The 144,179-nt window shown below is 39.8% G+C and overlaps 5 protein-coding genes and 1 long non-coding RNA gene across 9 annotated transcripts in view; 5 read left to right on the top strand and 1 right to left on the bottom strand.

The window, feature by feature from the left end:
- The window catches only part of RSPH1 (radial spoke head component 1), a 22,235-nt gene extending 10,214 nt beyond the window's left edge, over positions 1-12,021 (top strand). For both annotated transcript variants that reach the window (XM_060770278.2, XM_067466720.1), the window contains 3 exons: positions 7,519-7,708; positions 10,338-10,478; positions 11,653-12,021. In XM_060770278.2, coding sequence (XP_060626261.1) covers positions 7,519-7,708; positions 10,338-10,478; positions 11,653-11,705 — 384 coding nt within the window. In that variant the 3' untranslated portion in view covers positions 11,706-12,021. The remainder of the gene's footprint in view (positions 1-7,518; positions 7,709-10,337; positions 10,479-11,652) is intronic.
- Positions 12,022-15,573: 3,552 nt separating this feature from the next.
- Positions 15,574-36,820, bottom strand: UBASH3A (ubiquitin associated and SH3 domain containing A). Its single transcript, XM_060770280.2, has 14 exons — positions 36,658-36,820; positions 35,722-35,775; positions 33,480-33,666; positions 31,732-31,930; positions 28,862-29,031; positions 27,174-27,382; positions 25,648-25,765; positions 25,332-25,440; positions 24,865-24,987; positions 23,652-23,744; positions 22,464-22,608; positions 18,539-18,645; positions 18,249-18,355; positions 15,574-16,940 (listed from the first exon to the last, which is right to left on the bottom strand). The coding sequence occupies exons 1-14, from the start codon at positions 36,768-36,770 to the stop codon at positions 16,803-16,805; spliced, it is 1,872 nt and encodes a 623-aa protein (XP_060626263.2). The 5' UTR covers positions 36,771-36,820; the 3' UTR covers positions 15,574-16,802.
- A 9,773-nt stretch (positions 36,821-46,593) lies between these two features.
- On the top strand, positions 46,594-62,414 carry TMPRSS3 (transmembrane serine protease 3). The gene is made up of 10 exons (XM_060767117.2): positions 46,594-46,665; positions 48,624-48,747; positions 49,864-49,989; positions 50,852-50,895; positions 52,402-52,567; positions 54,010-54,179; positions 55,656-55,751; positions 57,138-57,280; positions 58,715-58,867; positions 61,669-62,414. Exons 2-10 carry the CDS (start codon positions 48,683-48,685, stop codon positions 61,693-61,695), a joined length of 990 nt encoding a protein of 329 aa, XP_060623100.2. The 5' UTR covers positions 46,594-46,665; positions 48,624-48,682; the 3' UTR covers positions 61,696-62,414.
- A 20,419-nt stretch (positions 62,415-82,833) lies between these two features.
- On the top strand, positions 82,834-95,595 carry LOC132771819 (putative gastrointestinal growth factor xP4). Of its 3 annotated transcripts, none has more exons than XM_060770282.2 (7): positions 82,876-82,910; positions 85,467-85,498; positions 86,645-86,771; positions 89,352-89,504; positions 90,937-91,092; positions 92,146-92,292; positions 94,874-95,595. In XM_060770282.2, the coding sequence occupies exons 3-7, from the start codon at positions 86,690-86,692 to the stop codon at positions 95,065-95,067; spliced, it is 732 nt and encodes a 243-aa protein (XP_060626265.2). In that variant the 5' UTR covers positions 82,876-82,910; positions 85,467-85,498; positions 86,645-86,689; the 3' UTR covers positions 95,068-95,595. The 3 variants fall into 3 exon arrangements, with proteins under 3 accessions (XP_060626266.2, XP_060626265.2, XP_060626264.2); XM_060770281.2 differs by lacking the exon at positions 82,876-82,910 and adding an exon at positions 85,154-85,238; XM_060770283.2 differs by lacking the exon at positions 85,467-85,498 and having other exon boundaries at positions 82,834-82,910.
- A 4,815-nt stretch (positions 95,596-100,410) lies between these two features.
- On the top strand, positions 100,411-131,549 carry LOC132771821 (trefoil factor 2). The gene is made up of 4 exons (XM_067466235.1): positions 100,411-104,325; positions 106,000-106,149; positions 129,462-129,611; positions 131,323-131,549. Exons 1-4 carry the CDS (start codon positions 104,154-104,156, stop codon positions 131,328-131,330), a joined length of 480 nt encoding a protein of 159 aa, XP_067322336.1. The 5' UTR covers positions 100,411-104,153; the 3' UTR covers positions 131,331-131,549.
- Positions 131,550-136,446: 4,897 nt separating this feature from the next.
- LOC132761806 (uncharacterized) lies at positions 136,447-141,505 on the top strand. Its single transcript, XR_009629982.2, has 3 exons — positions 136,447-136,641; positions 139,453-139,585; positions 140,785-141,505. It is a non-coding gene; the product is annotated as an uncharacterized lncRNA (long non-coding RNA).
- The last annotated feature ends 2,674 nt before the right edge of the window (positions 141,506-144,179 follow it).

The raw sequence follows: 144,179 nt of genomic DNA, 5'->3' as shown, positions 1-144,179 counted from the left end.
TTAGGATTAAGAGGACCCCCTGATGGTGCAGTGGGTTAAACCGCTGAGCTGCTGAATTGCTGACTGAAAAGTTGGCGGATTGAATCCAGGAAGCAGGGCAACCTCCCACTGTTAGGCCCAGCTTTTGCCAACCTAGCAATTCAAAAACATGCAAATGTATTTCTTTAATTATTTCTTTCAGCATATCTTTCACAGATGGTTCTTCTGAGACAGATCCTTTCCTTGCTATTACTTTGTTCTCTTTTCCCTCTTTCATCTCTTTCAGCTTTGGTGTTGTCATCTCTTCTCTTCTTTCTTTTAAATTCTTTTGGATAGTTTTCAGGGGATCTTCTTCTTTTCTATCCTTTTGGGAGATCTGTGGATGATTAATATTTGCTTTATTGTTATAATGTCTGGCTGGTGGTATCTCTTTCTGCTGGTACTACTGTTGATGTACAGGGGCAGTTCTTCTAGTGGATTGTGGCACCCTCTGGTTCTCTGCCCTTGTTGAGTTATTTATTTATTTATTTATTTGTTTTCTTGTTATTTGTTTGCTTAATTTGTTTGCTTAATTTGTTTTATTTTATTTTATTTTATTTTATTTATTTTTATTTTCATTTAATTTAATTTAGTTTAATTTAATTTAATTTAATTTAATTTAATTTAATTACATTTAATTTATGGGATATTTCCCTTTATTTTCTGTTACCTTTTCTCTCCTTGTCTTCGTTCTCTCCTCTATCTCTTTGCCGCTGAGCTCCTTGTTCCTTGCCCCTTCCTCTCGTCTTGTTCCTGTCTTCGTCTGTTTATCCCCAGCGTTTGTTTATTTCCTGGTTTCCCTTCCCGATTTACTTCTCGTGTCTTCTCGCGATGTTTTGCGGCCCTTGCGGCCTCTCGCGGCTTTTTTCCTTCTTCCCACGGCTTCTCGCGCTTTCTTGGGCCTCTCGCGTTGTTTGCGCGCTGCTTGGGCTCCCCACGCTGCGCGCTCCCTGCGATGTCCCGGCCCCGCCTTTCCTCCTCTTCTCTGAGGCCTCTTACCTCTCCTTATCTTGGCTATGCAGCCTCCTCCGCGTCGCGTTCAGACAGGTTTCCAAAAGGAACAGGCTCCGTGGCGTTTCCCCAAGGTCAGGCCGGTCTCCTTATCTCCTTATCTCTCCTTTCTCTCTTCACTCTCTTCACTGCCTTGGTTAACCCTTTAGCGTCCCCTTTGAAGCGCTTCACCTTCTTTATCTGCTTTCTTTTCTCTTATTTGTTTATTTGTTTATTTTCTCCTTTAGTTTATTTTCTCCTTTAATGGCTATGGCTTGCTTGTTATTATTGTTTGTTATTATTGTCTCTCTTTCCTCTTTATCCTCTATTTCTCTGCTCTTCTTCTGTTCATATACTCCAGTATTCTTATATTCTTATATCCCTTTATCTCTTTACTACATACAGATCCTCCACCTTCCTTCTTGCCTCTTCTGATTCCACCTTTCTTAAGTTTAGCTCTACCAGCTATCCGGAGCCTCCTGTGTATATCAACTTCTCTGTGTCTTTTTTCTGACTTCTGATCTGTCCGCCTATGCCTTCTCCTGGCGTTTATCACGCTGTTGTTTAGCGATTGTTCCAGGGGGGCTTTTCTCCCACCTCCTTCCGATACCTTTTATTTACTTACTGTTCTTTTCTGTGCATCTCTGGTGCTTAAAAAGAGTGTGCCGGTCGGGAATCTGCAAGGATTACCTCCCTGTTGGCTCATCCGCGGCCCGCCGTACCTGGGTGGACGTTGCCGGGCCCTTTAGGAGTCTCCTCTTGAGGAGAAGACCCCCTTTGGGCCGTCGGCCGTACCACCAATGGTTCCGCAGTTCCCCCGCTTCGATCCACAAAGGGGAAGGGAGCTTTAGCTCTACCCAGCCGCTTTGTCTGAGCCGACGCTAGCCGGAGCTCTAAAGCGTCTGTCTTCCCGCCATGATGCACACCCGGAAGGTATAGTTAAAGAAATACAAACAGTGAAAGGAAACCAAGAAGAACATCAGAAAACAACCAAAGAACAGGCACAAAGCCTAAAAGAAATAAAAGAAGCAATGAAAGGAATGAAGACAGAGATAGCACTGCTACAAAGCGAAATCAAGAGTATGAAAATGGAGAAGGAAGAACTAAAGAAGACACAAGAAAGTTTAGAGAGAAAGATCAAGATATTACACCTGGAAAAAGAAAGACTAGAAGAAAAACAGTTACACTCAGAAATTAAGGACATGGAACATCAATTAAGACTAAGAAACATCCAAGAGGAACAAGGGGAGAATATAAGAGGTATAGTAAAAGAAATATTGGGAGAACTGATGGAAAAGACGGACCAAGAAATCGAGGAACAAGCAGACAGAATATACAGAATCAACACCAACTTTGCAAGAAGAAACAAATCGGCCAGAGACGTCTTAGTACATTTTACAAAAAAAACACAAAGAGATGAGGTCTTAAAGATTAACAGTAAAAGAACAGTCTTTTACAAAGGTAAAAAAGTGGTGATTCTGAAAGAAATACCAGGAGTCATTCTAAGCAGAAGGAAAAAATATGCCCCACTGGTGGAAGAACTAAAAAGGCAGAAGATTCGTTTTCGCTGGGAAAGGGGTGAAGGACTGATGGCAACTTTCCATGAACAGAAACATTGGATTACAAATGAAGAATCAGCAAAAGACTTCCTAGACAGGATTACAAGAGAAAGAGAAAATAAAACGATCTACAACAGAAAGGGAGAGAAAGAAAGAAAAAGAGCCCGCACTGAATCACCAGAGAAAGAAGACCTAGACAAGGAAAATTATAAAATGGATCTAGGAAAAGCAATAGATACAACAAACTTAAACAGAGTGGAAGAAGGAACAGAAAGCGAAGGAGAAGAAGACAAAGAGGAAGAGGGAGAAGAAGTAGAAGAAGGAGAAAACCAGGAAGAAAAAACAGAGGAAGAAAGAAACTAAAAGCGTAACACATCGCTAAACACCAAGGCAACCCTGGATATACTAAGGATATACTCTAATAATATTAATGGTTTTAACTGTAAAAATAAAAGAAATAAAGTATTTAACAGAATAAAAAAGAAACGGTATCATGTAATTGCTTTCCAAGAAACGCATATTGCCCAGAAACACATAGCCCATCTAGACAATAAAAACCTAGGAAAAACATACTATTCAGCAGCCCCGGAAAAAAAGAGAGGAGTAGTGACCTATATAAACAAAGACATATCTTCAAGCCAGACGTTTAAAGACGAAGAGGGAAGATTCGTAGGGGTAACAATAACGATAAGAGACAAGAGAATTCTACTGTGCAACATATACGCGCCCAATGATTCTAAAACAAAATTTGCAGAAAAATTAAAAACAAAGATTAGTGAACATGAATTTGACCATCTGATTATTATGGGAGACTTCAATGGAGTAATTGACACAGCCCAAGATAGAAGCACCACTGAACATACAAAGAAAGAAGAAAGGAAAAAAAAAAGAGGAGGAACCCTACCAAAAACAATAACAAACATGATGTCAGAGCTGAACCTGGAAGATGTCTGGAGAAGGAAAAATGAAGGAAAGAAAGATTTTACATACTATTCGGCCAGACATGAGACATGGTCTAGAATCGATATGGCCTGGATGTCAAAATCATTAGTTACAGAGGTGGAAGAGGTGAATATTCTACCAAGAATGGAATCAGACCACTGTCCTATAGAAATCAAAATAAAATTTGAAGAGAAAACCAGAAGATGGAGATTAGATGACAATTTATTGAGAAGTGAAGAAGACGTAGAAAAGAACAGGAAATTATTAAAGGAATACCTCGACATAAATGACATACAAGAAACACATTCGTTCATAGTCTGGGAGGCGAGCAAAGCGGTGATGAGAGGTAATTTCATACAACAAAAAGCAATAAAAAACAAAATTAAAAATGAAAAGGAAAAAGAAATAATGAAGAAAATCATACAGGAAGAAATGAACCTAAAGAAAAATCCAAAAAATAAAGAAATTAGAGAAAATTTGACCAGATTTCAGAAACAGAGAGAATTCCTAGAACAAGAGGAAAGGGCAAAACATCTGAAATTTTTAAGACAAGATTACTTCGAAAACTCAAACAAACCAGGGAGATGGCTATCGAACAAACTGAGGAAAAGAAGAGAAACAACATATATAACAAGGATAAAGGAAGGAGATATGACATTCACACAAGGAAAGCAGATAAAACATCAATTCGAAAACTTTTTTCAAAAATTGTACAAAGAAGAAAAAATAGATAAAAATGCAATCTACAAATACTTAGGGGAAAAAACCATACCGCATATAACAGAAAAACAAAGAGAAACGCTGAATAGCGAAATATCCGAAAAAGAAATTAAAAAGGCAATAAATGAATTGAAAAAAGATAAAGCCCCGGGCCCGGATGGGCTAACGGCCATATATTATAAAACATTTCAAGATGAACTGACCCCCTTGCTCAAGAGAGTAATGAATGAAATCAGAGACAAGAAAGAAATGCCCCAATCATGGAGACAAGCCCTGATAACCTTAATACATAAAGAAAATACAACCCCAGAAGACGTAAAGAATTATCGACCCATTTCATTATTAAACCTAGATTACAAAATATTCGGAAATATTATTGCAGAAAGATTAAAAAAAAATATTGAGCGAAAGAATTAAAGAAGAACAAGCAGGCTTTTTACCTAAAAGATCACAAGCAGACAATGTTAGAACAATTATAAACCTCATAGAACATTACGGAAACAACATCCAAAAGAAAGTAATGTTCTTAGCACTAGACGCTGAAAAAGCCTTCGACAATGTAAATTGGGATTTTATCAAAATTGTAATAAAAGAGATGGATATGGGTCACTATTTTGGTAATATAATTGAAGCAATTTACAACAATCAGGAAGCGAAACTTATAATAAACGGTCAACAAACAGAAACAATACACATCCAAAAAGGAACAAGGCAAGGTTGCCCAATATCCCCGCTGATCTTCATTCTGACATTAGAAATTTTATTGGATAGAATTAGAGAAGATAAAGAAATCAAAGGAGTACGAATTCAAGGACAGGACTACAAGATAAGAGCGTTCGCGGACGACATCATCGGAATAATAGAAGATCCAAAAAATAATCTAGAAAAATGGCTAAAGACAATAAAAGATTACGGTGAAGTCTCAGGATTTAAGATCAATTTAGAAAAGACCAAAGCAATAACAAAAAATATTACAAAGAAAGAACAGGAAAAAATTGGGAGAGATTGGAATATCCAAATCACACAAAAAATAAAATACTTAGGAATAATTCTTACGGCTAAGAACCTACAACTACTGGAAAATAACTACATAGAAAAATGGAAAAAAATAAAAAAAGATCTGGAAAATTGGGGAAACATGAAATTATCCCTACTAGGAAGAGTAGCGGCAGTGAAAATGTCAATTTTGCCAAAATTAGTGTTTTTATTTCAAAATTTGCCAATAATTAGATCCCAAAAAATAATTAACGATTGGAAAAAAGATATAATGAGATTTATATGGCAGAAGAAAACACCAAGAATAAATTATAAAAACATGACAGAGGGTAAAAACAAAGGCGGATTAGCTACCCCGAATATCAAACTGTATCACGATGCGTGCGCTCTTATCTGGATAAGAGATTGGGCGAAACTTAAGAAAGAGAAGATCCTAAATATAGAAGGGGAAGGACTGAGATCTGGCTGGCACGCATATTTAGGATATGGTAAAGCTAGTAAAGAAAAACAATTCGGCAACCATTTTGTACGTTCATCTTTAATCAAGGTATGGAATAGATATAAAGATAAATTCTACAAAAAAACCCCATTATGGCTGTCGCCACTTGAAGCCTCACAAAGTAGAATTTTAGGATGGAACGATTGGCCTAACTACAAGGACATAATAAGAAGAGAAAGAGGAGAATTTAAGATCAAAACTCAACAAGAACTAAAAAACATAAATAGTAAAATCTCATGGTACCAATACGAACAAATTAAACAACATTTCAAGAGAGATAGAGAAAAAGGATTCGAAGAAGGTCCCTGTTTCTGGGACAAAATAATGCAATCAGAAAACAAATTAATTTCCAAAATATACAAAAAACTACTAGAAGAAGAAGGAAACGCGGAAAAGGAAAAAACTTATATGAAGAAGTGGAGGGATAACATAGGAAGAGAGATTAAAAAAGAAGAATGGGAAGAAGTCTGGAATAAGAAGTTAAAATATTCAAAGGCGATGGAACTTAAAGAAAACTGGTTGAAGGTTGCTCACAGGTGGTATATAACGCCCCATAGATTAGGAAAAATTAATAAAAATACGAACACCAAATGTTGGAAATGCGGAAAACAGGAAGGGACATATTACCACCTTTGGTGGACCTGCCCAAAAGCAATAAACTATTGGAGAAAAATACAAAAAACATTACAAAAAATACTGAAGACCAATATACCGTGGAAACCAGAAATTTTTCTATTAGGAATACATAATATAAAACTGGAAAAAAACAAAGATAAAATACTATTTCTACTGCTGACTGCTGCCAGAATAGTCTATGCAAGACATTGGAAAGGGATAGACCCTCCAGAAGAAGAGGAATGGCTAACAAAAATCCTAGATATAAGAAACATGGATAAATTAACATTCATACTCTCTAAAAGAAGGGGCACTCCAACAGCTGAAACGGATTGGAAAGATGTAACAACATACCTAATAGAAGGAAAAAACATGGAAATACTCACATGAACGAAAAAGAAAGGACAAATAAGGGGAAAGCTGTAAAGAGACGAAGAGGGAAAGTAAGAAGATCGAAGGAATAGGAAGAACCTCCCAAAGATACCGGGAAGTCAACGCCAGAACAGAACACACATACCCCCTACCCCCCACGTCTTACCCCACAATTCCGTCCAAATTCCTTATTTCTTCACCCGATACACAGTAGTGATATATACAGGGTTAGTCAAAATGCATAGGCCAATCTGCCATTCAATTGAATGGCAGATTGGCCTATGCATTTTGACTAACCCTGTACTATCCATTGTAAATACTCAGAAACCACCTTGCTTTCTATTCTTTCTAAGCTTTCTTAACCCTTCCCCTACCCCTCCCACCCCCTCTCCCCTACCCCCCCTCACCAGACTTTTTATGTCTTTTTTTTTTAACTTTGTATGGAAATTTAATAAAGATTATTTTAAACATAAACAAAAACATGCAAATGTGAGTAGATCAATAGGTACCACTTCTGTGGGAAGTTAATGGTGTTCCATGCAGTCATGCTGGCCACATGACCTTGGAGGTGTCTATGGACAACGCCAGCTCTTCAGCTAAGAAATGGAGATCAGCACCACCCCTCAGATTCAGACGCGATTAGACTTAATGTCAGGGGAAACCTTTACCTTTATCTTTAAGAGGGGACCTGAACTATGGCGTGTGTTTATGCATGTAAACTTCAGTGAAACAGAGCACTTGTCACAGATAGGCTTGTGTGTTTACCTTTTCACTCCCTATTATTTTGGACATTTATCTCATCACTAGGAAAAAGTAGAAGAAGAGGAGGAAGAGGAAACTTTAATACCAGCGATCCCTAAGTGGAAAGCAACCAAGATTACTGGCCTAACACTCTGGGCACCTGAAGAACCTCCTCCTCCTCCTCCTGTTGAAGTAACACCAACTGACAAGATACCAATCATAATGGAACCATTAACTGAGGAACTATCAACAACAGGTTTGATTTTTTTTCATTGTGGTAGGAAATTATCAAATACAGATATGATACTATCTATATTCCTTTCACCAGGTCTCATACATTTAGTAGACCAAAGTTCTGCAAGGTGTTACCATAGTAATTAAACATTTTAAAAAATGATTATGCTAGATACAATGTGCAGAAGATGTAATGCACACATTCAAAGCATTCTAATGTCTGTACGGGAAAGTGCCAGGTAATTCCAGCACTTTTATTCGACTAAAAGAAAGTAAATTTCTGTAAAATGAAGAAACTAGTAGAAAGGAAATTGAAAGAAAAAGTTGAAAGGACTGTAGTGGCAGGGGATATTTAAAACCAGAAAAGATAAACAAAGACCAAGAGGTCATCAACAGGAATAATGAGAAATGTTAGAAGAAGAAGAAGAAAGGGTTCTTTTGGAAAAGAGAAATCTTGCCCAAAGAGCAAACAAAAACTTGCTCAAAGGAAATGGCAAGCAAAAAACTTAGGATGCAAAAAAGAATTGTGAAGAACATGTTAATATCAGGCGAAGAATAAACCTTTTTTTCATACATCAAGATTGTTCAATCAACCAGGGAGGTAGTTGTACAGGGTTGCAGTGAGCTGTATGGCCAAGTTCCAGAAGCATTCTCTTCTGACGCTTCACCCACATCTATGGCAAGCATCCTCAGAGGTTGTGAGATTTGCTGGAAACTAGGCAAGTGGGGTTTATATATCTGTGGAGTGTTCAGTATGGGAGAGCTGCATGAATAATTTTCATCTTTCTTCATTGCTGAAGACATAGATCAGACACACTCACCTAACTGCTATTTTCAGGAAGAAAGATGAAGTGTTAACAAAAGAAGTTGTTGTAGGCTTTATTGTGAGTTGCAAACATATAGTGAGAACCAGATGGCATCTATCCAAGAGTTTGCAGAGAATCCAAGTGTGAAATTATATAACTAAATCATGTCATGCCCAAGAGATGAGCCTCTATACCAGCAATCTGGAGAGTGGTAAATGCAAACTTGCATTTCAAAAAGGGTTCCAGGATGGCCAGTAGTCTTGGCAAGTCTTGCTAAGAAACATGAATTAATTTGTTCAACATACAGAAGGGTGAGCATTGGTGAAAATGAATCAACATGGATTCACTAAATGTACATCCTGTGTCATTTATCTTTCCAAGTTATTTGGATGATTGGTGAATGTTTTATTAGGCTTCTCAAAGACCACTGTGGGCCACTGTATAAAGACATTGTGTTGGACTAGATAGGTTGTTGACCTGATCCAGTATGACTCTTGTTATGCCCCTCCACCTCTAAATAGTAGAAGTGACAGGCAATTATTTATATACTTTCTGATCACTGAATATGTTGCTCTGATTTGATTGAAATAATTTCAGGACTAAAAGGGAGTGAGTGGCCTCACTTGTGGGCACACCACATACTTGTGAGTGGGGGCACTTCAAGACAGAACTTTAATTTGGTTGAAGTCCACACATGCCCCAGAAAGCTCATGATTTCCTTGGGGGTGGGGGTCCAGATGTCCTGCCAGACCTTCCAACAGGGCTCCTAGACACCAACAAAAAATCCCCTTGCAGCTTACTTCTGGAATGTACCAATTATGTGCGAGGAAGCGCATGGGGGGGGGGGGGATTGCTCCTGCCTCCCCCAGCCTCCTTGCGCGTAATTGGTACATTCAAGGAAACCTGCTGCAAGGCCTAATGGTGGCCCAGTAAGTTCTTAACCATTTTAGGGCTTTTCTGGAGGGGTTTAGGGAAGGTGGTGGGGGCCATCTCACATCTCTGGGCTCTAGCAGTCCAGAAGGTGCAAGATGGGTATATGGACAGGCCCTAGGGAAAACTCCCCGTGGGCCTGTCCACATAAGGCCTATAGCCCATTACTCCTGGGCCTTTCACAAAGGTGTGGGTCTAATGGGCTGTCTAATTAATTTGAGATAAAGCAGGGTTTTTCTGCTTTGTCTCAAATTAATAATCTTTTACTGGACATATTGTTTGGACACCTCTAATAAAGGTGCGAGAGGGCCTGGGATATAGGTTCTGTCTGGATGGGCCTTGAGTGGCTACGACTACATTGGGACATCCACTTGGGTAAACACATCTAGCCTTGCACTGTGTACCTATTAGTAATCAATAAATCTTGCTTCTTTTTTTTTGGTCGTGTCGGAAGCGACTTGAGAAACTGCAAGTCACTTCTGTTGTGAGAGAATTGGCCGTCTGCAAGGACGTTGCCCAGGGGACGCCTGGATGTTTTGATGTTTTATCATGCTTCTGGGAGGCTTCTCTCATGTCCCCGCATGAGGAGCTGGAACTGATAGAGGGAGCTCATCCGCCTCTCCCCGGATTCGAACCTGCGACCTGTCGCTCTTCAGTCCTGCCGGTACAGGGGTTTAACCCACTGCGCCATCGGGGGCTCCATATAAATCTTTCTAAAATATAGATATAGATATATAGACATATGTATGTGTATGAATAAATATCTGTATTTTTGTATGAATGAATGAGAAAGAAGACTGACGGTGTCCATTTTGGGGACAGGATTTTACTTTGATAAATTGTCAACTGAAGGAAACTTTATGAATGTGAGCAAGATGGTAATGTTTTTGCTTTTCATATTTCTCTCACTTTCAGCTGAAGGTGAAAGTCTTTTGGAAGCTTCTGCAGAAAGTACTGAGCCAGCTGCAGAAGCAGCAGAGGCCACTGAAGCAACAATTTCACCTAAGGATGTTGAAGAGGAGGAGGAGGCAGCCAAGGAAGAGCAGAAGGATACAGGTGAATCGAGGGAGAGAAGGCATGTGAAAAATGATTGAGCTAGTCTTGAGGGGAGGGGGATATTAAATATTTATTTATTTTGTAAAATATTGTTTATCCTGACTTTTGTGTAATTGATTCTCATGTAACCTATAACTGATTGCAATATTGAGATGATTGAGATACCTGATTGAGATATAAAACCCAAATCTACACAACCCAGGAGCCCTTACTTGTAGCTAACAGGTGGAGTGAATATGTTTCTCTTCAGTGCGGTAGTCCTAGTGCAACTGGCAATTGGAACTAAGTGGGGGGTTTTGCCAGAACAAAAAAAAAAATCTCAAAATATAAAATGGCATGCCATCTAACCTTCTACTAACAGGTAGGATTGTTTGCTTTCAAATCCTCACGCTTTGGACTGCATTTACCATAGCATGTTAACTTGTGGGAAATGCTGACAGACTTTATGCACCATGGAGGATGTGGTTTGGGGTCTTGCCATTGTTGGCTTCCTCCATGTATTTCATGATTGCTCTAAAGAGTGGAGCCAGAGCACAGTGGGAAAGTTGCAGGTCTTAGTTTTAGTTGCCTGGAAAACAACAACAACAACAACAAAGACTCTGGCATGAGCCAGTAAAGGTGGTCCCAGTGGTGATTGGCACACTGGGGGCAGTGCCTAAAGACCTTGGACAGCATTTAAAAACAATTGGCATTGACAAAATTACCATATGTCAGCTACAAAAGGCCACCCTACTCAGATCTGCACACATTATTTGTCAATACATCACATAGTCCTAAACACTTGGGAAGTGTCTGACGTATGATTGAATACAAAAGCCAGCATAATGATCTTCTTTGTTGTGTCCTAATCTTCTGTAAATAATAATAATAATAATAATAATAATAATAATAATAATAATAATGCAATTTAATACCCGGCTCAAGGCAGGGTATAACATAGTTAAAACAGAGAAGTAAAACAAAGCACTATTAAAATACATATAATGAATACACACAGGTAAAATGCAGCTTAAAATGTACAGATAAGTTAAAATTGACTGGAATCATAAGGCAATGGGAATGTTGTCATTCTTTCTGCGGTGCTTGCTTGTTATTTGCTTTCTGAGACAGAAAATCAAAATATTAAAAAAACAACAAATCAAAGTAAATACTTCTATTTGATTTTAATTAACAGTTATTGCGGAAGAAAAGGAAGAAGAAACCAAGGAAGCTGAACCTCGAGAGTAATGGAAAGAAAAGTCAACAATTACTTACAAAGTCACAAGACACAATCCTATAACCCAAGGGATATAAAAGTGCTTTGTTTTCATGGAGTAATCCCCATACTTTCCCCCTCTCTCCTTCCTATTACTGGTTCCAGTTTTTTAAAAATATTTCAAGGGACAGCCTTAGTCTCATTATTAGAGGCAAATGTTGAAACTTGGCCCTACCCTATCATCATTCACTCCTTCCCTGTCTTATCCCTTCTCCCTCTATGTTGGTCTTCTTTTAAAACTGAAATTTCTGTCAAGTTATTTTCAATAAAGGTTTTTTTTGTATATAACTACAAGTCTTATTGTATATGTATTACTGATTATCAAGTTCTCACCACATTTCCATTTGTTTTGAAGAGTATAAGAGTACCCGCTTTAAAAAAATCCATAAAAATGAATTTCATATTTAGATGATGATGATGATAATTTTATATTTATTACTCACTTCTTGGGGGTCAACATAGTCAGATACATCTATAAAATCACATATTAAAACATAGTTAACATGCAACTGTAAAAGCATATATTAAAACATAAACATATTAAAATGCCTGAGAAAAAAGTTAAAACACAATAAACAAAAATGTAATTTAAAAGTCATAGGTAAAACTGATTGGGTATGCCAGCTTGAAGAGATAGGTTTAAGTTGTGTTTTGAATTCCGACAGCTCATTTAGCAGTTCATGGCTTGAGGTCTTAAAAACTTTGTCAAATTTGGATTATTTGAAAGAAGTAGCATCAATTTCCTCTCAGCCAAAATGCATGGAGAAATAGAATTGGCAGGATACCAGTGCAATGGAAGGAAATAACCCACTTAAACCCACCTTGGCACATCTTTTAAGTGGGTTTATTCCAAATTGGTGTTCAAAACAGCAGGCTTGGTGGAGTGTCATTTTTAGATTGTATCACTAGATGTCAGTCTAATGTTGCTCTACAAGCACCCTCACATTTCATAATTATGAAAACATTTAGAAGTCCATTGAGGACCTTGCAGATGAAATACCCAGTTTAAAGCATGAGGTTTTGGGTAGAGTTCATTTTGGTGATTCCAGCCAATGTCCTCTTCCTTTTATAACTCTTCTGTATTTCAACACAGCTCCTGCATTTTTTACTTGGTTGAGGAGGTAATGAAGTAATCGCTATAGGAACAATTTTTATTGATTAGTACCCCCAGGAACTATGCACCCTGAAGCACCTTTGCCTTTGTTGCAGGAAACAGAGATGAAACTTACATCATATTCAAGAGCCATGTGTTTATCTGGGTAAAATGAAAAAAAAAATAGACTTTCTAGGTTCCTAGATTTTTTTTTTGTCAGATAATCTGATACTGGTTTTCCTTTTGACTGAAATGGATACACTTAGAAGGCTTGCGGATTCATTTCCCCCACTTTTTCTTAAGTATTCTTCAGTGTCAAAAAGGACAGTCTCTCTGTTGCAAAACTGGCGGGGAGACATAGCTCTTGGCTTCTTCAGTTTTAGCTGGTCAGTAAAAACTAGAGTTTCTCATAGTGCATTTCTCATATCAGTATATTTCTCATAATCAACACCAGCTTTCACAGTTTAACAAGAAAGCAGGAGAGTATGATTATAGTCTGAAAAAACCAACAATGAAGCTGGTATTTCAAAAAATCTGAACTGTAAAAATATGGCTACCAAACCAGCTTTGCTCCTAGACTCAATCATTCTTAAGTCAACCAAGCTGTTTGCAAGCTTTCATTATAATTCACAACTATGGACTTGATTGATTACAGTCATAATTTTCACCTTTCGTTTTTGTTGTTGTCCATAATATGAACGTAACCTATATTGTGGCTCATTTTCAATGCGCTTCAGAAATAGAGTCCCACAGAAACCATCATATAATGTAAGGGCTCTTCTGATGGCACTCCATGGGACTAGGTTTCCACAGTATGTGGAAACAGTGCCCAGAATGCATTTTCAGCACCAAACTCCAAATGACGAAACACAGGGAAAGATAGGGAAAGGATGTGGGATGGCTAGCCATCCCAGAAGATGGACCTTGATGGTAGGGAACGAAGTATGATGGTCCCTTCTGCTTTTCCCTGCTTTCTCCCTGTCCATGGGATGAGGTCCTATGTTACCTACTACTTTCTCAAAGAGGCATTTTGGCTCCTCCCACAAATTGTGTAACTGTATCATTTATTAAACTGCAAAAACTTTGTCCGTGCAGGAGGGGCATCCTGCTAGAGCAAAGTGTGCTATGGCAGGATGCCCCTCCGGCAAGGACAACGTTTTTGCAGTTTAATAAATTTTCCCCATGTGTTTATGATAGAACCAATTAGGAAATGACATTTATAACCCAGGAACAAAAATCATAGTCCAGAAGAGGTGTTTCTTTTCACAAAGAAAACAGGGGAAGAACAGTGGGTGGGAATAACCTGAATAAAAGATAGTTTGCTAGTGGGTGATGGTGTGAGGAAAATCATCTATTTAATTTCAAAACGCAGTATGTCTGAGCTGTATGGTAAACCTAAACACTTGACATGTTCAGTGGGATGAAGTCACTAGTATACATCAAGGCAGCTATGAATATTAGGCTTGGGCGGTTTCGTTCGTTAATTTTGTAATTCGTTATTAATTCGTATTTAAATTAGCTTACGATCCAATATTGAGCCATGCAGGAATAGTGTGAGGAGTAATTTATTTATTTTCAATTTATTTCGTAATTATTTCTAATTATTTTCGCATGTCTGGTGCAAGTTTTATAGTTGTTGTTTGTTTTATCACACCAACAGTCAACAACAGAGGGAGAGGGAAGCTTCAGAAGTTCCTCCTGTCCTATTTGGAGGTTTTTTTTAGCATATTGCGCAATCTCGTCCGCCATTAACGAATCGATTTGTAATTTTACGAAATTTCGTAAATTTCGAATTTTTTTAAAGGAAAATTTCGGAATTATTTAAAAAAACGAAACGCAAGGGCCCCCTAAAAACAAAACGAGTTTAGAACCAAATTTTTCCGTGGTTACCCAAGCCTAATGAATATATAACCTAGAGTTTAGGAACCATGAAGCTCTGCCAATTATAACTTACCAGGCAGTAACAAGGGTCTATTGTTATTCTTGTCATTATTATTTATATCCCATTTTCTCTCTCTAAAAAGAGACTCAAAGCAGCTAACAATAAAACCAATGCAACTGATTAATGTTGGTACCACTGCCCCTCTGATGAGAGCCTCCAGGAAACTTGCTTCGGTTGCATTGAAGATCACTCATAAAAGGGGATGGGGACTTCAGTTAGCTGCTTCTTGATCAGGAGGGGAACAGATCAACTGTCAATCATTATGGCTGCTACCCCATAAATAGAGATGGGCGGGGGTATTTATCTGAGTGATCAAAGTGGTTACCTAGATAGCCAGTGACACAGAATTCCTGTATTTGATTTCATTCATAAATCTTTTTTCCACGGGCTACCTCAGGAATTGAAATATAAAACATTATGAAAATTCTGATTTGAAGGGATTTTCCAGAGTTAGAATATGACTGTGGAAGCTAATTTAAAATCACAATTTTGCTGAAAGAAAGGACCCGGAAAGATGTGGGGCATTATTTCAAAAACTTTTAGGTTGAAATAGGTTGAGTCATGGCAAAGCACCTGTTGCCGACTGAGCACTATATTTCTATCCTTTGCAGTGAAAACAGAAAGGGAGGAATATATATTTTTCAATATGTGATATAAGAGAAACCCTGTTTCTCTTGTGTGAATGCTTATTCCATTAATATATGCTTTGTTATAACAGAATAAAAAACAATAGCCAAATGTAATGATAATAGTTTTATCACATGAGCACCAGCTCAGGAAATATAGAGCAGATAGCAGACTGAAATGTGTGGCTGATTTTATCACAATACACAGTATTTGCAGAAGGAGGATAAAATTGTTTTTCTTTTCTAAGAATGTTGCAAGTTATTTAGCAATTGTTATGTCTTATAGTAGCTGCAGCTATTTGGTGGAAGCCAGCATATTGTTAAAACTGAAATGTACACATATTATTTCTTAACTGTATCTTTTTCTTGGACCCTCCAGTGACACAGTGGGTTAAACCACTGAGCTGCTGAACTTGCTGACCAAAAGGTTTGAATCCGGGGAGCAGGGTGAGCTCCTGCTGTTAGGCCCAGCTTCTGCCAACTTAGCAGTTCAAAAATATGCAAAAGTGAGTGGATCAATAGGTACTTCTTCCATGGGAAAGTAACAGTGCTCCATGCCGTCATGCCGGCCACATGACCTTGGAGGCATCTATGGACAACACCGGCTCTTCAGCTTAGAAATGGAGATGAGTACCACCCTCCAGAGTTGGATACAACTAGACTTAATGTCAGGGGAAACCTTTTACCTTTACTTATCTCTTTCCTCTCTTGTTTTTTTTTAAAAAGATTTGAAAACTTGGGTCAGAGGGAATGTCCTTTAACGGCTTTCCAAGCAGCAGAGGAACATACCCTGTCAATTGCTGCAGTTCCTGCCCAGGAAGTGATGACTGGGAAGACTGGGCCGGAAGTAACTGCACAGCTATGCAACTACATTGGTGATTTATTTATTTATTTATTTATTTATTTAGAACTTAGTCTTCTCACCTCCAACGAGGGACTCAGGCCGGTTTACAACACGGGGTTCATACACAATAATTTTAAAAACACCACATCAATAATACACTAATATAAACACATTAAAGTACTATCATATAATTCTATAAAGTACAGTCATTAGCATAAAAATCACTATTCATCCCCATCCGTCCATGTGGTCAAAAGCCATTGCCTCACTCATGAAATGCCAGATTCCAAAGCCAGGTCTTCACCAACCTTCTAAACGTCAGGAGGGAAGGGGCAGTTCTAATCTCCAATGGGAGAGAGTTCCAGAGAGTTCCAGAGCCTGATGCATTCTTAACTATCCACGTAAATGCTGGCTAAGGTGTATTTAAATTTTCACACAAAGATTATCTTTTCCACTCCATCAAAGTCAGTTCCTGAGTTATATCACTTAACTGTAGGCAAGAAACAGAGCAGGGATGTTGAATCAGGAGAACGTAAGTTCATATTGAGAGTGAATAAATATTGCTTAATGGTCCAGAAAGATGTGTTTCCAATTAAATGTAACATTGGCTCCATGGGTTAGCATCTTGACCGGTGGATTAGCCAGCTGCCATTTTCTTTCCTGTGTAAGCTCTTCACAGAAACACATTCCCAGTGATGGTATCTGGTAAAGGAGATAAGATTTCAGAAGTATTTGATTAACTTAGCTTAAGATGTTAGAAATGAGCAAGGGATTCATCACAAGAAGCCCTTTCACACACAGGAATATGAACTGCGGTGACTGCATCCTATGGAATAATGGGATTTGTAACTTTGAGAAACACTAGTGCTCTTTGGCTGAAAATTCTAAGCACTTCTTCCTAAATAGGAAAAAACCCAGGATCCCCATCGGAAGAACCATGGCATTTAACGAATTATGATGCAATATGAAATGGCCCCTGATACAAGAAACAATGACAATGGGGGTTTTTTTGGGGGGGGGGGGGTTGTGTCAGTAGCTACTTGAGAAACTGCAAGTTGTTTCTGGTGTGAGAGAACTGGCCGTCTGCAAGGACATTGCCAAGGGGAGACCCGGATATTTTTCCATCCTGTGGGAGGCTTCTCTCATGTCCCAGTAACTAGGCTACTAGTGATTACAGAATGAGTTCATGAAACAAAGCTATGAATACATTTTCAATGCAATGAGTTATTCTGTATATTAGGGCTTGTCTCCTGCAGGCAGGAATAGTCAAAGAAGTCACAGAATCTCCAATTCATGATTTGCTTTTTCTAATGGTCAAACTAGGAACTCAAGCTATAATTCTTTGTTTGCACATCATAATAAGACGATCATGAATCCTAGTTCAATAAATCACAATAAATCAACCACGAATGGAGAATCTTTCAGTTTTTTTAGCTGCTCATATTTTTAGGAGGATCAATTGGAAGCTACTTCAGGTAGTGTGTACCTGCCCACTGCTTAGTCCCCATTCCTGAGAGTTGGCCTCAAAGGGGTCCATGCTAGCAGGACAAAGAGGATCGTGGAATCTCATAATTATGTAGCAAGTTCAGAAGTTTTATCAGTTGTACTAAAGAGATTGCTAATTGAATTAATCTGCTTTGAATGTGGGAAGCCATACTTTTTCCATCTCTTTTGTAGTCCTTTTAGAACAGTAAATGAAAGGTCAAAGGTTAATAATGGATCACATGCTCTGGATGAAATAGATACTGGGTTTCAGTTCCTGACATCTTCATATGAGGCTGGTTAGATAAGAGATGATGGGAATGATCTCTCCTTGAAATCTTGGCTATCACTTGCTAGATGGACAAATGGTGTGATGTAGAATGAACTGCCTTTCTATGTCTCCAAGAGTACTCATGCATATTTGGATTTTATGAATGGAGAGTGGGGACAATCACATCTAAATGTCTGAAGTTTACACATTAAATAAGATGAAACTTCATTTCTTTCTGATATTATATAATGCCTTACCTTTCGGACAAACTGTGCAAAACTGCTGCTGTCCCTGGCAGGAAGACCCAATAATGGCCGAGTGAAGGAATCCAGAGATGAGCCATGACCAACAAGCAGGATGGTGCCTATTGTCAGAAACAACCACATATTAAAAGTTCTTCATTTGAACTATGCTCTGTAGTTGAGTGCTTTCATACTTATATGTATTCTAGATTGATTTAGAAGAACCTTGTGTGGGAAACAGTTGTTTTTATCATTCTATGACTGAAGAGAAAAAATAATGAAATCAAAGGTTACCCTGGAGTTACCTTTAGTTGCACAGGAGCCAATGATGTATTTTATACTTGCAGAACATCTGTTTATATAGTCATCATATCCTTCGGACGGCATCAGAGAAGAAAGAGGAAAATTGCATCTGTTAATGAAACCACCACTTGGTTAACACTAGTTGGCTGACATAAGACATCAAGTGTGGATTGTTCAAACAGTGACATGCAAAGATACAGAATGTGGGATGTCTGGCTCGACAGAAGTATGTGTGGAAAATATTTTGGAATCTTCATGGACAACAAGTTAAACATGAGCCCACAATGTCATGCAGCTGCTAAAAAAAGTCAATGGGATTTTAGTCTGCATAAACAGGAGTCTAGTGTCTAGATCCAGGGAAGTCGTGCTACCCCTCTATTCTGCCTTGGTCAGACCACACTTGGAATACTGTGTCCAATTCTGGGCACCACAATTGAAGGGACATTTCATAGTAGACATTTCATTACTAAGGGTAGATAATTGGTCCTGGGGCTTTAAGCTCAGCATATCAGGGTTAAGTAAAGTGTGATCTGCAAACTACCACTCATAAAAACACTGAAAAGCACAGCGGACGGGACTTAAAAAGCCAAAAAAACAAAAACAAGCAAAAAGACACTACAGAGCATGTGCAAAAATTACTCCCTCTGGCAAACCAAACACACAATAGTATATCCACACTCTCTTTTGGACTACAGCTCTCAGCATCCCCTAGAACAGGACCTTTAGGAGAGAAGGATGATCCAAATGCACTGCTTCCAAGCTGCAAGCTTTCTTCTCTTTGGATTTCTTTGAGAGCATCCCAATCCCTGAATATTTCCAATTTCCTATTCCTTGACTGCAACTCCCAATAATCCTCCAGATAGATTAGATAGATAGATAGATAGATAGATAGATAGATTAGATAGAGATAGGTAGGTACAGGCATGTAGCTGGGGGGGCGGGGCTTGAGAGGCTTCAGCCACCCCCCCCCCCCGCGAAATTCTCATGGTGGTCCGCAAGAAGGCCTTACTGGTGCATTATTTAAACTGTTACATTTATTCATATCATGATCTGATCACCATACTTAATATATCCCATATGCATGGGGGTACTGGAGTAACGATACAAAAGGTTTGCTAAAACTCTCTTTCACTCAGATTCAGCCCCCCCCCCGAATCAAACTCACCCCCCCCCCCCGAATCAAAATCCTGGCTACAGGTCTGGGTAGGTAGGTAGGTAGATCAATCAGGAGTACAAGAATAGGAAGAAAGGAGAGATAAAAGGAATAGAAAAAGGGGGAAAGGAAGGGAAGAGGAAGAAAAGGGAGGACAGAAGGAAAGAAAAAAAGGAAGGAAAGAGGGAGGGAGGGAAGGAAGGAAGGAAAGGAGAGAAAGAGGGAGGGAAGGTTGGCCACAGCAACCCGCGATGGGTACAGCTAGTTAAAAATAAATGTATAAGTGGTTTGACCCCAAATGTTCTCTAGGGGGCATGGAAGTAATTGTTCTACTTAAGGCGGGGAGGGCATTTGAGTCTCAGGCGAGATATTTTTAAAAGTAGGAAGTGGCAGATCATTTGGAGAATAACTGTTTCATTTTTTCCAGGGATGTTTGTGAGCACCCCATAACCTGCCCTGCTAGACACAGATGGCTTTGATAAGCCAAAGGCTTGCCTCGTTGGCATTAGCACTCACCTTGTACATGGTGGGTTTGGGATGAAGAGTTCCTATTAATAAAAACTAGACAAAGGGAGGGTGTGGAGCAGACAACATAGACCAGTGGTTCTCAACCTGTGGGTCCCCAGATGTTTTGGTCTTCAACTCCCAGAAATCCTAACAGCTGGTAAACTGGCTGGGCCTTCTGGGAGTTGTAGGCCAGAACACCTGGGGACCTACAGGATGAGAACTACTGATATCTACCATGATGTGAAATTACCTGACTGTCTTTTAACTAATTGAGCCTGACAATGATTGAGTGATGCCCCAAAAGGGTGGCACAGCCCTGTGAAACTATAAAAGCAAATGTACTGTCTTTGCTCAGGGTCCCTCCATTTTGGGGGCACCACTAGAGCTCCAGTTCTTTGTTTTTTTCTACCTCATTTTAGTTTTTCAAAACTAAGCTTTTTTCTGAGAGCAAGAAATGCTTGGTTACTTTGCCATGTCTCTAAAGCTGCACCTTTTAGATTGGGGTGACAGTGTGGTGGGGTTGTGTGACCCTCCATATGTCCAGAGGGGGCAATGTAATGACTTAACCCCTGACAGGCTGACAGTAGTCTATCATTGCACCATACCATGAAATTGAAAGAACCATTGAGCAATGTCTGTAAAGTACTTTAAAGTCTGTGAAAGTAATAGTAATGATACAGTACTTCCAGGGAGCAGAGTTGCTGAGTTTCCCAATTAGAGTAAATCGCTTTCTCTGTTTGCACCTTACATAGCCATTGGTAGATTCAATTACCATAAGACACGGTGATGACCAACAAACAGATTTGAAAAGGATTAGAAAGAGTTAAAAACTTTTGATCTGACATTAGCTACAGAAAATGCCTTTGTTGATATCCTATATAGCTCTGGCAGTCTAACCAGATGCTATATGGTATGTCTTTTCTGTTTTCTAAACCTGTGCATTAAATGAACGTTCACATTTAATGCTGTAACTCAGTGGTTCTCAACCTCTGGGTCCCCAGATGTTTTGGCCTTCAACTCCCAGAAATCCTAACAGCTGGTAAACTTCCCGGGGTTTCTGGGAGTTGTAGGCCAAAACACCTGGAGACCCACAGGTTGAGAACCACTGAGTTATAGCATTAAATGTGAACTTTCATTTAATGCACAGGTTTAGAAAACATACCATATAGCATTGATTAGAAACACAACCATATCTACAGCTGTTGGGGATGGGGACAGAATTCTTTCCCTTCACCCAGCAATCCTGAAAAAGTATTCATTTGTGTTTTATATTTGCTTTGGCAAAAATGTTCAAATACTCATTTCTTAGTAGAAATACCAGCTTCTGGATTTTTCTTAAGAGTTGCAGTAGCGATAAAACTTAATTCACTTTAATACACATGAGCAATTATTACTCCATCTAATCTATTAGCAGATGTTATTTGCATTTTTAAATAAAAAAAACCACACATTAAATGCAATGGTGAATTAAATATCATATGTACTGTGCCCCCCAGGCATTTGATGCTGGAGGGCATACATGTTGTCTCCACCATTCCTTTTTTAAAAACAACATGACTCTTGGCTCTGAGTTCCTTCAGGATGTCATGGGTAATTTTCATCATCTTCAAGCAACACAGTTATAACCCAAAGCAACTGGAAGGCACCGACTAGGTTGGGGAAAGTTGATCTAAATAAGAATTATTTAGATTTCTATGAAAAGCTCTAAAAAATCTTACATTGTTGTAACATTGTTTCTTGATAAAAGGAGGAAAACTCCTGTAGCTGTTTCCTGTTCTGCTTGTGGTTTTTACACATTCAGAAACTGCACTGAACCACAGAATGACATTGCCACAATAGGCAAGGGAATTTTTTTTTTAAAATTAAACATGTTTGCCCGGATGCAATAATTATAATTTCTATGCAACCATACAACAATAAAATACAAATATTCAGTTCTAGCAGTTTTACTTCTCACAGGAATCTGTAGTAGTTATTAAAACCCAGCACTTATAGAACCAGATAGGTTTGTTTAGTATAGCTCAGATGTTGTCTTCTAGTACATCCATTTAAATCCTGATTCAGGTAAATGGTTACTATTCATGCTAACACCAGACAAAGTTTGCATCTGTGTAATATTCAGCTACTTGAATTGATAATTAAAACACTAGTTAGACAGTGTTTCATCCTGTTGGTTCATTTTGCATATGAATGTTTGGTTGGATGGTTTCTTTCTGTTGATCATAGCTCAAAATATTTAGGCACAATTTGAGAAATGCAGCACTTACCTGTATGTAGTATCTACACTATAATTGATCTCTGTCAGTTCTCTTTCTGTCATAAAAGAGGGAACTGTTGTGTTTGCCTCCCACTTAGTCCATTCAAAGAGTCCGGGTTCAATACAAATTTTAACCTTTTTCTCCAGCTGAAGCCCTGCAACAACCAAAGCAGATATTTTAATGGAGTTCCTCATTTGCATCTGTTTATTGCAGTGGTTCCCAATTTTTTTATTATTTTTTTACCAGGAACCATTTGACCAGGGACCACTTTGACCAGGGATCACTCTCCAACATTAGTACCAAAAGGGTTACAAATCAGTTTTTGATCAACTTTAGATTTGTTTTGGTTATTTGGGGTGCTGATTCAGAAAATTGCATTGAATAGACCACATCAGCTCTAGTTTCTGATACATAACATATGCCACCCAGTAGTCACCATCTGCTTGCCCACAGAAAAGCATATTTAATAATCTAGAGCCTATGTGGTAGTAGTAATCTTTTGTGGGCAGTCAGCCTCTCCCCCCTCCCGACATACCCGTTGCCTCATCACTATAAGAGGGTTTCGCAAGACCAGTTGCTCTTGTTGCTGCGTGTATTCGAGGCAATGGTGTAGTTAGTAATGGTGAGGCCGTGGACCATATTTTTGTTCTTGTGGACCACTGGTGTTCCACGGACCACAAGATGGGAACCACTGGTTTATTGGATTCAATAACACTAATTAGAATACATCTATATTGAGATATGCAATTCCTTCAGAAAACATCTGAATTTAGGACTAAAGTGAGCTGTGTTTGAGATATTTGTCTGAGGTTTTTTTTTGTTTTCCAAAGGAATCTAAAGCAAAGCAAGGGACTGCATATTTTACTTTTTTCAAATGTAAACCCCTCTTCTTCAGACAGCAGAATCTTTGTTGGCAATTTGTTTTTCAGAAGATGGAATACAAAAAAGTATGTTTGCCAGGCTCTGGAACTGGGCATACTCACTAAGTACAGAATGGTGGTTGACTGTAAATAAAACATCAGTGGAGGTGGGGAATAAGGAGCAGAATAGAATCAACAAGAGGAACTCAACTAAAATTCCTCCATTTTTTTGCCCTCAACCTCCTGTACTAGATTTCTAGAAAAATCTGCCAAAGAACCAATAAAACACAGACAACTTATGCTGTGATCAACCAAGCAGTGTCCATATTGTACCTACCTTCCAATACATGCTGGGCTGTCTGGATACAACGTAGTGCTGGAGAAGAATATACACAGCAAACCATTACTTCCTTCTCTAGCAGAGCTTCACCTGACAATGAAAAAAATCCATAAATAGTAATAATCCCTCAAAAACATATAAGATTTTGAAAAAAAAATGTTTCATTTGACCCCCCCCCCTCCCATATTGGTTTATGGAACATTTTTTTTGTTTCTGATTGAATTGCTTTAATTTTTAAAAATATGAAAGCACAATAGATGAGTTGAAAAGACATGTTTTCAGATTGGAATAACCTGCAAGGAGCTGCTGTTACAAAATAATTTTCATAGCAGGCAAATCTCATTAAGAAACTCTGTAATAGATACCTGGATAAACATCACATGGTCTAAGAAAGCACTGCAGACATTTTGATTTATGTGGGATTGTTTGCTTTTATATCTGGGTTATTTTCTCTTTAGAGCTCTTATAGGCAGCTGAGACATTACTCTTTCCCTTTTGCCTGGAAATGGAATTAAAGTGGATTTTCCGCACAAGGACTTGTGTTACATTATATCCATCAGTGCCCCTTCTATAGTCATGATACTCCATACTTGCCTGTCCCCATTACACTCCAAATGAGACACCATCATATTGACTTGAATCGATTGAGCATGTCCTCTACTGTAAATAGTAACACTTGTGCTATCAAGAGTCACCATTTCTCAAAAACATTATGAATAACCTACCTGAGAACAGCAATTACAGGAATATGTTTATGAAACAAACATATTCCACTGACAGAATATGTTTGCCCCATAAATAAAATGCCACAATGTGGGAAGACATTCGGATCACAACCACAGTTAGATAGAAGTAGACAGCTGCCTCTAGCAGCAAATGCTGAGTGTTGGGCATAAGTGGATGAGAGAACAGAACTGTGTTTAGCACATAGTCTCATTTGCAGCCCCCAAATTGTCCTGTTGCAGTGAAAGAGCAAACACTGCTTAGTATCAAAGCATGGGTTTTTTTTCATCCCAGGAACGAATTGGGAAACTGCAGGCATGATTGAACCTCCTGTCTGGTTGGGTTCTCTACAAGGGCACCATTTGGTCCTTTTGTCAACCCCAAATTGCATGTAACAGTGCATGTTTATTATGACAAAGATGATAATTGAGTTTGAAACCATGAATTCTGCTTATTCAGCTTCTCATCAATATAGTAGCTTGCTTACCTATTAGTCTAGACTGGAATATACCACAGGATGATAAAGGAGGGTCATGTTCAAAGGCTATGGTACTATCTTTTCGATTGGGTAGATTGGAAGGGAAATTTAGGTCTGCTCGACAATATTTTCCTAAAACAAAACAGAATAATAAACATGCCAAAGTTGTCACAATCAATCTAAGCCATTTACGCTGTATACATTTACAATCTGTTACTGCTGCTGTTGCTGTTACTTCTACAATGTTGGTTCTTTTCAGCATGCAAGTTCCCCCAAATGTTAACTTAAGTGATATTATGTAAAACAAACACAAATGTGCTTCTGTATTAATTCACATCGACATTATATCAAGTTCTTTGCAAGTATTGGGAGGGTCTTTGTCCTTTCCAGTGGTTTTTATAGGGGCTAGGCAGGCCAATTATTGATTACTGTTACCATGATACATGGCTTTAAGTCAAACAGCAGTTTGTACTTACTATCTGGAGCAAAACACTGCTGTAGCCAAGACTTCCCAAACACCTCGTCTACCCTTTCTCCATGGCGGATCACTAAAAGGCCTCTTTGGCCTGGGCTTTTCCCAGAACTCTGGAAGAAATTGTATTTCAGGTTTTATTAAAATTAATGCTGATAGGAGTAGAAGAAGGAATAACAATGTTTGCATTGAGGGCTATGTGCCTCTGGTAGACAAAGATAGTTTGCGCAGTTGGGTGTTTTTTTTTCTTCACTCTTTGTTCTATCTCTTTCTCGCATCGAGTAATGTATGATAGTATAAAAGATTCAAAATCCAGATACCTGAGAAGTACACATTTCGGCTACATTCCTTGGCATTGGACTTGGGTTCTTCTGTTTAATGCATGGTTCAGTTTGATTCTTGGGAGATTGTCCAGGGGCTAGAGTAAAAACATATTCTCTGCAAGGAAATATTGGATTTTAATGAGAGGGAATGGGAGTTCAGGGAGTGAGAGAATCTAAGTCCATATTTATCCCTAAAGTGAAACACAAGGATCACTCTATGCAATAGAAAGGTGATTCCCATGATGGCCCATACATACAACTTTAGCAAAGAAGGTTGAGCTTAACAAGATCCTTTGAAAACGTATAACCCATGCTGAGATGTTATTGGTAAACTGCCCTGAGATCCTTTGAATCCCTTTGAATCCCTTGTAGTCTGCAGATATTTTTTAAAATCTTGTTTTCAACAACAACAACAACAACAACAACATAATAATAATAATAATAATAATAATAATAATAATAATAATAATTTATTTGTACCCCATCCTGTCTCCCCAAGGGGACTCAAACATGTCAGATTATAGTATTATTGAATGCTGCCAATTAAGCTAGTTAGGTGCTGCTCAGCTCCTAGGGCATGTTAAAGATATTGGAAGCAGCAGACACATGGCTACAGCGGAGACACCCCCTTAAACCATTCATGATAAGGGGGTCTTGTATAGCTTGTCTTCCCAATTCTAAGGTAGACAACAAGGGAAACATGTAACTGATAGATACAAAATAGAAATAACAATAACTCAAAGTGAAATTGGAAAAGAGCCCTGGCATAGGTGAGCATTGCAAGATGTTGGGAGGAATGTAGGAAGGTGATTTGCTACTATAAGGGGTAAAGGAATGGCTAAAATGGTGATTCAAAGTGGAATTACCACTGTAGCATTAAGGTGGGGTGGGGACATAAAAATGTATCAGTTGGCACATATAATCTTAGTCCACATGTTGCTCACATCTGACAGAGATGGTCAATGATGGCCACAAGCTACTTGCTGCTCAGTATGTGGGCCAAATTGCCATGCAGAATACAGAAACTCTAGCATTGCCTAGTCATGGGTATTTTATAATGCAGGCATACTCTACATTGGTATGAGATAGAAATCTTTTCCTTCTTAAAAAGTAATAACTATGGGTTTTTTCTATACTTACTATTTTCTATACTTACACAACATGGTAGGATACAAACATTGTTGTCCTTTATGCAATCACCAGAAATTTTCTATCCAGCTTTGCTTTCATTACTGAACTAAAAGGACAGTATCCTTGAATGGTATCCTTGAAGACACTGGCTTGACTTTGAAGGAATTGGTGGTGGCAACAGCCAACAGGGAACTCTGGTATGGGCTGCTCCATGAGGTCCTGAAGATTTGGAAGTGACTGAACAAATAAACAACAACAAAAAGGACAGTAGTTGTCCTCTCCTCTTACTAAAATTTACCTTGAGTACTTTGAAATTGGCCACTAGGGGAAAATATCTAGTAGCAAAATATGCATAACTCTCAAGAAGAAATTTGAATCCAAGCAAAACTAACCTGTGTTTCACCCAGGTATCTGACTCATTGGCTTTCTCTGTGTAATTCTCAGGAAGAAATCCCCGGCATCCCGTTCTGTGGGAGACGCCTATCACCCAGCCATTGCAAGCATCTGCTGATTGTACTCGGTCAACATATATTAGATCTCCAGCACCTAGCATCAGCTCATCAATGTTCTGAGGTTTATACTGAAACAAAGCTCTCAAAACCTAGGAGAATTCAAATAAGAGAGTGAGAAAACAGAAATTGGGAGAATATGCTACAATTATTACTATTTTGTCAAATAAGTGGAAACACTGTGATCAGCTTTTCCTTTTTTGGTACCTTGCAAATCAGTTAGATGTATAAGAGAGCAGTCCTACATCATTATATTATTGTGTTGCCATACCACAATATGGAACTAAATCTATTGTTTTCAACAGGCTACACTTAATAAGAGATGATATACTTTAAGTATTGCCAGCAATCAGATTGTACTTGAAACAGGACATGCCTTAGGGTAGAACTGAAATAAACTTTCCAAGACTGCTTTGTTCTTGCGCTAACTCAGTTGCCGCATAACAGGCTGACAGTGTGAATCTGGTGCATATTACTCTAACATGTGTTGATGATATCTGACTGCTTCCTGTCTTTCTATGTCCAATTTACAAACTCCCATTTGAACACTTCTTACATCATCAGCGCTTTATCTTTTTTGCAACCAGAGTGGAAAATTAGGACTTTACTGCATGATGCTGCAGTTAGGGATAGTAGCAACCTACTGGCACAGTGACCATGCCTATCACAGACCAAAGCACCACACAAGTATGATCCTTCAGCACCCCATTCGATGCCATATGGATATACATAGTAAAATAAGCATATACATTAAAACAATCATTAAAAACACGTCAAAACTTAAAACTACTTATTTAAAATTACATAATCCAATATCTGAGGCCGTTTCAGGGTGTCACTAAACTAATCTATGTTCTCTTATTGCACTGGTAGATTACTAACCAAACACTTGGTTCCACATCCACGTCTTTAGCCTTTTCCTGAAGGTCAGGAGGGAGGAGGCTGATCTAATTGAAATAATTTGTGATGTCTTATACTGTTTAATGTTTTTTTATCTATTATGTTTTATGTAACTGATTTGTTGGAAACTGCCTTGAGTCGCCAATTGGCTGAGAAAGAAGGTATACAAATACAGTAAATAAATAAATAAATAAATTTTGCAATGTCAGCAAAAAGTAGAATAAAAATGCTGAGATCCTATATTCCCATGGACAATTGCTGGGCCACATGCTCTACCATAGTGGTAGAGCATGTGCCCCAGCAATGTAGAGGATGGAAAAGGATGGGGAATTTGCTCCAAATTTGTTATGAGTTAAAAGCCAGTCTTTTCATGTAAAATACAGATTGCTTTACTTTGAAAAAAGTGATATACAAAAAGCAAAATTAGACCTTGAACATTGTTAGTAACCTCAGAGAAATCTTAAATATTGAAGTCTGTGTCTTCAGCACTAACAGAACCCCCTGCAATGCAAAATGGGCAGTTCAGATTAGAGCCTAGAATCATGCTGATATTGGGAGTTGTGTTCCAATTTTTTCTGAAGAGAAATGCTTAACACTTGTGCTGCTAAACAGCTAGAAATAGTTTTTTTCCCTAATTTTAAAGAAGCAGGATGACATAAGTATGCACATACCTGGTAATGGACAAACCGCATGTCTCTTGAATACAAAGCCGCCACCCAATTGCAGCTTTGCTTTGGATTGATTGATTTGGCCAATTGTTCCAAAGTCTTTTGATGGTGAGGATAAAATTTGTTGGCCAATGTTAGATGTAGCTGCTTGGTGGAAGGTTTGACAGAGCAGTCTATAGATAAAATAACAAGCAGTATTGTTAGATGACATTATTGTAAGATTATTTTCCAGAATTTTATTCTGTATTGTTTTCCATGACAGGACTGAGTTACACAATAATCACAACATTGTCCAAAGTAGGTCCCATCAAACTCATTGGGACATACCGCCAAGTATAAGTTGTAAATTTTCAGCCTTAATGGTTCCAGCATACGTACATAGAAATTGATGTGCTTCCAAAGCTGCACACTATAAGATGATGCCTGGCTCAGTGTGATATCACAAGAGGGGATTGCACATTGCACACATGTTTTTATGTTTTTAACTGCAATATGAATCAGTAGGATTTAGAATTTTTTAAATAGAAAACAGTCAGGGAGAAAATTTAAATATCCTTTCCCAAAGTGCAGTTAACATAATCTGCATTGGTTCCCTGTGATTTCTTCTGAGAAAAAAAGAAAATACATTTAGTTGTGTATTTTGAGAATCTTATTAATTTCAGAGAAAGCTCTATATGAATTTCCTCATTGCACAAGGATCCCCTCTTGTGATATCACACTGAGCCAGACATCATCTTATAGTGTGCCGCTTTGAAAGCACATCAATTTCTATGTACGTATGCTGGAACCATTAAGGCTGAAAATGTACTCTATCAGCTCCAGCTCCTCATGCGGGGACATGAGAGAAGCCTCCCACAAGGATGATAAAAACATCAAATCATCCAGGTGCCCCCTGGGCAACGTCCTTGCAGATGGCTAATTCTCTCACACCAGAAGCAACTTGCTCCTGACACGACAAAAAAAATTGCAAACATGTTTGGGAAGGGTGGATTTGTGTTTTTAAGTAATTGGGGGAAAGATTTACAATTTAAATAAAAACCCTGATGAACTTCCTGAACTTAAAAAAAAAGTTGAGATACACATTATGCATTTAATTAGTATGCCAACTATAGACACTGCCAGAATGAGCACAAACTACATTTTGTTGGAATGGAAAAACCCACAACTTCATTGGTTACACCCTAATAGGCATGGGCCACAGCATGGCACTAAATTCAGTCATAGGTCGAGTAACCTGAAAACCTGCAGTAACTTTCTCACTAAGCCTGCATACTTAGTAGCATTGAAGTAGCAAATACAGAAATCCATCCAACTGTGTACTTCTCTTGCTACCTAGGAGTGAAGCAAAGTATTCTATCCACAAGCTGGGCATTACCTACTTGACACATCCAAGGTCCCCTAAGAAATCCCAAGTTTGAAGGTGCATGGATTCATTTACTCTCAAATTGGAACAGGCCCTACCATGCCAAAAAAGGTTAAAGTTGTGACAATATTAACAATGCAGGATAGCCAAAGACCAATAGAAAACACAGTATTTTCTGTTGGTCATGGGGGTTCTGTGTGGGAAGTTTGGTCCAATTTTATCTTTGGTGGGGTTCAGAATGCTCTTTGATTGTAGGTGAACTATAAATCCCAGCAACTACAACTCCTAAATGACAAAATCAACCCCCCAACCCTACCAGTATTCACATTTAGGAGTAGCAGGTATTTGTGCCAAATTTGGTCCAGTGAATGAAAATATATCATGTATATCAGATATTTACATTACAATTCATAACAGTAGCAAAATTACAGTTATGAAGTTGCAACGAAAATAATTTTATGGGGGTCACCACAATATGCAGAACTTTATGAAGAGGTCATGGCATTAGGAAGGTTGAGAAATACTGTACTAAGCAATCATCTTACAAAATTTTTAAAGCTGGGGGGGGGGGGGGTTCGACATGTCAATCAAAGCCAACTGACTGTTGGTTGAGGGCACTTCCACATAGCCCTTTATCCTAGGAGTGTCTGCATTTTAAAAATGCAGATGTTCCTGGGCCTTATCCACACCCAACCCATAAAGCATGTGCTTTCTAGGGTGGGTGTCCAGATGTTCTTCTAGGACTGGCCTGGGATAACATCTAGAGACCCTACCCTCCTCCCCCAAAGCCCCAAAGCATTTTTAAAAGTAAGGAAAACTTACACGGCCTCCGTTACAGTGTTGTTAGAGTTCTTCCAGTGCATAGAAATGAGGTGCCAGGAGAGCTCCCCCTCCCATTCTCTTGGTGCATCATTTCTATGTTTTCCTTACTTCTAAAACGGCTTTGGGGGCTTTGGGGAGGGGGGTGGGGTTCCCACAGTTTTCAGGACTAATTTAGTCCAGAAAACTGTGGGAATGGTGTCTGGACTGCAGTCCAGACACCAGAAGTAGTGAGTTTATCCTGTGCCTTTCAAGAAGTTGTGGAATAAATCCATTATCCAATTAATTTGCTACAAACCAGGGTTTTCCAGGTTTGTGGTGAATTAATTGCGGGTTGGCCAGAACGTCATCTGGACAGTCCCATTTTATTGTTATTTTATTATTCCAATCATTCCTGACAGTCAAACATAGTGACTGTAATCAACTGGTCTTTCTGATCCATATTGAAATCCAGGTAAACTGTGTGCAGCCTTCTGCAGAATTGAAAGAGCCCTAGACTTCTGGACTATGGCACTTGTCCTTGCTTACTTACAGTTATACTCTGCAAATGCACAGTCTCATTGACTTGGAGGGATGTATTTGTGGAAAGGTAGCTTCACCACTTTCATATTTTTAGAACTTGGAAAACTTACAAGTATTGAAATGGTAAAATCTCAGAATGATACTGGCTCCTGATTTTCAGTATTGTTACCTGCGAAGGCCATAGCCTCTGTAGCAAAAGCTGCAGCAAATGATTTGAGGATATTTGCAGGACCATCACTAAGGAAAAAGCCAATGTAGGAGCTGGAGGAATGAAGTGAGAGGGAGATGATGGTGGGGAAGCAGATGGAAAAACGGTCACCTGCTCTCTTTAAGGCTTCATATAAGTTTTCAATTTTTTGATCTTCACACTGAAAGAAAAAAAAAACAGGTTCCAGGTCTTCAAGTATGGTGGTCTTTTGTTCTAGGCTGTTTTATAAACTGCACTGTTTAGTGTTTACACAGAACTTGAAAAAAAAAACCTTTTTGCCTATAATTCCCCAAATGTCCTAGTAGCTAGGTGATTCTGGGCTAAGTAAGCTCAACAGTAACCCTTCCAAATTCTGAATTTATATTCTTTTACCACACCACTCTTATGGCAATCACGCTGTCTAAGCAAATGATAACATACTATTATTGGAACAAGCACTTTTGCACCTCTCTGCAATTGCGCAATACTTTGTTGATGCTTTGTTGATGCAAATTCCCATGATCTGTCTTCTGCACAGCCTTGCTTCCTACCCATGTTTGCCCTATCCAGCATATATGCCCTGCTCCCCCCTCCTATAATGCTGTAACTGCATAGACTTGCAGTATCAGTATTATTGTGAGACCTCCACTTTGCAATATCAGGATACAGAAGAAAGAAACTATTTCACAAGAAATAGTGTTGGAGCAATGGCAGTATTGAATTCAGAGACAATCCAATGGCGGTTCTAGTGGAATATAACTAAAGGACAGACATGGCTGTGATAACCCCAACCAAAAGTGCTTTTATCCTGCCATAATTGAGTTTTATCAGCCTCATGTAATAAAGTCCTTCAAACAGAACATGGCTTTATTTATTTTGCATCACAAACATTGCATACATAAGTATAAAACTGATAAAAATAGAGGGAGCACAAGCAGCTAAATAATTTTTGACTAAAACTGGACAAAACAACTGCATTGTCTATAGCTTTAAACAATTCTTCCTCTGTACATGAGGTAGGGCATTGTGGACAAGCATTCAGGTGCAGAGTTATTTGTTCTGCTTCACAGTTGCACAAGGTGGAGGATTCTTGTAGGTAGTTCCATTTTGTCAGATTGTCTTTTGATCTGCCCACTCCACTTCTGAATCTGTTCAGGGACTTCCAAGTTGACCATTCTTGGCTTGCCCCTGGAAGCAGACCCTTGTGGGGGACCATCCAATTGGGATTTCCTGGTTTAGTTGCCCAGAGGGGTACTCTTGCTGTTGATGGGCGAATCTTAAGAGGAGTGGTGGTTCTCATGAAGCTTTTCCTTTATTTCAACCTACTGGGAGGAGGCTGATAGCCATGCAGTGGAGGGCTTTCACAGTGTTCAACCTTATTTCTCTCACAGTTAGCAGCAACTTCCTGTTGCACATGGGGGGGGGGGGGGGAATGCCAGCTAGCTTGTAGAGTTTATCAACCGGTGTAGGTTTAAGACATCCTGTGATTATTCTGCAGGAATAATCACAGAACATGGTGAAAATAGGGTAAATATCCTGGAGAAATTAAAAATGGAAAACACCAAAATCAACTTTTGAGATGAAAATGCAATAACTCCAAACTGAACACTGTTGTAATACATCAAGATGAGCTACTTACAAGAGAGCAAGAGAGAGAGAATGAACACGATGAACATTTCTCTATTACATCACTTCAACCACCATCATTGCACAGTAAATGTTTGACTCACCGTAAAGAATTCACAAAGGGTGATATGTGGGAAAATCTCATGGGCTCTGTTTTTTCCACACTGTTGTTTGCTTTCTCTCCAAAATTCTACTAGTGTGTCATTCAGTGGTCCTGCTGGGCACAAATAAAGGGCATATTCTTGTGGGATAGGATCTTCTAAAGAGGGATCATTGCAGTGAGAATGCAACCTACAATTAACAGAGGATGTATTAAGATTAAAAATAGTGCAAGCACTCTTCTATCCACAAAAGGGCAATGGGTATCTATGCCAGCAAATTCATTTATGCTAAAACAAAGCTCCATGGATATAAATGAAGTACAATTGGTACCAATTTTATTTGTACACTCCCTAGGGTCTTGCAATAAATAGATGTATACAAATTGTTTAATAAAATAAAATAGTTTTAATAGATGGTTGGAACTGAAGGAAAGTGTTCTTGTGGGATCAAACTGGTTTTGTATCTGCTTAACCTAAAAGTTGGGGGTAGGTGGGTTTTGAGCAGGCCTCTAAACTAACCAGCCTGTTGCTGGAATAGTTCATTCCCTTGATATATCCATAATCATGCCATCAGACTGTAGGGCTTTGGAAATGGTGGAAGCTTTCCCATTTAACCTCATTTCCAAGGCAATAGGGGATGTGGTGATGCAATGGGTTAAACCCTTGTGTTGCTGAACTGCTGACCTGAAGGTTGGCAGTTCAAATCTGTGGGACCGGGTGAGCTCCCACTGTTAGCTTACAGTTTAAAATCCAACACAGCAGTTTGAAAACATGCAAATGTGAGTAGACAAATAGGTACAGCTTCATCGGGAAAGGCATAAGATGCTCCAAACAATCATACCAGTCACATGTCCAGGATGTGACAACACGGGATCCTCAGAATGGAAATGGAGAACAGCACCTCCCCCAGAGCCAGACATGAGCACTGTCTCCAAAGCCGGAAATGAAAGGAGAAGCCTTTGCCTTTGTTTGTGTTTGTGTGTCTCATTGTATTGTAACAAGGCATTGAAGGTTTGCTGGTATCTGTTTATACTGTAATCTGCTCTGACTCCCCATGGAGTGAAGGGCGAAGTATAAATAAAAGTGTATTATTATTATTATTATTATTATTATTATTATTATTTAAAATAACAAAAATGGGGCTTTGCAACCACCAGAAATAGCATAGCCGCAGCAATTAGAACACTTTAAAAATAGAGTAATTATTTATAGCCCAAAAGCAATTCTTAAAAAAATGTTTTGGCCACACAAACCACAAGGACATTAGAGAGGTGGCTAGAGAGCAGACTTCAGTATTTATCTGCAGAGCTCTGTGACCTGTTTCAAGTGAACATTTGTTGCTATTTTATGCCTTTAATTTAGCTCTGACTTACAACCTATCATAATATTTTCTTAACATGACTTATTCACAAGAGGTTTTCTATTGTCTTCCTCTCAGGATCCGAGAATATGACATGCCCAAGGTCACTGAGTGGGTTTTCATTCCTGAACAAAAATTCAAATTCCAAAGACCTAGTCCAATTCTCAAAGCACTACACTATAGTAGTTCTTGTACATCGCTTGTGGTCAATCAGTCAAGGCATTAATTAAAATTTAATGACCAACAGTCACTCCTTGGCTCATGTTTATCACTGGGCCTCCATATGTTTACATCCATTTTTTCCTCTTAAAAACCAAAGGTGCTCCACAATGATCAGTCATAAAAGGTCATAAAAGGTAAAGGTAAGAGTTTCCCCTGACATTAAGTCTAGTCGTGTCCAACTCCGGAGGGTGGTGCTCATCTCGATTTCTAAGCCGAAGAGCTGGCGTTGTCCATAGACACCTCCAAGGTCACATGGCCGGCATGATTGCCTGGAGCGCCAATACCTTCCCACCAAGGCGGTATGTATTAATTTACCCATATTTGCATGTTTTTGAATTACTAGGTTGGCAGAAGCTGGGCCTAACAGTAGGAGCTCACCCCGTTCCCCAGATTCGAACTACCAATCTTTTGGTCAGCAAGTTCAGCAGCTCAGCAGTTTAACCCACTGCGCCATCAGGGGGCCACCAGTCATAGAAAAGTTAACAAGCCATATCTTACACATATAGCATTAACTGGCTTATGAAATAATTAATTCTACCGTACAACCATGTGATATGAACTTCATGTCTTGAAGATGTACTTAGCCAGGTTCGCTGTGTTTGTCCCTGACTTGGGATGGTTTCTATGACACCTTGTTTGAAAATATTCCTTGCTCCCACTCACCATTTTGTTGCATCTTCTACTGACTTTTGCCCAGTAGCTGCCAAAGCTTTTAGCCTGAGGAGAGCACAATAAACTCACATTAAGTAATGAAAGCCACAATCACATTGAATCAGAATAACTTTATTTCTGATATCAGTTTGAAAAGATGCTTTGTGAACATGACGCCTTATTAAATTAAACTCTGATCCTGAAAACATACCTAGCTTCCTAAACTGCTTCTCATAGGACTTAGCTTCCAAACCTTGATCATTAGTTGCTCTTCTCTGGGCACATTCCTGCTTGTCAATACCCATCTTGAATTATGTTGCCCAGAAATGGACACAATGTTCTAGCCCTAAAGAAAACAAAACACCCTTTTCTGCTTCCTTTCTGAATACCAGTTTACTTTTAAAGCAAGCAGGGCTGCCCTAACCCATTTATCCAACATGTAAAATATATAGTACCTGGAAAAGTTTATTTTTTTTCTTCCTTCCTCATACACTCTCCCATTCTTACATACTTTAAAGTAAAAGCAGAGGCAGCCCTAGGTAATTTTCAACGGTAAGCAAACAGTATTTTGCCCGCCCGCCCCCCAACCAATCACTGATATATATATATATATATATATATATATATATATATATATATAGTTCGTCGTGGGAGTTCTGTGTACCATATTTGGTTCAATTCCATCATTGGTAGAGTTCAGAATGCTTTTTGATTGTAGGTGAACTATACATCCCAGTAACTACAACTTGCATATGTCAAGGTCTATTTTCCCCCAAAAGCGCTTCAAGGGCGCCCCTGGGCAAAATCAACTATACTGCAAATGCTTACTTTGCGTAATGGGTTGAGCCACCCCTGAGTAGAAGCCATGATTTTAAACTGTAAGCCAACTCAGTTAGTTATATACCAGTAAATAGGAGAGGAACTGTATGCAGTAGAAGAGATACTTACGCTATATGTACAGAGAATCCATTCATCAAGAGAGGCTCCAGTAAAGACTGGCTATTTCTATTTCTGTGCTTGCTTAGGACTTTGGAATATAGTGGTATCTCAGTTGCTGCCATCTCTCTCTTTCTCTTCTGCGAATGCAACGTAGACAAAGGTGCAGAGAAAGAGTGTGTAGGCAGAGTCTCCTGTGATAAAAATCAAAACCTCAAAACCTCCTTCGATCTTTTTTGACACAAGTTGACATCCTGTTTTCACAGCATGGTGTGGCTCTTAAAATTATTGCTGCAGACAGCCTCAAAGTGAGGGGAAGGTAAATACCTTGGACTGAATGTGGATTACAGGTTACTGGCCCACCCTGCCTCAGAGCTATACATTTCATTTCAGTGACTGTTCGCAGATTAGATTGGTGCCTTCTCTGATGTAAACCGATTTCCTCAAAGAGGAGTTGTCAGTATGAATGAAATGTTCATGTAGAATATTTCTTTGTATGTTAAATTATAAATACAACATTTTCAACATTCTCTGTGAATATTGGAAGAGATTCTGACAGCTAAATGAGCTGTCAGTATTCAAGACACAATTGAAGACCTATCTCTTTTAGTAGTAAAACTATAAATTTTAAATTTACATTCTATTTGTATTGTATTTGAACCTTTGTACTACATATTTTATGTGTTTTATATCTATACTTTATGGTAATGTGTTTTAACTCTATTGTAACCCACACTGATGGAACAAGCATGCTCCCCTGAGGCAGGCCATTCTTCTGTTTTTCCCATCTGCTTCTCTGGCCCTCGAATTCAACAAAAAAGCCTCTGTTTTGTAGTAGATTTCCTATGAAGTGGGTGAGGTGGTAGTCCTTTGTGATATTATACATTTTCCTCAGGAGAAGGCAATGATTTACAGTGTCATAGGCTGCTAACAAGTCTATGAAGACATCTATGTAGATACTGTGACTGTGGCACAGCTGGCTGGGAGTCAGTGTTGCACCTCAGAGTAGATTCTCCTGGCTACAAAACACCAAACTGCACACAGCCAGAAGTCTTTATAGTTTATTAAAAATAAAAGGTAAAAATTTCTTAAAAGCAAAGGTTAATGTTCCAAAAGATCAATATAATATAGCACTTTGAAGCTTAATCCAAAAAGGCACCAGCGAAGCAAAAGCCCAAGAGAACATGACAAAGACCTGAAACCATGAACACAAAAACTGCAAGATAATCTAGCCAAGCAATGGCAAGCTTCTTAGTTGAATGCAAAGTTGCTTTGACGAAGGTTTGGTCTCAAACACACTGCTTAATACCCTTACAAAACATGAAGGCGCTTCTTTGGCCTCTGACCTCCCTCTTGTTAGCTATTCTCTCACTCCTTTGAACTCGGAATTCCAAACGGTCAGCCCGATCTAAGTTTCCCATTTCATCAAGGTCAGTCTGTTCGTTAGTGTCAGCCTGTTTCCCTGCTTGCTCATTATCAGGTTGTGAACCGTCCTCCTTCTCTGAGTCAATCTGCACCTGCACCTGGCTATTTTCAGTATCAACACTCTCATGCCTTGCTGTGAGAAACTGCACTTCTTCACTGTCTATAACAGGGACATTTTGAACCAGACTGTGAACCTAAGTCCCATCATCCTCATCAGAAACACTCTCTGATTCCAGCTGAGTCACAACAGTCAGTTGCATTAAGATCACTACTGACTGAAAGGTCATGAGTTTGAAGCCAGCCCAGGTCAGAGTGAGCTCCCGACCAAAATTGTGTAGCTTGTTGTCGACCTTTGCAGCCCTAAAAGGACAGTTGCATCTGTCAAGTAGGAAATTTAGGTACCACTTATGTGAGGAGGCTAATTTAACTGATTTACAAGGCCCGGGGGGAGTCTCTCATTCAGTATCAGCCATGGCTTGAGGTTCCTGGTTTTAGCCTGCCACTTTTGGACTCTCATTTGCTGAAGTGTTCCTGCGACTATCTCTGTAGATCTTAGAAAACTATTTCTTGATTTAAGGCATTGGCATGCTGGCTGATATCTGAACAGGGGATGGGCGGAGATGTCACTGCCTTGGTCCTTTCATTATTGGCTACCACTTCCTGGCAAATGTCAGGTTGTGCAATACCGGCTAGACAGTATAATTTCTCCAATGGTGTAGGGCATAGACAGCCTGTGATAATGTGGCATGTCTCATTAAGAGCCACATCCACTGTTTTAGCGTGGTGAGATGTGTTCCACACTGGGCATGTGTACTCAGCAGTAGAGTAGCATACCACAAGGGCTGTTGTCTTCACTGTATCTGGTTGTGATCCCCAGGTTGTGCCAATCAGCTTTCAAGCACTCACATTTTGCTTGGTATTCAGGCAGTGCTTCGTGTAGGTCAGAGAACAATCCAGGGTAACTCGCAGGTATTTGGGTTATGCTCCAGATGTCTTCATAGGCCTGTCAGCAGCCTATGACACTGTAAATCATTGCCTTCTCCTGAGGAAAATTTATGATATCACAAAGGACTACCACCTCGCCCACTTCATGGAAAATCTACTCTTAAACAGGAGCTTTTTTTGTTGAATTCCAGGGCCTGAGAAACAGATGGCAAAAACAGAAGAATGGCCTGCCTCAGGGAAGCATGCTTGTTCCATCAATGTACAACATTTACACAAATGACCAGCCACTGCCAGAAGGGATAGAGAGTTTCATCTATGCTGATGATCGTGCCATTACCGCTCAAGCAGGGAGCTTTGAGATGGTTGAACAGAAGCTCTTCAAAGCTTTAGGTGCTCTTGCTGCCTATTACAGACAAACCCAGCTGATTCCTAATCTATCTGAAACAAAGACATGTGCTTTTCATCTTAAGAACAGATTTTTGGGAGTACAAGTGGTTGATTCTGAAAATTATGTTTCAAGAAAGGATGTTTTCCACACTCAACAAACATCCCCTCCACTGCTGAGGATATAATCAGTACAGTACAACCTCCTATATCCATGGGGAATATGTTCCAAGAGTCCCACAACTGATACCCGAAACCACAGATAATAGTGAACTCTATATTTTGACTATAACTTATCTGGAAGCATAAACATTGCAATGAAGGACCTAGAGTGGCCCACAAACACTTCACACACACACACACACACACACACATCTCTATCTATCCATCTATCTATCTATCTATCTCCAGTCATAGTACCTGAGTAAGCTGGGGATTATAGTCCAATACATCTGAAGAGCAACAAACTCGAGAGTGTTATAATCAGTAAAAATATTGACAATTTGAGTGAAACACGTGTAATGTACAGAAAATAATAATGTGTACACTGTGTCTCCAAGTGTAACCTTCTCTGTTGCAAATCAAGCTCTTTGGGTTTCACAGAACAGAAAGCTTCTTGCAGAAAACTGTGTACTTGTGAGTATATGAGAGACATGAGAGATGAAATGCCTCCCACTGTTATCTCTTCCGTATTTCTGGAAGCAAGCTCTTCTCTGTTACTCAGATGCTCTTTGTTACATTCCTGGCAGGCCTTTAATGAGGAAAAACTATACAACCAAATTACATTTCTCCTTTCTTTCATATGGACAGATAACACACACTTACATCTGGTGCCATTTCCAGAGACTCGTTGGATATATTTGCAAATACTACAACATTCCTCTTCCTGTTTATGGTTAATTAAAAGGCTTGCTGCCTTTTTACCTTCCTGGTCACTGGAGCAATGCCATTTGAGGCTACCTGATCTCTCCAGATGGGTTGAATTACACTGACGCCGGTCATAATGCCATCTTCTACAATGATTCAACGAGCAATACGAGGTGCCTCAATGAAAATATCTGCAGAGAAGACTGCGGGATTTCTAGCTGGCCAACTATTATAATGCAAAGAAAATGTATTTTGACATGTGATAATGGCTTCATTGGAAGAGGTGAGTAATAATTTTGATCATGATCATAATGTTGTTCTTTCCAAAACTGCTTCTTTTCTAGCTGATTTTCAAAGGATGCGACATACCTAAAGCAACACAAGCAGTTGCCACAGGGAAGCAAAGTTTTCCCTTTGTTTTGCTTAATCATTTGGTCAGAGCAGAAGGCCAAGCTCTGAAATGAAATATCCTTTGAATCTCATCATTTCTAGTTCTAGAGCATGTATGTGAAAATTGCATCGAACTGAGAAAAGTTATTCCCAGGGGTTTGTTCCTGGTAGTTTATACCTGTTGGGAACATTTCTCAAATTACTACATATATAGATATTTTGGCTTTGAGGTGTTACTAAAAACACTGGAGTACCCTATAACTGTGTTGCTCCTAGAAAAGGACTCTGGGGGCCCTTCCACACAGTCATATGACCCAGAATACCAAGGCAGAAAATCCCACAATATCTGCTTTGAACTGGGTTATCTGAGTCCACAGTGCCATATATTCCAATTCAAAGCAGATATTGTGGGGTTTTATTCAGCTGTGTGGAAGGGGCCCCAGTTAGGAAATACTGAGGGGCCTGGGACCTACATCTTGGTTCCTACCCAGCAGAATAAGAGCACCAAAAAACTTTGTAGGGTGGAACTATCACTGTTTGAAGTAGGTAATGTAATACAATTGCCATATAAAGAGGGAGAGCTTAGAAGACCAATATGTCCAAAAACTGAAATTATTCAAGAGCATCTATGTTGGAGAATTTTAACAACCATTCCTTAACTGCTTGAAGACTTTCATCTGCCATCCACAGATATTTCTTTCTGTTTTGGCTGCAGACAATGTATTTTTGTATTCTTTCCTGACAGTGTCCCTGGCTCAGTTAGGCTTAATAGTGTAAATCTACATTTTACATTATCTTTAAATTCCACAGGGATGTTTTTTTCAGGTTGTGGTTTGGCATGCTGGCTTGTTTCATGTTCTTTAGTTTTATTCTCTTTTTAAAATATTAGCAGTTCATGGTCTGTGCCGCAATTTTCTTCTGATTTTGTTTTCGCAGAGAATTCTCTATTTTCTTTTCCCAATGATAGCATCATAGAGTTGGAAGTGTTCTCATGAACCATCCAGTCCAACCCCCTACCAAGAAGCAGGAAAATCACATATGGTTTATTTTACTTTCATATTGGCTATCAGATGATGTCCATGTATACAGTTGCTTCTTGGGTTGTTGAAGAATGTGTTTGCCATTAACAAACCGTTGGCCTCACAACATTCAGTCAGTCACACTTCTACCTCATCTCTTGATCCTAGGCCAAATGTTCCTATAATCTTTAATTTTGCTTTGCTTTTCCTACTTTTGCATTCCAATTAGTTATGGTTAACAACAAGTCCTATTTTGGACTCCAGCATAGAATATTTCAATTTATTCATCTGCATCTATAACTGGAGTATAAACGTGGGTTATGGTTAGAGATGGGAAGGTCTGGAAAGAAAATGGAAAAATTAAAAAAAAAAGTATTTTGCCTGTTTATTTCCAAAGCCATTTTTTCTGGAAAAATTGAAAAGTGTGTAGAATATGTTCTTTTCCAATGATAAATAATACATCTATGGCATTTTTCTGGGGTTTTTTCCCCAGGCCTTCCCATCTCTAGTTATGGTTATATTAAATGGGTTTTTAAAATGTACTCTCTTTTTTAAATACACACTCTCAGCCTCAGTAAAATAGGGTTGACATAAATTAGAAATGACTTAAAACCACACCAGCAAAGCATTAGAATTTCTGGTCAGGATTTCTAAAAAAAAGTCATAAATCCCAGGGGTCTATAGAATGGAGCCAAATTGGCACACTAATTATCTGCTTGCTTAGCATGAAAGAAATATAAATCAAGAAAAGTGGGATTGGAGATGATTTTGTATTTAACAGAACAATTGTTGTTTGTTCAGCCTGAAAGCCCATCTAGAATGGCTGCTTCTAGTTTCAGAACCTACAAGGCTGATGTCATTGGCTCATACTTTAGTTTATGGTTCTCATCCACAGATGCTCATACTAAGTAGAACTAATGAGAGTTGTAGGCTAAAATAACTGGAGGACCAAAAGTTTGATTGTGGTCCTTGTGTCCCTGATTTATGGTTTGTGGCAACTTGTATCAGCCCTCTACTGATGTACACAGTTGGGAAGGCCCAGTATCACCTTTAAAATGTCCATGACTGGCTAGCTGGCTTCTATCTTTTTCTAGCTCTGAAAGAGAGACAAAAATGCTGAAATCTCTCGACACGGCAGCATCTGATATAAAAATCTTTCATCCGATTCCTAATGAATTGAATTCTTTCTACTTAGGAAGTCTATTCTGAACCCATTCAGTAAGAGCACTTTAATCTATTCATACATCATGTATGCCAGAGTCTGGTTTAATACTTCTGACACTTGTTGAGTGGATTGAAATATCTAAACCATTTTACATCCATTAGCTAGGTGCAATTTTACAGCATCCCTGTTAATATTGCTATACTGCAGTTGAAAAGGTTGCTGATGAAAAAATAGTTTACCTAAGGCTACAGTACTAAGTGAGTTCATGGGATAGAAAAGAGGTAGTAGTGGTTCATAATCCTCTCTCTAAGTAGCTAGAAGAGTCAGAAGGCAGGTTGGCAATAGTTCTAGTGGAGAAGCTCAGGGACCAGTGACACAGGCGAAAAGCAGGAAAGGTCTTGATGTCTCACCCTCATTGGCCAGCCAATCTTTGCCCTCTGGGTAATTTTCTGTGATTTTAGTCACATCAGCAAACCATTCAGACTCCCTGTGGTGAAAGAAATTTTAAAATCAATGTGCCTTTTCTCTTCCTTAATCTGGACTACTAGAATGAATAAACCTTGGTACCGCCAGTGCAGAAACAGGTACAGCTATATGTGAAATGTTTCATCTGTGAGTTCCAGAGTTGAGCATGTGCTGGCAAGGAACCATACTCAAATCTCTGTGTGCCTTAGAATAACAGAATCAGAGTTGGAAGAGACTTTGTGGGACATCCAGTCCAACCCCCTGCCAAGAAGCAGGAAAATTGCATTCAAAGCATCCCCGACAGATAGCCATCCAGACTTGTTTAATAGCCTCCAAAAAAGGCACCGCCACCACACTGTGTGGCAGAGAGTTCCACTGCTGAATAACTCTCACAGTTAGGAAGTTCTTCCTAATGTTCAGGTGGAATATCCTTTCCTGTAGTTTGAAGTAATTGTTCTGCATCATAGTCTCCAGGGCAACATAAAATAAGCTTGCTCCCTCCTCCCTATGACTTCGCATCACAGATTTATACATGGCCATCATGTCTCCTCTCAGTCTTCTTTTCTTCAAGCTAAACATGCCCAGCTCTTTAGGCTGCTCCTCATAGGGTTTGTTCTCCCAACCCTTGATCATTTTAGTTGCCCTCCTCTGGACACATTCCAGCTTGTCAACATCTCCCTTCAACATATCCCTTAACAAAGGCAAAACAGTTACCTTCGTTTCCTGGCAGGTGAACCTCACCAGATTTTCCTGGTGAAATGTCTGAGAGCTGGTCAAATGCTGAATTGATCATGTCTGCATATTCCCTGGGAGAGGAACTTTGGAAAAGACCTTTTGGAGAGTGGAAATGACTCATTTGGGTTGACCTTGCAATGCCTTACAGTGTGCATGTTTCTGCTCTTTTCTGGTCCAGGTCCAAGAATCCGATTCCAATCCTGGAGCCGCTGAAATTGTCCCTGTCACAGAAGATGTACTGCCAGGTTCTAAATGCTGTTTGTTCTACAAAAGGTTTTTCTGCCTACAGCAAGCAAAAGTAGATCCCAGTGAAAATGAAAATGAAAATGGTAAGAGAATCCATAACCCTTGGGTGTGAAATATGGGCTCTGTCTCTCCTAGCTTCCTTGTTTGTAGCACAAAGTCTCATGTTGTATGCACAGCGAGGCTGTTATTTCTCACTTTTGTGCTTGATTTCCAGAAGACATCGGAACCCCTCAGTGCCATGTTTTAATACCTCTAAGGCTGCTTCCCCTCTTTGCTTTATTGCTTACCGTAATCATCGCAGTTGCCATTGGCCTGGGTGGTGAGTGCAAATAACTTATTCATTAGGCTTTCAATTAACCTTTCAAGAGTTTGCATTTTTCATGAGGCTCCTGCTGAGAATAGGATTAACTTGCTACCAAAGGTTTCATATTGATTTTTTTAAAAAAACCCTCATTCTGAGCTATGTAAAACCAAATTGGTATATATAGTAATACCAGTGCTATTTTACAATAGTAAACAACTGAAGTGAAGCACTTCAGATTGGATTAGATCTCATGATTATTTCTGGTGTAGTTACACAGACTTCTTGTAAAATCTGTCCATTTCACTATTCCCCATATTTAGGTTTTTCAAACTTCCAAATGTTTCTGAACATGCAAATTGAAAACTTTGGAATGAAGGACACTCCATTTGTACTGGTCTCTTTCGGCAGGTATAGTAATTCCCAAAAAGGGCATGTTGTCCCTGCCTGCCAATAGGTATCAATTCTAATTTGGTACTAGCTTGATTGAGAGCCAGGGATTTGAACAAATTCTTAAGAATTAAAATCTAAAACCCCTGTTTTTGTTTTTTCTATATCAATATTAAAAAATTAACATACATTCAATACCAAATATGATAAAGTTTATTAATATTGGAAAATATTTTTAAATGAAATACATTGAAATCCTCAGCCATTCTTGATTCCTGCTATAATCCAGTAGGGCACTAAAAACACATGATATACTCAAAGTATGTGTGATCCTCATGTTCATCATACTATTAGGAACCATTTGGAAGAACATGTAACTTATTACCACCTCATCACACAGTGTTTTCCCCTCTTACTTTGCTGGGGCTCCTTTTTGACCACAGATCCAGATGCACCCCATCAGGTGATGCAGACTGAGGTCTCGCCCCATTGGTGGGTGAAGTGGTGAGAAAGCATTGAAAGAAGCTTCCTTACCACCATGCAGAAAAAAAATGGGGGGGGGGGGTGTTGAAACATTTTTTAGCGAATCATGAAAAGAGTGGCACACTCTATCATGAATCACTCTGAAACAGAATGCCATCAAATTTAGATTTGCACCATATAAGCAAAATCCTTTGTAAAAAAAAGTTTTGGCAGGAAGATTCCCCCCGCCCCTTTCCCGGCACTAAAACACACTAAGCACAACGATAAATCTGGCACTTGATGCGAGGGGTATACATTCAAACCATAGTTATGGTAAAATATTTTTCATGTCTTAATGATAGTCTAGTTTCTACACAGTTTCTAACTTTCCCCCTTCTTAACACATCAGTTGATTTCTGAGCATGGCATTAATAAACAGTGTTACTATAGTAGCATATCAGTTAGATGAAAAATATGGGCAGCTATTATAAAGCAGTTTGAGAGAGTAGAGGAGACTTTACATGATCCTTGCAGTATGGAGGGGGTTTGAATTATAAAACATTTGGTTGGTTTTAAAAAATGTTTGAAAATTTATTGTGTTTGCCATATTCCAGGTAAGTCTTTTATATGAATTTGAGTGAATGAGTGATTCCCTGAATAAAGGCCAACCATGTACTTTGTGGTGCATTGTTGATTTTCTTTAAGCAAGGATCTAGCAGTGTATGGAGATGCATTTTTGAATCCCATTGAACCAAATCTTGCAGTATTGGTACTGGATTTCAGTGGTAATTGTAATCGCTCTATGATGCAAGAGGTTTGTAGTGTGTCTCCGCACACCATAGACCTCCATGAGGCCCAAAGTGCAGTGCTCACAGGGTTAAATCATTTTCACAGAATTGTAAACCTGGCTTTCTCAGAATTGTTTCAACGATAATCTATATTCTTTTGGAAAATAATTAATTTCTCTCCTTGGTAATGAACATTGGAAACATATATTATATTGCATGTCTGTGAGAGCTAAAAAGGAGTTAAGACTATTTATGGTCCATCAGGCTGTGCCTTGCTTCTTCTGCTATCTTAACATGGTCTGGTTTCTTCCATTCTGCCAGTTTACTTCAATTGCAGCAGGGGATTTCGGTGCAGGTCAACCTTTAAGTGTATTGCTCAAACAGCAAGGTGTGATGGTGTCTTCAACTGCAAAGATGGAGAGGATGAATACAGATGTGGTAAAGTTGGCTTTATTCTGGACTTACATGCTTTCTTGTTATGTGCCTTCTTGTTAACTCTGGCTTGGCAATCCTAAGGTTTTGTGGACAAGATTTATCAGAGGGTTTCCATAGCTGAGCAAGGATTTGAACCTTGTTACTCTGGCATTCTAGTCTAGCACTCAAATCACTATGCCATGCTGAGTCTTAGAATACATGCTACTTCCCTTCTAAACTGAGTGTTGCCCCTTTCATTTGAAAAGCCAAAACTTTTAGTTGGAATAGTCTATTTAGCATGGAGTGGGGGAAAGGACCCCATATTTCTCATTACATTTTATTGCATATATGTAAGTTAATAGGACTGCTTTTTCAATATAGCAGGGTATAAAGAGCACTTCCAAGTCTAGGAATAAGCATGAGTACAGCTGGATAAGTATTTCTATCAGTGTGTGAAATTATAGAAGCTACAATTTTAGTGGACAGCTGCAACAAGACATTTTGGTCATCATGATAAAATATAAGATGAAACCACCACTTTCCATTCCTAGTCTTAAAAGCCAGACAGACAGTCAGTTGACTCCAACATCAGAGCTGGCATCTAGACAGAAATCCATGTCACACTTGAGGGCAGCAGATCACTTAATACTGATAGCTCTGTCTGCTATCCCTTCACAGACAACATTTTCACCTTTTACCTAATAAGTAGGACCAGCCTCAACAGCAATTAAATATATACAGAAAAATATGTTTCAAAATGGGTTAATTGTCATCCAGTTGCTTGTTCTGTTTGAAAAGTGCATTGTTAAATACCCATCCAATGGCTTGCACTGAATGAAGCAGGTTTGTGAAAAACATTGTCACAATGTATCTGCTCAGGCATTCCTAAAGTCAAAATACTAGAAAAGCGCTAATTAGTTATACTATGTGACAAGACACTGTCTTGCAAAAATGTGGGAAATTTTTATTAAAAAAGAGGCCCAATGTGCTCCATGCTGTCTTCTGGGATATGCACATGACAGATGTAAAATATGTTCTTTGCAGTCTGGTGTGCCTATCCCATTGGAAGTAAAATTCATCAAATTTATACAAACGCATTCCAAGTAAGCATCCTGAAAAATCAGCAAAATAATCAGGAAAGAAAGTTGCCAAGGGTCACTTTCTGGGTCCGTTTCATGAATTTTTGGTCAGTCACTGTTTCTCCATAGCCATAAATTCAATTCAAATTCTAAATTCCAAAATGACTTAGACTGAATAGATTGCAATCCTGCACAGTTACAGGCAGAGATATAAATATAATTCAGTTGTGTGAAAATGAACAAAGAAGTAAGAGGTAAAAACATTCAAAGAGAACAAATCAGAATGCATATAGTAGTTGAAACAATGTGGTTCTGTCACAGTAGTCAGGGATAGGGACCCTCAGACCTTGGCACAAAATCTGGTTTTCTGGGATTCTCTGGATTGCCACAACTCATTTCACATGACACCATTGACTGGTGATCCTACTTTTTGCATGGTGACTCCCATTTCAGAAGGTTAGCATGCTTCTAAGGACTTTATCAGATGGACTTCTGGCTCCATTTCCATGCACTTCGAAAATGGAGCCCCACAGAGGCCATCACATGAAGTAAGGGCACAACTTCTGGTGGAACTCCATGGGGCTCCATTTCCACAGCACATCAAAACAGAGCCAAAAGTCTGTTTTCAAGAGTTGGGTATTACCCAACTCCAAACCTGAAGAAGCGGGGGAAAGACCGGGAAAGGATGTGGGATAGCTGGCCATCCCAGAAGACAGGGAAAGACCATAGGGAACTGGGTAAGATTATTCCCTTCACTTTCCTTCACTTTCCATGGTTTTCCCCTTACATGCCTAATGAAATCTTTGTAATGGCAGGACATGCTGAGTAGCTGTTACTATTTATTTGCTCACATGCATACCTTCTCTGTCCCTCTTGTTTCCCTTTCCTCTTTGTGTTTTGTAGTCAGGTTGAGTGGCAAGAAGGGTGTGCTACAGGTGTTCAGTTTTGGAACCTGGAGGACTATGTGTTCAGATGACTGGAAGGACAACTATGGGAGTGTTACATGTAAATACTTAGGTTTCTCAAGGTACTACTTAGAATTACCATGAAAAAATGATCCTCCAATATTAAAAAAAAAAAGCTTCCATGTAGAAGACATTGTGTTTAGGGACAGTCCCTGAAGGTATTAAATTTCATTACTATAACTATGTCAAAAAATGGATGCATTTTTGCTGCTGTTCTTTTTCAAACTCTTGCACTAGAGATTTAAGATATCTGTTTGCTTTATTTACACATTTATTTACACATTTATTTTTAATTTGTTATATTTATACAATGAGCTCAGAGAGTACTCCCCCCCCCCCACTTTATCATTAGAAAAATCATTTAAGATAGATAAGGCTATGAGAATGAGACTGCTCTAAGATCACTGAGTGAGCTTCTTCACTCTTTGGGCCTCAGAACCTGAATCTCAGCCCAATACAATAGCTCAGGGGTAGATGTCCATGGAGAACCTGTGGGTCATGCCTAACCTATTCCTTGGATCCCAGACTCCCGTGTCACATGTAAGTTTTCCCCCAAGTAGAGGTTGGAGGCTAGTAACTTACAATGTCTGAAATCTCCTTCTGGAGACATTTATCAGGTGTATGGTGGTGAAGGAACAAAGTAATTATTAAATGAAGATTTGTGTCTCCTGGATGTCTCAGGAGGTGTGCTTCTCCATTTTTAACAAAACGCAATGTATAATGGTGTGAATGGACAAAAGCTCCCATGGATTCACCCCACAGGACACAACATTCCCGTACTACATCTGTATTTGATGAGGGGCAGATGGGATGAGAAGCTCTGATGTGTATCTCAGACACATCCAGAAACTGAAATAGATTCCTAGCATTTCATAACAATTTTGCTTCTTCCTGAGGGAATATTAAGTAAATATCCCTAAAGTAGCAGTTTGCCTAACAAAGGAATCGGCTGACCAAAGTCATTAACTCTATTGGTATAGTAGTACTGAGGGCTTTTAGATTATGTTTCACTTTTTTAATGTATCTGCACTAGCTCTCCTTAACTCTGTTTGTAAGATTTTTGAGTAGTTCATAGTATTCTAACTTGCATTTTACAACCATGTAAGGTATTAATGTGACAGAAATAATAAATGTTAAAAATGCACTGGAATTTGTTTGGTAATTCTTATCATTTCCAGTTTTGTGAATTGGGCTAACTTCCCAGTGGCTGCCACTGAAGATGAGTTTCAGAAGTATTTTGTTACAGCAAGTCATTGGTTATCAGCTAAGCAGTTGACCTCACCACAGAATGCTACCTGCTTGCGGTATGTGTTTCAGATTTTTCACTAAAGGAAAATACACAAATACACCATCAAAAAGCCTAAATAAATTAATTAATGGAGGAGAGGGGAACACTGTCTTGTGAAACATTGCCAAGGAACTGCAATGTCTTAGTCACCCCCTCCACCCAACACATACTTCAACAGCATTTCATGCTATTGTATAGTACACTCTAACAGTGCCTGGTGATGCAGTGGGTTAAATCCCTGTGCTGGCAGGACTGAAGACTGACAGGTCGCAGGTTCGAATCTGGGGAGAGTGTGGATGAGCTCCCTCTATCAGCTCCAGCTCCTCATGCAAGGTCATGAGAGAAGCTTCCCACAAGGATGGTAACAGATCAAAACATCTGGGCATCCCCTGGGCAACGTCCTTGCAGACGGCCAATTCTCTCACACCAGAAGTGACTCTGGGGGTTGGTGCTCATCTCCATTTCTAAGCCGAAGAGCTGGCATTGTCCGTAGATACCTCCAAGGTCATGACTGCATGGAGTGCTGTTACCTTCCCGCCGGAGAGGTACCTACTGATCTACTCACATTTGCATGTTTTCGAACTGCTAGGTTGGCAGAAGCTGGGCCTAACAGCGGGAGCTCATTCTGCTACCTCGATTTGAACCTGTGATCTTTTGATCAGCAAGTTCAGCAGCTCAGCGGTTTAACCCACTGTGCCACTGGGGGCTCTGTAGACTAAGATAATCCAACAGAGAGTGTGGATTTTCATCAGCAAAACTCTAAAGACTGGAGTAATAATATCTTGCTCAAACATACAGTCTAAAACCAATTTGGTGGGTCAGGAGGAGGAAACGAAGAAGAAATATGTTTTAAAGTATGTTACTTTTTTCCATTTCAGAGAAGAGTGTGCCTCAGGCAATGTGGTTGTCTTAAAATGTTTGGGTAAGTATGTTAGGAAATGAATCAGAATCTATTTCTAGTTTTACCACAAGAAATGTGAAAAGAAAAATATTTTGTTGTTGAGAGAGCAGGCTTTATGAAAAAGGAGTGGGAAATGGGCATTTCCATCTATCCCATGCAGGTTGCGCCTCCATTAGCATGTTCAATACATTTGCAGTCTGAGGAATGAGAGCTTTCCCCCCAGTTTGCTTCTGATCAGCAGAAAATTCTTCATATATGTGAGAGAAAGAAATTAAGAAAAACATTTCAACATTGAAAAATTGTAGAGTTACACATTTATCCACTCAGGCCCAGGAGCTTTGAGTTTTACTTAGATATTAATTATTGCCTATTCAACTATGATAGTGAAGAATCAAGCTTGCTACATTTTTCCTTATATGCTTCTCACCTTTAATAGCCATCTGGCAGGTAGGTATACCATTATCCTTTCTATGCTGTTCCTATTGAATTTGGCCAGGACAGATGGGTGAGAATTTCATTTTAGTTCATTTTGAAAAGAATTTTGGGAAATTCAGGTAATTGCTCATCCATGGTCCTGAGTTCATCTGCTGGAAGGAAGCCCTCTTCCTCCTCATCCTCATTCAGAACCTGAGTCCTGACAATAATGTCCATTAGAGAAATAACTTTAACACATTTACAGGAAAAAATAAGCACCAAATCCCAAAGTTTCCCCATCAAAATCTTCATATTTATCATAGAATCATAGAATCATGGGACTGGAAGAGACCACATGGGCCATCTAGTCAATCAAAGGATCTTAAGATTGTATTGTCGAAGGTTTCCATGGCTGGAATCACTGGGTTGTTGTAGGTTTTTCGGGTTGTATGGCCATGTTCTAGAAGCATTCTCTCCTAATGCTTAGATCATAACTCAGAGGGCAGAGAATTGTTTTGTTATTTGTTTTTACTTGTAAAGTGCCATATACAGTTATAACACTAAATAAATAAATACTTAAATATTGTGCTCGAGCTCAGTTATTTTTTTGCCATGATTATATGAGTTATTGTGGACTTGACCTAGATCTAAGCATCAGGAGAGAATGCTTCCAGAACAAGGAAAGAATGCTTCTAGAACATGGCCATACAACCTGAAAAACCTACAACAACCCAGATCTTAAGATTAGAACAAATCTCAATATGATAGAAAGAAAAACCAACCAATTTGTTCATGGTTAATTCCTATTCTCACTAAAGCATTCTGTGAAAACTTAGGAATGAAAAAAATGGAACTGGCAAGTAGGTGAAACCAGATGATAAGGCACAACAGAACTCAAAGATTGGAGATTTTCTGAGTTTAGTCAAGCCGTTGACATGGCGGCAGGAGATAGTGGCAGGATATAAATTATTATTATTATTATTATTATTATTATTATTATTGCATTCTGACTTAGGTATTATTTAAAAAAACACACACATATATCTCTCATTAATATGATTTTATTTGTTAAGGCAGCACTGCCTCAGTTATTCCACTTTCTTGTTCCAACAGCATGCGGTACTAGATCTGGCTTTTCACCACGAATAGTTGGTGGAAATGCTTCATTGCCCCAGCAGTGGCCATGGCAAGCCAGCCTTCAGTTTCAAGGATATCATTTGTGTGGGGGATCCGTCATTACTTCCTGGTGGATCCTCACAGCAGCTCACTGTGTCTATGAGTAAGTGTCCCAACTTGTTTCCAATGCTTTTGCAAGTCTGGCTATATAAGTTTTTTAGTGGTTTTGACAGGGTGTGGTCAAATATTTTCTGTTGTCATAGTTCCTTTAAGATATTATTGTTGTAATAGACTCTAGATCAAGTCCACAATAACTCATATAATAGTGGCAAAAAAGTAACGGAGCTTGAGCACAATATTTAAGTATTTATTTAGTATTATTACTGTATATGGCACTTTATAAGTAAAAAACACAACAAAACAATTATCTGTCCTCTGAGATACGATCTAATTAAGACATGGCACAAAGGAAAATGTTATGGCAGTGGGGAGTGGGTTGTGGATGATATCACATTATAGATCTAAAGTGCAGATCTGCATTTCCCTATCACCCAGTTTGATCCTGCAGAATTCTGAGAACTGTAGTTTAGACCAGAACCTCTGGAACTCTCAGTAAGAGAGGTCCTCGGCTTCCCTAAACTACATTTCCCAGAATTCTGCAGGAACAAACCAAACGATAAGGAAACACAGGCTTGCACTTTAGAACTCTGATGGGATATCATCCTATGTCTTGCAGATATAGTTTCTTTTCTCCCTCTGTGTCATGGATAACTCTGATAGTGCGGTGAGGAGGTGCTGTTTGAAGGGCCAGTATTTATGCTAGAGCCCAGCAGTGTCCAGCAGATTTCTCAGCCAAGCGTGGAAGAAGAGCATTTGAAGGAAACTACCTTTTCTCAGCCCTCAGAGCAAGTACCAGCTAGTTTACTTGAGCAAGCAGAGGAAGAGTTAAGTTTTCTGGCTCTATTGGACTTGCAAAGGGAGAAGGCTCAACTTCGAAGTTCCTCTCAATAGGCAACAACTGAGAATCTAGCATGAAAGGTGCACCTTTTTGCTGGCAGCAACTTCAGCGTTTGGAGCTGTGACCTTGACTGTTGGTGATTTCTGGACTGTGGACTATCTTTTTGGACTCTGGCATTCAGATTTTTGGATTAACCCTTGACTCTAGACTGCGTTGGGTATTAAAATGGACTATTGGCTTCCCTGGTGTTATTCCCTGTGTTGTTGCCTCTCGGCTAGATTCATTGGTTTGGACTCGGATTGTTTGTTAACCTTCTGTTTGTGAAATGTGGGCTAGCTTTTTAATACTCTAAGGTCAGGGTAGTGACCATTGAAAAAGAAGAAGGGCCTTTCATTTACTTCTGAGGCTGGACATGATGGAGCCATGCTTAGCTCTTCTCTTCCTTTGAGGCCAGTTGGCAGTTGGGATCCATGGCCCTTCTGCATTAATTGCTCAGTGTAGATTCACCCATCATCTCTGTCAGGACACATTCTTAGCAATACTATCTTCTGGCACAATTTGTTTAGTATTATAGCCCAAAAATGTTTGCTGGATAATTTTAAATGTTGAAAAACTACTAACCTTTCTTTATAATATACTTGTTTCAGTTTGTACTTTCCTAGAGCTTGGAGCGTACATGTGGGTTTTGTAATGCTGGAAGAAAACTCCATCAATTCGTACCTAGTGGATAAAATAATATATCATAACAATTATAGGCCTAAAACAATGAAGAATGATGTAGCACTGATGAAGCTGGCCAACCCACTTACACTAAATGGTAATTTTGAATCTCCTGCCATTTCTTACTTTTTTATTGTGTTACGTGCGCTATTTGGGATAGATGTTGCTGTAAGTATTGTTCATATATCAGTGGGACTGATACTCGAGGTTTCATTGGTCATATCTGACAGAATTAGTCTTCTTGATACATTTTCTAGGTCCTCCAGCACAAATGTATAGTATTATTGGATCAGAACGGCTTTATTTCAATAGGATTATTTATTTATTTATTTATTTACCATATTTCTACCCCACCCTTCTCACCCAGTAGGGGACTCAGGGCAGCTCACATATATAGGTAGCATTTCGATGCCATAAAAACATACGTCAATAAAATAAACATATATTAAAGCAATCATTAAAAGCATATCAACATTATCCATTTGTATATCCATGAAAAATCTGGGAATGTATCCCCTGTGAATATAGGGGTTATACTGAACAGAAAAGCTCCTGAACCATCAGTATGAAGACAGCCATACAGCACCTTCCTTTCTCTTAGTTTGTATTGTTATAGCAGTCTATAATGTGCATCAGAGTCATAAAGACTGAAGAGATTCTGCTGATCCAGCGCTAAACCTGCCATCTATATTATTAGAATGGAAGTGGATCAATCATGGGTCGAAGATTCTGTATGTAGGTAGTAAGGACTTATTTCCTGAATGAAAGGAAATGAACCGCATCTACTCTTCAAAGTAATTTTTTTTGTCTCTCATGGAGATGACTCAAATGTTTGCTTATAATTTTTCTTGTAAGGAAACGAAATATGACCACAGTTGCATTCTTACTTCTTTGATGCTAATTGCTTAAGTTTTTCTTTCTCTCTGGCTCCCCATAATTCATAGTTTTCTTTTTTATATCACTGCTAATTGGGTTCGCATTTTTGGCCAGCGTATTCCTTGGCCAGTCTCTCCTGTCCAATAAGAGCAATCTGTCTTCACTTATAAAAACAAAGCCCATCTTGAGTCTATGTTTTTTCAAAGACCCCTCTGAGAGTAACCTTTCGCTCTCAGTTCTATGTGTCTTTGTTCTCATCTCAAAGTACTCAAGTCACTCACCTTGCTTTATCTTTTAATCTCCTTTCTTTTTTAGCATCAGAAACTTTTTCTAGTCCTCAACTTACCCGTATGTGAAATTCTAACCCAAATCATATGGATTCCTTCCCTCAAAGAAGCTAAAATGTAAACTGTTGCGCAACTGAATATTCTGAGAGAACACATCTACTCTGGCAATTAGTGCCAGAAATCTCACTGCCACAAATTAAATTGAAATGTAAATGATGTGAGTGAAGGCTACAGTTGTATGTATGACTGATATCAAGTGAGGTTTACTATGAGGAGGAAACTTGGGTACCACATTTATGTTGCTGGGTGGGGGTTATTTGACGGGCTATCCATGCATTGTAATAATAAATAAATACAAAAATATTTCATGTGGATTATGAATGATAATACAGCAGGTTTTTAAAATGCAGGTGTTATAGAGCCAATTTGTCTTCCTAACTTTGGGGAACATTTTCCGGAAGGCAAAATGTGTTGGATATCAGGATGGGGAACTGAAGAAGAAGGAGGTGAGTATTTTAGCCTGTATAAATCATATTGTCTCTTTGTCACCACAACTGTAGATTTGCTGTATGTACGTATGTTTCCAAAAATACCTTTACAGAAAATTTCAGAACACAAAAGTTCAATTGCTGTTTGATGCCATATTTTTATGTATAGAGTACACTCACCAATTTGAATGTTGTGCTGGGGAGTCCTACCTCAATATTTGGGGGGAAAGTACATAAATAAACATGATCCCATTTATTTCAACGAGATTTAAGATTTCATTGATTTCAATGAGAGATTGTGTGGTGGAATGGATGAAGTGGATAGATTACAACTCTGAAGGTTTGAATTCTGGTTTGGCCGTGGAAACCCTCTGGGTGATTCGGGGCAAACCAGACATTCTCAGTCCTGAAATCCCTGTGATACGGCTGCCCTAATTTGTAATTTATTGAAGGCATGCTGCAACAAGAACAATAACAACAACCCCAATTAACATATTTATGCATTTAAATATTTAAATGTTTTGAAGACTAAAAACATATAATGGAACAGGTAGTCTGGATAATAAGAAAGTATCTTAAGAAAGTTTCTTAGTATATTTTATAACTGTTGTGAATAGAAAACTTCCTTAAATTGCAGTTTTTTCCATGATTAAAATTGATTAAGGAGCTGGACTGTAAGGGCCCATCTTGATAGGGCTCAAAATGTGTGAATTCTCATGCTTTTACCAGTGGCGTCCCAATGATGCCTCTGGTAAAACCGAATTAATTCAAGAGAAAGCAGGTAAACACTGCTTTGTTCCAAATTAATTTGATACCTGGTAAGACCCAAATCTTCAATAAGATCCAGGTCTTTCCATGTGTGGGCCTAGTGTGGACTGAATTTTTCGGGCTCCATGAGCCCAGAAAACCAAGAGGGCACCCCTCCCCAAAAACTCCAAAATAAGCCCTTAAAATTAAAACAACTTCTTGGCCTCCATCAAAGTACTGCTGGAGTCCTCCTCGTGTCTAGAAATGATGTGCCGGCGGGGGGGGGGGGGAGGACTGATTTTTGTCCTCCCCCCTCCCCCTGGGTCTCCTGGCATGTCATTTCTATGCATCAGGAGAACTTCAGCAGAACTTTAATGGCAGCCAGGTAAGTTGTTTTAATTTTAAGGGCTTATTTTGGGGGGCTTCTGGGTGTTTAAGTGTGCTCCCGGAAGGCATCGAGACACCTCTGGGAAAATGTGGGTTTTGAGGGGAGGTATGACTTAATGTGTGTCTAAGTGGGTTTCTTAAACCCTCTTCAGCACACATTTAAGTGAAGTCTGGTAGCGCCCTAAGTCAGAAAGGACTTGAAGGTACACTGCAATAACATCCATTTTTTGCCAGCGAAGCAGAAAATCTGTTCTTCTTTTCTGAAAACAGGAGATACTTCAGAGATTATGAATTATGCTGGGGTCCCTTTGATTTCAAACAAAGTTTGCAACCACAGAGAGGTTTATGGAGGAATTGTAGCTTCATCAATGCTCTGTGCAGGTTATTTAAAGGGAGGCATAGATTCCTGCCAGGTAGGTACATTTAATTGTCTAAAATGTGTAATCAACTAAGGAAAAGTTAAGACCCACATATGCATTGTATTATATTGGGAAAGTTATGCTACCATTTATAAATATAAATAACAGTTACATGTTGACTGATGATCAATCTTATTACCATGTCTCTGTGCAGCATCTAGTAGGGGATAAAAGGCACTGTACATTGACTGTTATCTAGTTACATTATCCTGTTATATGAAACTATATATATAACTATATAGACATCTATACTATCACCTGGAGTTGAGGAATCCCTGGTAAACAAAATAGATAATATTGAGCAGAATAGTTTGAATCATTATGAAATGGCTGGAATCCTGTTGATTAGTCAAAGATAAAGTAGAACCATTGATTTAGTTGTTAAACCAATATGTAGATAAATAAAACTGATTCAAAGACTCTATTCTAATTTAAGCAGTATTTAGCTTGATAATTCCCTTCATAGTAAAGTTAAGGTTTTCCCCTTACATTAAGTCCAGTCGTGTCCAACTCTGGGTGCTCATCTCCAGTTGGTGCTCATCTCCATTTCTAAGCCGAAGAGCCGATGTTGTCTATAGACACCTTCAAGGTCATGTGGCTGGCATGACTGTATGGAGCCCCGTTCTGCCCTAACATTGGCAACCCACTGCTGACTTAACTGAAATATAAACATAATTGCTCATTTGTGTTTCCTAAGAAATTTAAATAAAATGTCTGTAGCTTTAATAAATGGTTACACTGGATTTTGGTTTGCAATGTTCATTTCTTGACTATATCTCCCAGCCTTCTCCAGCAGCATTGTTACTGGCCATTGCTGCTGAGAGATACTGGAGGCTAAAATAAAAAAAAATACAGTCACAAAAGCATAAATAATGTAGCAGATCAATGAGGATGATATGTGAAATCATCAGTTAACAGGAAAAGCAGTAAGGGAACAGCTGGAGGGAATAACTAATAACTCAGTGGTTCTCAATCTGTGGGTCCCCAGATGTTTTGGCCTTTAACTCCCAGAAATCCTAACAGCTGGTAAACTGGCTGGGAATTCTGGGAGTTGTATGCCAAAACACCTGGGGACCCACAGGTTGAGAACCACTGCAATAACCAACGCACAGAGAATGAGAAATAAACAAGATGAGCATGAACTTGTAATAAAGGAAGATAAATATGAAACAATAGGCATTACTGATATTTGATGGAATAAGGCTGGAATACAGTAATTAAGAATTTAAAACTATTTGGCAAGAAACAGACCAAGTAGGTATGCAGGGGAAGGATCATCATATATAGAACATGTGTGTACCTACAAGAGACCCATGACTTGGAACATGTAGGGTAAATGATAGGGGATAACTTATTTAACTCAAATATATATAAAGCATTATACTAGTTATTTCTAAGTCAAAGTTTGCTTTTCTTTTTTTCTTTCAGGGAGATAGTGGGGGACCATTGGTATGTGAAGATCGGAATATCTGGAAACTGGTGGGAACAACCAGTTTTGGGGTGGGCTGTGCAGAAGAAAATAAACCAGGAGTTTACAGCCGCATTACATCCTTTCTAGACTGGATACATGAACAGATGGAGGTTAACTCTTTGATAGTTTCTTGTTCTGTGCCTAATCTTGATGTATACAATACAGTATTGGGTTGTCTTCTCATTTTCCTCCTCAGTGGTTCCCTCTATTGTATCATTTAAGATGAGTAAAAATAATTGCTTCTTTTTTAAATTGAAAATGTGCAAAATTCTTTATATTCAGTACAGAAAGAATTTGTAAAAGGTAAAAAAAAGGAGAAGAGAGCCATCAGCAACTACATGCAAGCCAGTTACAACATAGGTTCCATCCAAAAAGCCCAGTTCCTCCTCCCTCTTCTCAACCTCCTGACCCATCATTTTGATGCACCAGGAGTTCTGGATGGAGGGGCCTGAGCATGCAGACAGCCCTCTCAGATAAGATTAGGGCTAAATGGGGGGCTGGGGGTGGCTGGTTGACTCAGGAGGGCATATAGCCACCCCCTGCCAAGGGAAAGCTTGGGGTTTCGGGGGGGTGGGGGTGGAGACTGAATACCAGGAGGAACTGGGATTAAATATCCCAGCTCTTCCCAGGATTTAGTCATATATGGAAGGGCCCATAGCCATTTCCATCCTGGGAATAACTATTGAATTTGGCCGGAGTAGATCTATTTGAAAATCTCCAAATGCCCCAATACTTGGGAGCGGACCTGAGATTTAAAACATTTCAAGGAGGAGATATTTTAAAACTAAAAAAGGAAAGTGGATGGTAGTGCAAGTCAACCCTCACCTTTGACCTGTGTTGTGTGTTTTTGAATGAAGTACAGTGAAACAATCTTGCTTCATTTGTGTCTTGCACAACTCAGCAGCAATTCTAGGAAAATAGTTTTGATAAAAGAAAACAAAACCTGAGCATTTCTTCCCTGAAAATGAAGCAAAAGGCAATATGTCAAGATTTGTTCAGGAACACTGAGTGCTAACATTGAATTGAAGGGCTGTTCCAGCTGCACCCAAATATACTTGTATTTGCCACTAGATAAGATAGTAGAAAATGGAATAACATTGGCTGGGCTGTGTTGACACACTTCCCACTTGGTTTTGCACACTTAATCAGGGCAATGATTTCTGAAGTTAGAGGAGCAAGCCTTTCAAAGACAGCAGCAGGTATCTATCATATAGGCCTACTTAGTGCTTCCATTGCACATTTATAGTGAAAGCAAAGCAATATGAAACCTGACCATTTTGACTGTTGACAGTAATAAAGGACCCAGGCCTTCTGAGGCCACTTCACATACGAGGAGAGAGGAACATAAGGGGAGATAGGAATTAAATAACTATAGATCTCCATTTATGGTAAAAAAAAGAAAACCATCTAATTATTTTGTGAGTATGGAGTTGAACCTGGAGTTGTTGCAGGTCCGGTCCTACCATTTGACAGAATGAGGACAACTATGGATAGCGTTACAGGCTGTTAGAATCATAGAATCAAAGAGTTGGAAGAGACCTCATGGGCCATCCAGTCCAACCCCCTGCCAAGAAGCAGGAATATTGCATTCAAATCACCCCTGACAGATGGCCATCCAGCCTCTGTTTAAAAGCTTCCAAAAAAGGAGCCTCCACCACACTCCGGGGCAGAGAGTTCCCCTGCTGAACGGCTCTCACAGTCAGGAAGTTCTTCCTCATGTTCAGATGGAATCTCCTCTCTTGTAGTTTGAAGCCATTGTTCCGCGTCCTAGTCTCCAGGGAAGCAGAAAACAAGCTTGCTCCCTCCTCCCTGTGGCTTCCTCTCACATATTTATACATGACTATCATATCTCCTCTCAGCCTTCTCTTCTTCAGGCTAAACATGCCCAGCTCCTTAAGCCGCTCCTCATAGGGCTTGTTCTCCAGACCCTTGATCATTTTAGTCGCCCTCCTCTGGACACATTCCAACTTGTCAATATCTCTCTTGAATTGTGGTGCCCAGAACTGGACACAATATTCCAGGTGTGGTCTAACCAAAGCAGAATAGAGGGGTAACATTACTTCCCTGGACCTAGACACTATGCTCCTATTGATGCAGGCCAAAATCCCATTGGCCTTTTTTGCCGCCACATCACATTGTTGGCTCATGTTTAACTTGTTGTCCACGAGGACTCCAAGATCTTTTTCACATGTACTGCTCTCAAGCCAGGCATCCCCCATTCTCTATCCCCCATTCTGTTCTTCATAAGCTCCCTCACTTTATCTTTTTGGTTGACAGAATTGTGTATTTCAGAGACATTTTCATAGCAGATACTATTAAGAATAGAAAGAATATGCATAATTTCTTCTCAGGTCAGAACACAAGGCTTCTCACCGTTAGTTTGGAAACTTCACCCGAAAAAATAATAGAAAAGGAAGACTTTTTGCACAATTTTCCACAAAATTTGAATATCTGAAGTGTTACAGGGCAATACAGGTTTTTGCACACACATAAAAAGTGTTTTTGCTCAGAATCGTTCTTCTGCAGCGTGGAGAATATGGTGAAAGAGTGTTCATTTTCTATTACACTCAGGGAAGCACTATCATAATTATTATCTCCATGGCCAAAGATGACTTTGTCAAAGATTTACACCTGTAACGTCTATGTTTTTCTCATACATTACAAAATTAACATACCCAAAGTGAATGCTTAATTCAGTGTGGAGAGAAACAATCAATCAGCCACCATTTCCCCAAGACTGGGACTCAAAAGCCAGAACAGATTTTGGTTAATGTTGTGTTCTTTTCAAACCATAAAATACTCCTTCAAAGGTCTAGAATTTGCAATTACTTTCAGGGATCATCTTTTAGTTTTCTTCCTGTGAAGCAAAATGTCAGAGTCTTAAACCATGTGTTTGATTTTTTATTTGCAGAGAGAACAATGGGAGGGAGAAGGTTAGCATCATGAACTGGAAGGCTTGAAAAGGTGTTTGTAAAAACCATCTTTCATCCTGGAGTCACTGGACTTGTTAACTAAGGAGTAACTTCCATCCTGAAAAATGGCACTTTTTGTCATAATGAAAAATAAAGTCTCTTTTTCACAATTTCACCAAGGTACAAAAACATATGCTTGCCAAGGATTGTTCTCTCTAACTTCATCTGGTGAATTGAGATGGAAATAAGGATCCCATATGATATGGGAAGATAAACACAAGGAAGGGGACAGGTTTACTATCCAAGCTTGATACCTTGGCAAAGGGGAACAGATACAAATAAAAAGCAGACATCCCTAAGGCTTCATGGAGGCAACTCCTTCTGAATATCTTCAAAACCTTAAATCCAGTTTGGTGTTATGAGCTTTGCTAAAAGGAGCAAGAGTATGCCCAAATCACTTTGTCAGTTAATGTTCTCTGATTAATTTTTTGTCATATTTTCTGCTTCAAGTAACACAAATTTGCTTCTCTTTTCCTCTCACTTCTTATTTTCTCTTCTTTGTCTTTTAGCACACTGATTGTTTCTTACACGATGTGGTTGGAAATGAACAGACAGTTTGATTGGTTTTGATAATGACATCATCACAAAATTCAGCATAACAAAACTGGGGAATAAAGTTGTGCCCTTTTGCACAGTTTTCCCACCTGAGATTTCAAAATTACATTTGGTGCTTAGTAGACATAAAGCATGGTTTAAATAAATATTTTTTTTTTAAAAAAATGTGTTTTGAGTTATATGGACTTTATTGTGTGAAGCCACCATCCCACATCGTATCCACAATTAAAAATGTTGAGAACCTAATGGTATAGTGACCCTTACTATTGCACCTCTCCGAACATTGCCTTACTGTAATTCTTCTCCAATCCATAGTCCCATGGCTGTGCTTTCAGGAAGCGGCATAACTCCACCCTCCAACAATTCCACTGTTTTGGAGTGTTTTTTGAAATCAGTTTAGTAAAAACAACTTCAAAATTCAAGCAAAGTGTAGGTCATTTTTAAAAAATTAAGTGCTCAATTACAATGAGGGGAGAGGGAAGAACAGGACAATCCTGCCCCCGATGTCACTTCTCTACATGCTAGCACAGAAGCAGATCAGGATCACTTAGCAAAGTAAGTAGCAGGACAATGGTATGATCAATGGCCAATGAGGGGTTTTACTCATCAATAGCAGGATATGGGTTTGTCACAGGAAGCTGGCAGACCGGCAAAGGGTTGTATTATGTAATAGGAACCATTATCAAAGGTGATGGCCCTGTTGGTTTGTGCAATAAAGTACATAATCTTGGTTAAAAAAATAAATACAGAATGGTTCTTCTAATTTGCAAGTCTTCATCATCTTTCTTATCACAAGATTACCAGGAGGTGGCATGGTTGAGCATTAGTCCCAAAACTAGCCAGCAGAGGGCCTGTTGCCCTAGTGTTCTTCCATTTCTATTTTACAGAGAGCATTAAGGAAAATGGTCCAGATTAAGGGAATTATTATCTTGTATATCCTGGCTCCTTTTCTTAAGGACATGCAGTGAGTATGCTATGGCCATGGACACACAACATTTCTGAGCAGGTGGAAATTTAATACAATCCCCAAAACTACTTTAACCCCCCCGCCCCCAATAAATAAACAGTATTTCTGGTGCATAGTCAAAATAGACATTGCATCTTCCCATGTTTAACATTTAATAATATACAGACATCCATCAAGGTGCACATTATGTATTATCATTCAATTTTCATTCAAAAATTGTCCAGTGATACATATTTCTGCAGTTAAAATTAAGCCTGTATTTATCATCCAAAACCAATCACAAAGAGAAGCATACTCAGTGAAAGATAGCTGAAGAAATAATGTGGTATATCATTTACTGCTTAAGATAGTGTTTCTTTTTTTGCAGGAAACATTTAAAGAGATAGATGGCTAGCTCTCAGAGGTACTTTAGAAGTGGATTATTATTGCATCGGCCTGATGTTGGATTAGTCTTTTCTTGACTCTATAGTTGGCTCTCTACATTCATATGGGTTCTGTAACACTGAAGTTGGAAAAAAACGCTGACAAATATCTCTATCTGTTGTCTGTCCTGTCTGTTTAACGGCATCTAATGTTTGCCATGTATGTGTTCTGGGATCCACCAGACACAACTAAACTCATGCAGAAATGGGCTTAAATAACCGGCTTCCACATGGGTTCTAGTCCTTACCCCCAACCCAAACCTGGGCTTTATTTTAAAAAAAGGGCTGGCAAGGTTTTTTTTTTCAGCCACTCACAAATCCTTGGCATAAACATACAGTTCCACACAGTTGAGTTATCAATTAGACTTCCTTACAGACATTTGTAATGTGTTGCTTCTCATTGAAAAGACTGAGATGATACGAGCTTCACCTGCAGAAACCAGATTATAGGGAAGAGAAATTCATTACAAAGCATGGTTGTCTAACGAAGTTATATAGGAATACATCCAAGATGTATGTCTAACACATGACATCAAGTAGGAAAAATTAGAGGTCTACTTCTAAGATTAGCAGCAAGTAATAATAGTAAACTTTATTTATATCCCGCCCTATCTCCCCGAGGGGACTTGTAGCAGCTTACAACAATGTGAACAAATGCAAACAATAAACAGGAATATAACAAATAACCACATTAAAATTAAATCAACAAAATAACAACTCAAAATCAATATAAAAGTTAAATAAAATGGGGGGGGGGGGAGAGTACTTATAAGATTACCAGCAAGTAGGAAAATTTAGGGGAATACTTATAAGATTGCAACAAGCCCAAGCACCTTAACTAGCAAAAAAAGTGTCATGGAATTAAGTAGAACATCTGAGCATTAGCATCTGGTATTTCCCCTGGCGGTGTGGCAGACAATCTGTTCTGGGCTTTAGTCCCAACTTTAAAAAAGACCCAAAATTCTGCACTCTGTTTTGTAAATAGTTCATTTAAAGTTCAGACTGAACCCTTGAATGAATTTGCCATCCCAGTGTTGTGCAAGCCACCTGTACCTGCTTCTAAGGAATTGATATGCAAAATTTATACATGAAATGTGCAGTATGTAAAGCAAGACTAGGCACTCAATTTAATTGATGATCTCAGAAGATTAATTTTGTGCTGATTTATTTGTTATCTTTATATTTCACTCAATAACTATTGTTTTGCTATCATACAAATTTAAAAATGGTTAAATATAAAAATAAGACAATAAAAATTCAATGCAGCATAAAGCAGGTATAGCAATGTATTTCAGAGGACAAATGTAGTATAGAATAGCGCCAAGCATTTTGTAGACTTTACTTAAAAACTCACAGCGTACTCAGCCATCCATGAATCACAACCAGATGGCTTTAGAAAAAGTATTTAAAAAACCCACAAATGGATTTTAACAAAATCCTGGCACCAAAAATGACAATTTGTGTGTGCCTTCAAGCCTCCTGTTGATCTATGTCAACCCCATAATTTCATATGGCACAGCTAGTTAGTAGCCAGCTGCATTAAATCACTACTGATCGAAAGATCATGAGTTCGAAGCCAACCTGGGTTGGAGTAAGTGCCCAACCATTAATAGTCTTGCTTGCTGTTGACCTATGCAGCCCGAAAGACAGCTGCATCTGTCATGTAGGAAATTTAGGTACCGCTTTATGTGGGGAGGCTAATTTAACTAATTTACGACACCATAAAACCTTCCAGCAGCATGCAGAAGAATGAGGAAGTATTCCATCGAAGGACCTGGTGTCACAAGTGGACAGTGAAGCAGCAGCCTCCCTATGGCTGGAACCAAGCATACCCTGATGAATCCATAAAAGCTAGAATGTTAAATTGCCTCTGTGTCTGTCTATATATGTTGTATGTCTAAATGGTATTGAACGTTTGCCATGTATATGTGCCCTGAGTCCCCTGCAGGGTGAGAAGGGCAGAATATAAATACTGTAAATAAATAAATAAATAAATAAATAAATATTATTATTTGGGGGCAAGAAATACGCAATAAGAGTTTTGCCAGTTCCTTCTTCTGAAATAAAACCTATAACCTATTATTCCTTGGCAGCCTGTCATCCAAGCATTAACCAGGGCTGGTCCCACTTAGCTTCCAAGACCATATGAGATCTGCAGCTTGCTAAAGAGACACCACTCTTCTGATCAAAGGCTGTGGTGCCTATGAAAAGGAATGTAGAGGCTATCCTATCCTGACCTAGAAATCTGTTCTTTAAATGCACTATGACCTTCCCAATCATTAGCTATGTCTGTGAGTAATAAATTCTGACCTATTGGGTTACTAAAGAAAAATAGACAAGCATGGGTCTGATTTTGACATAGGTGATGCAGTTGGTTTAAGGCCAGCTTCCTCCACTGTAATGAGAGGGAAAGAGGAACTTTTGTGGGTAGAGGAGCTGTACCACAGACCTCAAAGACCTGGCACCCATTACAAATTTCAGGATGAGGGTGTTGGTGTTCTATTCTGTTCTATTATTGAACATGCTGATTAAGTGACAGTTAAGGCTGACAACTGAAACCACAGTGTAAAGCACCTGTATTGCCACATGATTGCATGACAGTCAACGGAGGCACAGTGAAATAAGAGATGTGCTTCCTACATGTAAGGCAGAGTTAAATTTCACAAGTTGCTGCCCTCCCTCTCTCTTTGTTTGTATGTGTGTTAGCTTTAAAAGCATTGTGGCATAAACTTGTAGGCTTGTGAACCATCTCATGTCTTACTCATGTCCATAGATAACAGAGAAAATGGAATTTTGTGTTATTGTTATTGTTATTATTTTATTCTTATATCCTACCACCATTTCCATGAAGGAACTGAGAGTGGCTTACATGGGGACCATTAACAGAATTAAAATATGGCACTGTAAAATATATTGCATCACAATATATTAAAGCGAAAACCATACAAAACATCATAAAAACATAAACCACCAACAACCAACAACCAGTAGCTCGGCACAGTAGCAAGTTGGACAATGGGTGTGTTCAGAGCTGAGAGGATGGGGCAAGGGCTTGTGCAATACAACCTCAGGATGGGGCTGGTAGTAGAGTGCAAAAGCCAGATAATTAAATTAGGGCTATTGATGAACCGATTAATCAAAGAGACATTGAAACATCCAAGTTTTCAGGTCTTTACAGAAGGTGGACAGGGTAGGCGTTAATTTAATCTCCCTGGAGAGAGAGTTCCCGAGCTGGGGGGCCACCACCGTGAAGGCCCTCCCTCATTCCCACCAACCATGCTTGTAACGGAGATGAGAGTGAGAGGAGGGCCTCCCCAGCAGATCTTAAAGCTTTAGCAGGTTCATAGGGGAAGATGCGATCGCAAAGATAGGCTGGACTCAAACTGTTTATTTATTTATTTATTTATTTATTATTTAAACTTATATGCCGCCAGTCCCCTGGGGCTCGGAGCGGCTTACAAGAATAGCTAAAATCTAACAAAGTTTAAAAGCAATTTAAAACAATTTAAAAACAACAGGATCAAACATTAAAAGCCTGTCGGAACAGGTATGTCTTACATGCCCTGCGGAAAGCTGGTAAGTCCCGCAGGGCACGAACTTCAGGTGGCAGAGCATTCCAGACTGATGGCGCCACTGCTGTGAAGGCTCTGCGTCTGGTTGCCGTTAGACGCAAGGTCTTGACACTGGGGACTTCCAATAGATCTTGGTCCTCAGAGCGGAGGGATCTCTGGGGTTGGTAGAGGGTGAGACGATCCCTCAGATACATTGGCCCCAGCCCATGCAAGGCCTTAAAGGTGAGTACCATCACTTTGAAAGTGATCCGGTGCTCAATTGGTAACCAATGCAGCTGTAGTAAGATTGGTGTTATGTGGCATCTCATCGGAATTCCCGCAAGAAGCCGAGCAGCTGCGTTTTGTACCAACTTGAGCTTCCGACTCACCGACAGAGGGAGGCCAATGTAGAGGGCGTTACAGTAGTCCAGCCTTGAGATGACCGTGGCCTGGATCACCGTAGCTAGGTCGTCCCTGGACAGGTAGGGGGCCAGCCGTCTAGCCTGCCGCAGGTGAAAGAAGGCGGTTTTGCTCACGGCGGAGACCTGGGCCTCCATTGTCAGCAGAGGGTCCAAAAGGACTCCCAGACTCTTTACCAATGATGACAGGCGTAACGCCTCGCCATCCAGGTTGGGCAGATGGATGTCCCCACTGCCCGGTCCACCCAGCCATAGGATCTCCGTCTTTGCTGGATTCACCCTCAACCTGCTGGCACGCAGCCAGCCAGTAACGGCCTCGAGGCACTGATGGAAACAATCGGGTACAGAGTCCGGTCGGCCTTCCATCTTCAGCACCAGCTGAGTGTCATCGGCATACTGATAACACTCAAGCCCAAAACCTCGAACCAGCTGAGCAAGTGGTTGCATATAGATGTTAAACAACAGAGGGGAGAGAATGGCTCCCTGAGGAACCCCACAAGATAGAGGGTACCTCTCAGAGACCAGGCCTCCCCTCTCCACTCGCTGTCCACGGTTGTGAAGAAAGGAGGACAGCCAGTTTAAAGCTGCCCCCCTGATTCCAGCAACAGCAAGGCGGTGGGTCAAGAGATTGTGGTCGACTGTGTCAAATGCTGCTGTGAGATCCAATAGCACGAGCAGCACTGACCCACCCTGGTCAAGGTGGCATCGAAGGTGATCCGTGATGGAGACCAGCACAGTCTCTGTCCCGTGCCCTGCACGGAAGCCAGATTGGAAGGGATCTAGTCTGGCTGTGTTGTCTAGGAATTGCTGCAACTGCTCCGCTGCTGCCCTCTCAATCACCTTGCCCAGGAACGAGAGATTTGAAACTGGGCGGTAACTGGAGGGAACCGAGGGATCTAAATCTGGTTTCTTCAGCAAAGGAGAGACAACCGCCTCTTTTAAACCCTCTGGAAAGACTCCTTGCTCAAGGGAGCTGTTTAAGATCTTCAACAGAGGGTCACGTAATCCCTCCAAGCAGGATTTCACCAACCAAGAGGGACACGGATCGAGGGAGCAAGTGGTCGGTCTAGCTGCAGCTATGAGCCTATTGACAGCCCCTGCATCCAGAGGGATGAACCGGTCGAGGATGGGCCCAGCAAGTGGCCACGGGGTCTCAAGTTCTCTCACTGTATCAATTGTGGCAGGGAGGTCCTGGCGAAGTAGCAAGATCTTGTCTGCAAAATAGTTTAGGGCTTTGTAGGGATAAGTTGCACTTTGAATTGGGACCGGAAGCTTATCGGCAGGCAGTAGAGCTGTTTTAATGGGGGGGGGGTGTACTCCCTATAATTTGCTCCAGTTAGCAACCTGGTAAGGTCACTGTTGCTAACATGTAGGAGTGATACAATCTTTTCAGCCACTCTGGGCAAGTCAGGTATACAAGTTGGACAATTTTCTGCTTTTTAAGCACTGATCCCACTCTCGAATTCAATTTCCATAACGAGAATTGTTTGGAATACTTTTTTCAAAATACTGATACTTTCTGGAAAAAAACCTTGCTGGATCTGGGTGTTTGAAGAGATGATACAAAAGGGCCCACAGAGTGTAGAAAACAGGGTGTCCAACTTACCAGTAGCTGCAGTTATGTGTTGGCATGGGAGTATAGCTTGGGGAAGTCCCATCTTGGTGCTTATCTCCTTCCCAGAGCCTCTTGTGGCCAGGAGAGAGGGAGTCTTCATGGTGTGGTGAGAAATGCCAGTCAATAGATTCAAACCATGGTTTGAATTTATTGGTTGTCTGGTTTGGCCAATGGAGCAGAGTGACCCACATAAGGTTTTCACTCTAGTTGTGTGGTCAAGAATATATTCAAGTACAGGACAGGCTTCTAGGTTGTTCACTCCAAACTTCATCCCACTCTTCTTCCCTATTCATATTGTGTTATGCTATTCATATTCACAAATTGTCACAACTTTGTGGGGCCAGCTGGTATGTCTCATGGATCTGGAACCAGTGTCTCAGGCATTTGTAACATAAAGGAACAGGCACAACTGGTCCTTGCATGACATTCCAAGGATTCTGATAGTAGTATGGAGATTCAAATTTACTAATCAACAACAGACGAGTCAATATATGTATCCAGACCTATGTGTGTGCCAACTCTATACACAGATGATAGTTGTGGCCTAATTTTGTCCAGTAAATATGCCTTGCCTGTGTTCACTGCAAGTAACAGACCTGGACCCTTCACATGCAATTGAACCTAAGGAAGCAAGATTCGAAACCTGAGTTTGACATTGTGTAACTAAAATAACTCTACTGGATGTTTTGTTTTCAAGCAGCCTTCTCTAAACTGATGTCCTCCAAAGAAGTTGGCTTACAATTCCAATCGCCATGCTGGATATGGATTATGGGTGTTGTTACAAACCTATCTGGAACAGGTTGATAAAGACTGTTTTAGTTATAAAAATCAGAGCCTAACTGTCATGTGTGTTACTCTACTGAGATACAATAGCTATTATGCTTTCTCCATTCTCCTAGGTTATGCGAATAATCTAGATCTATAAAATCATGGGTCTCTTGAGATGTTTTTAGACTCTAAGGGCCCTTCTACGCAGCCATATAACCCAGAATATCATGGCTGAAAATCCCACAATATCTGCTTTGAACTTTGTTATCTGAGTGCACACTGCCATATATTCTAGTTCAAAGCAGAAAATGTGGGATTTTATTCAGCTGTGGGGAAGAGGCCTAAATCTCACCACTTCTAGACAGCATAGCCAGTAATGAGGAATTCTAGAAGTTGTTGTTCAATATCATCTTGAAAGCTGTGTTATTTCTATCCCTGGTCTAGCAAAAGAGTTTAGAATCTGACATTTTAATTGTTTTTTAATAATAATAATTACATATTATTTTTACTACAAGGATTTAGATAACACTGCCACTGTTGGGGACAGATTGGGTGTAAAATATATATACCCTATGGAGCTAAGAGTGAAGCTTACCATACCCCTTTCTTCTTCTCTTTGTGTTTTATCTCCTGAAACCATGTACCTTATGTTGCAATGTTATGCAGTCTTTTTATTGTGTCAGAAGCAACTTGTGCTTCTGGTGTGAGAGAATTGGCTGTCTGCAAAGATGCTGTTCAAAGCAAAAGGTGCTACACTGCAAAACAATGTGGTACAGTGGCGCTATAGTTTTTGCATCTGGCACTGACTCACATGTGTTGGCCAGTTATCTATCTTTTCTAAATAACAATCTTTCACAGATGGAAAACCATGTTTTTTTGTTTAACTTTAGGGAAGGTTCCAGGTATCTACAAGCCAGACCTATTGTGAGTACATAACTTTAACTTTGGAATGAAAAGGCATACCAGGAATTGAGGCTTAAACACTGGTTTTATTACATACTGAAGAACTGTGATTGATTTGGGGGGTACCCAAGTCAAGGGGATGCCATCTTCAGAAACAGACCTCTGTAAAGTTTAGTTTAACCTAAATTAATTTATTTTCATGCAAGCCTTTGTTTATACCAGTTTTTCAAAAGCTGCTTCCAAGTAAAATGAAATAAAAAAACCTTACAAATGAAATGTAAGCATTGGCTTGGGTAACCACGGAAAAATTTGGTTCTAAACTCGTTTTGTTTTTAGGGGGCCCTTGCGTTTCAGTTTTTTTAATAATTCTGAAATTTTCCTTTAAAATTTTTTGAAATTTACGAAATTTCGTAAAATTATGAATCGATTCGTTAATGGCGGACGAGATTGCGCAATATGCTAAAAAAACCTCCAAATGGGACAGGAGGAACTTCTGAAGCTTCCCTCTCCCTCTGTTGTTGACTGTTGGTGTGATAAAACAAACAACAACTATAAAACTTGCACCAGACATGCGAAAATAATTACGAAATAATTACGAAATAATTTCGAAATTATTATGAAATAATTACGAAATAAATTGAAAAAATTGTTTCGAATCTTAATTACTCCTCACACTATTCCTGCATGGCTCAATATTGGATCGTAAGCTAATTTAAATACGAATTAATAATGAATTACGAAATTAACGAACGAAACCGCCCAAGCCTAGTAAGCAATAGGAGGATAGCTCGTAGCTAGACCAGTTGTGGGCAACTTTTGACCTTCTAGATTTCGTTATATATTAGGTGTCATCAGTCTTAGCTGGTATAGTCAATGGTAAGGAATGATAGGAGCGGTAGTCCTATAACCCCTGACCTTGACAAATATATCCAAGAGCTTGAATAAAATATATATCTATTAATTTCAAAGGAAGAGTGAAATTAATTGCCTCCTTATGCAGGAGCCATGGAAACCAGTGACAAAAGAATCCTGCACACTACAACATCTGAAAAGGCCCTGGTCTATGTTACTATCATCACCACCTCTGAGACTGAGCAATTATTTCAAAAGAAAGAGAAAGCAAAGGAAGAAGTAGTCTGCAAAATACCTTTGACCCACACAATACCAGATTTTAACAGCAACTAAGCACTCAAGGTCAACCCTATCATTAGATTGAGTGAAGTGGGCATTTCAAGAAACAGCTTCTTTGGGTTCTTTCTTAGTGTTTTAATTTTTGTATTCTATTGCCAGCACTTGCAGACAATAATGAATTGTGCTAGGTAACAAGCAAGGACCTGATAGGTATCAAAGAACAAAAAAGTGGTAGGACTGGCAGCTCTTAGTGTCACTTAAGCAGTGCATCTGCTTTGGGGATTTTTCTGAATTGAAAAGCTGTCCAAAGTACGGAAGATATTTTGAGGACGGGGTTTTGTGCCTTGGATCTGGTTTTTTTGTTGTTTTTTTTTTTACTAAACAATAGATCAGCTTCACTGCCCCCACTATTATTAGACCTTTTTTAAGATCAGAAAAAGACAAGAAAAATGTGCCACAAATGGGATATAAAGATGTTTAATCTTTACTATAGGAAAACAGGAATTCACTGCAAATATTTTTATTTCTTATTAATATCAAGTGTGTTTCATTTGATCATGGCACAATATCCATTGCAAAATACTTCACACCTTAGTTACATCTAGAATGGATTATTGTAATGCACTCTACATGGGGCTGCCTTTGAAGACGGCTCGGAAACTGCAATTATTGCACAGGTCGGCAGCTAGATTACTAATGGGGGTCAGCTTTAGGGGGCATTCCAGTTCCTATTAAAGCAGCTCTACTGATTAATGACAAGTTTTGAGTCCCAATTCAAAGTGCAGATTATTACCTACAAAGTCCTACATGGTTCGGGTCCAGTCTATCTTTGATACCACATCTCCCCCTATGAACCTGCACAGGCTCTAAGATTTGCCAGGGAGGCCCTTCTCCCGGTCCCACCTCCGTCCCAAATGCGGTTGATGGGGACGAGGGAGAGGGCCTTCTCGGTGGTGACCCCTGGCTTTGGAATGCCCTCCCCAGGGAAATTAGGCATGTCTCCACATTGCAAAGTTTTCAGAAGGATCTGAAAATATGGCTCTTCAAGCAGGTCTTTAAAAATGACTTAAGACACCAGCAAAATTAGAAATAAAACACAGCGATTGCTTCTATTAAAATGGATGATACATTGGGCATCCCAGCCACAGTCAGATTGCAAGTGATGTCAAAGTGCCAGTGCCAATCAATTTGTCACCAATTTGACCAAACAAATTGATTGACACTGGCACTTTAACGTTGCTTGTAATTCATCTGTGGCTGGGGTGCCCATTTTAATAGTACCAATTGCTGTGTTGTATTGAGCATTTTATTTAAATTGAGTTGTGTTTTTATATTTTGTAAGTGTTGTTTTATATTAATTGATATTGTTATTGTTATAGATGTTGAAATGTATTCCACTTGTATTTTATGTGTTCTCATGTCACTGTTGAATGGTGCTCTGTAAGTCGCACTGAGTCCTTTCTGGGAGATGGTGGCAGGATATAAATAAAGTTGTTGTTGTTGTTTTACTAAGTATCTAATTATTTGTAAGTCCTTTCCACCTACTTGTGTTCCACATGCCCCTTTTCTTATTCTGTCTCTCAGTCTCCTTACTTCGGTTTTATTCACCCCTCTATTGCTTACTTAGGATAATGACTTTTCTCCAAACTTTTATCTAACCTTGTTTACCACTGAAAACTCTGCACCCAAGAGGGTGTGTTTGTGATCTTAAAGTTAACTCCCATGCTACACTAAAATGTGGACCCAGCCTTAGGATAAGCAGAATGTAAATGTAAAACTTCTTTTGTTGCACAGGCCTTTAGCAAAGTTTAATATCTACATTGGTGTGCTTTAAAGCTGATATCAAGAATGAGCAGTCAGTGCAAAGCTGGTAAATTCGTTAATGATTCTATTGTAATCAGAAAAGAATAAAGACAATGGGTTTGTCAAAAAAGGAGAAAACACCTTAGGCAAATATGCTATGAAACCAAGTGAACACACAGGATCTGTATATATATCATAAATCTCTCTTGGACGATTTTCATCCCTAGAATCACCATCTTTTCTTTTGTGGAAGTTGAACACAGAACCTGCCATGGAAAAAAAAGTATTCTTGGTGTTCACCATTTTCCTAATTGTAGGGCTGAGCAGTGCCTTGCTGCGTAAGTGTGAACATTTTAAATATTTCTTTATCATCTATATTATGCAGAATATCAGGCAGTCTACTTGGATGTAAGTCCCAATTACTATAGTGCAGTGGTTCTCAACCTGGGGTCCCCAGATGCTTTTGGTCTTCAACTCCCAGAAATCCTAACAGCTGGTAAACTGGCTGGAATTTCTGGGAGTTGTAGGCCAAAAACATCTGGGGACCCCAGGTTGAGAACCACTTCTATAGTGGGACTCAACCCAAGGTAATATATATAGGTAATGAAAATAGTAGGAGGGAGTATTTTTCCTATGTAATTATGGAAGTGGAAATTTTAATGGAGATACTTAGAAAAATATATATTATTGTGTATTTCTAACTAATGTGAAGTTCCTCTGTATTTAAAGATAAGGGTTGACATCATGGTGGCTAATAGTGGCATAACTGAGGGGTTATGCCAGAGCAAGAGCTTGGAGGATATTGCACAAGGATGAATCCAGACGCCTTTCCTCCAACTAAGTGATAGCAGGTGGAAGATGCAAGGACACACTACTGTAGCTGGAGGGAGTGCAAAAATGGTAACCTTTGGGTCCGGCATTATCTGGGTGTATTTACTGAGAAGGAAATAGGGTAACCATTGTTCAGCAGATCTCCAGCTTGGGTACCCTGGTGAAGTTGCAAATACGTTCTTGACCTTTGAATCCTAAATTCCACATCTCACATGCTAATATCAGAAAACCTAAATTTGGCTATTGCAATTCTTTGGTGGGTCTTAAGTGATAAATGTTATTTTGTTTTAAAATTAGGCTTTTAAAATAGCATGTCCATACTTACTCACAAGGTTTTGTTATGCAATAAGAAAGACGCATCATATCTAGGACTGTGTGGATCCTTAGGAACAGGTAGAACAGTGTTTCTCAAGCTCTGCTCCTCTAGACATTTTGGATTTCAGCTCTCTGAAATCCCAGCCAGTTAACCAACTGTTAGGAATTGTGGGTCCAAAACATCTGGAGGAGTGGAGTTTGAGAAATAATGAAGAACTTTTCAAACATCTGAGAATACAGAACCTTTCAAACATCTGAGGATAAACAAATCTATAAAGTTTAAATCTGTAGATCTCCTTTCACCATATTTATTTCTAGGTCTTGCCGTGTGCCTTCATCTTTCCTTTTTCTTTTGATGGAATGGAATTCATTCTAGATTTCGCTAATAATTTTTTAAATATGTGCTTGTGTTGCCCTTTTATTTATTCATATTTATTTATTTTATTGTTATCCCACTTTTCTCCTGATATATGGGCTCAAGGTGTCTTTTTGCCCATGTAACTGGTTATGTGCATCATCCCTTTGTTTTGTTCACATTTCACATGTGCACGATTTTCTAAGTTAACATTCCAATGTCGGAGTTTTGTCCAGACAAATCCACTGCTATCCATCCTTTTGCAAACTCCAGAATACAAACTGAATCCCAGTCAGCTTACAAAATCCCAAAACAAGTCTGTAACAAAAATTGTACCCGAACAAATTTTCTACAGACATCCCATTTAAAGCATGACCTATCTTTAGTTCTAAAATTCTAGTCCAACGGCAGTCCTTTCTTGTTTCTAGGAAAACCTCCCAGTATATTTTAGAGATGGAATTCAATTTTGATATACTCAACATTCTTTGAAAAAGTTTTGTTACCACTTGAACGTTCATACAAGAAAATGTTCACCTTGACTTACAAGCTTAAACAGTTTTTCTGGAAATGGAAGTGTGTAGATAGCAATGTGTGTATTTTAAAATGCAAACAGTTGAAACCTGCAAAACAGAGAAATATGCCAAAACACAGTTTGGCCAATGAGGAAAAGTTGCAGAGATGAGATAGACTGCACAAAATAAAGATTCAAATCAAAGAACATAGAAAAACTGGCAACTGAATATGAATATGACTAGTGAGAAATGTTGGAGTGGTTTCTAGAAATTTGGCAAAACTGAGAGATTTTTTACATCTATATGGTGTTTTTAAGCTGCCTCTAGATGCATACACTCTACAATTAATATCGTAATATAAATCTAATCCTTTTTTGAAAGAAAGGAAACCTGGATTTGTTGGAAGCTACTAGAGTGCTTGTTAGATACCAATTAAGATATTTCAGAGATAGGAACAAATAGACCTGCTTCTTATGATATATACAGGATGAAAAAAATCCTGTTTTGGAATGATTGCATCCATTAAAATGGATACTTTGTAATTTGGGTTTCTTTGTCTTTAATTGTGCATCTGACAACTGGACTCTGGGAGTTTCAATTCCTTTGCATACTGGGCTTCAAACTGGATCTTGATTTCATTATTGTGTGCACAATAACACAGGGATAAACATATGTTCATTAGAGGCTCATTGATCTCTTAGAAGGTTGTCACTGTTTATGATTTTTTTATTAATAAAGGAGTTCACCATAACAATCAAACAACAAAGCATAACACATTACAAACCATACACAAACCTGAAACCCAACCCACACAAAATAAAACCACTTCCTCACACTTGTGCACCCTTCACCATGACTTAGAAGGTTGTTATATAAGTAATGTTGACATTACAGGCTACTTCTAACCCTATTCAATAAATAAGTTAATAAATAATGAAAATGTCAGAATTCCTTTTGCAATGAACTGAAAATGTTTTAATGTTATTGCAACTAGAGAATGAATCCACTTTAAATCCAGTTGCTGCCTCCTGCAGAATTCTGGGGTCTGTAGTTTAGTGAGGCTGTTAAAGTCTCCTTTAGGGAGGAGACTTTAACAGCCTCACTAAATTACAAAGCCCAGAATTCTGCAAGAGGCAAAAAAAGGATTTAAAGTGGATTCATTCTCTAGTGTGATGAAGTAGTAGGATAGGAATTAATGGGATAACAATGACAAGCTAGCATGCTGTCCTTATTTTATTCTTAAGGCAGTTATGAAAGTGTATGGTAGTTATTTCAAGAGTACTGATAATCTTTTTTCATAGAAATCAGCTTGTTGATGTTGTATTTTGTTTCAAATAGCTTCGGGGCAATGCAGCGTTCCAGCAAGGTCAAGAGAAAACTGTGGCTACCCAGGCATTGGTGAAATTGAATGCGCCGCAAGGCAATGTTGCTTTGATTCAAATGTAATAGATGCCCCCTGGTGTTTCAAACCTCTTTCTCTTCCAGAAGACGGTTAGTATTATCACCCATAATGGATTGCTGGGCTATATGGTTTCATAAATTTCATCTGCATGTGGATACTTGCATACAGAGACTTTGGTATTGCTGCAAAAGTTTGAATTTCGATCATTAAAGGAGTACAGAAATTATACATTAACTTGACACTGGCCATTTTAAAGGTCAGTTCCCAAATTAAATAAACACTTAAAAAAAAAAGGAATGATAGCTATGATGACCTTAAAATGTGAAACATCCTATTTGTCTGGTTGTGTTCAAATGAATGAAAGGCTGAACACTGTAACTTGTACAAAGATATATGACGAGATATTACAAGTATCACCCCATACCAGCAGAGTTGGGGATTACACTATAGGACATTCACGAAGATTCTGAAATACTTATAAATACTATATCAATATGTGTGTGTGTTCTGTGCCTTCAGGTAGTTTCTGATTCAGGGTGAACCTCTCAAGGAGTTTTCTTTGCAAGATTTATTCACTTTCCTCTGAGACTAGAAGAACGTGATTTGCCTAAGGTCACCTGGTGGCTTCCCATAGTGGAGTGGGGTTTGAACTCTGGTCTCTAGAGTTGTAATCCAACATTCAAACCACTAGACCACACTGGCTCTTGTATCAATGTATTGATATGTATCTGTGTGTATGCAATCCCCCACCCTCCCAATTATTTATATCAGAGGTGAGAATGATGGAGCTTCCCAGATGCTATTGGACTGCAGCTCTAAACATTTTACTATTAACCATGTTCACTAGAAGTGAATGGGCATTGTGAATTCTACCCTTGACATGTGTGCGCACGCGCGCGCACACACAATTGAAAACATGATATATAAAGAACTGGACATAAATAATAAATTAATAAAATAACTAGAATTTATTTAACCTTTTGTGAGGATTTGGCTCAGATCAGATAAATGAGTAGATGATATGGAAGGTTAAGCTTTAGAGTTAGGACTTTCTCTAAATTAAAAGTCTTTTCTTTTAGAAGACTTGAGGAACTGAGAAGCAGTAATGGGAGATTTAATGTCTTGTCTCCAGCTATTGCTCCTAAGCCAGTGGTTCTCAACTTTCCTAATGCCGCAACCCCTTAATGTTCCTCATGTTGTGGTGACCCCCAAATTATTTTCGGTCCTACTTCATAACTGTAATGTTGCTACTGTTATGAATCATAATGTAAATATCTGATATACAGGATGTATTTTCATCCACTGGACTACATTTGGCACAAATACCCAATATGCTGAAATATGAAAACGAGGTTGGAGGGGGGGGAGTAGTTGATTTTGTCATTTGGGAGTTGTACTTGTTGGGATTTATAGTTTACCTACAATCAAAGAGCATTTTGAACCCCATTAATGATAGAATTGGGCTAAACTTTCCACACAGAACCCCCATGACCAACAGATAATACTATGTTTTCTGATGATCTTTGGTGACCCGTTTGACACCTTCTAGTGACCCCCCCGGGGGCCCAACTCCCAGGTTGAGAAACACTGTCCTAATCCAACTCCATCTCCCACAAAAGCTGCTATTACAGACCTTTACAGTTGGGGATTTTAACACTGTAGCCACATAAAAGGAAAACATTTTAATAATGTCACATCACTGTATTACTTGATGCTACAACAGGGAGAGGAAGATGAGGCACCAATTGTTTCTTCTGTAGACGATTACTTGCTTTTCTTGGCATTAGTCACTATACAAATATTTCAACACTTCAGTTTACAAGTGTTAAGAAGTTGCAACAGAACATTTTAAACTAAACCTTTCAGAAGTTTGGGGCCAGAAGTATTGCGACAAAGGTAGCTGCATCACTAACCTTCTGTTGCTTTGTTCTTTCTCCATCCAGAGTGTGTGCTCTAAAATATCCTCATGAAGCCCAAGAAGATCTTCAAAAATAGTAGGAAGGAATTACTTTTCTACATGACAAAGCTGTTCCAAGACACCTCCTTACAATCAGATGACATAACTGCTGAAATCCTGCAAAACATCCTGGCTAATTAATCTGACTAAATCATGGAAGGAAATCACTGTTTCTCAATCCCTTATGTGCTCAAAATATTGCCACTTTCCAGGAACAATAAAGCAATGAAAAAAAGTGTGATGTACTGAATTTATGCTGAAGCCTGTCAAGCAAACCCTTGTTGTGATAGCCTTTCATCTGAAAATCTATGTCTTCATTGTGAAAGGCGATGTGGATCCAGAATTACTTACTTACTTAGGTGATACCTCATTTTCCAGTTATGATGGCCTTCCAAGTGCAGGGCCGTAGCCAGAAAAAAATTTCAGGGAGGGTTGAAATTTTTTGGGGGGGGGGAGGGTTTTGAAAATTGGGGGGGGGGGGGTTGAAAATTTCGGGGGGGGGGGTTAGGGTCATGCTGAAGCAAAGAGCACAGCAGGGGGCAGAGCAGCCTTCAATAGCCTGCAGTTCCGCCCCTGTCAACCACCTCCACCAAGTCTGGCCTCCTTAATGAGAGCATTCAACACCCCCCCCCCCAACTTGGTTGCTTCGCTACATCGGCTATTGCTGCAAGTAATGACAGTGTGAATAAATTGTCAATATTTGCTTGAGATAGTGCTTGCAGTTCTGGAGGGACTCTTGATTTTTTGCATCTCATAGACTTCACATGGGGATTTGGTTAACCAGTTAAAGTAAACCAGGTTTTTTTTTAACCTGAAAAATTTCGGGGGGGGGGGTGAACCTCTACCCCCCCCCCCCCAGCTCTACAGGCCTGTCCAAATGTAGTGTCTTGCCGGTGGATACATAGGTGACTGTGGAGCCCTATTCTCGACCCGCATGTTCTTTCACAGTGAGGACATCGGTTTCCAGGTGGAAGGCGGTCCTGGTCAGGGTTGGCTCGATGCACCTTCCTCTTGGCACATTTCTCCCTTTCGCCCTCTATTTGAGCCTCTTCAAATTCCACAGCACTTCATATTCCACAGCTGTGGAATCCAGAATACATCTCCACTAATTGACCCTCCACCAAGACTCTATCCTTGTAAGACAATCATGCTCGGCCATGATAGATAGATAGATAGATAGATAGATAGATAGATAGATAGATAGTGGAACCCTGCTTCTTTTCTAGATTGGGCAGAAAATGGCAAACAACCTAAAATGCAATACAATGAAAAACATATAACAGGTAAAAATTAAAAGAAAATTAAATGAAATCAATTATTAAACAATTCAATTAAAAACAATTATGAAATAAATTAAAAAGCTGTTCAAACAATTCAGAACCCTCTGGCCCATTTTAAAAGCCATGCTGAATAAACATGTCTGGCTTACCTGGGCAGGGAATTCCAGAGTCAAGGGGCAGCCACTGAGAAAGCCTTCTCTCCTGTCTCCATGAACTGTGCTTATGTTGGTGGAGGGACTGAGAGAAGGGCCTCTCCTGAGCATCACAGGGCGGCCTGAGCAGGTTCATACTGGGAGACACAATCTACCAAATAGTGTGGATCTGAGCTGTATATGGCTTTATAGGTCATAACCAGCACTAAGAATTATGCTTGGAAACAAACTGGCAGCCAGTGGAGCTGCTGCAAAAATGGATGCAGTTAGCACAAATGGTTAAAATGTGTGAAGGCAGTCCTGATCAGCATGGCAACCTGGGCCTCCAGGTTTAACACTGAGTCCAGAATACTGCTGCCAACATAGTTATGAATCGATATTAAGAGATTTACAAGCTTTTTTCTTAGGACTTGGTATACATGCTCTTTATTGTGTTTGGATGCACCTACACTGTAGAATTAATGCAATTTTATATCAATTTAACTGCCATGGCTCAATTGAATTGTGGGTGTTGTAGTTTCACAATGTTTTTAGCCTTCTCTCCAAAGAGTGCTGGTACTTGGTCAAATTGCAAATCTAAGGATTCCATAGCAATGATCTCTTACAGTTAAAGTAGGGTCAAATTGTATTAATTCTTCAGTGCTTGTAGTAAAACTCCAGTGCTTAAAGTCACATGTGACTGATATCATGACATATCCAGGAAAGGCATGACCCCTGGCATTGGACTAATATCAAGATTCCACCCACATTATCCTTCCTGTATAATGTCCGGAGCAATAAATCAATAAATTAAACAATGTTCATCACTGGACACAGTGTCAAAGTTCAACACAAAGCTGTTGCCTGGCACAAAACTGTGACCTGCACAAGCATCCAACCACTTGGGAAACTAAAATCACATAAAGAGCCGTGGCGGCGCAATGGGTTAAACCCTTGGGACAGCTGAACTGCTGACCTGAAGGTTGGTGGTTTAAATCCGTGAGACAGGGTGAGCTCCTGTCTGTCAGCTCCAGCTTCCCTTGCGGGGACATGAGAGAAGCCGCCCACAAGATGGTAAAAACATCCAGGCATTCCCTGGGCAATGTCCTTGCAGATGGCCAATTCTCTTACACCAGAAGCAACTTGCAGTTTCTCAAGTTGCTTCTAACACGATTTTTAAAAAAGTGTGGATGCCTTGTAATATGTAGAAATGCATGTTAAGCAGCAAATGACAAACTCAATAGCAGGCGTGTGCTATTTTTATGAAAAGGCTGTCTGCTAGCCAAATTGGCATCAGAACTGAATTCAAGTACTGGGTGTGCAGTGGGCTTGTGCAAAAGGAATCTTGCACACATGGAATCACTTACTGAGCTTACCTGATTTTAGTTTCCCAAGTGGTTGGATGCTTGTGCAGGTCAGAATCTATAGAACAGTTGATATAAAGGCTGTTTTAACCCAAAGGCAATGCTATATTGTTTCTCTACTAGTTTGCTCTGGTATCTCACATCATCATCACTCCATTGAAAAATACATCTTAAACTTGGGATGGAAGAATAGAGTGGCTTTAGCTGCTGTATCGTACCACAAAAAGCTGCACAGAACAAGTAGGACAAGTTTGTCTTGCTATGGTAGTTCCCTGCTGCAATAAAATTTTAAAGTATTTTTCCCATCCCAAAAGTACAGCATTTCTACATCACAACCTGTAGAAACTTTTATGAGGCCAGGAAGGTAACATACTAAATTCCTTCTCCCACAGTTTTGTGCCAGGCAACAGCTTTGTGTTGAACTTTGACACTGTGTCCAGTGATGAACATTGTTTAATTTATTGATTTATTGCTCCGGACATTATACAGGAAGGATAATGTGGGTAGAATCTTGATATTAGTCCAATGCCAGGGGTCATGCCTTTCCTGGATATGTCATGATATCAGTCACATGTGACTTTAAGCACTGGAGTTTTACTACAAGCACTGATAGGAGGTGATGCTAGAACAGTGAAATAGTTGAGGAGCATATAAATAATTTGGAAGGTTTGGCTGTCTGCCCAAAACCCTCAACTATCATGTATAAACAAGTCCTTTGTTCTTTGTTCTTTAAAACATCATGTTTGCATGCTCAGTTTAGGCATGATGTAACATCACAACTGCTAGATTCCAATCTGCAAACTAAGAGCCTTTGCATAGCAAATAATCCTTGGGACAGAAGAAGACAGGAAGTCTAGTGTTATCCCAGCATCCATGTATGCAGGCATCTCAGCAGTTCACGTAAGATACGTTTCTTGACTTCTTCTATGTGTTCCTTAATGTTAAGTGCCAATGACAGATGGTTCAAATCTATTTCTCATAAAACCTTTTAAAATAATTTTAAATGTTTGAAAGGGAGGTTTATTTGTGGGTCTTGTAGGTTATATTTCAGAGGAAGGAATTATAAAAACTACCTCTGAGTATTCCTTGCCTTAGAAAACCCTACAAAATTGATGGGATTGCCAGAAGTCAACAGGCAACTTGGAAGACACATGCACATGCAATCACATGCATGCACACACACAAATGTTAACTATTTATAGACATGCGTACACAAGATGAAAGTCTATAGTATTGTAATGCTTCCCATCCCAGTACATTGGATCTTGTACTCAATGGTAAGATAGATGTACACTCTACAACATACGCAACCAAAAGACAGCTAAGTGTGATCATGATAGTAAAAGTTATCAATGACAAATAAACACAAAAGCTAGGAGAGGCTGCCACAGGATGCTTTTACCTAAACTACTGGAAGCTAATTTTGCAGCAACTGAAATGAGCTGAGGTTAAAGAAGGAAAATAAAAGAAAGAGAGAGAAACGGGGACTTCTTAAAAGCATCCGAAAAATTGAGTAATATATTAATTGGGACAATTAGATGTATGAGTGTTGTGTGCATGTACTCAGCAGAAGATCCTTTTATTATTCAAACAGTTCATCAACACTTTCAGGCCTGACTCAGTGTCAACAATCAGCTAAAGAAATAATGCATGTGTATGTGTTTGTGTCTGTGTGCGCTAAGTGGATTGAATGAATTGTATGTTTGGGGTCTAGCTGGGGCCTATAAATGTCTGGAGGGACTGACCTGAGAACGCTGTTTGCAAACAACACATATTTACATAGGACCTCATCACATGGAGCGTTTTCCCCATTGTAGAGGTCTATTTCAAGGATGAAGTAGCACGGAGCCCATCAGATGACATTTGTCTACTTCTGGCTGTCATCCGTGGCCTTTCATCCTTGCAATGGAGCTGTTGAAAGGAGGGAGTTCAGAACATGGGCAAGAAATTGTGTTCTGAGTCCCTGGCATACACCAGAACTGCCACTAATGCCAAAAACTCATTTGATGGGATCCGACAAGTTCAGCCATGTTGAATCGTTTTAGTGACATGAAGGAATGAGCACTCCTCATCACTTTGCTTTCACTGCATTTTCTCCTTAATAATAATGTAGGATCAAAATTGTGCTCTTGCTAGATTTTTAACATAACACTGGTCTAATGGAAAGAAGGGAAACCCAGCAGGTGGGAATCATGGCAAAGTGGTTTATAATTACACTGGTATAATGAAGGAAACAAAGCCTTGCAAGAGGGGATCATGGAAAAGGGGTTTACAATTATGCAGGTATAGTGGAGGGAAGGAAGGCATGCGAAAAACTTATCAAGGCAAAGGGGTTTAAAATACCACCATCCCTACTCCCCGCCACAGTGGGATGAGGTCTATAATCATCTTGGCTTTCAGTTATTGAAGTTTTCCTTTTTTTTTTTTTTAAAAAAAACTAATATGGAGAAGGCAGAGAAAGGGATTCCCTATGTGATGATTCCTAATGTAGGCAGCAATGGGTGAAAACTTGTGATGGGAAGACAGAACTTGAAACAGTATGATTGGTGATCTAACAGTGCAATTCCTTTTGCTAGACAGACAGTCCCCAGCACTTCTCTAGGTCCATGTGATGAGGTCCATAGTTAAAGACAAAGACACATTAAGAAAAAAGTTAAAGAAGTTAAAAAACATATATGTTCCAGAACTGATGAGGCTCTAGCACAGGGGTCCTCAAAGTTTTTAAACAGAGGGCCAGGTCACAGTCCCTCAAACTGTTGGAGGACCGGATTATAATTTGAAAAAAAAAATGAATTCCTATGCACACTGTACACATCTTATTTGTCGTGCAAAAAACACTTAAAAGCAATACAATAATTAAAATGAAGAACAATTTTAACAAATATAAACTTATTAATATTTCAGTGGGAAGTGTGGGCCTGCTTTGGCTGATGAGATAGGACTGTTGTTGTTGTTGTGTGCTTTTAAGTCATTAAATTGACCCTGAGCGAGGGCTGGGTAAATGACCTTGGAGGGCCGTATCCGGCCCTCGGGCCTTAGTTTGAGGATCCCTTCTCTAGCAGATTTGAGCTGAATGACAGAGGTTATCTAAACAACCAGTTAATGAACAACCATAAAGCTCTACATAAGGAGACCCTTTTCCTTAGTGTATGTGTGTCAGTTCTGCAAAGATACAGTTCTGGACACCCTCCTCTCTTCTCCATCAGGAGGCCTGAATGGAGAGAGGTGGTGAGTATGAATGTTCAATGTATGTGAGTGAATGTCGGTGTAACCAATATAACTATTATAAAACCAGTAGTGAAGTCCGTGTGTCTGCTTCTTTCTCTGAATGTGTCCGATGTACTCTGTTCTACTGAAAATGGATTAAAAAACATTTTTAAGGTTCAAAAAGTATTCATGACATCTATGTGCCTTCAAATTGCCTTTTGACTTATTGTGACTTTGTTGATTTCATAGGGTTTTAAAGACAAAGAATATTCAGTTATTTGGTAAGTTCCCTTCTATTCTTAATAATGGGACTCAAGGTGACTAACAGTTCCCCTAGAAAGCCAGGTTGCTGTGGTGGTTAAGAACACTTGTACACCAGTTGCATCCTTTGAGGAAGGCAGATATGATCATAAGGATTCATGTCTCAGTTACTTCTCAATTAGATTATTGTAGTGTGCTCCATGTCCCTGGGTGCAGCCAGTACAAAATACAGCGGCTAAACTGTCAGTTGCACACTTCAGAGACCGTATAACATCAGTCTTGCAAAAACCATACTGGCTTCTGGTTTTGATCTACAACAGCTTGGTGCCAGCATATCTGAAAGATCACTTCCTTTTCATTAGAGCCTGTCAAAATTTGAGATCTTCAGAGATAGTTATGTCGGTGTTCCAACAGTTTGTGAAGCTAGGTTGGTGGGTACACATTATACGGTTTTTGCATTCTGGAACAGAGAGGATTTGGAAGATGAACAGTGTGCTGCTCTCCAAGGAAGGGGCCAACCAATTGAAAGGGATGAAGGGGGCTGGCCAGCCAGGTTGTTTATTTAAGGCCACATCCTCTCTTGAATTATCAAGGGACTGAGCTCTCTCAAGTTAAGTGAGGAGAATAGTCTAATGGACTCTCCCCATTTTTCCCTGTCTACTTATTTTCTCTTACTTTAGAGTTGATTTTCTCATTCCCTCTCCATTGTGTTAGTGTTCTGGCTATTAAAAACTGAATAAAGTAGTTATCGTTTGAAGACTCTCACCAAGTTAGGTATGACAATGGTAACAATAAAAGTGATTAGATTTTAGGCTAAGTACAATGTTGGGCCATGGGTCCTCTTTGTGGGGCTTTTTCAGTGTGATAAATGTGCTTACAACAATATATGACTTAAACTGTTATGTGTCTTGGACATTTTCCCAATTTTAAAGTTGCAGCAGGATGGTTGTTGTTACACAATTGCATAGTAGCTACACCCCTAACTGTAGAGAGAGAAAATAGTACTGACAAAGGTCCGAAAGAATAAACAGACTTTTCCTGAGTTACTATATTCCTCCCTTTTTTGATAGATTACAAAGAAATGAATTGATTTTATATTTGTTTTATAGTAATTTGAATTTGCAAATAGGCAGATTAAACATAGTATACATTTCACTTAATTTTAGATAAATGGTCTTTAAGAGACTTGAACTTTCAAGCTTGATATAGGAATGGAATTCAAGACATACTGGTTACTTTTTGCTGCCTTGTGTTTAACATTGGTCTGTTCCCAGAGTAAAGACCATCCACCATGTAAGTATATCTTATTTATTAATACATAAATAAAATCAAGTATATAACTAGAGAATTAATAAAATATAACCCAATGTAAATTGATAATAGAATATCACCTAACTATAAACTTCACTTTTGACCTCTATGACAATGCAAACATGTATGTGTCTGTCAGTTTATCAGTATTCCTGTTGAGAATACAACTCTTGGCTGGCTTTTGGTCCATACAAAATAATAGTTTTGGTAGTGGAGGGAAGGAGCTCTATTGGCATGTGTGAGATACACATCATATGGATAATATTTAGAAACATGCTGTGTTTTTTGGTATACAGGAGATCTGCACAACTTGGAAGTAAGTAAGTGACCAATTACCAAATAGGTTAATCTTCTTTGAGCCACATGCCCATGACTGAGGCAGGGGAGGGGTCACCCTGCTCTTGGGAAGCCTGCCCACAGAGCCCTTAGCATCCCTTCTGCAGCCTTGACTGTTGGGCTTCCTCTGTAAACTTCATGGCCATCAGAGAAGCGGTGTCCAAGAATCCTCTCTCCCTGCACTTTCCTCGCTTGTGTCACTTGTGGCTTGGTGTGCTTATGCCCTGGCACTGCAGAGTGGATACACCAACTCCTCATGCTGTCCAAATGAGCCCAAGCTTCCAGGTAGAAAAGGAACGGCCAGCCAGCAAGTTGTCTCCAATCTGCCCAGAAGTATCTCAGAGCTTTTGAGATCAGTGCTGTGGAGGGGACAGTGTGTGACAGTGGAGAGTAGTCAGAGAGGAACCCCATTCACAGTTGTGGAAGACATGGCAGTGTCAGGGTCCAGACACTGTGATCTGGCTCCTGTTCTTGGTTCTGGCCTAACAGCAGAGTGGCACCAGTGTGGTTGCCCAGAGCATGCTCCAACTGGAATCACCTAAAATTCTTTGGTAAGCTGCATGTGGTACATTGGCCACATATTGTGCAGGTCAGGTATTATGGTCTAATTGGTGTAGAAATAAATTGGGTTAGTACATACAATCTATTACAGTAGTTATTGTTAACAATAAAAAGTTCCAATATACACAAGAGCAGAATGTATGGGTTCCCTTATATCAAATGGCAACTTGAATGTTTACTTTTTGGATTTTTCTTTTGGAGCACCCCTTATCCAAAAGGCTTAGGACCAGAAGTGTTTTGAATTTTTTTCCAGATTTTAGTATACCAGGATGCATACATACCCCCCCCCCTACAAACACACAATTATTTGCTGTTTCTTATGCACATCCTGAAGTTGATTTTATACATGGTATTTTTAAATAATTTTGTGCACAAAACAAAGTCTATGTACATTGAACCATTAGAAAGCATCATTAAAGGATCACTATACCAGCCAATCATGTAAACCATTTCAGATTTTAGAGTACCATTGCAAAGAAGTATTAATGCCACCGAATGCCACCAAAAACTGTAAGGAACCTCCGACAATGCTAATTAAACTGCCACCATAATGTATAGAGACGCTGGTATTAAAGTCTCTGTTAGTCTCTGTTTGCGTTGTGAGGTAATTTTGGTAGAGTGGAATGCACCGAACGTAAAATCAATGGAGATGAGGCAGTTTTTAAAATAACAAAGAGAACAAGTTTATTGTTGAACAAAGCTTGTGGTTGCAATATAAAGATGTTCAGCTTGGCATATACTTGATGGTTACAATATGGAGAGGTTATGCTTGGCATATACTTGATGGTTACAATATGACTTGGTAGAGATACAATTCAGCCTTTGATGTTACAACTTTTAAACTCTTGCTCTGGTGAAGGTGTCTATTATTCAGTGTTCCCTGCTGTGAATATTCTCACTGTTTGATCTATACTGGATCAAATAATAGAACTCCAGTCTTCCACCGACTGGCAATCGTACAAAGCCTCTGTTAGTTCTTTTTAACTAAAGAAATCTAACAAAGTTTTACCCCTCAGCTCCCTAGCTGAAGAAATATTCACGAACACTAACTAACACTACACTTCTTCACTCCTCAGAGTCTCTTCCCTGACTCTGCTACTCTCTCAGAGTCCTTATCTGACTCTGCTACTCTCTCTCAGGGTCTCTTCCTCCTGACTGAAACTTAACTGTCACTTTCAAACCTTTTTCTCTCTAAGCTCCTCCCACCTCCTCTTCTGCCTTGTTTCCATGGCAACATATCTCTCACAGCTGGGCCGCTCCAGCCATAGGCAACCAATGTAAAACACAGATACAGATTTAAACACATTATAATAAACACTTCTGTACAACCATATTTTGAATTTTAGAAGGGATGCTTAATTTGTGTGGATTGTAGAATCCATGGATGTAGAATATGTGGATACTTTTTTATCCTGTCAGAAGTGACTTGAGAAACTGCAAATCACTTCTGGTGTGAGAGAATTGGCCGTCTGCAGAGGTGGTGCCCAAGGGATGCCTGGATGTGCTCACCCTGTCTCGCAGATTTAAACTGCTGACCTTCAGGGTTCAACCCATTGCACCACCACAGCTCTGTGGATACTGAGGGAAGGGGGTACTTTAATTCCTGTGGTGGTCTCAGAGCTATTTCTTTAAAAACCTGAAACCAATTTTCTTTCTTCCAAACAGATGCATGCCAGTGTTTAATGAATGCCAAAGAGCGAAAGAACTGTGATTCTGCCTCTGCAGGTATCACAGCAGAGGAATGCACAGCAAGTGGATGCTGCTTTGATTCCACAGTACCTGATGTTCCATGGTGCTTCAAACCTTCTGGAGAAAGAGGTAATGCTTGGCGGAAAGTGGGCAGCACTACTGGTTGTTAATTTTATGGTCCAAGTTTGTTAGATATGGGAGATGCTTTGTAGGCACTGTTTATGGCATTCCTTAGAAGAACCAAATGCACTTGAAGATATTCAGCCCCATCATGTTCTCAACTTTAGAAACAGAAAGGCAAAAATCCCCAGCTATACATGATAGTTTTAATGAGAAAAGTCTTGGTAAAAATGACCTCAGATTATAAAGATTTTCTGGTGCATAAGAGGGGAGAAAGATTTAATTGATAGCACTTTACCCATGGCATCCCTGTATGTTTATGCATTGTAGTACAGTATTGTATGGTTAAGCAATTCATGTTGTAGTCTTTCTGTATAATGGGATCATTAGACAATTATTTGTTTTTATTTGAGAAGGTCATATTTTGAAACTGGAACTTAAGTCATTGTTTAAACATGCTTTTAAAATGTGAATGTTCCTAGCCCCCTATCCACACACACCTCAGAACTTACCAGGAGAACACCTGGACACTCTAACTCCCTTCCCGAAAAGCCCCCAAAAGCCCTATAAAAACAAAAGAACTTACCTGGCCCCCATTAGAGGGCTGCTGGAGCTCTACAGGTGCATAGAAATGACGTGCCAGGTGAAGGGGGGGGGGTGGAGAACAGGAGCGATTTTCCTCCCCCCCCCTTTCTCTTGGCGTGTCATTTCTATGTGCCAGGAGAGCTCCGGCAGCCCTCTAATGGAGGTCAAATAAGTTATTTTGTTTTTTAAAGGGCTTTACGGGGAGGAGGTTAGTGGTCGTGTGGTTTTCGGGCTAATTTAGCCTGGAAAGCAGGAGGACTACTCTCTAGATTGCAGTCCAGACACCAGAAGTAATAGGTTTATCTCATGTCTTCCAAGAAGGTGTGGAATAAACCCAGTAACAAATTAATTTGCCACAAACGGAGTTTTCCTGCTTTGTGGTGAATTAATTCGGGTTTGCCCAGGACGCCATCTGGACAGTCCCCTTTCAATTGGGGGAACTCCTGCGTTAAAGGGGCTGTCTGTATGGGCCCTCTAAATTTAGTAATGTGGAAAACCTCCACTTCAAAACCTAAGGAAGTGGCACACTTGTACAGAATGACCTAGCATAGGAGACACTTTTCTTTCTATTATGTAAATAGTTTGATGGGGGTTTTTTTATGAAGAAACATAAAGGCAGCCACACTGCCACCATCCCCTGTAGGTTTCTCTTTGACAGTGACCTATTTTTCAGCCCAGGAAATTGGGTTAAAATATAGTCACATTTAGAGCAGATCTACTGAAAACAATTTCCTTTGATGTCAGTAAGTCAACTCTCTGTGTAAATCTGAACCCAATCCAAATATATTTTGCCCTTAACTGAGGATTCTAACTGAAAAGCAAAGATGCAACATGACTTTGATGTCTTTTTCCATAGTTTCCCTTCGTTATGCAAAGAAAATGATTAAACCAGAGGCAAGGATGCAGTGTGGTTATGAAGGAATTTCACGCAAGAGGTGCAAAAGAATTGGATGCTGTTTTGATCCAACAGTTTCTGGTGCATCCATGTGTTTCCACCCACCAGTAAATAGTGGTAAGGATTTTATATTTATGTTATTCTAATCTTTCCCAAAAATTCAAGACAAATTGCATTATAGGCCAGTTTGCATCCCTGCTGCCTTATTTTTAAATAGGAATAGGCTGCTTTCACAAAAGGCACTGTGGTCAAAGCAAATAATAATAGCATATTTATAAAAGTATCTATGATTTCTGAGAACACGAGGGGAGCAGAGAAGGGAACACCTCTTCATCTATCATTTCTGTCTCCTTAAAATTCCAATCAATCTAGATTAAAGTATCTATCACCATGGTGGAAAGGATATATGAACTACAGTTAGTGAGAAAAAAAGGATTCACATAAGTCCTTGACTGACAGTTAAATATTTCTGTCTAAGTTAAGGGATAGAGGATATTGGGCTCTCCAGATATATTTGACTATTTCCTCTGATCCTTTTGGCTATCACTTTTGGTAGATAAAGCCCAAAACACCAGGAGAGGCAGTTTCCAAATATAAGCAATATTTCTAACCATTTCTGCAATCTCTGTTTATTGTTGCTCAAAATAATATAGATGAATAAATTGATGAGAGGGATTAATTGACAGATCATGAATGGGTTGTTGTAGGTTTTTTGGGCTATATGGCCATGTCCTAGAACAGTGGTTCCCAAACTTATTTTGGCCTAACCCCTGGAAATCATTTTTTCTAAATCTTCTCTTCTTTCTTTTATGCTTTCACCACTCTCTTACAGTTATTCATCACCCCCAAATGCACCTGTAGACATTACCGTCCCCCCTGGATTGCTGCAGTGTCCATCAGGGGGCAGTAACACCCACTTTGGGAATCACTGTTCTAGAAGCATTCTCTTCTGATGTTTCGCCTGCATCTATGGCAAGCATCCTCAAAGGTTGCTTGCCATAGATGTAGGCGAAACGTCAGGAGAGAATGTTTCTAGAACATGGTCATATAGCCCAAAAAACCTACAACAACGCAGTGATTCCAACCATGGAAGCCTTCGACATTACAGTGAAGAGAAATCTTTGGAAATAGGAAATGAACAATAGAAATGTGGTTTATGTTTCCAAACAGTTTCCCAGCAGTGTCTCATGGATATAAGTGCAAGGGAAGAATGTGGATACCCAGGCATCACTGCAGAGGAATGCCAAGAAAAAGGATGTTGTTTCAATTCATATGTTGTTAGCACTCGATGGTGTTTTCGGCCTCTCTCTGACCAAGGTAATAATGCACTTATTGGTTTGTAGTAGCAAGATATAATGTGGTGCCTATCACACAATGCTGTTATACTGTTATCACAGAGGATTAACACCACCTCTGCTGCATGACATTGAGACTCTTCCAGTGTTGTGCTGTGGAGAATGTAAAATTTCTGGGAACAATCTGTTAATGACCTCACTTTCCTCCTATGGTTCAGAAATCAGCCTGAATGTGAATGTTTCTGCTTGGTTGTGAGAATGGTTGAATAATCAGCATGGTGTGGATGTAGCTTGGTTTTCTAGGGAAATCTCTGGTCGGAAAACTAGACTATTTCTAGTGCTTAGGAGGGGAGAACAAGACTTCCCAAGAGAATAGCTGTATTTGTTGGTCTGTTTTCTATCCACTCCATACTTGTAGAATGTCAGTTTTAAAAAACTTATCTAAAAGATTTGTTGTCATAGCAACAAAGTTCAGGCACCTTTGCTACATGGGGGAGATTTCCAAAGATCTCTGCACTGCTTTTCTGTGATACCACAGACTAAAGTCTTAATTTCTAAATAATTATTTTAAATTATTGTTAATTTTATTTTTGAAAAAAATGTTGCACGTTAGCCCAGGAAGGAACACCTTCTCACCCAGCACCACACAGAGTCCAGTTTATTTACAAAAATAAAAAAAAATACAATTACAACAATTTATTTACAGAAAAAAGCATATACAAAAGGGAAAATGAGTATTTCCCAAAAAGCAGTGGAAAAGGTGCTATGAAATAGCAATAGTCCGAAGATAGCAAAGTACATAATATCCATAAAGTCAGGAACATAGGTATACATCCATGAGCATGAAAGCAAGAACTTTTCCAAGGCAAAACGATTCCAGGAACAAAGGGAAACTTGAGAGCTAAACATGAACCTGAAATTAACGCAAACCGTAGTCTGCTCTAAAGAGACCAGGAAAATACCACTCCGTTTAAGCTCAAACCTGACCAAGAAGCCATGAGGTCATCCCTTCGGTACCTGGGTTTCATGGACTGTTTCTCAGGAAGTCTTTCTGACCTTCTAATTAGCCTAACTCCCAATCCTTCCAAGGCTGAGAAAGCCAAGAAGGCCGATTTCCAAGAGAAAGGAATCCCAAACATCCTCTATCTCTTCTTTCTCTTCTGCAGCTGTTGGCCCTGCTCTCTGAGCCCAACAAACAATGGCATAATATCTCTGCGATGTTATACTATGATTGCATTACTAAAGTTTTTTTTAAAAAAAACGAATACAGTCAAGACACAGGAGATGAGGCAAACAAGACAGCGTGAGTGAAATAGCATACTATGGAACCTATAGACTCTAAGATCATCTGGGGAGGCCCTGCTCTCAGTCCCGCCTTCTTCGCAAATGAACATCTCATCAAAAAAGTTAAAACCTGGCTTTTTGAGCAAGCATTTGCAAATGCAGTGTAACAGGCAAATATAGATCTATGGAACGACTGGATGTTGTGAATTGGAAAATGATTTTAGTAAGGAGATGCTGAGGATTTATGTTTTTATTGGTTTTGTATGGTTTTTATATTATTTGCTAAATGTTTTAAATTGTATTTTATGTTGTTGGGGGCATTGAATTGTGCTGACTGTAAACTGCCTTGAGTTGCTTTCAGGCTGAGAAAGGTGGTATATAAATATGGTAAATAAATAAATAAAGTAGAAAATAAACAGTAGAAGTTATGCACTTAAGGGACAAATCTGTTAAGGGTACAACAGTGTCAGGATTCTTCATGGGTATGGATGAAGAAGATTTTGTACAGGATAACACAAAACAAATAGTGTGATAAGTACCTGTGTCTGAAACAAAGAGAACAGTATGGAGGTGCCAGTAAGGTTTATTATAAACCACATCTGTCACGAACAATTTTTGATGTCAGGAATGAGAATGCAAGGCATGCTTTTATAGGTCCACATAACAGTAAGTTCCAATGATTTGAATGGGACTGATTTATAAGTAGGTTTATATGTGGTACACAGACCTAGAAGATGTGGGCTCAATCTATTTCCTTGAATGACTTCGTCTAGGTATTTTCTACCATCATAGGAGAAATAGTTACAGACCTGTGTTCCACGGCCAATGTTCTCTGCCCTCAGAAAGACCCAAGAAATGCCATGCTTCTTTGGAAATGAAGCACAGGATTATGGTCTTAACTTGCATTCACACTGTAGAACTAATGCCATTCTACATCACTTTAGCCACCATGGATCAATGCTATATAATCATGGGGTTGTAGTTTTAGGTCTTTAGCTTTTTCTGTCAAACAGTACTGGTGCCTCACCAAACTAAAAAATCCCAGGAATCAATTGCATAAAGGTATGGCAGTTAAAGTGCTGTCATATTAGATTTAAATCTATAATGTAGATGCGCTCGAAGTTAATGTATGTAGTATACCTCTCTCTGTGCACACGTGTAACCAATATGTTAAAATATAACCACCCCTTTTCAAACGCTTTTGCCCGAATTTTATATACACAATATTTTTTCTATGTTGCTTCTTAATTACTGAATATTTTAATGTTTTAAAAAATGATTCATAAAATCCCATTTGTAACTCTCTTTTTTCTTTTAAGGACATGCTAGGATGTGTGGAATGGCACCAAAGAAAAGAGTCCAATGTGGATATGCTGGTATCTCTGCCGATGAATGCCTGGGGAAAGGCTGCTGCTACGAACATTACCAGTATGCCCCAAAGGTCCCATGGTGCTTTGAACCTTCGGAAAAGCAAGGCAATTTTTCAGTAAGAATGGAAATGGACAACTTTTAGACGGACTGATGATGATGCTTTGGTGGATGAAGGTGCAAAAGATTTCAATATGCAATCAATTTTTCACACAGTTTAGGATGTTATTGTCAAACTGAAATTCTGTACATTCCTCATCAGTCTCACTGAAAAGTCCATTAATGTTCACATTCTAGGAATATTCTTCTTGAAAGGAATAAGTGATTTTTTTTTTGCAATTTTCTTCCTGCTGCTCAGAAATCTTTGAAAGTTGTGCTGTTGTTGAACACTATTTACAATTTAGATCTCATTCCACACAACATTTGCATTTAGTGCTTTTGCACAGTAGAAAAACATTGTGGAGCAGAAAATAATTCTGCAGAGAAATATTATTTTCTGTGTAGAAAATGCAGCTTTCTTTTACTTTTCTATTGACATTCCCATTTTTTCTAAATGTATACTTGGAGTGAAATGTTTGTATTTAATTATGCATTATTTCAGGACTCTGCTTCTGTCTTCCTCAATAGGAGGAACCTTAGCTTCAGTACTAATAAAGGACACAGGCTATATCCATAGGAGACTGGAAATGTACTTTTATGTAAGTCTAGTGTCAACAAGTTTTTCCAAATCTGGGATCATGTTGGTTTTCAGTAACCAAGCAACAAAAACACATGGCATTGACTAATGGACAACTCAAAGAGAAGGTGATCATGATTATGCTTCAAGCAGATCTCTTCGTGCTTTGCCATGCAATTGTCACTTACAATATTTGTCCCTGGATTCCTTTTAAATTATGGAAACATAAGTGGAGCAACAGATGGAGGACCAATGTAGTAGCCCATTTTTCAAGCAAGGAGTCAGGAGTCATGCTTTTATTTTAGGGAGAGGCATTTCTCTGCTCAGATCATAAGCCAATCCTGGACGCATGCTGAGACAGCCTGTGATAATGGACTCTTCTATTACTTGGCCAATACAGTTGAGGGGATTACCTCTTCCCTAGGCACAAAGGATTAATGGGGTATTTGGTTTACAATTGCATTTAGTGGGAGGGTCAGCATCAGGAAAGACTCAAAGGTCAATTGCCCAATGAAATGACTGGGGGCAAAGCTTCCAAATATATAACCCTCAGGGTATATCATCATGAGTCTATAGAAGAACAAGGGACAATAAAGGCAGACAACGGCTGGCCGATCCTTTGTTCCACTTTAAGGAATTGGTTCTAGACTTGGCATGCAGAATGCCCACTCATAATAATAATAATAATAATAATAATAATAATAATAATAATAACAACAACAACTTGGGAAGTGTCTGACATGTGATCCAATACAACAGTAGAGTGTCTGCTGTGGACTCATCTTGTTGTGCTTCAAATGATGATGATGATGATGCTCTGGGACTTCTGAATTCACACTGACAGAGTTTTGGAGCACAATACTCCTGACCTCACGATCATGGGGGGAGGGGGAATCAAAGTATGGATCATCGATGTTGCCATCCCAGGCAACAGCAGGATTGACAAGAAGCAACTGGAAAAACTGACATGATACGAGGATTTAAAGATCGAACTGCAAAGACTTTGGCACAAGCCCATAAAGGTGGTCCCAGTGATGATCGGCACACTGGGTGCAGTGTGGCCTTGGCTAGCATTAAAAACAATTGACACTGATAAAATTACCATCTGTCAGCTGCAAAAGGCCACCCTACTAGTTTCTGCATACATTATTTGCTGATACATCACATAGTCCTAGACGCTTGGGAAGTGTCCGACGTGTGATCCAATACAAAAGCCAGCATAGTGATCTTGTTTGATGTGTACTAATCTTGTTGTGGATCAAATAACAGCAGCAGCAGCAGCAGCAACAACAGCAACAACAAATTTTATTTCTTGCCTGTCTCTCCCCAAGATTTGTGGTAGGTTACAACAAAATTGAAATACAATAGATAAAAACACAAAACAATTTTAAACACATTAAAATAAATATAAACATAAGGTTAAAAGCACATTAAAATATAAAATCAAATAGGAGTAACCAAATCCACAGGAACAGTTGCGATTTTGAGTAGGTAGGGATTGTTACAAGTAGTTTATCACCTTATGGAAATTATATTTCCTTTAACCTATGGCTGGATATGAATCAGATTGCTTTGCAATTTTTTTAAAATTCAAGTATATCCAAAAGGGACTGTTATCATGTAAGAGATACCTTTCTTTGTCAATGCCTTGCTTAGAATAAAAGCTTCTTTTAAAACTCTCCATCTCTCATGCACTCTTTTCACACGCCTGTTTGTTTGGTGTGCATGCAAAATATATCTTGCCCTGAAGCAAGCTGTATGTACTGCTGTTTTAACTACTATTATTTTACAGATTTGTTTTGTTTTTCTCACTATCTTTCCAAAATGGCTTTTATAGCTTGCACTTGACTAGTGGATAGATATTGCACTTTATGTCAAGGGAATCAATTTTTAAAATTTGAGTACATTTTACTAAACCTTCCTTTCCTTTTTCTAGTAATCTCCCTAATTCTGTCTATTAATAGAATTTCAGAAAAAAATCAAGAGCGTTCATCAAATCAAAGAAGAGCTCAAGGACTGACTCATGCTTATACCTGTGTTATTTACTGGATTTACTATGCTACCTACTCCCTCAAGGGGCAATTATGTGAAATGCTACTTCGTCCCATGTATCATGACAGTAAGGACCTCATCACATGAAGGTCCCAAATGGGGTGACACCAGGGGGATTTTCCAGGCACTGAGGGAAACTGTTGCACTGCAACCTGCACCACTGCTTTTCCCATCATGCATGGGAAGCGTTGTAATTCTGCTTCCCCCGCACTGGCCCCATTCTTTCTGACTCCCATGTTGTCTGTGCTCATTCTAGGATGCTTCCAGGATGGAGCCCCACTGGAGGTAGCCCTGTGTTGTGTGAAGGGCTCTGACAGGCTCTGTCCTGGCAGTATTCTAGGATGCTGCAAAATGTACATGTGTTGAGGTCAGAAATGTCTTTTATCATGATCCCTAAGAGTTTCCATTTTTTTAAGGGAGCAACCAAACCTGGAGAGGGTTGCTTATTTTTTCCCTCCCACACATACCTAATGCCATGACCCTGATCCTTTTCTCACTATTTCATTTATTTTTAGTAAAATCAACTATTCCAGAGATATATTTAGAATTAGCCTTGGCATGCATAGCCTCAGACATATTTCTGCAGGCATTTTTTTTAAAAAAAATCTAAGATAAGGAATATGTAGAGAGCATATTTCTCCAACTTCAGAGCCACAAGTGCAGTTGGGTTCCAATTCTCATTATCCCAAGTCTGCATGGCTGATAATCAAAAAGGACGAGACTTGTCATTCAATTACACCTGAGGACTCAACTGGATAAAATATAAAGAGCACCAACCACTGTGTGTGTGTGTGTGTGTGTGTGTGTGTGTGTGTGTGTGTGGCATTCTGTATCCATGGATTATTCATCAATGGAGTCAATGGTTTTTTGAAGGCAACCATAAGACTGATCTGGCCCTTGAAAACGAGCCTGACACTCCTGCCCTGGACAGCTGTCCAACAGACTCTGTTATTGTATTTGCCATATTAACTAGATATTTATAAACTTCCCCATCTCTCCTCCTCCATTGCCTCTTTCTTTCCTGAAGTTAACTGAAATGCCCCAACTCATTGCTTAAGCGCTTTTGCATTTGCCTTGGTAACGTAAGAAGCAATAATAGAGAAATGTACAGGCTGTGAAAATGCATCTAAAGCTTGCTCAACGTGTGCTATGCAAGTTCCCTTCAACAGTTAATAAATGCCATAAGCAAAAAGCAGAAGTGATTGCACAGTTCTTCACCTGTGTTCAGATTCCAAAAGTAACAATTTCCAAAGTGGTTAGTTGTGTTGCATTAAGTTCCTGGCCTTTGTTCCAACTGCCACTATCCTATCCTCAGAGGGGGGGGGGGGGGGAGAAGCAAACACAGTTCCATCATGCCAAGACCCAGAAGCAGATGACCCCTCCATCCCAAATGCCATTGGCTTGACTTTGGAGGGGAAAAAGCAGTATCTATTGGACTCAATTCCCTTCCCTTCCACACTGCTATGCCTTTTCCTTTTGCGACTAGTTGCTCATAAAATTGTTGCTGGTAACACAAAACATCCTGACACTAGATAAACCAAGTATCACAACTTGACAGACATTATATTAGTATTATACACAGACATAAGTTAATACCAGTTGATATTTCCTTCCTTCTCCACAGTGTCCAAAGTCTACATCTACCTTCCTGAGCCATTTATGCCTGGAAAAGACTGGTGGGGTATTGAAGAAGAATTGGGATAGATGCCCATGGTCAGATGCTAAATAGTTACATCAGCCAAAGAGAGCAAAAGGAAACCGGTCAGGACACAATTTCAGTGGGTTTTCTCAGGATCAAATCATATGTTATTAGGCTGAGGGGATGGGGAAGAGAGGCCTAAGGGTATAGGATGTAAACAGATGTTTCTGCAATTTCCCCTGCTCTTATCCAGGATGAATGGCTGGGGGGAGGGCACTTCAGTGGTTCTGTGGTAGGCCCTATAGTGGAAAACACATGACATCACGGAGGGCCACTTCACCTATCAACAGCCAACCCTTTACCTAGCAGCGGCCAATCCAGTGACATTACAGAGGGCCGCCTCACCTAGCAACAGCTTTTGTGTACAAATGGAAAAGTAAACAAACATACATACTTTCATTCACACACACACACACACACACATATATGAGATATAAATAAATAACCCAGGCATTTTGGTTAGCATTAGGGGTTTAAATTGTGTTTTTAAATCATTTGCCTTATTTCTAATAAACATAAAGCAATCCACTAAAGATATTGAAGCAACAAAATTTGAAAAAAAAATCTGTTCCTGATTTGAAAGTGTTATTTCCTGATTCATTGTGTAGTACTTACTTTAAAAGTAGTTGATATATTCCAGTAACTTCATTTTTGTGACTGCCACAAATTATGTAGAATTGGTTGGGCCTCTACAGGACCTCTTCACATGGTCCCTGGGGCCATGCCGTTTCACCAGCAGATGTGCAGGGCAACTTGTGACAACTTTCCCCATCACATTGTGGGGATGGGACAAGGCGTGTTGGCATCCTGTCCCCATCATATGGGTAAATGGAGGGGGGGGGGCAATGTGTGTTGCTTTTTCTTCCACCTGCCCTGTCTGTTCAATTTTTCTGTTATTTTATGTCACATCCTGTGTTTATTTTGTATTTTTTCTTTTTGTTATATTTTATTATATTTTTGTTGATGTATTATTGTATATTGTATTTTGTTTTGTTGTAATTGTTGGGCTTAGCCTCATGTTATTAGCCACCCCGAGTCCCCTTGGGGAGATGGTGGTGGGATATAAATAAAGTATTATCATCATCATCATCATCATCATCATCATCATCATATGGAGGAAAGGGCAAAAAAATCCATTGGAGCTACCCAAAGCACTTTCCTTTCTGTCATGACAGAGGAAGTGTCCTGCAACACTTCCCCTCCACTTCCAGAGAAATGGGGTGAGGCCAAGCCAGCATCACCTGATGGCGCTCAGCAGGCCCCATCCCAAAGAGGGGAAAGCCCCAAATGAAGAGGTCCTATGAGATATTCATTGAAAAACTAGAGCAAAATGTGCTGTAGGATGTCCTGCAAAAACAAAGTTTTTGGAATTTAATAAACTTTTTCCATATTTTTATGATAGAGCTAATTAAGAAATGACATTTATAACCCATGAACAAAAATCATGTTACATAGTGTTAGCAATGTTATATTTAAAACAAGCTATGCAAGCTGATTTCAGATTAAACTGTTTGTTAGAAGTACCAGACCCATATTGACATATACATTTTAAAAGGTCGTTGATTTTAGTCACAGTGACAACTATGATGTAAGTAGTGGTAATATGCACACGCCTAACGAGTCCTAGATTAGACAGATAGTGAAACATTTAACCATTGGCTAGAGAAAAACCTTTGCTGATAGTGCAATGAGCTACGACATGCTGCATTAATCATTTCCACCTTTTACTGAAGCAAAGATCTTCTATTTTATTACTCTTTTTAAACTGAGCATTTCAATATATTTCATTATGCCGCTTTCACTGTTCATAGGCCATTACATATTTCTGATGGTGATGTGAGGATGCCCCAAACTTTTGAAAGCTACATTTGACACATAATGTGATAGTTAATACATTAGTTCTCAACCTGTGGGTCCCCAAGTGTTTTGACCTACAACTCCCAGAAATCCCAGCCAGTTTACCAGCAGCTGTTAGGATTTCTGGGAGCTGAAGGCCAAAACATCTGGGAACCCACAGGTTGAGAATCACTGGTTAAATAGATAGTTAAATAATTTGTTATAGTTATTTTTTAAAAGACTTCTGAATGCTATAGGTTGTTATTCTATGGTGCAAAAATCACTTTCCTTCATCTACCTCATCACTAACACCCAAAAGAGAGCATAAAGAACTATCACGAGATGTGGTTAAACAGTAGTTTGATTCCATGACCTCCCATGGATATCAAAACCCGTCAATGCTCAGGTTCCATCATATACAATTGTATAGTAAAATGGTCTCCATTATATAAAATGGCAAAATTGAGGGTTGGTTTTTGGAACTTTTTTGGAATATTATTACATTGTTGATATTTGAATGTGTGGCTATGGAGAGTTGATTGAGTTCTATGTCAATGCTATGATTTCAGAAATTTGATTTATGACTGAAGATTGGCATTTGTACTGGTGTGAGAACAGCATGGCATAGTGAGCATTGGGCTATGACTCTGGGTTTGAGCCCTACTCAGCCATGGAAACCCATTGGGTCAACTTGGCCACAGTCAAAGGCAACCCCTTTTGCTATATCTTACCAAGAAAAACAATGATAGATTTGCCCTAGGATCACCATAAGTCAAAAACTACTTGAAGGCACACTCAACAAACTACTTTGTTGTGAAGCTAATGTTAGAAAAATCATATCAGTTTTTGTGCATGTCCTTCTTACTTTGTAAAATGTCTTCCATAGGAATAAGTGCAGATATTTGCAATGTTGGCTTACATCCCAGTTGAGGTAATTAAAGGTGGTTGACCGATGCCATTTTTAGCACTTCATTCGGCATTTATCATCCAGATATCGCCACTGTATACATAAGGAAAACTTGGTAACATTTCCTAATCAAAAATTGAGAGATACTTGAGGTGGAGTACATTTAGAAATTTGTTATCTGAACTCAGTACACAAACATAAATTATGGTATAAAATGAATTCAATTTTGACTGTGCAGTACTTTTCTTGATTTAAATCTTTTCTTTCCAAGACTCGCAAGTCACCATGGAACAGAAGGGGGTCTGGTTATTGTCCCTTATTTTAATTTTAGGGCTCAGCACATTGACTGAAGGGGTCAAACCTCCACGTAAGTACTATTACTGAAGATCTGATTGTGGGGTCCTTTCTGGCAAAATTACATTAGTGAATCACAGACAAATATTTCCGCTTCAGTTCCATAACTTATATTTAAAATTGTATGGCTTGACATTCACATGCTGTTTCTCAGCTTTAAGGCTACACATTTGTGCTAAGAGAAGAGGTGTAGTTATGCTAGGGTGTCCCTTTATGTTTATTCAGGGGTCTAAATGGTAGGATATATATTTTTAACAGGGACAATGATAACACTCGTAACATCTTCAAACATTTTTGTTTGCGCAGCAGGTTAAACCACTGAGCTGCTGAACTTGCTGACCGCAAGGTTGGTGGTTTGAATCCTGGGAGTGGGGTGAGCTGCCACTGTTAGCCCCAGCTTCTGCCAACTTAGCAGTTTGAAAACATGAAAATGTGAGATCAATAGGTACTGCTTTGCCAAAAGGTAACGGTCCTCCATGTAGTCATGCCAGCCATACGACCTTGGAGGCATCTACAGACATAGCCAGCTCTTTGGCTTAGAATTGGAGATGAGCACCACCCCACAGAGTTGGACACAACTAGACTTAATGTCAAGGGGAAACCTTTACTTTTACCTGAACTTAGCTACAGTCCTAATAGCTGGAGAAGAAATAGGTCTCCTATCACTTACTTCTTATGAGCTATTCCTATGTCATGCAATGTATTTATGGGTTCTTTGATTTTGAACAGGCAATTAGTTTTACATGGCAATTTTATAGCAATGTAGAAATGGTTTACAGTTGTGAATCAACTTGGTTTCCTACAGATTGGGCCCTTTTTGTGGGATGTAATTGTACGTATACAGATATGTCATGTTGAACATCAATATTTAGGTCCAATATTGGAAGAAAGACAGGATATAAAGCAAATAATGGTGTGTGTTTCTATATCTCTCTGTGTGTGTATCAGTACATCACAGGTTAAGAATCAAAGACTGGAATAGATTAATGCAATGTGGTAATAGCTATAAATGATGAGGATTTTTTTTCTTGTCAAGAATATGTCCAGTCCTTTCCAAAAGCATAATCTGGTGGAGAAACATTAGTGAAGGGCTAGGTAAGTACATCCCCATGGATGCATGTAGCTCCTCAAGGCTGCTTTTCCAGGTTCCACCCCACCTCCTTTAGACTACATTTGACTGCCTTTCCCCCTTGTACATAAATAAGGTGAATTATCTCTACTGGAAGCCTCCACGGGAAGCAATTTGTCTTTTGAACTAGATACAGAGGTCCATAGTCACTTCAGGTTTTTGTTTTGTTTCTTTGGAGACTGGGTGACGATGGCTTAGGGCAAACCAATTCCTGGTGATTCCGAAGGGGAAAAAATAGATATAAAACACCCCATTTTTATTTTCTGGAAATCTTACTAGCAAAATGCTCCACAATCAAAGTGAAGGAATTATTTATTATTTTATTTCTTGCATTTATTAACCGCTGCTCTCAGCCCTAGGGAATGATGTTTGGAAGGCTGGGCATGCTATGGATATCTGGTGGGTTCGAGGAAGGTAGAACCTGCAATTCTGAAGGTCCGGGAAAAAGTAGGAGACCCATAATCAGAAGCATCACATTTTAATTTGTTTCAGCAAAGCATACATCAATTTTAAACAAAAAATCTGGAATTAGGAAAAGTGTCAATAAAGAGACATCATGCTAACAGCAGAAGAGTTAAATGGGTTTTTTGTTTTCAACAGCTGAGTGCCGATGCAAGAAGATAGATCCAAAAACAAGATTGAACTGTGGACCCCCTGGAATCACCCCCCAGCAATGCACGGAGAACGGGTGTTGCTTTGATTCATCTGTTCCAGGAGTGCCGTGGTGTTTTGGTCCAGCCCCACCAACATGTAATGTATTTCCATGAAAAATCTTTTGATATTTTGTTTTAAAATATAGCATTCGAGCCAGAGGGATGGATATGCTTTGGTACCAGGAAGAAAATAATTAAAAGATGTCCAAGGAATGTGGAGTGTCACTTTTCAAGGAGGAAAGGTAGAACAAGAGTGTTTCAGCCTCTCTGCTCATGCTTGATAGTGGAAGTGATAACTTGTACAGCTCTGTACCAATGATTGAAAGCAATTTTAAAAAACAGTTGAAAGTGTAGTTTAGTGAACAGTACTTTCAGAGTCAAATCCCTTGTTTCTTAGAGCCGTCGCAAACTCTGTTCCTGCGAGAGAAACCCTTGCTAGCATGTCCCTGACGTCACGAGACTCCGCCTCTCTCCCCGCCCCTTTCTCTGCCCCTTTCTCCATGCGAGCGTGGTTTTTCCTTTGCTAGGGCAGCATTGCCCGCATTTTCTCTCAGTTGGCAGAATTCAACTGAGAGAAAATGCGGGCAATGCTGCCCTAGCAAAGGAAAAACCACGCTCGCAAAGAGAAAGGGGTGGAGAAAGGGGCGGGGAGAGAGGCGCAGGCTCATGACGTCAGGGACTTGCTAGCAAGGGTTTCTCCAGCAGAAACCTAGTTTGCGACGGGCCTTAGAGAGTAAGGTATCATCTGCCATCACTCTTAGGCTCCTTTTGCACTGCCATATAATCCAGATTATCAAAGCAGATAATCCACATTTTCTGCTTTGAACTGGATTATATGAGTGTGCACTGCCATATATTCCAGTTCAACACAGATAATCTAGATTTAATTTGGCAATGTAGAAGGGGCCTAAGAGGATACCAGGAAGAGTGCCAGATATGCGTTGGTGCCCAATGTGCTGACCCTGCTGTGTAGCAATAGAACAGCTGTTCTCTAATGGATGTGGTTTTTATGCAGCCATGCAGTTCTCATCTACTCCTGAAGAAAATCCCCAAGAGGGTTCCAGCCATCTTCAATAGCACCTGTGAAATTCATTGGAAGAGTGTTCATTTTTAAAGACTTGACTTCCCCTCACATAGTTATACGTGGCCATCATGTCTTTTCTCAGCCTTCTCTTCTTCAAGCTAAACATGCCCAGCTCTTTAAGCTGCTCCTCATAGGGCTTGTTCTCCACACCCTTGATCATTTTAGTCACCCTCCACTGGAGACATTCCAGCTTGTCAACATCTCCCTTCAATTGCAGTGCCCAGAGTTGGACCCAGTATTCCAGGTGTGGTCTGACCAAGGCAGAATAAAGGGGTAGCATGACTTCCCCGGATCTAGACACTATACTCCTATTGATGCAGGCCAAAATCCCATTGGCTTTTTTAGCCACTGCATTACATTGTTGGCTCATGTTTACCTTCCTGTCCACGAGGACTCCGAGATCTTTTCCACACGTACTGCTGTCGAGCCAGGCGTCCACCCCATTCTGTATCTTTCCATTTCATTTTTTTCTGCCCAAGTGAAGCATCTTGCATTTGTCTCTGTTGAACTTCATTTTGTTAGTTTTGACCCATCTCTCTAATCTGTTAAGATCATTTTGAATTCTGCTCCTATCTTCTGGAGTATTGAGAATTTGGGGATGTCAACAGTCATATTCTGAATCAGTTGTCCAAAGTCTGATATTATGATGAGGCACTACTAATCTCAGTGAATTTTCCCCCAAAACAGATAAGGAGGTATGCCCTACAGAAGTGAAAGCCAGGAAGAACTGTGGATATCCTGGGATCCCTGCTGATATATGTGAGAGCAGAGGATGCTGCTTTGAGTCCAGACCCCCTGCTGTTCCATGGTGTTTCTATAAAGTCCTTGTAGCAGAAGGTAATCAAACAAATGCTATCCCACTTTTACTGGAAATGCAACACATTTTTGAAATGGTGTGAATTATACTTTCCGTTTAGTGCAGTTGAGAAAGCAGCTGATGGCAAATGTCATTTAAACCAAATTCTATATGACTTTCTTCTATTATATTCTATTGTCTTGTTTGGGGATGTGATTGAGCTAGGAAAAGCAATTATCAAGTTAGGTTTGTGAGACTCAAGGGAGCAGTCTCCCATTGTTAACCCTCATCTCACCTCCAAATTTCAGTAGACTGAAATATGCCCCCCCCCCCCTCCACACACATACACACTCGTTAGATTGTGACACAACAGAACAGTGGTGCCAGATCATGGTTATCCTGGGCTCTGGGATGTCAGATTCATATCTGAAACATAGGAGAAATTCTTGTGATGCCCTGGTAATGCTACAAGGGTCATGTTACCCAACCTACTCCTGCGGGTGTCATTAAGCATAATATATTAAACATCAACCACAATTATATTGATTATCCTTTTATTTTATACATTTTGAAATAAATATTAAAAGGGAGAATCATTAAGTCAGCCAAGACTCTTGCAGAAGGGAATTATACAATCTTAATCTAATGTATTATCCATCTGCAGTAGTCTACATGGGTAAAATACATGTAATGTAAAAATAATGACTGTGGGCAGATGAGACAACTTTCTAATGTTGTACATGCTGCAATGCTTATGCTGTACATAATAGCCAATATCACAAAATACTAAAAAGAGCCAGAATCTCATTTTCCCCCACTGACCATCTGATTTTTATTTCCATATACCACCGTGTTGTAGTTAATGGCAATTTCAGTTCAGCTGTGCCAATGCTATTTGGATTTTCCTAACCTCCTCCTTTCACTGCCAAAAGGTCCCTTTTGTGTGGCCACGAATGAGGGCAATATGATGGACTAACAGCAGAGGATCTTCCTGGCTGTGATACCCCACTTGAGTCCTAGCCAAGATTGCCATCCCCTTGTGGAACACCTTTGGAAATGCCTTCCCCTTGGAGCCTGTCTATCACAGCCATACAACCCAGAATATCAAGACAGATAATCTACAATATCTACTTTGAACAGAGTTATCTGAGTCCACACTGCCATATAATCCAGTTCAATGTGCATTTTATACAGCTGCGTAGAAGGGGCCATAAATGCGTGTTCTCCACTTCTCAGACAAAACATGTGGAAACTCGGGCAGAGAGCACTGCCTTGAAAAGTGTGTGTGTTCCCCTTGAGGAATGCCTTGGAGAATACCCTCCCATTAGAGCCCTGCATGGCACCAGGTTAAGACATGGCTTTTTACAAAAGCACATGATCCTAATTTATTTTTAAATACATGTATGGCTTTGGGATTTTTAAGCTCTTTTAACTTTTTGAATTATTTAATGCATTTTTATCTTGTTTAAAATGTTCATTGGTTTCCATCAGAATTTGTTTTTATTGATTTATCTATTTGTCTCCCCGAAAGCTCAATAAAAAAGGGCATGATGCAAAATATTTTAATAAAATAAATCAATACATAACGGATAATTAAAATACACTGCGAGAAAGAATGGGAGAGAAACCTGTAATTATGTTTCCAGGAAAATAACTTTTTGGTTACTCTATTGACTGATTTGCTGTGGACACGAGAAGGAAGAAAGGCATTGGTTCTTACACTTCTTTTCATTATTTTTCCAGAGTGCTGAAATGATGCTTCAAACAAGGAACTAACTACTCTGCCAACAGAACAATTCAAGCAAGAGGATCCTATGCCTCATAGCTTGTGCTCTAATAATGTTCATTTGCACGTCACTTTGCCTTGCATTCACACTTGTTATTTGCAATAGGACTATTAGTTTGGAATCTTACACCCAGCTAGCAAAACAACCATTGAATACTGCTGCACAAAGTTCTGGGGAAACATATGTAGAACTACATTATAACTCATAGATTTTGTTCATTTCAGAAATTTGGCATATGGTCTCTGTTCAAAGCAATAAAACTATTCTTATTTTTAAAATGCAAAATGATGCAGTTGTATTTTTGTTCATAATGCTAATAGAAAAGAAACCAGATATTTGTAGTTTGGAAAAATATTGGAAGCCAACCCACCCCCCTCTCCACACACACTCACACACACACACACATGATCCCATTGAAGGAATGGCAACATGAGAAGCCTCCCGTGTTGCCAGGGCATCAGCAGCACCCATAGAGCTGGCACAATGTCGTGTGATTGGAGCCGGCCAGCTCTGTGAGTAACCAGGGCTAGATCAACATTTGCCGCTGACTCTAGCCCTGGTTACCTATATGATGAGGCCTTAGAAATATCAACACCTGAAAAGGGTTGAAACAGTTCTAGCAGAAGGGAATTTATTTCTCCTAGTATGGTTAATTTCCTACTCTCTGGATTCATGCTAAGATGAAATAAGATGTTCGGAGATAAGGGGGAAATTTGCCAGTTATGTTGCAGGGCTTCTTTCATTTTTTTCACTCTCATATTATGTGTGCCAACCATTTGATCAGCAGCTCACTGTTTGGGAGCAAATTACTCTGGTCAAGAGCTGCCCTTGGCCTAGAAGGAGCTTTCCTCATGGTAGGGGAACGCAGTGAAATGACCTTCTGGGACAAGAGGGATTTTTTTTTATCACAATTGCCTTGGGCATGTTGAAAAGACAGCTTGTAACCAACAGACAATGGTCTTGGAAGAGGTGTTACCAATACTTTTCCCAGTTTCTCACCAAATAACTTTGCCACATCATTCTTTGGGCAATACTGGACAACTGTGAGACTCCAGGTGTGTTTCCTATTAGGTCTCATCAGATATAGGGAGTATACCAAATATGAGAGATTATGGATCCACTGTTGATCTAGAATTTGCAATTGATCTCTCCAGCTTTGTGGGGTTAAATGACCAGCAATTTTCTTCTTGTCATCTGTTTATTATCATCTCTGTGGCAGCCTATCCTCTTGACTAGGAGCCCTTCCACACAGTCATATAACCCAGAATATCAAGGCAGAAAATCCCACAATATCTGCTTTGAACTGGGTTTTCTGAGTCCACACTGCCATATATTGGGATTTTATTCAGCTGTGTGGAAGGGGCCTGGGTGATTCCTGAAACTCTGATAGCAATAGAGATATATCAAAGCAGATGGACATATTATGGAATGAGAAATGGAATATTCTATCAGAAAAGTCTAAAGGAATGTGAGAATGAATGGGCCATATTTTCAAATGGAAGATATCTTCAAATGGACTTTCCACACAGCCATATAACCCAGAATATCAAGGCAGATAATCCACAATATCTGTTTTGAACTGGATTATCTGAGTTCCACACTGCCATATAACCCAGTCCAATGTGGATTTCATACAGCTGTGTGGAAGTGGCCAAAGATGCCCAATCTAGAATACAAAGCTAATTACCAAATTACCAAAATTCTTCTCAGGTAGAAATTGAAATATTGATCTTATTAAGCCTTTGATTTTAAAAACTAGCATTGTGTGTGCCAAATAAGGTTCCTGTCTAAAATGATCCACCTGGAAATGTTTGGTTCATGCTTGCCTGAAAGAATTGCAAATTTAAAAGAAAAATGTCAGTTAGTGTCCTAAGTCTTGGTTGCTTAAGGATGGATAAGAAGCAATTTATTCTAACCACAGAACTATTTCTGGATTCTTTTAATGTATAGGGTTGTGTAAGTTTAAAGTATTGGTTAAAAGGTTACTACACTATTATGTTTATACACATTGTTAATTCAATCCACCAGAAATCGTTTTTTCTGCCTTTTGAAAGAGAAACAGCAGTTTTGTTGGTCAATTAACCATAGAAGTTTCACCACAAAGGGTTCTGGACAGGAAAACGGAGAGAGTTGCGCCCTTTATAACTAGGGTTGCCCTTCTTGGTTCTGATCATCTGCCATCCTTCAAGGACTTGCTTGATATTGGGTTCAAGTGGGGGTAAGTCCCATCCTTAAATCTACAACAAATAGGTGAGAATTGTTACAACCTTTTTATTTCCAAAGGCTAGTTTTGAGCTGAGGTGCCACTGAGAGGAATAATCCAACAGGAACTAGTCAACAGATCAAGAAAGCAGCAGGGAGTTGGACTGGATAGTCCTTGTGGTCTCTTCTAAATCTATGATACTGAAGTCTGAGTCCAGCATTATATCATGTGTCCTTCTAGTATAAGACATATACTTACTTGCTTACTTTGGCGATCCTTCGTTTTCGGAGTAAGGTTATCCTCCAGGTGCGGTGTCCTGGCAGTGGGTTCGGAGGTGACTGTGAAGCCCTATTCTTGATCTACATCTTCTCGCACAGTGAGGGCATCGGTTTCCAGGGGGAAGGCGGTCCCAGTCGGGGTTGGCTTGATGCACTTTCCTCTTGGCACGTTTCTCCCTTTTGCCCTCTATTCGTGCCTCTTCAAATTCTGCAGCACTGCTGGTCACAGTGACCTCCAGCTAGTGCACTCAAGGGCCAGGGCTTCCCAATTATTGGTGTCTATGCCACAGTTACTATAAGACATATAATAAGGGTTTTCTTTATGATGTTGGGACGATGAGAGAGAGACAGAGAGGGAGAGACAGAGACAGAGACAGAGAGGGGAAGAAATACAAACAGACACAGTTATGATTCAACTGACGGATCTTAACATTGCAATTTTCTGAAAGAGACGTTCTAAGATGGTATGAGTAGTGGAAGAAGCCAACTGTTCTGCCCCCAATGAGCTGTTTATAAGGAAGGTGTCTTAATCTTGTTAAGAACAGGTTGGGGTGGCACAGATGAACGTTTAACAAGAATTTAATAACAACCAAGTTCCAAATCCTGCCTCCTCCTAGAACTAACAAAAGTCTTTGCAAGAAAGGATTAAAGTATTGCTGAATTAGAGCTTCTTTTTACTTAACATTGCTTTGTGTTCTTCCTTCTTGTTCTTTGCTTATGTGTTTCTTGCCAAAGAGTTCCAATGTTAACAGGCTTAATGGTCAAGTCTCCAGCCTTCTTGAACCCTCCTTGAACAAAATGACTGACTTCAGGGGCATAGCTTTAACCCCTGCCACACAACTGAATAAAACCTCACATTATCTGGTTTGAACTGGAATATATGGCAGTGTGGATTCAAATAACCCAGTTCAAAGCAGATATTGTGGGATTTTCTGCCTTGATATTCTGGGTTATATGGCTGTGTGGAAGGGCCCTGGATCCCTGGCTGCAAGACTCTGCCTCTGGGAAGGGTTCTTAAAGGGGATACCTTAAAGGAAAGGGGCTAACTTTGGATCCCTCCCATAAAAATTGTATACAATGCAGGATAAAACTTCCTAACTGGGAAAGTAAATAGAGGAAGGCTCTGTGGTGGCATGACACCAACATATATTTAAAAAGGGGAAAAATGAGTGAGGAGAGGAGAGGTATTGGGGAAACACAAATCGTGGGGAGGGGGGAATGTAAAGGAAAAAAATAGCAGTGGATCACCTAAGCAAATCCAGTTACATCAATATTTATATCTTTATCATTGGATAGAAGTCTTCAAGGAAACAGGCTTATGTCTCACAAATGGGTTTTCCAAGAACCAAAGAGGGGAGGACTCACTCCATTTGCCACAACTTTCTCAAACCATTTAGAAATATATTAAAGCCTTTCTCTCTGTCAGGTAGACACTGTCTAGAAGGATAGGTTGGTTCAAAGTTGCCCAATCTGAGGCATCAAGGAAAACTTTCCAACAGGATAATTGTCCATCAGGGCAGGTCAGAGAGGTTAAATTTCAATGGAAGGGTTTATAGGGTTGCCAGATTAACACATTAATGGGGACCTGATACTGGATAATAAAAGTGTGTGTGAGTATATTTTCCTAATTTGTTCCACTTAATTTCTTTTGTTTTTTGAATGTGGAATTCTGTGCTTCTGTTGTTTATGCTTAAGATACTAGGCTTAATGATAAGGCCCCGCCTCCTCTGACATCACAAGTGCACATCTGTAGATCTGAGATTTTAGCCCTGAAATCTCAGGTGCTGGGATATTCCTGATGTGGCAGCTCACAGCTTTATTACATAGGAGAAAATAAGCATCCCAAGACGCTCCCGCCCTAGTTCACTTATGGACCCCCAAGCCCCCCATCAGGCAACATAGGCTGACTTCCGGCGAAGCTCCATGGCTGAAATGGGGCAGCAGCATGGTAAGACACTGCTGTCGCCAACACAAAAACCTCCCCGTGTCCTGTAAGGGATAATGGAGTTCCTGCAGACACCAGCCATGCAACAGCACTTCCCCACGTGTGATGGGGAAGTTTCAGCTGCCGGCCAGGATGCCGGGATTGCTCTGCTGTCACCCCAATTCGCCACAGAGTTCTGGTGAATCTGAACAGTGGACCTCATCCATGTGATGAGGTCCCAAAAGGGGGAGAAGCGTGGTCCCTAAATATGAACAGCTGGTTGGATTCCTGGCTCTCTTTCACTCTAAACATGTACAGCTCTATGATTCCACTTGAATTGCCATAAGTTCATCCTATGTAATAAAAACATGGCAGTTAAAGAGCATCATAACACTAAAGTTGAGTAATGAGAACTTGCACCTGGCCAACTCAGAGAAACAAGAACTTTGAAGCAAGCTAAAAGTAATTAGTGCACACCTCCAAACAACAACCTAAACTGGAACTTCTGTTATGCAAAGCTCCAATCTTGCCTTTTGTGGAATTAAAAAAGGACCCTTTTAATTCCACTCCAGGTTGGATCCCACATATAAGAATATTTCAGCATTTAGCAAAATGTCCTAATTTTCTAACTCCTTTCTCCACAGGGAACAAATCCAGCCTCTGGTGACGTACCATTGATTTAAAATTCTCAAATAGATAAGTGACTGAAGATCCCAACCAGGCATGAACTTCAAATGGCTCTGCATCCTGTCTCTTGCCTTCATTATGGGATTCAGCACCCTGGCAGAAGCCCGGTTCCGTCTACCACCTCAGCGTCCACAGCGTCCACAGCGTCCATCCCGTAAATGATTATTTTTAATTGCTCTCAGCCATGGGTATTCTAGATCTGCTATTTAGTTATATCTGTGTAATTAAATAATGTCTCATAGCCCCACCCTCCAGCCCACCTTAAGAGCCAGTCACAGGATTGAGTGAAAGATCAATTCAGCTTCCAATCACTTGCGACTTCATCAGATGGTCAGTGGCAGGAGGTGTGGGGAATGCAGCGCCCCACGCCTCACATTGCCTGCATCACTGGGAAAGTGATCACACAAGGGGGGGGGGGGCAGTCACAGTCCTATAACTCTAGAAGTATCCCATTTTGTCATGGCGGCATGCCAGTTCCACCCTACTTCACCCACGGAGCCGGCACAATGTTCTCTATTAGTAGCTGGCCAGCTCCATGAATGACCAGAGCTAGATCAGTTTATGCCACCTAGACCGTATAATGAGGTCGTAACAGGAGGATCATTCCACTCCTAGTAGAAAGAATGCAAAAAGGTCATGCAACAGGCACCTGCTTCTAATTACTTGCCTGTGGGAGGGAGGGTATGGAAACATTATTTTCCTTTTATTTTCCTTATAGAACACACCTCATTTGCTTGATCTGTCTGTTAGCTGTTAAAGTGGACTGAAGTGGCATTCATGTAGGTTAACATCTAGGCTACATAGGCCCTATCTACACTGATGTAATCGAGTTCAAATGAGATAATCTGGACTCAGAAACTGGATTATACAGCAGTGTAGACCCAGCCACAGCCTTACAGAACAGAGAACAGTCACAGTCCTACAACTCTATATTAAAAATCTGTAATTACAATATTTAATACCCACCATTGCTTTTAAAACTCTTCAGAAGACCTCATATTGGTTTGAGTTCATGTTTTGTGCCTATTCTGTAAAGCTAATCCTCTTTCCCTCCCTAGCTTTGGTACAAAACTTGCCATACATTTCTTAATGGCAAAAGTGAAGCAGAACAAAAAGAAAACAGGGCAATCCCTCAGCTCCCCATTTCAATTATTTTCACAGCCCCAGAAGCTTCCCTGGGTACATCTACACTGTAGAATGAATACAGTTTGACACCACTTTAACTGCCATGGTTCAATCACAGAATTTGGAGTTTGGTGAGGCATCAGCACCTTTTGGCAGAGAAAGCTAAAGATCTTGTAAAACGAAAACTCTCAAGTTACTCAGATATTGGAATAAATCATGTTGAAAGGCTCTTGGAGAAGAGTTACATATTTAGCCCCATCCTATGTTGCATGACTCCAACCAATCTTCATATGCACAGGGATGTCTGAGGTAGTTTAAAATATACTTGGAAATATCCGTACTTTCCAGGAAGGTCCACATCTTTCCAGGTATGGGGTGTGTGGGGACTCCCTCTGGGGGCAGTCCTCATAGTCATCCCCCTCAGTGGGTTTAGGCAGCCTAGGGAAGAGGGATGTCAGTGCCACCTTTCTCTCCTTGGCCCTCGTTTCACCCTCAAACTTACATTATAAATCTCAGAGCCAAGGTACAAAGCTTCTCCAGAGCTCCTGGCATTCCAAAAGGATGCCAAGAAGCCTTGGAAAGGGAAGAGGAGAACTTCCAGCATTTGTGGAGGCACATAGGTGGGCAATTGATACCATATTTACACAATCTTGAACTAGGTCTCCATCTAAACTGCCATGTAATCGAGTTTGAAACTCCATTATATGGTTAGTGCAGACTCATATAATGTAGTGTAACGGCACTGAATTGCATTATTTATTTATTTATTTATTTACTTTGCTTATATACCACTGTTCTCAGCCCGGGGGCGACTCACAGCGGTGTACAACATAGGAAGAACAAAATTCAAGACACAGTATAAAAAACAATTCACAATCCAGCATTATACAAAAACATCGTCATTACTACGAAAACCATTCGGCGTCGTCTCATCGTCCAAATCACAATCCAGTATCATTTTCCGTTGTTCCATTCCTATAGTCATTACCAATAATTACACTTCTTGTTCGAACGCCTTCTTGAACAACCAAGTCTTTAATTTCCTGCAAAATATCATCAGGGAAGGAGCCAGTCTAATTCATTCCCTATATGAATTGCCTGGAGTATATAATGCAGTTTCAAACTGGATTACATGGAATTGTAGATGGGGTTAGGGAGAGAGGGACACCTCTGTTGTGTTATGGCTGCTGGGGTGCTTTTTTGTTTTTGTTTTTTTGGCATCAAGCCTTTAATTTATTATGGTGCTCCTATGAATGATATATCTACATGATGCCTGGCTTTTCGACAGCCCAGCTCATACCTTACAAACTCCGGGCCACGGCTTCCTTCATTAAATCAAAATATCTATAATATTAATTCCTTATTTCCCAAAGCCACCCATTAACAGCTACTATTTAATTAATATGTCCTGTAAGATTATGCCCAAGGCGTAACGTCCCAGTTTAGTAGTTTTTCTTCCAGTTGACAGTTCGGGCTTGATTTGTTCTCAGGCTGGATCTACACTGCCTGATACCCCAGGATCTGATCTCAGATTATCTTCTTATCCCAGATTATCTGGCAATGTAGACTCATACACTCCAGTTCAAAACAGATAATCTGGGATCAGATCCTGGGTTATAGGGTAGTGTAGATCCAGCCTCAGATCTATACATTAATTCTTTTGGCAGTTCAAGTCATCCACAGAACTCAGATGAGTTGGTTCTCTCCCTTTTATTTACTGTTTTGTTTTCAGAAGTTTACAAAGAATCTGGAAAAACTATTTGACATTTCACCTGCATCTGTGGGTGGCATGATCAGATGCAGGTGAAACATCAGGAGAGAATACTACTGGAACATGGCCATACAGCCCGAAAAAACCCACAGCAACCCAGTGATTCCAGCAATGAAAGCCTTCAACAACATATTGTATGAATGATTCTGACTTTGATATTTAATGATATACTTCTTTCATAGTTGCCCAATCTCGAACTCACTTCCCCATATCCATGGAACCGATCCCAGATTATCTTCTTATCCCAGATTATCTGGCAATGTTGACTCATATAATCCAGTTCAAATCCGATAATCTGGGATCAGAACCTGGGATATAGGGTAGTGTAGGAGGAGCCTGAGCAAAGATACAGTTAATTGAACCTAAAATGAAAACACCTTCTACCCTGACTCATCTTTTTTCCTGAATAGGAGGAAGTTGTAATGGAAATGTAACACAGAAACAACAATGCGGATGGCAAGGGATAAGACGAAGAGCATGCAAAAACAAAGGGTGCTGTTTTATCAATAACAGATGTTTCTATCCAAGGTTAGTATTTTAGTGTAATGCATTGTTGTTAAATATACTTGCATTTTGAAACATTTGACTTTCATTTCTTTTAATCAATAATGAACAAGATGTTTTTCAAAAAGAAAACAACTAGGAGGATGTATCACTAATGATATCAGCTGTGCATTACTTAGAAATATTATGTGATAATGATTATTCAGACAATCAATTAAATTCCACCTGAGTACCAAAGTACTTTACTTGCTGATGGTGAGAGCTGTTGAACAGTGGAATAAGCCACCTCAGAAACTGATGGTCTCTCTCCTTCATTGGAAGTTTATAAACACAGGTTGACTGCCTTTTAGGGGTGCTTTAGCCATGGATTCTTGCACTGACAATGGACTGAATTAAATTGCCCTTGGTATCCTAATTTTGAGTTTGCCTCCAAAAAAAATGTACTCACCTCAGATACAGTGCTAGCATCTACCTGAAATGTGATGACTTCTGGTAAATATTTTGAGTCTTTTGACCTTAATACAACTCAACCATACTTTAAGCAAAGCTGGGGGATATTCCAGAGTTTTCAAGAAACTCCACAATAATTCATGGGCTTTGCAGCCACCCGGATATTTGGATCGGGACTATTTTGGCCTATCCTTTGTCAGATGGACACTTCACTATCACATTTTCTCTGTGTTGATCAGTGTATGGGAAGAAGGTGACTCATGCCCTTGTTGCTGTTGCCATTCTCCCTGACCATAGAGTTGCCTGTGAGCACCTGGACATTGCCTGTCACATCTCCTGAAGTCAGAAAAAGGCACACATGTATCCAGCAAGGAAGGAGGGTCTCACTTTGCCAGAACTTTGCAGATTGTGCAGGTGGCTTGTTATGATTTTAGTACGTATGACAGGGGATGGGCAGGAGCTTGCAGAGAGTTTTGGCCAGAGGGGAGTTGTGGCCATATCAAATGGACAATAATAGAGGTCAGCAAGGGGACAAGCAGAACCATCTGGGTGTATGGTCCTGGATTAAGCAGGTATGTATGGATACAGCCGTGATGACTCTATGAAGTTTCTGATAGTCCAGGCCGGATATTCTGTTCCCTAAAATCTCTCCCCCTCCTTTCTTTCCTTTCAGATGATTGAAATGAATTGAAATTCAGGACTGAACTCACGCTGGCACTGGAATCCATGGAAGAGAAAAGATTATGGCATTGCAGTTTATTATTTCCTGCTCTCTAATTCCCATCCTGCGATTTCTTGCTTTTATTTGTGTGCGATATGAAAGAAATTAGGTTTAATCTTCATTTAATTAGATTTTTTTTCATGTCAGGAGTGACTTGAGAACCTGCAAGTCACTTCTGGCGTGAGAGAATTGGCTGTCTGCAAGTTCATTGCCCAGAGGATGCCTGGATGTTTTACCATCCGTGTGGGAGGCTTCTCTCATATCACCACATGGGGAGCTGGAGCTGACATAGGGCGCTCATCTGCTCTCTCCCCAGATTTGAACCTCCGACATGTAGGTCTTCAGTCCTGCCAGCACAGGGGTTTAACCCAGTGCACCGCCGGGGGCTCCTAACTGCACTGAAAACATACTTATTTTAACACACTTACTGGTGGTTTGTGGAAAAATAGGAGAGAAAGTGCTGCAACTCATCATTTTGGGACTGGGGGTCCTCTTGCTGTATTCACAAGTTGAACATTATCACAGCCTAATTTCCCTGACACTCGTCTACCCTAAATCTTGATATTTTGTCAGGTAACCTCAGCTTCACAAATATTGTATTAATTTGTGCTACTGCTCTTTAGAACACAAAATGTTTCGCAAGTCCCTCTCCTTGGCTGTACTATCTTTCTGAAAGCTCGTTTTGCATTAAAAAAGCATTCCTAAAGCATTGTGTATTGTATTCTTTTAAATTCTCTGGGCATTGTTTCATTTTGGATTCTGTTCTAGCTGCCACTGAAGGTCACATGAAACAAAGTTTTAAAGTAGGGGGTGGGAAATTTCATGAGCTGATAGTCACCCTCATGATCCATCTTATGTTTGCTGTCAGTTTGCTTAATTTTTGGACTACTTCCAGATGAAATATTACCTTAAAATAGTTGGGAGGAGGTAGCTGGTAGAGACACAGGGTTTTTTACCTACATTGAATACACTTACTTTGTTTACAATGGAACCAGTTCCTTCCAAGCTTTGTTCTGGTGGAGAGAGACTACCAAATATGTTTGCCTGCATTGGGTGGTGGCAGCAGGACCAGTCACTGCAAAGTAGAAAGAACAGCAAGGTCCAGTGATTCCTGCCACCAAAGAGACACATGCAAAATAATTACTCTCAGCAGTACCGGGGAGGTGACATCAATATAGAGCAAAGTTCCAAGTATTGTAAATGTCATGATGCACGTTTCAATGGTCAGAATGGAGGCTCTGATCCATATCCAGTGGCCCTCCTGTTCTGCCACCAATGACAATGGCTACTTGGTGGGTCAACCCAGGAGGACTACCCTACTGTGAAGGTATTTCCAATGCCACCCTACATTTATAGAAGTGAATTTTTGGTCAAATTGGATTTTAATCACCGTTGGATACCATAAACCCATTTCCAATGTACGACAATCCTATCACAGGGTTTTCTTAGCAAGGTTTGTTCAGAAAATGTTTGTCATTGCCTTCTCTGAGGCTGAAAGGGTATGGCTTGGCCAAGGTCACCCAGTGGATTTCATGGTTGAGCTAAGATTTACATGCTGGTCTCCAGATTTGTAGTCCAACATTTAAACCACTAGAGCACGCTGGAGACTAAGAGCTAGCCCCCCCCCCCCCAGACTCTTAAAAGCAGTCAGAGGTTGTGACCTCACGACCTCTGAGGATGCCTGCCATAGATGCTTCTGGAGATAATGCTTCCCGAACATGGCCATACAGTCCTGAAAACTCACAGCAACCTATTAACAATATCGTTTTACATTTGTACTTTCCTCCTTTCTAATCAAATTGTGAGCTGCCTTGCATTTAACTTGTAGGAGAAAGGCAGGTTATATAAAACAGACTTTCCTTGGAAAGTTGTAAGTTTGGACAAACCTATGGCTGCAGTTAAAAATCACCTCCAAACAAAAATCTGTAGGAAATGAAAAAAGTAGAACAAGGTTTGAAACCTCCTGCTTTCTGTTGTCTCTAGTACTGTTGATTCCCTGTTTTCATGACTTTAGAGATGTGTAGTAGGAAGTTTGCCTGTTCTGTTGTTTGGCCTCTTTCATTTTTTCTTCTCAAATTGTAAGTATGGTCTATTTATTGGATGGCTTACTGCCAGGGAGATAATTGCTCCACACAAGAGTTGCCCTTGTCTTGGAAGTGGCCTTTCACATTGGGAGCGGACAAAGGGCAGACACTCTTGTTATTATGAGACAAGAAGACCTCTTTGTGTTGGCATTGCCCCAAGGTCCAGAAGGGGAACACTGAAAATACAGCTTTTTACCAAATTAATGAGGATTCGAAAAGGGAGACTGTTTGCTCATCCATTTTCCTCCAAGAATTTCACCACAATGTTACAAAACAGGAGACGGCAACATGAAGTCCATGGGCTACAGCCATCCTTGATCTTGTTTGCTTACATACCTGGTGCCCATGGGCAAATATGTGGTTGTCAGAAATTCCTATAATGGGTTCAGGGCTGCCCTATGACCCCCAAACACTGTCTGCTTTAGAATCTATTCCCTCTAGCTTTCTAGAAATAAGTGAATGCTTGCTTCCTCCTCGTTGGGATATTCTCAACAGCATTTCTTCAGATGACTAAAATGTGTTGGCAAGTCATGCTATTTGTTGCTGCAGATCTCTGTAATTATGTTTTTTTTATATTAAAAAAATAAGAAAAATGAAGTTTCTATTGTCCCAGATTATTTTTTGGCAATTCATAGCACCATTGTATTCTCACCCACAAGTGAGTTTATTTTTGATTCCAAATCAGAACAATATGTTCCTTTTGGTTTTCCTTTTCTTCTTTTCTAAAGGAGACTTCATAGTGTTATGGTACATCAGTGAAACAGCAGGTTTTTTTAGTTCAGGAAAGAAAATAATTGCCTTTCATATCCAAGGATCACCTTAGATGCTGTTAAATCAACTTTTATGTATGATGACCCATCAAAATAAGAGAGATTCAAGTTATTGTCATCAACAGTATTGCTCAGGTATTGCAGATTCAGGGCTGTAACTTCCTTGATTTTTTTTAAAAGATTTACTTTTCTTCACAATTGTATTACAAAAATTACATCTGGTAAAATACAGTTGAATGGCATTTTAGCTTTCCTCATTCATCTTTAGCTTTCCCTGTTGAATTTCCTTTCCTTGGGTTGGAGGCATATGTTTTATAGGGATATATGTGGATCTTCCTAGGTTACAACTAACTAAGGCCCCTTCTACACTGCCATATAAAATCCAGATTATTTGCTTTGAATGGGATTATATGGCAGTGTAGACACATATAATCCAGTTCAAAATTAGGAATTTTCCTACTGCAGTCTACATTACAACTCATTAGTTGTCTTTACTAATGAAGATAGAAATGCTTAGCAAGATGGAAGGCAGCAGGGAAAAGCTGAGAGGGCACTGTCTTGCAATGATCCCAGTCCTTTATTTCAGATTACAGCCAGAAGGTAGTGTTGGGGGAGTCCTGCTCGACCCCATGGCCATTAGACTTTGTGGTCCCACAGGGCTCATCACTTTCTCTGATGTTATTTAATATCTACATGAAACCCCTGGGAGAGATTATCCGGAGTTTTGGCGTTTGATATCGCCTGTACAAAGATGATGCCCAACTCTACTACTCTTTTTCATGGAAGCTGTGCTGTTCCTCAACCAATGCCTGGAGGCAGTAATGGGCTGGATGAAGGTAAACATATTGAAACTGAACCCAAATAAGACGGAGGTACTACAGACATTACATAGGCTAGATCAGGGAATAGGGCTAAAACTGGAGATAGATGGGGTTACACCCTCCCCCCAAAAAGTGCAGGTTCACAGTTTGGGAGGGGGGTGATTAAGGATTCCTCTCTAAATCTGGAAGCCCAGATGGCAGAGGTTACCAGGATTGCCTTTGCACAACTTAAACTGATGCATTAACTGTGACTGTTCCTGGAAACATCCATTATTGCCACTGTGGTACATGACTTGAATACATCCCACCTGGATTACTATAATGAGCTCTACGTGGGGCTGCCTTTGAAAATGGTTCAGAAATTTCAATTTTTTCATTAATTATTCACTGTTTTATTCAAGTATCAAGGACATTGATTAATGAAAAAATAATTTCTGATTCAAAGGGCAATATTCTTGTTTCTTGGCAGGGGGTTGGACTGGATGGCCCATGAGGTCTCTTCCAACTCTTTGATTCTATGATTCTATGATTGTTGTTTGTATTGTTGGTCTGAGGTAACAATGAGTTTGAGTTGAAAGCGCTGGCAATTTACATTAAAGTTAGTTACTCAAACTTATGTTTAGAAATATATACCAACGGTTCTGTGGTCACTACAAACCACTGCTCCCCTGTATTGTATTTTTCCCTACCTTGAGTAACTTGAGCATGTTAACAAATAAACCTGTCTTTTCACTTGCAACTTCCTCATGCAGTGGAGAAACAAATATTAGCAGATGCATTGGCCAACTCATTGCATCCTAATAGTAGCCATGCTTTCAGAACTATAAACTCTAGTTTTAAGCTAGCCATTATTAGAATTAACATAAACCCTGAATAGTTAAATTAACATTTTAGAACCTTTTGTGTCGAATTAATGCCACTTTCAGTTATTCAAAGCACTTCACATACATGATTTAACAAAATCAACAGTCCTCTAAAGGTAATAGGGTGCCTGCCATAGATGCAGGCAAAATGTCAGGAGAGAATGCTTCTGGAACATGGCTATACAACACCAAAAACTTACAGCAACCCAGTTTGGTATTAGTCTCCCCATATTGTCTGTGGCCCCTTCTACACTGCCATATAAAACCCAGATTATCTTATTTGAACTGGATTATTTGGCAGTGTGGACACAGATAATCCAGTTTCTTCATTTATTCATAGAAGGGTTGCTATTCAAGATACCACCTAGCCATTTCTTCCAAGCAGAATATTGCAAAGCGTTCCCTACATATTTATGTTCCTCTTTTCCACTAGTTAGTAAATATTTTGAATGGTTACTAAAAACACATGGTTCTTATCAAAAGGTTGAGGTTTTCCTTTTAGGACAGTGATGTGATTCTCTCAGCCTCAGCATGTGCTGATACTTTTCCTTTGTTTCTCAGTTGCCCTGTTCAACCTATCATATTTTGGCAATTGACAAGTGTGTTCCCCCTTGGGAGGCTGGCAAATCTGTAGGGAAAAAATCTATGTAAATAACCAGAGCACCCTCTAGTGGAATAAATGGATTCAACATCACTTGATTTTATATGTTGTTGTTCATTCGTTCAGTCATCTCCGACTCTTCGTGACCTCATGGACCAGCCTACGCCAGAGCTCCCTGATTTTTTATATATATAAGAAAATGGGGAGTAGGGAACACTGTGCTCATTTAGTTATTTTACCATGAGCTTTTGTGATCCCAATTCAGTTTTTCAGATGCACCGATGGAGTACAACATTAAAGCCACTAGTATTCATGTACAGTTGCGTTACTGTAGGAATGAGAACAGAATGCAGGAAGCACAGAAAGACACAGGTTGTGACCCAAACCATAGGTCTTTATCATAGGTCCTTATCATACAAACTACAGCAGCGTTTCTCAACCAGGGGGTCACTAGGGGGTGTCAGAGGGGTCACTAAAGAACATTTTCTGTTGGTCATGGAGATTCTGTGTGGGAAGTTTGGTTCAATTCAATTGTTGGAACTTGGAGGAGGTCAAGGTCTATTTCCCCCAAACTCCACCAGTGTTCACTTTTGGGCATATTGAGTATTTGTGCCAAGTTTGATCCAGATCCATAATTTTTTGAGTCCACGGTACTCTCTGGATGTAGGTGAACTACAACTTCAAAACTCAAGGTCAATGCCCACCAAACCCTTCAGGTATTTTCTGTTGGTCATGGGAGTTCTGTGTGCCAAGTTTGGTTCAATTCAATTGTTGGTGGAGTTCAGATTGCTCTTTGATTGTAGGTGAACTATAAATCCCAGAAACTACAACTCCCAAATGATAAAATCAACCCCCCCCCCCCAAACCTCACCAGTATTCAAATTTGGGCATATGGGGTATTTGTGCCAAATTTTATCTAGTGAATGAAACTACATCCTGTATATCAGATATTTACATTATGATTCTAACTGTAGCAAAATTACAGTTATGAAGTCGGAATGAAAATAATGTTATGGTTTGGGGTCACCACAACATGAGGAACTGAATTAAGGGGTGCGGCATTAGGAAGGCTGAGAAACACTGCACTGCAGTCACTTTTTCATTAATGGCTACATTACGTATGGAGCACCTTTGATATTAGACCTGTCTTTGTTAGCACAATTTGCCCATCTGTGATCTTTCATACATCTGCACCACCTTACAACCCCCTTTCTTGTACTATTGCAGTTCTTTAATGCTTATTATTATGTTTGTTCTTAGCATAATTCCAGCAAATTTAAAGGCAAATATAAAAATACAATATAAAATACAGGGCAAACAGCCAGCTTTGAAATGAGAAATAAATATACAAATAGAAGAGTGGGATAAGGAAGTATGGAGATTGGCAATAAATGATAAGCTAACGTGTATATTAAAATTTAAAAGAGGTATATGGGAACAAAGTGATTTTGATGATGTATTCAGAAAATTTATTGAAAAAGGATTTAAAAAGAAAGACAGAAAGTTACCTCCACAAGAAGAATTGAAATTTTGGACAGATGGTATATAAAAGCTGTGTCTCGGGGAGGAGGGGAGCACAGTGGTGAGGGATAGATATATGTATAAGCATAAAAATAACAGCAGATGCCAAAAATTAATGTATGGTAGATTGTATTAAATATTATGTACCTGCTGTAAAACAAATGATGTACAACAAATGTATTGAATTAAAATAAATAAAAATATTTTTAAAAGGGGAATAGCAAAGGAGAATGACAGAGCAGGAACATTCACAAGTCATGAACATTTCCTATTTTCCGTTCCATCAATGCACATGTCTCAATTCCTCACCATTCCACCTTTAATTGATCCCAGGGCCTCACAGGCCAAACAGCTGACTTTCCAAGAGGACTGGAGTGATTCACCAAGCCTTGTGTGTGTTTGATTCTTGTTGGAATGTCTCACCTTCTTTATCTAGACTTAGGGAGGATGCCTAGAGTACAAATGGAGAAACATTGCTCTTGCCTTATCTATGGAAAGCCTGAGTCCAGAGACGTATCAGTTGATTAGCACCTTCGTGCCACACTGTGGCTGAGTGATTTGTTGCTCCCAATTATTCCTTTCCCCTTCAGCTACACCTTTAGTCAATGCATTAGTCAGAGTACACATTTTATTTCTACTTATCATATTGAAATGGGGAGAGATGTAGAGTGTTGTGCACAGGTACAACAACCCTAACAAGAGATGACTGGACAGACCCTGGAATGCCTCAGAGGTCCAAAAGCCATGGCTGCATTTCCATGCCAAATTAAAACATGATTTCTTAAAAATGTATTTTATACTCTCTCTTTTTTCAGGTGTGGATCAAATGACTTTATCCAATTTGATATCTACAGGCAGTCATGTCAAGATAGGTTATGTAGGTTTGTTCTTAGCTTTAATTTGTATATAAATTGGAATGTGTACATTTTTTCAGTTAACTCCAGCATTCAGTGGCGACATCTTTTTGCCATGATAACTCTTTCAGGAGTGAATTTCTCTTCCGAGGGCTAGATCACTTCCTGTTGTCTCACCCTTGTTCTGGGTCAGAGCTGCAGTGGTGTGATGGGTTAACCCAGTGGTTCTCAAGCTGTGGGTCGACAGGTATTTTGGACTATAACTCCCAGAAATCCCTGCCAGTTTACCAGTGGTTGGGATTTCTGGGAATTGAAAGCTAAAACATCTGGGGACCCACAGGTTGAGAACCACTGAGTTAAACCTTTGTGCCAGCTGAACTGCTGACCTGAAGGCTGGTGGTTTGAGCTCCCATCTGTTAGCTCCAGCTTCCCTTGCAAGGACATGAGAGAAGCCTCCCACAGGATGGTAAAACATCCAGGCATCCCCTGGACAACATCCTTGCAGATGGCCAATTCTCTCACACCAGAAGCAACTTCCAATTTCTTACTTCTGACACACTAAAAAGCTCCATTCTTAATTATGAGTCATTTGTAAGTCAGATGTTTGTAACTCGGGGATTGCCTGTATTCCATTTTAAATATTTCAATGACAAAGATCCTATGTTGACTAGTATGTAGTATTGCCTGCACAGCACTGTGTTCTCTCACTCTTTCCCAACATAAAAATGCATCCAATTGTCTCACACTGTATTGGCATAAATTTCATATTAGCCTTATTTCATTTAGTATTTGCCTGAAATAGTTAACACAGCTCCAATTTTTAATTAATTGAATTAATCTTAATCATTTAAAACTAAAATAGGTGTGAGTAGAACATCACTAGTGTCCTCTTGGAGTCATTGGAATAATGACAGAGACACCTGTAGCCTTTCTCTCTCTTGTTTATAAAGCCATTGTCCTCTCAACCTTATGCCAGCAAAACGTGGACTGTTTACAGATGTCATATGCAACTCCTGGAAAGATTCCATCAGTGTTGTCTCCGAAAAATCCTGCAAATCTCTTGGGAAGACAGGCGGACAAATGTCAGCGTGCAGGAAGAAACAAAGACCACCAGCATTGAAGCAATGCTTCTCCACCATCAATTCTGCTGGACCGGTCATGTTGCCCGAATACTCGATCACCAAAAAAGGGAAGAGATTTGACACAACCAGGGTCATACAGGTCTATTAGTCTATGTAATCAGAATTACAAAACATTTACAAAGATTTTAGCAAAAAGATTGGAAACAATCATGCCAAAAATAATTAAAGAAGATCAATATGGATTTGTGAAGGGAAGAAAAATTGGGGATCCAATAAAAAATGTGGTAATCGCAATGAATCATGCAAATTTGAATAAGGAAAAAATTGGAATTCTTACATTGAACGTTTACAAAGCCTTTGATAAGGTCAATCATAAATTTCTATTAAATGTATGTCAACAGTTGAATATGGGGGAAAACTTTTGTAAAACATTGCAGCAACTGTATAGTAACTGCAAGGCAAGAGTAAGGGTGAATGACAGAAGGACAGGAGAGATACCCATTTTAAATGGTACAAAACAAGGATGTCCATTATCCCCCACTTTATTTGTAATAGCGATAGAAATACTAGCCGAAAGTATTAGGAATAGCACCAAGTGGACAGGATATAAAATAGAAAAGGAGGGAGTAAAAAAAGGAAGAAATAAAGCTGCATCTCTTTGCTGATGATGCAATGATGATTACAAATCAACCATCAATCATGATAAAAGATATGATAAAAAATTGGAAGAGTTTAAGAATATATCTGGATTATTTGTTAACATCAAAAAGTCAGAGATACTATGTCTTAACACCCCACCAAAAGGACAATTGGAGATTAGGAAAATATCAGGATTAAAATTAGGATCAAAGAAGCTAAAATATTTAGGAATATGGATATACAAAAATCCAAAGAGTATAGTTAAGGGGAATTACAAACAAAAGTGGAAAGTAATAGAGAAGCAACTTAAGAACTGGGAAGAGGAAACATTAACAAGAGTGGACAGAATAAGGGCATTGAAAATGTTCATAATACCAAAATTATTATATTTATTCCAAACCTTACCAAACACTGTAGAGAGGAAGACATCGCGTGTGCACAAATTGTTTTAGTGAGGGGTGGGAAAGACAAAACAAAATGGACGCTGATTAATTGGTATAACTATATAGTGAATATGTTAAATGTGGAAATAACAAATTGCAAATGGAATAATATAGATAAAATTGAAAAGGTTACAGTAACTAAGAGGATGTGGGAACCAGTTAGGAACTATTTAGAGAATATGTTAAGATGTGGAGTAGAAAAATTAAGACTGAGACTGATATTTCAAATGTAACTTCTGTAGTTTGATGTATAAATGGCATGTACAAGGAGGGGAGGATGGGAGTGGGAAAAACCAATAAAACAATTTTAAAAACCCTCAAAAATGGAAAATGCAATGTTGCTGGACAGAAAAAGAGATTGAAAGATGGCCTTAAAGCCAATCTCAAAAACTCTGGTATACACACCGAGAACTGGGAAGCCCTGGTCCTTGAACGCTCTAACTGGAGGTCAGCTGTGACCAGCAGTGCTGCAGAATTTGAAGAGGCATGAATGGAGGGTGAAAGAGAGAATCATGCCAAGAGGAAGGTGCATCAAACCAACCCCGACTGGGACTACCTTCCACCTGGAAACCGATGCCCTCACTGTGGGAGAACATGCGGGTCAAGAATAGGGCACCACAGTCACTTATGTACCCACCACGACACCGAACTTAGAGGACTACCTTACTCGGACAATGAGGGATCGCCTAAGTAAGTCTCCAAGCTAAACATACCCACCTCCCTAAATGATTCCATCCTAAGGTTTGATTTCCAGACTGCTGATGATCTTTCTTTGGACAAATTCCAGCTATCAATATCCTCCTTGGATGATGGTGCCCAGACATGGATGTAGATCTCACGCATTGGTCAGATCTCACGCTCCAGGTGAGATCTGACCAAAGCAGAATAGAATGGCACTTCTACTTCACTTGACTTGGACGCTATATTCCTATTGAGCTCAGAATTGGTCATTTTGCATTCTGATCCTGTGCTTTGAAATATTTGAAAGGAAGAAAGGTAGAACAAGAGTGTTTCAGCCTCTCTGCTCATGCTTGATAGTGGAAGTAATAATTTGTACAGCTCTGTACCAATGATTGAAAGCAATTAAAAAAAATTGACAGTGTAGTTTAGTATATATAACCAGTACTTTCGGGGTTAAATTCCTTGTTTCTAAGAGAGTATGGTATCATTTGCCATCACTCTTAGACCCCTTCTACACTACCATATAATCCGGAATATCAAAGCAGATAATCCACATTTTCTACACTGAGTCTACACTGCCATATAATCCAGTTCAACACAGATAATCTAGATTTAATATGGCAATGTAGAAGGGGCCTAAGAGGACACCAGGAAGAGTGCCAGATATGTGTTGATGCCCAGTGTGGATCAGGACTGATGCAATGTACATTGAGCATAAATGAGGATCAGGTACTTTGCTGATGCTGCTGTGTAGCAATAGAACAGCTGTTCTCTAATGGATGTGGGTTTTATGCAGCCATGCAATTCTCATCTACTCCTGAAGAAAATCCCCAAGAGGATTCCAGCCATCTTCAATAGCACCTGTGAAATTGGAAGAGTGTTCATTTTTAAAGACTTGACTACCCCTCACATAGTTATACGTGGCCATCATGTCTTTTCTCAGCCTTCTCTTCTTCAAGCTAAACATGCCCAGCTTTTTAAGCCGCTCCTCATGGGGCTTGTTCTCCACACCCTTGATCATTTTAGTCGCCCTCCTCTGGACACATTCCAGCTTGTCAACATCTCCCTTCAATTGTGGTGCCCAGAGCTGGACTCAGTATTCCAGGTGTGGTATGACCAAGGCAGAATAGAGGGGTAGCATGACTTCCCTGGATCTAGACACTATACTATTTATACAGGACAAAATCCCATTGGCTTTTTTAACCACTGCATGACATTGTTGGCTCAAGTTCACCTTCCTGTCCACGAGGACTCCAAGATCCTTTCCACACGCACTGCTGTCGAGCCAGGCATCTTCCCATTCTGTATCTTTGCATTTCATTTTTTTCTGCCCAAGTGAAGCATCTTGCATTCGTCTCTGTTGAACTTCATTTTGTTTGTTTTGACCCATCTCTCTAATCTGTTAAGATCATTTTGAATTCTGCTCCTATCTTCTGGAGTATTGGGAATTTGGGGATATCAACAGTCATATTCTGAATCAGTTGTCCAAAGTCTGATATTATGATGAGGCACTACTAATCTCAGTGATTTTTTCCCCAAAACAGATAAGGAGGTATGCCCTACAGAAGTGAAAGCCAGGAAGAACTGTGGATATCCTGGGATCCCTGCTGATATATGTGAGAGCAGAGGATGCTGCTTTGAGTCCAGACCCCCTGCTGTTCCATGGTGTTTCTATAAAGTCCTTGTAGCAGAAGGTAATCAAACAAACACTATCCCACTTTTACTGGAAATGCAACGCATTTTTGAAATGATGTGAATGATACTTTCCGTTTAGTGCAGTTGAGAAGGTAGCTGATGGCAAATGTCATTTAAACCAAATTCTATATGACTTTCTTCTATCATATTCTATTGTCTTGTTTGGGGATGTGATTGAGCTAGGAGAAGCAATTATCAGGTTAGGTTTGTGAGACTCAAGGGGTTCAGTCTCCCAATGTTAACCCTCATCTCACCTCCAAATTTCAGTAGACTGAAATATGCCCCCACCCCCCACCCCCGCACACACACACACTTGTAAGATTGTGACACAACAGAACAGTGGTGCCAGATCATGGTTATCCTGGGCTCTGGGATGTCAGATTCATATCTGAAACATAGGAGAAATTCTTGTGATGCCCTGGTAATGCTACACGGGTCATGTTACCCAACCTACTCCTGCGGGTGTCATAAAGTATGATATATTAAACATCAACCACAATTATATTAATTACCCTTTTATTTTATACATTTTGAAATAAATATTAAAAGGGAGAATCATTAAGTCAGCCAAGACTCTTGCAGGAGGGAATTATACAATCTTAATCTAATGTATTATCCATCTGCAGTAGTCTACATGGGTAAAATACATGTAATGTAAAAATAATGACTGTGGGCAGATGAGACAACTTTCTAATGTTGTGCATGCTGCAATGCTTATGTTGTACATAATGGCCAATATCACAAAATACTAAAAAGAGCCAGAATCTAGTTTCCCCCCACTGACCATCTGATTTTTATTTCCATATACCACCGTGTTGTAGTTAATGGCAATTTCAGTTCAGCTGTGCCAATGCTATTTGGATTTTCCTAACCTCCTCCTTTCACTGCCAAAAGGTCCCTTTTGTGTGGCCACGAATGAGGGCAATATGATGGACTAACAGCAGAGGATCTTCCTGGCTGTGATACCCCACTTGAGTCCTAGCCAAGATTGCCATCCCCTTGTGGAACACCTTTGGAAATGCCTTCCCCTTGGAGCCTGTCTATCACAGCCATACAACCCAGAATATCAAGACAGATAATCTACAATATCTAATTTGAACAGAGTTATCTGAGTCCACACTGCCATATAATCCAGTTCAATGTGCATTTTATACAGCTGCATGGAAGGGGCCATAAATGTGTGTTCTCCACTTCTCAGACAAAACATGTGGAAATTCGGGCAGAGAGCACTTCCTTGAAAAGTGTGTGTGTGTGTTCCCCTTGAGGAATGCCTTGGGGAATATCCTCCCATTCGAGCCCTGCATGGCACCAGGTCAAGACATGGCTTTTTACAAAAGCACGTGATCCTAATTTATTTTTAAATACATGTATGGCTTTGGGATTTTTAAGCTCTTTTAACTTCTTTGAATTATTTAATGCATTTTTATCTTGTTTAAAATGTTCATTGGTTTCCATCAGAATTTGTTTTTATTGATTTATCTATTTGTCTCCCCGAAAGCTCAATAAAAAAGGGCATGATGCAAAATATTTTAATAAAATAAATCAATACATAACGGATAATTAAAATACACTGCGAGAAAGAATGGGAGAGAAACCTGTAATTATGTTTCCAGGAAAATAACCTTTTGGTTACTCTATTGACTGATTTGCTGTGGACACGAGAAGGAAGAAAGGCATTGGTTCTTACACTTCTTTTCATTATTTTTCCAGAGTGCTGAAATGATGCTTCAGACAAGGAACTAACTACTCTGCCAACAGAACAATTCAAGCAAGAGGACCCTATGCCTCACAGCGTGTGCTCTAATAATGTTCATTTGCACGTCACTTTGCCTTGCATTCACACTTATTATTTGCAATAGGACTATTAGTTTGGAATCTTACACCCAGCTAGCAAAACAACCATTGAATACTGCTGCACAAAGATCTGGGGAAACATATGTAGGACTACATTATATATAACTCATAGATTTTGTTCATTTCAGAAATTTGGCATATGGTCTCTGTTCAAAGCAATAAAACTATTCTTATTTTTGAAATGCAAAATGATGCAGTTGTGTTTTTTGTTCATAATGCTAACAGAAAAGAAGCCAGATATTTGTAGTTTTGAAAAAATATTGGAAGTCAAGCCCCTCTCCACATACTCTTTCTCTCTCTCTCTCTCAATCTCTCTCTCTCTCTCTCTCACACACACACACACACACGTGTGCGCACACACATAGGATCCCATTGAAGGAATGGCAACATGAGAAGCCTCCCGTGTTGCCAGGGCATCAGCAGCGCTCATTGAGCTGGCACAATGTCGTGTGATTGGAGCCGGCCAGCTGTGAGTAACTAGGCCTAGATCAACATTTGCCGCTGACTCTAGCCCTGGTTACCTATATGATGAGGCCTTAGAAATATCAACACCTGAAAAGGGTTGAAACAGTTCTAGCAGAAGGGAATTCATTTCTCCTAGTATGGCTAATTTCCTACTCTCTGGATTCATGCTAAGATGAAATAAGATGTTCGGAGATAAGGGGGAAATTTGCCAGTTATGTTGCATGGCTTCTTTAATTTTTTCACTCTCATATTATGTGTGCCAACCATTTGATCAGCAGCTCACTGTTTGGGAGCAAATTACTCTGGTCAAGAGCTGCCCTTGGCCTAGAAGGAGCTTTCCTCATGGTAGGGGAACGCAGTGAAATGACCTGGGACAAGAGGGATTTTTTTTATCACAATTGCCTTGGGCTTGTTGAAAAGACAGCTTGCAACCAACAGACAATGGTCTTGGAAGAGGTGTTACCAATACTTTTCCCAGTTTCTCACCAAATAACTTTGCCACAGCATTCTTTGGGCAATACTGCTCAACTGTGAGACTCCAGGTGTGTTTCCTTTTAGGTCTCATCAGATATAGGGAGTATACCAAATATGAGAGATTATGGATCCGCTGTTAAAATAGAATTTGCAGTTGGTGTCTCCAGCTTTGGGGGTTAAATTACCAGCAATTTTCTTCCTGACATCTGTTAATTATCATCTCCATGACAGCCTATCCTCTTGACTAGGGGCCCTTTCACACAGCCATATAACCCAGAATATCAAGACACACTGCCATATATTTCGGTTCAAAGCAGATAATGTTAGATTTTATTCAGCGGTGTGGAAGGGGCCTGGGTGATTCCTGAAACTCTGATAGCAATAGAGATATATCAAAGCAGATGGACCAATTATGGAATGACAAATGGAATATTCTACCAGAGAAGTCTAAAGGAATGTGAGAATGAATGGGCCATATTTTCAAATGGAAGATATCTTCAAATGGACTTTCCACACAGCCACATAACCCAGAATATCAAAGCAGATAATCCACAATATCTGCTTTGAACTGGATTATCTGAGTTCCACACTGCCATATAACCCAGTCCAATGTGGATTTCATACAGCTGTGTGGAAGTGGCCAAAGATGCCCAATCTAGAATACAAAGCTAATTACCAAGTTACCAAAATTCTTCTCAGGTAGAAATTGAAATATTTATCTTATTATTGATTTTAAAAACTAGCATTGTGTGTGCCAAAGAAGGTTCCTGTCTAAAATGATCCACCTGGAAATGTTTGGTTCATGCTTGCCTGAAAGAATTGCAAATTTAAAAGAAAAATGTCAGTTAGTGTCCTAAGTCTTGATTGCTTAAGGATGGATAATAAACAATTTCTTCTAACCACAGAACTATTTCTGGATTCTTTTAATGTATAGGGTTGTGTAAGTTTAAAGTATTGGTTAAAAAGTTACTACACTATTATGTTTACACACAATGTTACTTCAATCCACCAGAAATCGTTTTTCTGCCTTTTGAAAGAGAAACAGCAGTTTTGTTGGTCAATGAACCATAGCAGTTTCACCACAAAGGGTTCTGGACAGGAAAACGGAGAGAGTTGTGCCCTTTATAACTAAGGTTGCCCTTCTTGGTTCTGATCATCTGCCATCCTTCAAGGACTTGCTTGATATTGGGTTCAAGTGGGGGTAAGTCCCATCCTTAAATCTACAACAAATAGGTGAGAATTGTTACGACTTTTTTATTTCCAAAGGCTAGCTCTGAGCTGAGGTGCCACTGAGAGGAATAATCCAACAGGAACTAGTCAACAGATCAAGAAAGCAGCAGGGATTTGGACTGGATAGTCCTTGTGGTCTCTTCTAAATCTATGATACTGAAGTCTTAGTCCAGCATTATATCATGTGTCCTTCTAGTATAAGACATATACTTACTTGCTTACTTTGGCGATCCTTCGTTGTCCGAGTAAGGTTATCCTCCAGGTGCGGTGTCCTGGCAGTGGGTTCGGAGGTGACTGTGAAGCACTATTCTTGATCTACATCTTCTCGCACAGTGAGGGCATCGGTTTCCAGGGGGAAGGCGGTCCCAGTCGGGGTTGGCTTGATGCACTTTCCTCTTGGCACGTTTCTCCCTTTTGCCCTCTATTCGTGCTTCTTCAAATTCTGCAGCACTGCTGGTCACAGTGACCTCCAGCTAGTGCACTCAAGGGCCAGGGCTTCCCAATTATTGGTGTCTATGCCACAGTTACTATAAGACATATAATAAGGGTTTTCTTTATGATGTTGGGACGATGAGAGAGAGACAGAGAGAGAGAGACAGAGACAGAGACAGAGAGGGGAAGAAATACAAACAGACACAGTTATGATTCAACTGACGGATCTTAACACTGCAATTTTCTGAAAGAGACGTTCTAAGATGGTATGAGTAGTGGAAGAAGCCAACTGTTCTGCCCCCAATGAGCTGTTTATAAGGAAGGTGTCTTAATCTTGTTAAGAACAGGTTGGGGTGGCACAGATGAACGTTTAACAAGAATTTAATAACAACCAAGTTCCAAATCCTGTCTCCTCCCAGAACTAACAAAAGTCTTTGCAAGAAAGGATAAAAGTATTGCTGAATTAGAGCTTCTTTTTACTTAACTTTGCTTTGTGTTCTTCCTTCTTGTTCTTTGCTTATGTGTTTCTTGCCAAAGAGTTCCAATGTTAACGGGCTTAATGGTCAAGTCTCCAGCCTTCTTGAACCCTCCTTGAACAAAATGACTGACTTCAGGGGCATAGCTTTAACCCCTGCCACACAGCTGAATAAAACCTCACATTATCTGGTTTGAACTGGAATATATGGCAGTGTGGATTCAAATAACCCAGTTCAAAGCAGATATTGTGGGATTTTCTGCCTTGATATTCTGGGTTATATGGCTGTGTGGAAGGGCCCTGGATCCCTGGCTGCAAGACTCTGCCTCTGGGCAGGGTTTTTAATGGGGATACCTTAAAGGAAAGGGACTAACTTTGGATCCCTCCCATAAAAACTGTATACAATGCAGGATAAAACTTCCTAACTGGGAAAGAAATTAAAGGAAGGCTCTGTGGTGGCATGACACTAACATATATTTAAAAAGGGAAAAAATTGAGTGAGGGGAGCGGGGGGGGGGGAATGTAAAGGAAAAAAATAGCAGTGGATCACCTAAGCAAATCCAGTTACATCGATATTTATATGTTTATCATTGGATAGAAGTCTTCAAGGAAGCAGGTTTATGTCTCACAAATGAGTTTTCCAAGAACCAAAGAGGGGAGGACTCACTCCATTTGCCACAACTTTCTCAAACCATTTAGAAATATATTAAAGCCTTTCTCTCTGTCAGGTAGACACTGTCTAGAAGGATAGGTTGGTTCAAAGTTGCCCAATCTGAGGCATCAAGGAAAACTTTCCAACAGGATAATTGTTCATCAGGGCAGGTCAGAGAGGTTAAGTTTCAATGGAAGGGTTTATAGGGTTGCCAGATTAACACATTAACAGGGACCTGATACTGGATAATAAAAGTGTGTGTGAGTATATTTTCCTAATTTGTTCCACTTGATTTTTTTTTTGTTATTTGAATGTGAAATTCTGTGCTTCTGTTGTTCATGCTTAAAATACTAGGCTTAATGATAAGGGCCCGCCTCCTCTGACATCACAAATGCACATCTGTAGATCTGAGATTCTAGCCCTGAAATCTCAGGTGCTGGGATATTCCTGATGTGGCAGCTCACAGCTTTATTACATAGGAGAAAATAAGCATCCCAGGATGCTCCTGGCCTAGTTCACTTATGGACCCCCAAGCCCCCCATCAGGCAACATAGGCTGACTTCCGGCGAAGCTCCATGGCTGAAATGGGGCAGCAGCATGGTAAGACACTGCTGTCGCCAACACAAAAACCTCCCCGTGTCCTGTAAGGGATAATGGAGCTCCCGCAGACATCAGCCATGCAGCAGTACTTCCCCACGTGTGATGGGGAAGTGTCAGCTGCCAGCCAGGGTGCCGGGATTGCTCTGCTGTCACCACACTGCCGCCCCGATTCGCCACAGTGTTCTGGTGAATCTGAACACTGGACCTCATCCATGTGATGAGGTCCCAAAAGGGGGAGAAGCATGGTCCCTAAATATGAACAGCTGGTTGGATTCCTGGCTCTCTTTCACTCTAAACATGTACAGCTCTATGATTCCACTTGAATTGCCATAACTTCATCCTATGTAATAAAAACATGGCAGTTAAAGAGCATCTTAACACTAAAGTTGAGTAATGAGAACTTGCTCCTGGCCAACTCAGAGAAACAAGAACTTTGAAGCAAGCTAAAAGTAATTAGTGCACACCTCCAAACAACAACCTAAACTGGAACTTCTGTTATGCAAAGCTCCAATCTTTGCATAACAAAGAATTAAAAAAGGAATTAAAAAAGGAACCTTTTAATTCCACTCCAGGTTGGATCCCACATATAAGAATATTTCAGCATTTAGCAACATGTCCTAATTCTCTAACTCCTTTCTCCACAGGGAACAAATCCAACCTCTGGTGATGTACCATTGATTTAAAATTCTCAAATAGATAAGTGACTGAAGATCCCAACCAGGCATGAACTTCAAATGGCTCTGCATCCTGTCTCTTGCCTTCATTATGGGATTCAGCACCCTGGCAGAAGCCCGGTTCCGTCTACCACCTCGGCGTCCACAGCGTCCACAGCGTCCACGCCCATCACGTAACTGATTAATTTTAATTGCTCTCAGCCATGGGTATTCTAGATCTGCTATTTAGTTATATGTGTGTAATTAAAAATGTCTCATGGCCCCACCCTCTAGCCCATCTTAACAGCCAGTCACAGGATTGAGTGAAAGATCAATTCAGCTTCCAATCACTTGTGACTTCATCAGATGGCCAGTGGCAGGAGGTGTGGTAAATCCAGCGCCCCACACCTCACATTGCCTGCATCACTGGGAAAGTAATCACACAAGGGGAGGGGAGAAGAACAGTCACAGTCCTATTTTGTCATGGCGGCATGCCAGTTCCGCCCTACTTCACCCACGGAGCCGGCACAATGTTGTCTAATAGTAGTCAGCCAGCTCCATGGATGACCAGGGCTAGATCAGTGTATGCCACCTAGACCGTATAATGAGGTCATAACAGGAGGATCATTCAACTCCTAGTAGAAATAATGCAAAAAGGTCATGCAACAGGGGCCTGCTTCTGATTACTTGCTGGTGGGAAGGAGGGTATGAAAACATTATTTGCCTTGTATTTTCCTTGTAGAACACATCTCATTTTCTTGATCTGTTAGCTGTTAAAATGGACTGAAGTGGCATTCATGTAGGTTAACATCAAGGCTACATAGGCCCCATCTACACTGATGTAATCCAGTTGAAATGAGATAATCTGGACTCAGAAACTGGATTATACAGCAGTGTAGCCCCAGCCACAGCCTTACAGAACAGGGAACACTCACAGTCCTGTAACTCCAGATTAAAAATCTGTAATTACAATATTTAATACCAGCCATTGTTTTTAAAACTCTTCAGAAGACCTTATATTGGTTTGAGTTGGTGTTTTGTGCCTATTCTGTAAAGCTAATCCTCTCCCCATACATTTCTTAATGGCAAAACTGAAGCAGAACAAAAAGAAAACAGGGCAATCCCTCAGCTCCCTATTTCAATTATTTTCATAGCTCCAGAAGCCTCTCTGGGTACATCTACATTGTAGAATTAATACAGTTTGACACTACTTTAACTGCCATGGTTCAATCACAGAATTTGGAGTTTGGTGAGGCATCAGCACCTTTTGGCAGAGAAAGCTAAAGATCTTGTAAAATGAAAACTCTCAAGCTACTCAGATGTTGGAATAAATCATGTTGAAAGAGTTGGAGAAGAGTTACATATTTAGCCCCATCCTATGTTGCATGGCTCCTACCAATCTTCATATGCACAGAGATGTCTGAGGTAGTTTAAAAGATACCTGGAAATATCCGTACCTTCCAGGAAGATCCACATCTTTCCAGGTATGTGTGTGGGGACTAGCTCTGGGGGCAGTCCCCATAGTCATCCCCCCTCAGTGGGTTTAGGCAGCCTAGAGAAGAGGGATGTCAGTGCCACCCCTCCCTCCTTGGCCCTCGTTTCACCCTCAAACTTACATTATAAATCTCAGAGCCAAGGTACAAAGCTTCTTCAGAGCTCCTGGCATTCCAAAAGGATGCCAAGAAGCCTTGGAACAGGAAGGGGGGAACTTTCAGCATTTTTGGAGACACATAGGTGGGCAATTGATACCATATTTACACAGTCTTGAACTAGGTCTCCATCTAAACTGCCATGTAATCGAGTTTGAAACTCCATTATACGGTCAGTGCAGGTTCATATAATGTAGCATAACGGCACTGAACTGCATTATATGAACTGCCCGGAGCATATAATGCAGTTTCAAACTGGATTACATGGCAGTGTAGATGGGGTTAGGGAGAGAGGGACACCTCTATTGTGTTATGGAAGCTGGGGTGGTTTCTTTTTTTTTTCTTTTTTCTTTTGGCTTCAAGTCAACTTTAATTTATTATGGTGCTCCTATGAATGAGATATCTTCATGATGCCTGGCTTTTCGACAACCCTGCTCATACTTTACAAACTCGGGGCCATGGCTTCCTTCATTGAATCAATATATCTATAATATGAATTCCTTATTTCCCAAAGTCACCCATTAACAACTACTATTTAATTAATATGTTCTGTAAGATTATGCCCAAAGCGTAATGTCCTAGTTTAGTAGTTTTTCTTCCAGTTGACAGTTCAGGCTTGATTTGTTCTCAGGCTGGATCTACACTGCCTGATACCCCAGGATCTGATCTCAGATTATCTTTTTATCCCAGATTATCTGGCAATGTAGACTCATACACTCCAGTTCAAAGCAGATAATCTGGGATCAGATCCTGGGTTATAGGGTAGTGTAGATCCAGCCTCAGATCTATACATTAATTCTTTTGGCAGTTCAAGTCATCCACAGAACTCAGATGAGTTGGTTCTCTCCCTTTTATTTACTGTTTTGTTTTCATAATTATACAAAGAATCTGGAAAAACTATTTGACATTTCACCTGCATCTGTGGGTGGCATGATCAGATGCAGGCGAAACATCAGGAGAGAATGCTACTGGAAAATGGCCATACAGCCCGAAAAACCCACAGCAACCCAGTTATTCCAGCAATGAAAGCCTTCAACAACATATTGTATGAATTATTCTGACTTTGATATTTAATGATATACGTCTTTCATAGTTGCCCAATCTCTGTTTTAATTAGTGACTGAGGCTGGATCTAACTTCCCCATATCCAAGGAACTGATCCCAGATTATCTTCTTATCCCAGATTATCTGGCAATGTTGACTCATATAATCCAGTTCAAATCAGATAATCTGGGATCAGAACCTGGGGTATAGGGTAGTGTAGGAGAAGCCTGAGCAAAGATACAGTTAATTGAACATAAAATGAAAACACCTTCTACCCTGACTCTTGATTTCTTCATCTTTTTTCCTGAATAGGAGGAAGTTGTAATGTATCTCCAAGACTGAGACGAGAATGTGGATGGCCAGGGATATCTCAAAGCACATGCAGAAACAGAGGGTGCTGTTTTAGCGGTGCGATCAGAAATGCCAAATGGTGTTTCCATTCGAGGTTAGTATTTTTGTTAAATATACTTGCATTTTGAAACATTTGACTTTCATTCATTTTAATCAATAATGAACAAGATATTTTCCAAAAAGAAAACAACTGGAAAGAGGATGTATCGTCAGTGATAATGATTATTCAGACAATCAATTAAATTCCACCTGAGTATCAAAGTACTGTACCTGCTGATGGTGAGAGCTGTTGAACAGTGGAATACGCCACCTCAGAAACTGGTGGTCCTTCTTCACTGGAAGTTTATAAACACATGTTGATCACCTTTTGGGGGGGTGCTTTAGCCATGGATTCTTGCACTGACAATGGACTGAATTAGATCGCCCTTGGGATCCTAATTTTGAGTTTGCCTACACAAAAAAAAAATGTACTCACCTCAAATTCAGCGCTGGCATCTACATGAAATATTGAAATGTTGTGACTTCTGGTAAATATTTTGAGTCTTTTGACCTTAATACAACTCAAACATACTTTAAGCAAAGCTGGAGGATATTCCAGAGTTTTCAGGAAACTCCACAATAATTCATGGGCTTTGCAACCACCCGGATAGCTGGATCTGGACTATTTTGGCCTATCCTCTGTAAGATGGACACTTCACTATCACATTTTCTCTGTGTTGATCAGTGTATGGGAAGAAGGTGGCTCATGCCCATGTTGCTGTTGCCATTCTCCCTGACCATAGAGTTGCCTGTGAGCACCTGGACATTGATGTCAGAAGGAGGCACACATGTATCCAGCAAGGAAGGAGGGTCTCGCTTTGCCAGAACTTTGCCGATTGTGCATAGAATCATAGAATAAAAGAGTTGGAAGAGACCTCATGCGCCATCCAGTCCAACCCCCTGCCAAGAAGCAGGAATATTGCATTCAAATCACACCTGACCGCTGGCCATCCAGCCTCTGTTTAAAAGCTTACAAAGAAGGAGGTGGCTTGTTATGATCTTAGCAGACATGACAGGGGATAAGCAGGAGCTTGCAAAGAGATTTTTGGCCAGAGGGGAGTTGTGGTCATATCAAATGGACAATGATATAGGTCAGCAAGGGGACAAGCAGGACCATCTGGGTGTATGATACTGGATTAAGCAGGTATGTATGGATACAGCCGTGATGACTCTATGAAGTTTCTGATAGTTCAGGCCGGATATTCTATTCCCTAAAATCTCTCCCCCCCCCCCCCCTCATTTCTTTCCTTTCAGATGATTGGAATAAATTGAAATTCAGGACTGAACTCACACTGGCAATGGAATCCATGGAAGAGAAAAGATTATGGCATTGCAGTTCATTATTTCCTGCTCTCTAATTCCCCTCCTGCAATTTCTTGCTTTTATTTGTGTGCAATATGAAAGAAATTAGGTTAAATCTGCATTTAATTAGATTTTTTTCATGTCAGAAGCGACTTGAGAACCTGCAAGTCACTTCTGGTGTGAGAGAATTGGCTGTCTGCAAGGACATTTCCCAGAAGATGCCTGGATGTTTTACCATCCATGTAGGAGGCTTCTCTCATATCCCCACATGAGGAGCTGGTGCTGACAGAGGGAGCTCATCTGCTCTCTCCCCAGATTTGAACCTCTGACCTGTTGGTCTTCAGTCCTGCCAGCACAAGGGTTTAACCCATTGCACCACTGGGGGCTCCTAATTGCACTGAAAACATACTTATTTTAACACACTTACTGGTGGTTTGTGGCAAAATAGGAGAGAGAGTGCTGCAACTCATCATTTTGGGACTTGGTGTCCTCTTCCTCTATTCACAAGTTGAAAATTCTCACAGCCTAATTTCCCTGACACTCGTCTACCCTAAATCTTGATATTTTGTCAGGTAACCTCAGCTTCACAAATATTGTATTAATCTTTTCTACTGCTCTTTAGAATACAAAATGTTTTGCAAGTCCCTCTCCTTGGCTGTACTATCTTTCTGAAAGCTCGTTTTGAATTAAAAAAGCATTCCTAAATCATTGTGTATTGTATTCTTTGAAATTCTCTGGGCATTGTTTCATTTTGGATTCTGTTCCAGCTGCCACTGAAGGTCATATGAAACAACGTTTTAAAGTAGGGGGTGGGCAATTGCATGGGCTGATAGTCGCCCTCATGATCCATCTTATGTTTGCTGTCAGTTTGCTTAATTTTTGGACTACTTCCAGATGAAATATTACCTTAAAATAGTTGGGAGGAGGTAGCTGATAGAGACACAGGGTTTCTGACCTACATTGCAACCTTATTGTGTGAATACATTTACTTTGTTTACATTGGAACCAGTTCCTTCCAAGCTTTGTTCTGGTGGAGAGAGACTACCAAATATGTTTGCCTGCATTGGGTGGTGGCAGCAGGACCAGTCACTGCAAAATAGAAAGAACAGCAAGGTGAACGTCCAGTGATTCCTGCCACCAAAGAGACAGGCAAAATAATTACTCTCAGCATTACCGGCGAGGTGACATCAATATAGAGCAAAGTTCCAAGTACTGTAAATGTTATGATGCACGGTTCAATGGTCAGAATGGAGGCTCTGATCCATATCCAGTGGCCCTCCTGTTCTGCCACCAATGACAATGGCTACTTGGTGGGTCTCACTGTGGCTTCTTGGTGGGTCAACCCAGGAGGAATACCCTACTGTGAAGGTATTCCCAATGCCACCCTACATTTATAGAAGTGAATTTTTGGTCAAATTGGATTTTAATCACTGTTGTCTACCATAAACCCATTTCCAATGTACAACAATCCTATCACAGGGTTTTCTTCGCAAGGTTTGTTCAGAAGAGGTTTGTCATTGCCTTCTTCTGAGGCTGAAAGGGTATGGCTTGCCCAAGGTCACCCAGTGGATTTCATGGTTGAGCTAAGATTTATATGCTGGTCTCCAGATTTGTAGTCCAACGTTTAAACCACTAGAGCACGCTGGAGACTAAGAGCTAGTCCCCCCCCCCCCAAAGACTCTTAAAAGCAGTCAGAGGTTGTGACCTCACAACCTCTGAGGATGTCTGCCATAGATGCTTCTGGAGATAATGCTTCCAGAACATGGCCATACAGTCCTGAAAACTCACAGCAACCTATTAATAATATCGTTTGTTGTGCTTTTACACTTGTACTTTCCTCCTTTCTAATCCAATTGTGAGCTGCCTTGCATCTAACTTGTAGGAGAACGGCAGGTTATATAAAACAGACTTTCCTTGGAAAGTTGTAAGTTTGGACAAACCTATGGCTGCAGTTAAAAATCACCTCCAAACAAAAATCTTTGGGAAATGAAAAGAGTAGAACAAGGTTTGAAACCTCCTGCTTTCTGCTATCTCTAGTACTGTTGATTCCCTGTTTTCTTGACTTCTGAGATGAGTAGTAGGAAGTTTGCCAGTTCTGTTGTTTGGCCTCTTTCATTTTTTCTTCTCAAATTGTAAGTATGGTCTATTTATTGGATGGCTTACTGCCTGGGAGATAATTGCTCCACACAAGAGTTGCCCTTGTCTTGGAAGTGGCCTTTCACATTGGGAGTGGACAAAGGGCAGACACTCTTGTTATTATGAGACAAGAAGACCTCTTTGTGTTGGCATTGCCCCAAGGCCCAGAAGGGGAACACTGAAAATACAGCTTTTTACCAAATTAATGAGGATTTGAAAAGGGGGAGTATTTGCTCATCCATTTTCCTCCAAGAATTTCACCACAATGTTCCAAAACAGGAGACGGCAACATGAAGTCCATGGGCTGCAGCCATCCTTGGATCTTGTTTGCTTACATACCTGGTGCCCATGGGCAAATGTGTGGTTGTCAGAAATTCCTATAATGGGTTCAGGGCTGCCCTATGACCCCCAAACACTGTCTGCTTTAGAATCTATTCCCTCTAGCTTTCTAGAAATAAGTGACTGCTTGCTTCCTCCTCGTTGGGATATTATCAACAGCATTTCTTCAGATGATTAAAATGTGTTGGCAAGCCATGCTATTTGTTGCTGCAGATCTCTGTAAATATATTTTTTTATATTAAAAAATGAGAAAAATGAAGTTTATATTGTCCCCGATTATTTTTTGGCAATTCATAGCACCATTGTATTCTCACCCACAAGTGAGTTTATTTTTGATTCCAAATCAGAACAATATGTTCCTTTTGGTTTTCCTTTTCTTCTTTTCTAAAGGAGACTTCATAGTGTTATGGTACATCAGTGAAACAGCAGGTTTTTTTTGTTCGAGAAAGAAAATAATTGCCTTTCATATCCAAGGACCACCTTAGATGCTCTTATTAGCTGCCATTAAATCAACTTTTATGTATGATGACCCATCAAAATAAGAGAGATTCAAGTTATTGTCATCAACAGCATTGCTCAGGTATTGCAGATTCGGGGCTGTAGCTTCCTTGATTATTTTTTTAAAAAAAGATTTACTTTTCTTCACAATTGTATTACAAATGTTACATCTGGGGAAAATACAGTTGAATGGCATTTTAGCTTCCCTCATTCATCCTTAGCTTTCCCTGTTGAATTCCCTTTCCTTGGGTTGGAGGCATATCTTTTATAGGGATATATGTGGATCTTCCTAGGTTACAACTAACTAAGGCCCCTTCTATACTGCCATATAAAATCTAGATTATTGGCTTTGAATGGGATTACATTGGCAGTGT

This window comes from Anolis sagrei, chromosome 3, assembly GCF_037176765.1.
Source record: "Anolis sagrei isolate rAnoSag1 chromosome 3, rAnoSag1.mat, whole genome shotgun sequence".
Lineage (NCBI taxonomy): Eukaryota > Metazoa > Chordata > Lepidosauria > Squamata > Dactyloidae > Anolis > Anolis sagrei.
Note: the sequence above shows the minus strand (reverse complement) of the source record. Positions and strands in the feature narration are given on the sequence as shown.

Coding starts and splice junctions, on each gene's coding strand:
- UBASH3A (XM_060770280.2), bottom strand. CDS start 36,770: ATGGCAGCAACTGAGATACCACTATATTCCAAAGTCCTAAGCAAGCAC. Junction 25,766..27,173: donor GATACCTGGGTGAAACACAG/GTTAGTTTTGCT, acceptor ATTTCCTTGCAG/AGAATATGTTTTTACTCTAG. Junction 18,356..18,538: donor TGGCTCCTGTGCAACTAAAG/GTAACTCCAGGG, acceptor TTCTGACAATAG/GCACCATCCTGCTTGTTGGT.
- LOC132771821 (XM_067466235.1), top strand. CDS start 104,154: ATGGGTTTTTTGTTTTCAACAGCTGAGTGCCGATGCAAGAAGATAGAT. Junction 104,326..105,999: donor TGGTCCAGCCCCACCAACAT/GTAATGTATTTC, acceptor CCCCCAAAACAG/ATAAGGAGGTATGCCCTACA. Junction 106,150..129,461: donor TAAAGTCCTTGTAGCAGAAG/GTAATCAAACAA, acceptor TCCCCAAAACAG/ATAAGGAGGTATGCCCTACA.
- LOC132771819 (XM_060770283.2), top strand. CDS start 86,690: ATGGAATTCAAGACATACTGGTTACTTTTTGCTGCCTTGTGTTTAACA. Junction 89,505..90,936: donor CAAACCTTCTGGAGAAAGAG/GTAATGCTTGGC, acceptor CTTTTTCCATAG/TTTCCCTTCGTTATGCAAAG. Junction 92,293..94,873: donor TCGGCCTCTCTCTGACCAAG/GTAATAATGCAC, acceptor TTTTCTTTTAAG/GACATGCTAGGATGTGTGGA.
- TMPRSS3 (XM_060767117.2), top strand. CDS start 48,683: ATGTGTTCAGATGACTGGAAGGACAACTATGGGAGTGTTACATGTAAA. Junction 48,748..49,863: donor AAATACTTAGGTTTCTCAAG/GTACTACTTAGA, acceptor TATCATTTCCAG/TTTTGTGAATTGGGCTAACT. Junction 55,752..57,137: donor GGGAACTGAAGAAGAAGGAG/GTGAGTATTTTA, acceptor TTCTGAAAACAG/GAGATACTTCAGAGATTATG.